This window comes from Sarcophilus harrisii, chromosome 3, assembly GCF_902635505.1.
Source record: "Sarcophilus harrisii chromosome 3, mSarHar1.11, whole genome shotgun sequence".
NCBI classification, from domain to species: Eukaryota; Metazoa; Chordata; class Mammalia; order Dasyuromorphia; family Dasyuridae; genus Sarcophilus; species Sarcophilus harrisii.
In genome coordinates, this window is record NC_045428.1 from 502,738,901 (window position 1) to 502,850,842 (window position 111,942).

At 46.2% G+C, this 111,942-nt stretch overlaps 1 protein-coding gene across 5 annotated transcripts; it reads left to right on the top strand.

Moving 5' to 3' along the window:
- Positions 1-208: 208 nt before the first annotated feature.
- On the top strand, positions 209-109,836 carry ARAP1 (ArfGAP with RhoGAP domain, ankyrin repeat and PH domain 1). 5 transcript variants are annotated; one of them, XM_031961499.1, is made up of 35 exons: positions 209-288; positions 36,255-36,438; positions 37,092-37,768; positions 58,598-58,743; positions 60,488-60,561; positions 61,453-61,559; positions 61,752-61,901; positions 62,406-62,499; positions 63,061-63,181; positions 63,452-63,636; positions 64,284-64,390; positions 65,056-65,255; positions 67,124-67,209; positions 68,077-68,259; positions 71,138-71,312; positions 74,000-74,134; positions 75,443-75,578; positions 76,355-76,457; positions 76,980-77,175; positions 77,612-77,657; positions 78,429-78,592; positions 78,685-78,897; positions 79,935-80,040; positions 80,347-80,494; positions 81,322-81,408; positions 85,978-86,046; positions 86,976-87,093; positions 91,159-91,272; positions 92,111-92,256; positions 92,668-92,700; positions 102,978-103,060; positions 104,377-104,427; positions 104,916-104,979; positions 105,241-105,390; positions 109,501-109,836. In XM_031961499.1, the coding sequence occupies exons 3-35, from the start codon at positions 37,149-37,151 to the stop codon at positions 109,516-109,518; spliced, it is 4,428 nt and encodes a 1,475-aa protein (XP_031817359.1). In that variant the 5' UTR covers positions 209-288; positions 36,255-36,438; positions 37,092-37,148; the 3' UTR covers positions 109,519-109,836. The 5 variants fall into 5 exon arrangements, with proteins under 5 accessions (XP_031817359.1, XP_031817358.1, XP_031817360.1 ...); XM_031961498.1 differs by lacking the exon at positions 209-288 and adding an exon at positions 32,248-32,334; XM_031961500.1 differs by lacking the exons at positions 209-288; positions 92,668-92,700 and adding an exon at positions 32,248-32,334.
- The last annotated feature ends 2,106 nt before the right edge of the window (positions 109,837-111,942 follow it).

Sequence of the window (111,942 nt, forward strand, 5' to 3'; positions counted from 1 at the left end):
CCCAAGGCAACGTCTTCATCTCACCAACGTGAGAGCCAGCCAGCCTGCGAGGAGAGGAAGAGACGAGACAGAGAAACAGAAAGACAGCCCAGACGGACTCCGCAAGCGACAGCCTGACCCAGAGGAGGCGGGCCCGGCCTCCCCCAACCCCCTGCTCAGCCCGGGCCCCGGCCCCTCCCCGGGGGCGTCACGTGGGGCGGGCGGAAGCTCGGGGGGCCGGGGCTGCAGCTAGTCCGCGGAGGCGCTGAGAGAATTCGGACGCCTGGGTCCGCGCTGCGCGGGAGCCAGGTCAGTACCTCTCCTCGACCCCTGGTTCTCCCATTTTCCCGATTGATAAACTGAGGAATCTTATCTAGTCTCAAGGTGTTCTAGGATCCTGAGAGGTTACCTTTGACCCACGCCTGCCCCCCCTCCCCCCCACTGGTCATTTTATCCCGCCAGCAGCCCGTGAGGCGGCGGGGTGGGTGTGTGGGGGGCAATGGGGAGGATTCGAGAGCCAAAGAAGTAAGGCAGGGAGGCAGCCCCTAGCCAACCAGACCAGAAGGGCTTCCTGGAGGTAGCGTCCCAGGGTGCGGGAAAGGGGCTCAGGGAGCCCTGCATGGGGAGACAGGCCACTCGTTCTCTACCCTAGACTTGTATCCTAACTCGAGATAGGAGCTTGGGGTCAATCAGTTCTCTTTGGGTATCATTTTCTTCTGTAAAGTCCGATCTCCAAGTGTCCTTCCAGCTGTGATGGTCTGTGGCTCCCTCGGTGTCCCGGAGATCTGCGGCCCCTCGCTCGCCTTAGCAAGGGGAAGACACAACACACTGAAGTCCTTGTGGGCTGGCTTGGAGGGAGCAGCAGCCCTGAGTGGATGCCGGGAGCTCCTCAGGGGGAGGCTCCCAGGCCAGCCTGAGTCAGCCAGCCAGCCAGCGAGCCCCGAGCTCTGTTTCAGCAATGAGCGGCTCAGATTTGAGGGGGCTTGGGCCAGGAAGTTCCCTGGGGAGGGAGGTGTCTGGGAGGAGCTAGGTGGAGAGGAAGGGCGCTTCACCGAGGGTCCCAATGAGCCACCAGGATTGAAGTGCTTCTTGGGATTGTCACTACCTCCTTTGGGTCAGCGGAGCCCTCCACTTTTCTGCCGAAGGTGAGTCTTCTGGTGCTGGCAGGAGGCTAGGACAGTTTTAGTTCAGAATGGGGTCACGAGAGATCTGGACCCCGGACGTTGGAGGGACCTGATCCAGGCAGGACCTTGGAGTGATTAGAAAATGGAAAACGACAGGTGACCTGAAAAGCCGAACTTTAGGAGGCGATGTGATTGTGGAGAAAAATCCTAGTCCTGTGTCAGGAGACCTGGCTTAAAGTCATGCCTCTGACCCTTACTAGCCATTTGACTTCAGCCAAATCGCTCTTCAGCTCTGGGTCTCAGTATCATCATCTGTAAAATGGGGGTTAAAATTCCTGTACCATCCACTTCATAGAGCTGCGGTAATGAAAGTGTAGAGATGACACATGTCAACCTTAAGGTGCTATAGAAGTGGGAAGTTATGGTTAAACCTAGATGGGGCCCCAAACTCAGGACTTAGAGCTCAATAAGGTGTCATTTTCAGCTGGCTTCTTATGTGGGATAAGGAAGTCTCTCTCTAAGGGACCCTGAAGTCCAGGAAAGAATCTAGACCAGACTTTTTGGTTGCTATTTTAGGCTTCCAAAAAAGTCTCTTCCATCCTTCCTTCCAGATGTCTCTTCCTTTATGTTCTGTGACCATTCTGGCTACCCTCTGCAAGGGTCAAGTCCCTTTTCCCCTCTTCATCTTTGCCCAAGATGGTTTTCCTACTCTGAGTGTATGCTTCTTATCCCCTATCCAGATTCAGATTAAGTACCAGCCCCTCCAGGAAAGCCACCCTAACTCCCACTTCAACTTTGATCTATCCCTTCTTTGTGCTCCATTAACCCTTAGAACCAAAGCCTTGTTCTGCTTTTTTTCTATGTGAATTCAGTCTCTCTCATATTGTGATCTCCTTGCGGGTAGGATCTGAACCAACTCATCTTTCCTCCACCTCTTGCACAATCCTTGGGGAGAGAAGCATTTGGGCTGGAGGGGAGCATAGAGATGAGAGACTCAGAAGAGGTTGTGACCTATCCTGTTAGGCAAGATTTGGATCTGAACTTTTCACCATTCTCTGCCTGGGCCCTTAGCTATCCCCTCCCCTTCATCCTTAGCTCTCCAGCCCCGACACTCTCTCCCCTTACTCCCCTTCAGTTGGCTGGCTGTTGTCTAGGAGACTAGACTATAGTGGGACGAGTGGCTGAGACTCGTGCTTGCTCCCTTCCTAGACGTGACCCCAAGGATCACCCCAAGCTCTGTTCCTCTGAGGAGGCTTAGGGCCCTAGAGAAAAGAATGCCCTCAGAGAGCCAGCCAGCTAAAGGGGAGGGGGAGTTTCTGGGCTCAGTTAAAGCCCCCCCCCCCCCGACCCTGGGGGGACCCAGAGCTCTAAGCAGTCCAGGCCCGGGGAACAAATGGCTTCTGTTCCTAAGAGAGGGGGAGGGGGAAGAGGGAGCTGGGCTCCTGGCCCGTCCAGCCGCTGACCTCAGGATACAGCCACCCGTCACCACAGGGGGCTGACTCTCCTTCCTTTCTCACCCAGGCCTCTTAACCCTTGGGGCTCTGGAAGAACTTACCTTCTGGCCTTGGTCTAAAGGGAAGCCATGGTCTCTGGCTTCATTGATGCTCTGGTTTGAATGGGCTGGCCTTACTCTGCCCCTCCCAGGCTCTGAGGCCTTGGAAAGTAGAATTTACAATGTCCTAGGGCCAAGAGGTCTGGAGATTCTTAGGTTTGCAGTGAGAAGAGGCCATGCCGGAGCACTTCTAAGCCTCCACGAAAAGCCTTTCCCAGTTCCCTAAAATGCTAAGGCCTTCTCTTTGAGATTACCTTCCTTATAGCCTGTGTATCTCTTGTCTGTACATAGTGATTTACATACTGTTTTCTCCGTTTTGAAGGTAAGCTCCTTGAAAGCAGGATTCTTTTTGCCTCTCTTTGAATCCCTGATGCTTAGCACAGTGCTTGGCACACAGTAAGCATTTAATAAAGGTACATTAACTGACTGATGACTAGACAGGCTTTCCATCCAGCCTTTCATTACAGCTCTTCTGTACAAGAGTACAATTATTGCTATTTTTCAGGTGAGAAAATTGAGGTTCATCCAAGTCCAAGCTAGGAAAGCAGGGTCCTAGCTCATCCCTGCTCTGCCCTAGTCTTTCTGCAGGGGAAGGGTTTCCCAGTCTCTTCTGTGAAATGATGAGGGGGTCAGATTAGACTAGAAGATCTCCTAGAAATTCAGGGCATCTTGTCTGACCTGCATCAGAGCAGGGATCCTCCCTATGGTGTCAACAGCAAATGGCCAACTAGACTTAATGGGCAGCTCATCACTTCCCAGGACTGCCCACTCATCTTTGTGATAATAGTCATTGTTACAATGTTTTCTTTCTATCAAGCTTCACTTTGCCATTTTGTAACTTCTTCCTTTCATTCTGTCAGGCAGAATAACTCTAACCCTTTGAGGGCCCTGCCTTGTAGAGCCTCAGTTTGTTTTACTGGTCTTTTTTTGGGTGGGATGGGAAGCTGTGGGTTTTTGCCTCTGCACCCTTAGGGGCACCAGGACCCTCCTTTGGGCACAGATGGCGGGAGGTTCAGGAGCTATTCTGCTGGTTTCTTCTCTTTGATCAAAGATCTCATCTCATTTCTGAGACAGATGGACACAAAAGCTGCAATCCTATTTTTTCTTAAGGGACCATTTTTAACAATAACACTTCCTAAATGGATCATGGCGCTATTTATATTTTCCTGAGTTCCCTGTCTGAGGATCTCCCTGAAATTGTTCCAGCTGAAGCATCTTAACCTGGCTTCACTGGAACCCCTTGAATGTCAGAGACAGTCCGGGAGCCCACTACTGTGGTAGTTCCATTGGGTATCCTGGGGAAACTGAGCCCTAAACCTGGAGGGGATGCTTCACACCATCCTCCATTGAGAAAGTGATGGGGACAGGTGATAGGGGATAGGCCAGCCGGCCTGGGTCGGGCATGATAGAGAGAGGGGTTGTAGTTTATGTGGCTTCTCTGAGTCTAGTTTGTATCACTTAAGGTCTTAAAATGGGAAATTGGGGTAAAATGTGAAAAGCAGCTTTCTTCCTCTATCAAGGATCAGCATGATGTGCCAAGAATAGAGACTTGATTTTAATTCTTTTTTTTCCTTTTTTCTTTTTATTTTATTAAAGCTTTTTATTTTCAAAACATATGCATGGATAATTTTTCAACACTGACCCTTGCAAAATATTGTGTTGCAAATTTTCCCTTTTTCCCCAACTCTCTCCCTTAGATGGCAAGTAATCCAATATATGTTAAACATGTTAAAAATATATGTTAAATCCAATATATGTATACAGATTTAAACAATTATTGTGCTGCACAAGAAAAACTTGATTTACTTCTTTAAGCATTTCTTTAGATACCTACTGTGTGTCTAATTGTTCATCTGCAGAGATAAAAAGACAAAGTCTCTTGCCTCAAGGGGATTACACTATAATGTACAAAAATGTTTTATGTACAGAAATGTCTATACTACAAGGGAGAATGAGATCAGTGCAAAAGAGAGAGATTCATGAAAAGGGCTATGGGAAATGTGAAGTAGCAGAAATCCCTTTTTTAAAAAAATCATGATATTACTACATTTTATTTTATGTTAATAAATAAATAGAATTTTTGTCATTTTCCCCTAAAACATCAAATAAATTCTATTTAAAACAAGAAACATTTATTAATTCCCTTTTGTGTTTGCAGCACCATACAAAGACTAATGAATAAACATAAATGTTTGTGGAGGGGCTGCTCTCTGGACTTGCAGCTCAGAAATTCTTCTATTTTTTTTTTTTTAAAGTTTCAGTATCCTATTGTAATATATGTTTGGGAAATTGGGAAATATAGTCCACTAAAATTAATAAACACATCACACTAGTCTGATAGTATATATGATATTTTGAACTTATAAACCAGTGCCTCTGGAAGGAGGGAGAAGATGTAAGTTTCTTTTTTTTTTCCTTCTGGACTAAACTTGGTCATATAATTACCCAGTGTCCAGTTTCAAGGTTTTTTTGTTTTGTTTTGTTTTGTTTTGTTTTTTGTTTTTTTGGTTCTTTCCACTTACATTATTGTAGTCATTGTGTAGGAAAAATCTCTCTGGAATTTGAGGCCGGATAGGGAAGACTTCTTGGAGAGAGGTGTGATCTAAGCTAAACTTTGAAGGAAGGGAATTTTTATTGGCATGAATTGGTCTCCAGAATTCGGATGATCAACTCTTTGAGAATGAGAGGACAAGAGGAGGATTGGGAACATTAATGCAACCCAATTTGGCTGGAGCACAGGTTTACCTGAATGGGAGTAGATAGGTAGGTTGGAATCTACCTGAGGGCCTTGAGTGCCAGACTAAGAGGAGTATAACTTTGTTCTGTGGAGAGCCATTGGCAGATTTTGAAAGGTGGTGCTATGGCCAGATCCTGTGTGTTAGGAAGATCACTCTGGCAGCGCAGTAGATGGCAGAAGGGAAGAGACTGAAGGCACTCTGATGCCTATGTGAGTGAAGAGGAGGGAATAAATGAAAGGAGGTTTGATAAGGGAGAGTCAGCAGATTGAGCAATCAGATATGGAGGGTGGGTCAGGGAGAAGGAAGAATTAAAATTGGGAGGTGGGAGAAGATGATGGGTGGGGTTTTAGATATATGTTGCCTTTGAGATGAGGGGCGCCATAGAAATGAAGAACTGGAACTCGTGGGAGTGATTGGGGCCAGAGATTGAATTTATGGATTATCTGCATGGCAGTGATAATTAAATACATGAGAGTGAATGAGATCACCAAGAGAGAATAGCAAGTCAGCACTGGTGACACCCACTCAGAGGCAGTTAGAGGAAGAAGATTCATCAGTGAGGAGTGTTCAGCCAGCTTACAGAGAACCAGGAGAAAGTTTGGTGTCTCAGGAACCAGATGAGCTTCGGGTGCAAGGGAGAGGAGGCTCTTAGGAGTGCCAGATACTGCAGGGAAATCAAGGAGGAATGACCGAACAAAGACTCTTAATGCGGTTTAGCAGCTGAGCCAAGTTTTGGTGACTTTGGAGAGACTGGATTTAATGGAATTGGGGTAAAAATCTGATTGGAAGATATTTTGGAATGAGTGAGTGGGAAAAGTAGGAAACTAGAAAGAAGACAGTGGTGGAAGTAGAAGCAAGTGTAGACTCTTCTTCCCAGAGGATTGGGCTACATAGGTCAGAGAGAGATGGGATTAAGGGTTGAAAGAAGAGGGTGAAAAGTCTCCAGGGGAAAGGTTGAAATTGACACACAGGGACAATCCTTCTGCTCCTCCAACCTGTCTGACCATTCCTCCCTGGATAAGCCCCAGCAATTTAGAACTCACAATACTGCACCCCCCCAAGTATACATGTATTTTTTCAAAAGTATTTCATTTCAATAGTAGTTTATTTTATTTTTCCAAATACATGTAAAGATAGTTTTCAATATTCCTTTTCATGAAACTTTGGTGTTCTAGATTTTTTTCCCTTCTTCCCTCCCTAAGACAGCAAGCATGCTGATACAGACTAAATATGTACAGTAAAGACACCAATTCTAATAACTGTTCAGTTATTTCAGTTATGTTTGATTCTTCATGACTTGTAAGGTTTTCTTGGCAAAGATACTGAAGTGGTTTGCCATTTCCTTCTTCAGTTCATTTTACAGATAAGGAAACTGAGGCAGATAGGTTAAAGTTACTTGCCCATGGTCACATAGCTGGGTACCACTTACCTCCCTCTATACTAATAATGCCACCCATTTATATAGTGATTTAAGACTGATCAAGCACTTTACATATATTATCTTATTGCACTTTTACACCATGAGGCAGGTGCTATTACAATCCTGTTTTACAGATGAGGAAATTGAAGCTTAGATTCAGTAAGTTGTTAAGGGCTAGCCAGTAAATGTCTGAGGTAGCATTTGAACCCAGGACTTCCTGACTCCAGACCAGTGCTCTCTAACATCTGCACTATGTTGCCCTCCAGTAAAGAGAGATTGAAGATACAGGAGGGAGAGATAGCAGATAATTGATGGACCAGGGTCCTGGAAGACATATGGAGGGCTTGATCTTGGTAGGCTTTGAGAAGCCGTTGAGAATGGAATAGAGGGGGTGGCGAGGTTGAGGACCTGGAGAGCTCTTGAGGTGTTGAGATGCAAGGATTCATATCAGGATGAGTCTTCTTTGAACAGGAGGAGGTGAAATCTTTGGTTGAGAAAGAAGCAAGGATGAAGGTGGGGACTTGAGTTAGAAAGGTCATAAAATCATAGATTTAGAGCTAGAAGAGTTCATAAAGGCCTCTTAGTACAGCCTCTTGATTTTATAGATGAAGAATCTGAGGCAATGAAATAGTCAAACATCATGTTCCTGGTCACACGGCTAGTAATTGTTACAGGTGGGGTTCGTACTCAGTCTTCTTGACTCCAAGTAGAAGTAAAAGTTTGGAAAAGCTGCTGGTTCTCCTGGATGTAGGTCTGTGACACTCCTTATTCTTCACTGCTCTCTCATATGCTTCAGAGTTGCCCTCCTCAGCCCCAACACATCCCAAACAACTCTTTACCCCTAGACTTCTCCTATTTTTAACTTTGGTGCCATTTTGAATTATTCCTTTTCTTTAACCATTTCATATTTAATCAGTTATTTTTATTTTTGATAATTCTGCCCCTGTGCCATGTTTCACATATGTTCCCACCAATCCATTTCTATTGCTACACCACTATCCCCAGGTCCTTATTGTCCCATGAGAAGGATGTCAGAGTGGTACAATGGAAAGGCTTCTGTCTAAGACATAGATTCAAATTCTACCTCTGACACTGATCCTTTGTGTGATCTTGGGCAGGTCACAATTTTCTCATGTAAAATGGGGGAGTTGGGTTAGTGGCTTCTGAGGTCCTTTCTAGATCTTCTAGGACTATGGTGATAGACCACTAATTAATAGTTTTCCCACCGTCACTTCCTCCCTTCTTTAATCTTTGAGTGATAACACTACTTCTCTACTCATATAACCACTCCCCTGGTACAGGGTCTTCTCAACTTTGTGCCTGGGCTGTTGCAACAGCCTGCTTGTTGGTTTTCCTAACTCTAATCTCTCCTCACTGCAGCCCATCCTCCACTCAGCTGCCAACATGGTCTCTTTAAAGCAAGGCTCCAAGTCTTGTCTTAACCCTGGTACCCAATACAGAGCACAGCACACAGTGTGACTTTAATATTTATCATATTTTATTCTATTTTACCTCTTCTGATTCTAATTTCCTAATATGGAAAATGGAAATAATAGTTATTTTTTTCTTCTATGTCTTTATCATGGGTCATTTTATTTATTATTTCTTTTTAAAAGTGTAATTGTTACTGATATTTTGTTTCAGTTTATCTTCATCTCTGAATATATCCCTCACTACACCTTTACTTAGCCAGATATCTCTTGTAACAAAGAACAAAAAAAGGAAAGGGAAAAAAAGCAGTTCAGTAAAATTAATCAAAAATATCAACTGAATATGATAGTATCTGCTATGTTCTACACCCATAGTTCCCAAGCTCTGCTGCAGAGAAACAAGGAAGGTCCGTTTTCTTAGCTTTTCTCTAAGATGAAGGCTGGTTATTACAATTGACTAGCATTCAATTCCTTTGTTTTTTTTCCCCATTATTCCTTCCATTTGCATTGGTATAGTCTTTATATATATTGTTTTCTTCATTCTATTTCTTACCTTCTGCATCAGTTCATATAGTTCATAGGAAATAATAGTTTTTGCACTGCCTACTTATCTCACAAAACCATGGCTAGAAAAGTGTGTGAAGATGGTAAATCCCTGTAGAAAACTGAAATTACTGAGTTTAGCTCCCTCCATTAAAGCTGTTTGCTTCCTGGGTCTTGGTTCCTGACCTCTGAAGGGAAGCAGACAGACTCAGTTTTAGTTCTGCCACTGCCTTATCAAGCTTTGTCTATGTCCCTTTTGCTCTGGGTCTTAGCTTGTCCATCTGTAAAGTAAAGGTGTTGTTTTAACTGGTCTTTTTAGCCCCTTTCAGTCTTTTAGGCTCTGATCCAAGATTCTGGCTTTAGGGCCTCTCCCAGCATCAACCCTGCTCCCCCAACCTGAGGGGGTGGGGTATGTGGATGAAAACTAGTTGGACAAGATTGGTGAGATTGTGGTTGGAGAGAGAGGCTGAAATCATTTCTCTGGGGGAGGAGGACATTGACTGAATCCTATAGGTGAGAGCAGATTTCCTGGACAGAAGGACCTCTAGAGAAGAAGGAAAGACCCGCCCCTTCCAGGTCTGCCTTTTATTCCCTGCTTTGAGCTCTACCTTTGTGTAGGGTATAGACTGTTAAAGCAGGAAGAAATCTTAGAACACTGAATGTTAGAGCACACTTCAGCAAACTTTTATGTGGTACCTGCTAAGAGCAAGGCCTTGGACTTGCTGCTAGGGTTACAAAAGCCCAAATCAAATGATTGTGTCCTGAAGGAATAGATATTCCTCTTAAGGATGCAACATGTACAGAGATAAGTAAATAAAAAAATTAAAAGATAGAGAGTAAGAACCACGGGAGAGAACATTAATAACTGTTCTCACACTCCTCTCTCTGGGTGTAGTTAGCTCTCTTCATCACAAAACCATTGGAACTGGCTTGAATCATCACATTGTGGAACAGAGCCATGTCCATGAGAATTGATTATTGTATAATTTTGCTGTCACCATGTACAATGAATGATCTGGTTCTGCTCATTTTACTTAGCGTCAGTTCATGTAGGTCTCTCCAGGTCTCTCTGTATTCATCTTGCTGATCGTTTCTTATAGAACAATAATATTCCATAACATTCATATAATATAAAACTTATTCAGCCTTTCTGCAACTGATGGGCACACACTTGGTTTCCAGTTTCTTGATACTACAAAAAGTGCTGGCACAAACTTTTTTGCACATGTGGGTTCCTTTGGTAGGACATCTTTTCTGGTTCCCCAGGTCCTAATGCCTTGTGTTTATTTGATATTGTATATGCTTATAGATAGACTCGTGGTAAATAGAGTGTAAGTACTTGAAGGGAAAGCATTGTTCCATTTTTTTTGTCTTGATATCTCCAGTGTCTAGCACATTGTAGGTACTTAAATGCCTGTTGATTGATTGATTGTGATATTGGTATGGCTAAGTGGTGCAGATGATTAATTCCTATGCTTGCTACCTTTGGTAGGACATTTTTTCTGGTTCCCCGGGTCATAGAGTGTAAATACCTGAAAGGAAGGCATTGTTCCATTTTTTTGTCTTGATATCTCTAATGTCTAGCACATTGTAAGTACTTAAATGATTGATTGATTGATTGTGATACTGGTATAGCTAAGTGATATAATCGATAATATTTTGGACCTTGAATTAGGAAAGCCTGAGTTCACATCCTGACTGAGACACTTAATAGCCTTGTGACCCAAGGTAAATCATGTAACCCTAGGCTTTAATTTACTCATACTCATAATTTAATCATACTCATATCCATACATCCTCATTGTGAGGATCCAGTGAATTAATAGTTGTAAAGTGCTATGTTAATGCTAGTGATGATGATGATGAAAGTAACAACAAAAGTAATAGGTCTTTGTGACTGGAAGGGAGGCAGCATAGGTGGAGCTGAGTAACAAAGGGCTTGAAATAAATCCCTGACACCTGAGATGCTGGGTGACCTTAATCAAGTCCCTTTCCTGTTTCTCATCTTTGCAATGAAAATGGTGAACTGACTGATTTCTGATGTTCTTTCCAGGTCTGGCATTCATTATTTGATAGAATATAAGCTCTATGAGAACAAGATCTGGCTTCCCTAGCACTAAGTATAGTACCTGAAATATAGTAGGTACTTACTCATTGCTTGTTGGATTTTGGGTGATGTATAGTTCTCACATTTTATGTTCTGGGGTCTCTTCTGGTTCTGATGGTCCTTGTTCCCTTTCAGCTCTGACAATCTATCTTTTTATGAATTTTATCTCCTGCTCCCTTGGTCTGGAAGCCTGGGAAAAGGAAAGGTGAAGAGTAAAGGTCCCAGATTCTGGGCTCAGCCTGGGGATAAACCCAAGTTCTGTCTGTCAGGACTAGAGACAGTAGCTGATTGATAGCTCCATGGGGAGTGAACCTGGGATTTGGGGGGCATGTTTATCTTGGAAGATTGACCAGCCAATAAGCTTTTATTAAATGCTTCTTATATGCTTTGCACTAGGAATACTAAATAAGGAAGTTTACCTTCTGTCAGATGTAGCTCCCATCAGCTCCCAGGGCCTCTCAAGTGAGAGATGAAGGAAGGTGAGGTTGGAGGGAGTCATTCATGTTAGATCATGTATATAATAGAAAGGAAGAGAGAAATAATAATAATAACAGCTCTCATTTCTCTATCAATAATCTGAGTCATTAATAGGAACAAGAACCAACAAAGTCCCACTTTGAGGTTTATAGAATGCTTCAAGGATTTTATTTTATCCTTAATTAGTTCCCTAAATTAGGTGGTAGAAATATTTTGAGGAATAGGAGACCAAGGCTTGGATAAGGTCACATGTGATTCAAGGACACATAAGCAGCCAAGTTGTATCTGGACCTTCATTCCTCTGATTCAAAAACCTAGGGCCCCTTTCATCAGGGACAAGGGCCCCCATAATGCACCATCATCCGCTCCAGTCATTGGCCTGAAAACCCATTTTTGCCATCCCCAGGGTCCCTAGCATTGGCAGAGAGCATGAGGGAGGAGGGGAAATTGGAGCAGTTGTGTCTCATGTTCTTAGTTTGGGTTTGGGGGTGGGGAACAGCCCAGACCAGGTCCCCTCATTATCTCCATTCTGGACAAGGGCCAAGAGTCAGGTGATATAAGGGATCTTAGGTCTAGTATCATAGTCTCTACTTGACCACTGATCACTGGGATCTCAGATGGTCTTGACTTTTTTTTTGTAGTGATGCTGGTAATCTCTGAAGTCTTTAAGATTCTCAGGTTGTCTGCCTTTTAACCCAGACCCTTAGGGTATTTGGGATCTTGGCTGAGGACCTTGACTGAAAAAAATTGAGGCCATTTGCTGAGAGCTCTCCTCCCATCCTCCTCAAGTTACTTGTATTTTCATTCTGCCTCCCCTTTCATCTTGCCTCACATGAAGAGTTGACCTTTCTCCTTGTCAAGGGAAACGCTTCTACATGCACAAGCCATCCCATCCCATCTTGTCCATCTCTATCATCCTCACTCTCTCTCTCTCTTCAGTCTCCCAGTCACTTACAAAAATGTCTATGTTTCCTCCACTCTCAGAAACTCCTCACTGTCCATTCTCAATAGGTATAGTCCCATGTCTCATTTCCCTTTCATGGCTAAACTCTTGGAAAAGGCCCTGTACTCCTCCACTTCCTTCCCTCTTACTCTCTTCCTAAATGCAGTCTGGCTTCTGACCTCGCCATTCAGCTATAGTTCTTTTCTCCAAAGTTACTAATGATCTCTTAGTTGCCAAATCTTTTTTAGTTGCCAAGTCTTTTCTCGCTTCTCATTCTCTTGAGCCTTTCTGCGAATTTTGACGTTGTGACCACTCTTTCCTACTTGGTACTCTCTTCTTTTTAGATTACTATTCCTCTTTACTTCTTTTTAGGTTGCCACTTTTTAGGTCCTACTCCCTCCTGGTTCTCTTCCCACCTTTCTGACTATTCCTTTTCTTTTTTCTTTTTCTTTTCTTGCAGAGGCAATTGGGGTTAAGTGATTTTCTCAGGGTCCCATGGGTAAGACATATAGGTAGGTCCTCCTGGATTCAGGGCCAGTACTCTATTACTGTGCCATCTAGCATCTCTGACTATTCCTTTTCAATACCCTTTTGCTGAATTTGCATCTAAGTTTCATTTACTAATCATGGTATCCTCCAAGGCTCTGTTCTGAACTCTTTTCTCTCTTCCTACTGTAATGTTTCACTGGGTTCATCAGCTCCCATGCAGATGACTCTCAATTAATTTTCTAGCTTTAATCTTTCTTCTGACTTTTGGTCTTGAATCTCTAACTGCCTGTTGGACATCTTTAACTGCTTGTCCCATGGACATTTAAAAGTTAACATGTGTAAATTTGAACTCATTAATTCCCCTCCTCCAAATCTTTCTCTATTCCTGACTTCCGTATTATTGTTGAGGGCACTGCCATCCTCCCATTTACCTAGACTCACAATCTAGTCATTATCCTTCCTTTGCCCATAGCCAAATCTGTTGCCAAGTCTTGCTGATTATTTCTTTTATTTTTATAATAGCTTTTTATCTTTCAAAATACAAGCAAAGATTGTTTTCAGTATTCACCTTTGCAAAACCTCATGTTTCAAATTTTTCTCTCTTCTTCTTCCTTTCCTCCCTTTCCTAGACAGTAAGTAATCCAATATAGGTTTAACGTGTGCATTTCTTCTAAATATATTTCCACATTTATCATGCTGCACAAGAAAAATCAGATGAAGAGGGGAAAAATGAGAAAGAAAAAAACAAGTAAGCAAAGAACAACAAAAAAAGGCGAAAATACTATGTTGTGATCTACATTTGGCCTCCATTGTCCTCTCTCTTGCTGATTCTTCCTTTTCAACTTCTGTTGTACAAGCCACCTTTTCTGTTCTAATAGTGCCATTAGCCTGGGGCAGGCCCTTATGACCTCATGCTCAACTATTGCAATAACCTGCTGATGAGTCCACTTGCCACGAGTCTTTCTCCAGTTTGGTCCATTCCCAACTCAACTATCAAAGAGATCTTCCTAAAATTCAGGATTAACTGTATCACCCATCCCACCATACCCCAATTCACTAAGCTATAAGGCAGCTGGGGGCTGCCATAGTGCACAGAGCTCTGGGCTTGGAGTCAGAAAGCCTCATCTTCCTGAATTCAAATCCAACATCTGACATTAGCTGTGTGACCCTGGACAAGTTATTTCACCCTGTTTGCCTCAGTTTCCTCATCTGTAAAATGAGCTGGAGGGCAAACCACTGACTGTATCTTGGCCAAGAAAATCTCAAATGGGGTCATGAAGAATCAGACACAACTGAAAGACCCAACGACAACATTCACTAAACTCTTAGCCAAAGTCACTGACTTCCTCCAAAATCAACTCAAGATCAACTATAAAATTCTCTGGCTTTTAAAACTTTAGAATTTGCTCTTCTACCTTTTTAGTTTGTTTCCCTCCCCCCCCCCCCCACCTTATCTCCCTCCACATATTAGAAAATCCAATGACACTGGCCTCCTTGCTGTTCTTGGAACAAGAACTCTATCTCTCAACTCTAGACATTTTTTCTGGCTGTCTCCCTCACCAGAAATACTCTCCATCATCTCTGTCTCCTGGCTTTCCTGGCTTCCTTCCAGTCTCAGCTCAAATCCTCTCTCTGCCAGTCTTCCCCACCCCCATCATGCTAGACCCTTCTTTCTGGGATCGCTTTGGATATTTCTGCTCCATTTCTTGTATATCGTTTGCATGTTGTCTCTGCTGTTAGACTATGAACTCCTTTAGGGCAGGCATTTTGCTTTTGCCCTTTTTAGTATTTTCAGAAGTTAGCACAGTACCTTGCACAGAGCAGGTGCGTAATAGATACTTGTTGACTTGATTTGTGATCCTCAGCCAGAGAGGCTGGGTCTCTCAAGAGGATCCAGTCCAGTCCCTGCATTATGCCCATTAACCAAACTCTTCTCTGATCCTCCCCTGTACTGATGAGGATCTTTTGCTCCACCTTGATTGGCACATCATTGCCCTCCTTCCAATGTCTGTCTCATTTCTTTTCTCAAGTCTCCCACCACTCCCTAGTCCTCTCCCCTCAGCAGGGGACTTCATTTGACATTTCCCTGAAAGAGAGGTGGCTCATTGACAGCTCCCCCTCCTTTCCAATGGTACACTTTTAAAACAGCATTATCCCTCTCTCTCTCCTCCTTGGCTCAGAGGGTGGTGCTTCTTGCTAATGACAGCCCTTGATTCCTCCCTCTCCCATCATTTCCTCTTCCTCAATAATTTTCAGCCTCTTCTTATCTAGGTTTATTAGCTCCTTATCTGATGCCTACTAATACACTCAGAACTCCTCTATCCTTTAAAAACAAACAAACAAACCAACTAACTCTTCTTTGGACCCTACCATCACTTCAAGCTCTCATCTTCTATTTCTCCTCCCTTTCACAGCCAGATTCCTAGAAAAAACATGCTGTATATACTTGTTGACTCCACTTTCTCATCTCCCACTCACTTTCTCAACCCTTTGCAATCTGGTGTTTGTCCCTACCATTTGACTAAAACTGCTCTTTTCCACCTTCCAGTTCTGATGATTCTCTGTGTGTCTCTCTCTATCTCTGTGTCTCTTTCTGTCTATCTATCTCTGTCTCTCTAGCCCTCTTTCTCTCTCTCTCTTTCTCTCTCTTCAGCTGTCTCTGTTTCTGTCTTTCTCTCTGTCTTTTTCTGTTTTTCTCTTATCTCTTGTCTCTTTCTTTCTTTTTCTCTCTTTCTCTTCTCTGTCTCTGTCTCTTGCCTTCTCTCTCTCTCTCTCTCTCTCTCTCTCTCTCTCTCTCTCTCTGTCTCTGTCTCTCTCTCTCTCCCTTTTCTTCTCTTCCTCAGCCCATCCCCCTTAAATCTAATGAATGGCTTTTTCCCTCAAACTTCATCCTTCTTGACACTTGACCACCCTTTCCTCCTCAGTATTTTTTCATCCCTAGGTTTTCCTGACACAGAAGTCTTCTGGTTCTCCTTCTGTCTCTTAGACTAACTCTTTTCCTCCTTTACAAGGTCACACTATCCACATGTTGCCTTCAGAGTTTTTTTTTCTGAACTCTTTCCTCTCCTCCCTCTGTACCAAAATTCCTTAGCTGGGGTCAGGAAATCAAAATTGTTTGTGGTGACTGTATTTCAATAAGATTGGTTTCCTTCGTCATCTTTTGTATTTTATTTTATGTATTTTAAAGTATTATTTTGAGAAAGGGTCCATAGACCTCACCAGATTGCTCAAAGATTCAATAAAAGTTTAAAGATTCCTATTCTACTGTCTCTGGGGTCTCATCAACTCCTAGGGGTTCAACTATCATATCTTATTTGGTCCCAGACTCTTTCCCTCTCCATAGTTCTGACAATTGTTTATGTAACCCTCCTTTAGGTCTAAGTCATATACTCTTGGGAGTTTGTTTTGGCTTCATCATAATCCAGCTTCACCACCTAGAACATACTCTTGACTTTATATTTTTCCTCTAATTCTATAGCTAATCAACTGCCAAATGTTTTCAGCCTTGTGTCCTCAATATCCCTTGCATCCATCCCTTCTCTCTTTTCAAACCACATTTACCTTAGTACAGAATCTTCTTCCCTTTCATCTGCATGATGGTAATAGGTCCCCATGCATCTCAGCTTTCTTTTCATTCTCCAAAGTTGTCAAATTGTTATTCCTAAAGTGCAGATAGAATCATTTTATTTCCCTGCTCAGGAAACATCATTGGCTCCCTATTTCTTTTGGGGTAAAGTACAAACTTTTTTGTTTGACCCTTACAACCATTCACAGTCTGACTCTAACCTCTCTTTCCTGGGTGACTACATATTACTCCCTGATGCATATATTGGCTTTATAACAGTTAGGCTAGCTTATTTGCTGTTCTGTTTCCTAGGGATTCCATTTCCCATCTCTGTACCTTTGCTTGGGCTGTTTCCCATGTTTGGGATGTTCTTTCTTGTCACATTAGCTTCTCAGAACCCTAAGCTCCCTTTGTTGTTTGTCCTTCATTCTCAGAGAGGACCAACCGGTGACATCAGGAAGGTAATGTCTTGATTTGCAAGTGAGTTGGCTTGTAAGTAAGGCAGAGTTGTACAAAGTCATCAACTTCATTGTTCTTCACAAGTCTTTTTCAGACTTCAGATTGTCATCTGAGTCCAGTGGCAAGATACAGATCAGGACAATTGAAGATGACTCTGGATGCAGTCGGAGGTCCTGATCTTTTTAAGCTAAAGTTTTTCCCAGGTCTTAATTTGTATGAGGCAACCCCCATTCAGTGATTTAAGACTAGGTAAAAAATGAAGTAAAAAATCTCCTGGTTTGCCTTCAAACTGGTAGTTCTAGGATTCTGGCCAGGACAAAACAATCGCTATTTGTGCTCACTCTCAGCCATCAAAATCTAAATAATGATCAAGTGAGGGTTGGGCTGGGACCTATTATTGACCAATCACTAAACTTTTTCCACCTTTCACCATCCCTGTTGCTGAGGGGCCACCCCCCATCCTCCTGGTACCCAGTTCCGGACCTAGGAGTTACCCTGGATTCCTTACTCTCTCATCCCCCATTTCCAATCTGTCGCCAAAGTCTGTCAGTTTCCCCTTCGTAGTATTTCCCAAGTATGCCTTTCTTTCCTGACACTGTCCCAATCCTAATACAGACTCTCGTCCTCCTCCTTGAACTTTACTCTGTAAGTTGGGAAAGAAAAAGCTATGCAAAACCAACCAAGAAAGCAACCACTTTTGATATAGTACGCAACTTTCTGCATTAGTAGTTCCCTATCCCAAAAAGAAGGAAATGTGTTTTATTATTTGTTCTTTGGGTCCAAGATCCCTAACTCCTCCCCTTCCCTTTTTAAGTTTTTCAACTTAATTTTTAAAAAATGAACATGCATTTATTTTCTTTCATTCCAAATTCCTTCCCCCTAATAAAAATAAATAAGAATAAAATCCTTGTAACAAATCAGCATAATCTGTCTGCATAGTCAAGTCACCCGGGCCTTCAAATCTCTCATTCTTCCTTCTGCTTCCATCATATCTCTGACAGGATCTGGGCAGCTGCCCCATCATAGTGGACTCATAGTGGGCCATTGCATGGAGACAATTTCTTAAGGCAAACCCCTCATTTTACAAAGGAAGAAACAGTCCAGAAAGAAAATAAATTTTTCAAAGGCTTTCCAATAGCAGTGGCAGAGTCCATCCAACACCCTTTTCTACATCATCCTACTTTGACAGAGGCTTTTAAAAATCATGGCTTTTGGAATTAATTCTAATAGGTTAATTCTCATTTTTGGCTCTCTTTTTATGTGAGGCCTCCATGAGTGTCTCCTTATAAATGGCAGATGACCCAGCATTCTCAAAGGCTGTACTGTTGGTACATGTCAGACCCCACCTATATGGAAGCTCATAGAACTTGTAAAGTTTGTGCTTTTATAATCCCAAGGTTCTATGAGCTCCCAGCTCTGAGGTTCTCTGACTATGAATATAAGTTCTAAAGGTTCTAAATTTCCAAAAAAGTACAGTCAGCTTTGGACTGTATACCTGTCAAACGGGAACCAGCTTCTCCCATTGCCAAGATACACAGCTCCACAACTTTGGCCCTCAGGGGATAAACCTTTTTTTTTTTTTTTTTTTTTTTTGGACTACTGCTCTTTATTAAGAACTATCTGCTAAGGAAGGAACAGAAAAAGAAACTGAAGTGTGTGTAATTATAATGACCAAGAAACTTGGCTGTTTTTTTCCTTGGAGAAAAATGTACCTCCCTCTTTTTTTTTTTTTTTTATAGAGGCGGGGAATAATATTACTCAATCCACACTGGCCATTTCATTCCTCATCTTTGTCCCTTTATATAAGCCTGGAACATTCTTCTGTGCGAGGTCTTTTCTAATATTCCCATTTGTTTTGTGATACCTCTCCCACCCCCCTTTGTCTCTTGGAGTCATTTCTTTGTGTGTGTATTCTTCCTTCCTATTCTCGCTCCTCCCCATATTTTGAGCTTCTTGAAATAAGGATGGTTTCCATTTGTTTTCTTTACACATTAGGCACTTAGTAATTGCTTATTGAATTGAGCAGCAACATTAAAGAAATCATGGATCCTTGATATATAATGTAATAGTAATTAATGGTGATAATCTGAGAGTGAGTAGTGGGTTATAAAGGAAAAGCCAGGAAAAATAAGTTCAAGTTTTGCTTCTGACATATATAAAAGCTTTGTGACCATGAGCAAATCATTATAATTTCTTGATGGCCCCAAGCAGCTTGAAGATTTTAAGTTGCAAAAGAGTGGCTGATCCATACCAATGGAAGGAATTTCCATACTGGAAGTTCCCCTCACCCCCAATAAAATCACAGGTCTGAACAATCTCCCTTATTGCCCCTACTCAAATCAAAAAAATCTGAAAATGGAAGAAGGAGATGACCAGGTATAACTAAACTCAGGTGATTTGGAAAGATGAAATAGGAAAAAGAAGATTTTCATTAGGGAGGATGAATAGTTTATAGGAGGCTATGACAAGTAGAAGAGGTAGTGATACTTATACCTTCTGTTACTTTCACACAAATGTGCATAGGAGCCAAAGCACAGTGGAGGATTGGTTCTTGGGTAACCTTGGACAAATTGCTTAATTGTGCCTCAGTTTCTTCATCTGTAAAATGAGGGGATTAGACTAGATGGCCTCAGAGCTAGGTGTATGATACTTTGATCTTTTCAACCCTAGGTCTGTGATTTGGCCATCTTGTTTCAAGTCCAGCTGTGCTCTTTATCAGCTTTGTGATCTTGAGGAAAGTCCCTATGCCCATTTCTGAGTCTTAATTCTCTTCTCCAAAAAGTGAAGGGATTGTATTTTAGGCGCTGTAGGAGACATTGTCGGATCAAAGGATTTGCACAGTTTGATAGCCCTTTGGGTGTAGCTCCAGAATGTTCATAACTCCACCAACAATGCATTAGTGCCCCTGTCTTCCACATCTTCTCTAACATTTATCAGTCTTTTCCTGGAAGACAATCTCTTGCTTACATGGCAGGGGTCATTCTGGTAGTATAACAGGAATAAATACCTCCCAGAGATGAGCCTGTCTTTGGTCTCCTAGTGGCCATGGAGGGAGGGAGGGTGAAATTGCAGCCATATTGTGTCAGTATACTATGTATCTCTCAGCCAGAGGGAGGATATAGATAATCAGTGACATGTCCCAAGGCTAATCACAGTCAGCAGAGTCAGGATGCCATGGAATTTAGAAGCCAGAAGACACATCATAGGTCCAGCCTCTAGTGACAGGAGCTTTCAAGCAGTCCTGCCCATTTGTGGACAGTCTTAATTATTATGAGGTTTTCTGTTATATCCAGGGGAAACCTGCTTCTCTGAGAACTCTTCTTCTGCTCCTATTTTTTCCTTCTGAAACCACACAGAGCATATCTAATTTCTCCCTCCAGTGTTAGCAGCCTTTAGACATTTGAACACAGAATAATAACATAGAGAGACTTCAATTCTTCACACACCTGCTTTCTATGCTTGAAAATAGTAATTTAGAAATTCCTGATCTTCCTCACTGAGAGGTTCATCTTTCAGATGGTAGAAAAAATGTTAAATAAGTAGAGGTGGTAAGATCAGGCAGGACTAGTACTAGTTGGAGGTTTAGGGGGAAGAGAGCTTTATAAAAAGGCAACTTTTAGGTTTTGCAGTTGTCAATGCTGAAAAAATACCCACGCATATATCTTGTAAATAAAAAGCTATAATGAAAAAAAGGCAACTTTTACCTCAATTAAAATGTTATAAAAGTGTTTTGTTGACTTTTTGTATTTATATGAAAATAATTAAATTTCCTCTTGGTGATCCCTCCTAGAGAACTGTCCCATAGTATCATTTAGATCTCAGGACATCAATTAGAAATCAGAACTTTTCCTAGATGAAAGGATAGGAGGGAGTGAGCTTCCTGTCACTGGAGGTTCTCAAGCAGAGTCTCTCCAGGAGGTTGTGGAAGAGATCCTTGTAAAGGGATGGAGGTGGAGCTTGTTCCAGCTCAGGGAGGCTGCGGTTTTACCCGGGAGGGTGGACACTCAGAAGAAGAAGGGATTCTAGAGAGTCTTGACAGATTGGGAGTGAGGAAGAAATTGATGAGAGGAGGGATGAACCTGAGCAAAGGGAAGAGAGGCTGGAGTTTGAGTGGAGTTTGAGTGGAGGCAAGCATGTCAGTGCTTTTCTCCCTTCTCCTAGTTAGGAGAGAACCTGAGTTCAAATCCAGCTATGTGAGTCTGGGCAAGTCATTTGCCATGATTGCCTCCAAAAATCCCTTTAAAATAGGTCCCACCTTACCTAAAAAGAAAAAAAAAACCAAACAACAAAAAACTACAATGAGGAGTCATAGCAGATTCCTGAATTGAGAGCTGTTGGTCAGACTTGCGCTATAGGAAGGTGACTAGCCCCATAGGTGGGGAGGGTAGAGAGAGCCCACTAAGGCTGGTGAGCAGGCTCTGCAATCGTTCTATAATTATCGAGGCTGGGATGACTGCAATCTGTACCTAAATGGAGACTTTAAGGCTTTAGAAACAGCAGTCTTAGGTTCCTTTTCTGTGCTGGTTTTTAGGGATGTCCTTTTACTTCTTTCATTTCCTGTGAGTCTCCTTTCCCTCACCCTCTTTTAATCGATGGAGTGCCTTTCTGAAGTCACAGCCTGAAGTTCAGTGCAAGTTCAGATAAGAATGTGATGTTTGCCTTCCGGTCGCAGTGTTGGCCCCTGTTGGGTTCCCCTTTTGGCAGAGACAGATAAAAGATCTGTCTCTCCCATTCCAGGTCTCATCATTGCAGACAAAGGGCTATTTCTCCACAGACTGACATCCTTATCCATTCTCCAGGATCTCTTTCTCTGATGGCTATGGACTGGGCTGGCAGAAGGAACAGTACCCTCCCTCCCTCCCCTTATGCCATGAAATTTCTCCTGTTTCTACTGAATTCCAGGATTCTACTGAAAAACCTGCTCTGCCCCTTGGCATATTTGTGCCACCTGTCTCCTTTCAGATGCCCATCTCCTCGGGGTAGACAGTCTCTTGCATGGCAGGGATTGTTCACCTCTTGGTGGTGTAACAGGAATAAGTACCTCCCAATGGCAAGTCTTTGTTCTTCTGGTGGCTATGGTAGCTGTTGGTTTGATGGTTATCAGTGATACCCGTCACAGAAGCGCACAGTTGGTGGGAAGCGTGGTGGTGAGGACCTGAATGAAAATATTTCCTACCGAACAGGCAAGTGGTTGTTTAATCCTAGCCTAAAGACCTTTACTGAGGGAGAACTCATGTCCCATGGAGATAGCCCATTCAACTTTGGGCTAGTTCTAGGAAGTTGTTCCTGACCATTAAGCCTAAATCTGCTTCTCCATAGCTTTCACTTATTTCTCCTAATTCTGTTTTTTGGGATCAAGCAAAACATGTCAAGTCTCCTTTCTTTTCTAAAAATAATTAGACATTTTGTTAGAAACTTCTTATTGAATGTCAGAACATTGTTTAGTAATTGTTTACATTTAAATGAACTGATTTCAGTGTAGGAAGTATCATATAACAGCTGGTCTGTCCCTTATTAATTAGTGCTCATTCATTTTTCCTTGCGTGTTGCAGACTATGTACTATTTTCTCCAATTTCTTCTTTTTATAATTTTTTCAAAAAGAGATCTCCAGACTCTATATTTCTCATTCTTGATTGATGTTATAGCATTCTACTACATTAATGTGCCATAATTTAATTATTTCCCTTATAATAGGACATTTAGATTGCTTCTAGGTGCACATGTGTTTGTGTGTGTGTGTGTTTTCATTTTTAGTATGGTTTTTCATGGCATTTTTTAAGCAATAGAATTATTGGGTCAAAGGATAAGCAATTGTATTCACTTTTTTAGAGTACTGCCAGATTGCCCTCCAAAAGGATGGCATAGGTTAGAAATTCCATCAGTAATGACAAGGTGTGTCTGTTTCTCCACAACTCTGGCAACATTGAATTTCATTGCTTTTAATTTTTTAAAATAGTATTTTATTTTTCTAAATACACGTAAAGATAGTTTTCAGTATTCATTTTTGTAAAATTTTGTCTTCTCAATTTTTCTTTCTTTCCCTTCCTTCCCCCCTCCCTTAAGATAACAAGCAATCTGATATGGATTAAATATGTGCAATCCTTCCCCTCCCCGCCTTTGAATAGTATCGTATTTTTCTAAATACATGCAAAAATAGTTTTCATCATTCACCTTTATAAAACCTTATGTTTCTTTTTTTTTTAATTATTATTATAGCTTCTTATTTTACAGAACATATGCATGGGTAATTTTTCAACCTTGACCTTTGCAAAACCTTATGTTCCTGCTTTTCCCCTCCTTTCCCTCACTTCCTCCCCTAGATGGCAGGTAGTCCAATACATATTAAATATGTTAAAGTTTATGTTAAATGCAATATATGTATATGTATTTATAGAGTTATCTTGCTGCTCAAAAAAAGATCAGATCTAGAAAGAAGGTAAAAAACCTGAGAAAGAAAACAAAAATGCAAGCAGATAATAACAGAAAGAGTGGAAATGCTATGTTGTGGTCCACACTCATTTTCCATAGTTCTCTCTCTGGGTGTAGCTGGTTCTGTTCATTACTGAACAAATGGAACTAGTTTGGTTCATCTCATTGTTGAAGAGAGCCACGTCCATCAGAATCGATCCTCATATAGTCTTGTTGTTGAAGTGTATAATGATCTCCTGGTTCTACTCTCTTAGTATCACTTCATGTAGGTCTCTCCAGGCCTTTCTGAAGAAATCATCCTGCTGGTCATTTCTTATAGAACAATAATATTCCATAACATTCATATACCACAATTTATTCAGCCATTCTCCAACTGATGAGCATCTACTCAGTTTCCAGTTTCTGGCCACTACAAAGAGACCTGACACAAACATTTTTACACATGTGGGTCCCTTTCCCTACTTTAAGATCTCTTTGGGATATAAGCCCAGCAGTAACTCTGCTGGATCAAAGGATATGCACAGTTTGATAACTTTTTGAGCACAATTCCAAATTGCTCTCCAGAATGAAAACCTTATGTTTCAAATTTTTCTCCTCTCTTCCCCTCCTCCTTCTTCTGAAGGAGCAGCAATTCAATATATGTTAAACAATGATGCAATTCTTTTAAACATATTTCCGTATTTATCATGTTGTGCAAGAAAAATCAGACCAAAAGAGGGGAGAGGGGAAATCACAAGAAAGAAAAAAAAATGAGAAAACAAACAAAAAAAGGTGAAAAAGCTATATTTTGGTCCACATTTAGTCTCCCTAGTTTTCCCTCTGGATGTATTTGGCATTTTCCATCCGAAGTGTATTGGAATTGCCTGCATCATCACATTGTTGAGAAGAGCAAAGTCCATCACAATTCATTATCACATGATCTTGCTGTTACTGTGTACAATGTTCTCTTGGTTCTGCTTATTTTATACAGCATTAGTCCATGTAGGTCTTTCCAGGCTTTTCTAAAATCAGCCTGCTCATTATTTCTTATAGAACAAGGATATTCCATTACCTTTATATACCATAACTTAATTAGCCATTCCTCAGCTGATGGATGTCCATTAAATTTCCAGTTCCTTGTCACTACAAAAAGAATTTGTTGCTTTTTTTTTTCTTTTTTTTTTTTCCCCTGAGGCAAATGGGGTTAAGTGACTTTCCCAGGGGTCATACAGTCAGGAAGTGTTAAGTGTCTGAGATCAGATTTGAACTCAGGTCCTCCTGACTTCAGGGCTTCGTGCTGAGTTCATTGCTCTTAATTTATTTTATGGAATTGATGGATGGAGTATGGATGTGAAGTGGGACTTTAAAGTTGTTTTAATTTTCATCTCTTTGATTATCTATGAAGTTTAGCATTTTCAAGTGACCAAAACCAATTTGTTTACTCTTTTAAAAGTTGTTCATGACCTTTGAGTATTCATCAATTATTCAAGAAATCAATAAATATTTATTAAGTACCTAAATAGTAGTCTAAATAGTATTGAGCATAAAATTAAACAAATTATGTAAAGTGCTTTACACACCTTAAAACAACTGTATAAATGCTAAACAAATAATAATAGTAATCACTTTCTCAAAAAGTGATACCCTCCAATTTTTTTCAGGTATACCTAAGTCTTTTTGCTCCTCCTAACCTTTCAGGTATTTGAAGAAAGCTATCATACAGTGATTTTTGGTAGCCTGCTTGGTATCTGTGATTTCTTAGGTGGTATAATATATATCATAATCTCAGTATGGAATATTTCTCCATATCTGATATACATATATATATGTGTATATATATATATATATATATATATATATATGTAATGCATCTGAACCTATGTGATAATGTATATTAGATCTGTAATCTGTCTGAGTCCATGTGCATTGTGTAAGGTGTAGCCTGAGGTGTGCCCCATTCCATGTTGCCTCTGTCTCTCAGGTACATCTTGAACACTCACTAGGTTGTGACATCTTGTAGATCTAGCCCAGGTAATGATAACAGATTTATAATAGCTTCTTCATCTGAGTGCTCTTGTATCACTATACCCACACCTATTTCTGCTGCTGTCCTTCTTGCAGGTTTTCTTTTTTTTTCCTTCTCCCCCTCTACTTCTTCCCTGATTCATCCTTCATATTAATCTTCCTTATTCATAGATCTGGCCAGTGTCACTCCTCTGTTTAATAACAGATCCCTAACAATGAATTACCTACAAAAGCTTATATTTCATATGTGGCATTCAATGTCCTCTGCAACCTGAGGCTGCTCTGTTTTTCAGGAGCATGTTATGTCTTACTGGCTTACCTTCTCTCTGAGATTACTTGTATAGATCTTGTCTGCACTTCTATCTATCCATCTATCTAGCCATTCATGCATCCATCCATCTATCTATCTATCTATTTAATATGTTGTTTCTCCTATCAGAATGGAAGTTCCTTCAGTGTAGGGATCATGTTTTTGCCTCTTTTTGTATACCAGTACTTAGCACAATATCTGGCTTATAGTAAGTGCTTAATAAATGCATATAATTGGAAGAGGTGGAACCAAGATGGAAAAGAGAAGACAGGAATTTGCCTGAGTTCTTCCCAGTTTCCCTTGGAAAAAAACATTAAATCAAGTCTTTAAAAGAATTGTGGAGTGACAGAATCCACAAAAAGATAGAGTGAAATAATTTTCTATCCCAAGATAACTCAAAAGGGTTCAGGAAAGGTCTGTCTCACTTAGGTAAAAGGGGAGTGCAGCCCACTGAAGACAGTGTCTACAAGCCAGCAGGATGCTGTTATCCACGGCACAGATCAGAAAAATTCCCAAGGTTTTGGCTCAGCAGGCTAATGGCATGACAGGCCATCTGTGAGGCCTCCAGTCCCAGCACAGCAGACAAACTGCCAATCCTGGAGCCTTGGGCACAAGTGTGATTAGCCTGGGTCACTCTAGTCCAGTGGACAAACCACCCACCCTTTAGACCCCGTTGTAGAAAGCTAGTGACCAGGTTCCTACCCCCAGTGAAAGAAGCTTAGAACAGTGCCCCCTTTACCTTAGGAGCGGACCCTAACTTTAAAAAAGGAGTAAAAAACAAGGAGCTCTGACCACAGAAAACTACAATGGTAACAGAAAAGGTCAAAATACAAAGTCAGTAGGGGATAATAATGTCAAAATTCCTATATGTGAACCCTCAAAGGGGACAAGAATTGATCTCAAGCTCTATTTTTCTCAATAGTATTTTTTTCAAATATATGTAAAATAGTTTTCAGCATTCATTTTTGTAAGATTTTGTATTCCAAATTTTTTCTCCCTCCCTCCCTTACCTCTCCTCTTCCCCAGATAGCAAGTAATCTGATACAGGTTATAAATGTACAATACTTATGAATTTATTTCCATATTTGTTATATTGTGCAAGAAAAATCAGACCAAAATGTTCTCTTGGTTCTATTCATTTCACTTAGCATCTCCAGTCTCTGCAGGCTTCTCTGAAATCATCCTGCTTATTGTTTCTTATAGAAGTATAATATTCCAAAACATTGATATACCATAACTTATTCAGCCATTCCCCAACTAATGAGCATCCACTCAGTTTCCAATTTCTTTCCACTACAAAAAGGGCTGCTACAAACATTTTTGCACATGTAAATCCTTTCCCCCTTTTTATGATCTTTTTGGGAAACATACCCGGTAGAGACACTGCTGGATCAAAGGGTATGCAAGGGTGTCAAAGTAACCCTTTGAGCATAGTTCCATATTGCTTTCCAGAATGGTTGGATCAGTTCACAATTCCATAAATTGGCTTTATTTTTTAAAAAACCCAACAAAATAGATAAACTTTTAGTTAATTTGATTAGAAAAAAGAAAGAAGAAAATCAAATTACCAGTATCAGAAATGAAAAGGGTCAATTCAACACCAATGAAGAGGAAATTGAAGCAATAATCAGGAACTATTTTGCCCAACTGTGTGCCAGTAAATTTGACAATTTAAATCAAATGGACAAATATTTACAAAAATATAAATTGTCTGGATAAACAGGAGAGGAAATAAAATATTTCAATCACTTCATTTTAGAAAAAGAAATTGAGCAAGCCATAAGTGACCTCCCAAGAAAAAAATCTTCAGGGCCAGATGAATTTGCAAGTGAATTCTACTTAACATTTAAGGAACACAATTGCAACATTATGAACTATTTGGAAAAATCAGCAAAGGAGTTTAACCAAATTCCTCTTATAACATAAATATGGTTCTGATACCTAAACTAGGAAGCACCAAAACAGAGAAAGAAAACTATAGCCCAATTTTCTTAATGAATATTGATGTAAAAAATGAATTAAAATATTAGCAGAGATTACATCAACTTATGAGGATAATTCACTATGACCAGATGGGATTTATAATAGGGTTGCATGGAAGGCTGCATAGGCTGGTTGAATATTAGAAAATATATTAGTATTATTAACTATATCAATTAAAAATCAACAGAAACCATATGATTACCTTAATAAATGTGGAAAAAGCTTTTTTTTTTTTTTTTTTTTTAACAAAAACATTCCCATTCCAAATAAAAAATATTAGAGAGTATAGGAATTAATGTGGCTTTCCTTAAAATAAGTAATATCAGCAAGCATTATCTATAATGGAATGAGGTTAAGCTAGAAGCTTAGTAATATCAGGGGCAAAATAAAGATGCCCATTATCACCACTATTATTCAATATTGTACTTGAAATGTTAGCTTTAGTGGTAAGAGAAGAAAAAGAAATTGAAGGAATTAGAGTAGACAATGAGGAAACAAAACTATCACTCTTTGCAGATGATATGTTATACTCAGAGAATCTTAGAGAATCAACTAAAAAACCTACTTTAAATAATTAACAAATTCAGCAAAGTTGCAGTATATAAAATGAACCCACACAAATAATCAGCATTTCTTTATATTAGCTCCAAAGCTCAGTAGTAACAGATTAAAAAGAAATTCCATTTAAAGTAAACAATATAAAATACTTGAGACTCTACTTGCTAAGACAAACCCAGGAACTATATGAACACAATTATAAAATACTTTTCATACAGATAAAGTCAGATTTAAACAATTGGAAAAATATTAATTGCTTATGAGTAGGCCAAATCAATATAACAAAAATGACAATTCTATCTAAATTAATGGATTTATTCAGTGCCATATTAATCAAACTACCAAAAAATTGTTATAGAATTAAAAAAAAAACCCAGCAAAATTTATCTGGGAGAACAAAAAATCAAGAATACCAGAGGAATTAAGGGGAAAAAACTGCAAAGGAAGGTGACCTAGCCATACCAGATCCAAAGTAGAAGTCCTCAAAATTATTTGGCACTGGCTAAGAAATAGAGAGGAATAGATTAAGCATGCAAGACACAGTAATAAATGATTATAGTAATCTACTGTTTGATAAACTCAAAGACTCCAGCTTCTGTGATAAGAACGCACCATTTGACAAAAACTATTGGGAAACTGTAAAATAGTATGGCAGAAACTATGTATAGACCTTACACCATGAGATCCTGGTACATGATTTAGACATAAAAGATGATGTCATAAGCAAATTAGGAGTGCAAGGAATAGTTTACCTGTCAGATTTATGAAGAAGGGAAGAATTTATTACCAAATAAGAGAAAGCATAATGAACTTCAAGATGGATAATTCTGATTACACTAAATTGAAAAGTTTTTGCACAAACAAAGCTAATGCAACCAAGATTAGAAGGAAAACAGAAAGCTGGGAAACAATTTTTACAGTGAATGCTTCTAATAAAGGCCCAATTTCTTAAATATATAGAGAATTGAATCAGATTTATAAGAACACAAGTCATTCCTTAATTGATATGTGATCAAAGAATATGAACAGGAAGTTTTCAGCTGAAATATTTTTCTTTTAAAAATTTTCAGTAGTATTTTATTTTCCCAAATATATGTAAAGATGGTTTTCAACACTTTTTTTTCTATGCCACTTTGAGGTTAGTTTATTAACATATTCATATCTCAAAGTTATCAGCATCTTTTCATGTTTTGCTGATTTGGAACTGTGGAGTTCTGGAATTTACTCTGAGATTTATCTATCATAGGACCAGAATGCTGACAAACAATACCTGTATGGTTTCTCCTAATTCAATACATATTACCAGAATGTGAATTTTGGTTAATATATGACCCAATTTATAAATTATACTCCTTTCATTTTGGGCATGATTTTTTCTTTTTTTCTTTTTTTTTTTTTTAATAGCCTTTTATTTACAGGATATATACATAGGTAACTTTACAGCATTAACAATTGCCAAACCTCTTGTTCCAATTTTTCACCTCTTACCCCCCCACCCCCTCCCCTAAATGTCAGGATGACCAGTAGATGTTAAAATATATTAAAATATAACTTAGATACACAATAAGTATACAGGGCATGATTTTTTCAATAGTATTTTATTTTTCCAAGTACATGAAAATCTAGTTTTCAACATTTACATCTGCTATATCTTGTATTCCAAATTTTTCTCCCTCCTTCCCTCCCTTGCTCCTTCCCTTTCTTCTTCTTCCTCAAGATAGCAAGCAATCCAATATAGGTTAAACATGTGCAGTTCTTCTAAACATATTTCCATATCTGTCTTGCTATGCAAGAAAAATCAGATCAAAAGGGAAAAAAACCAGGAGAAATTAAAAAAAAAAAGCAAACAAACAACATCAACAAAAAAGAGTGAAAATACTATGCTTTGATTCAGTCTCCATAGTTATTTCTTTGTATGCGGATGGCATTTTCCATCCCAAGTCTATTAGATTTGCCTTGAATCACCTCATTTCAACATTCATTTTTGCAAGACTTTTGTTTCAAATTTTTCTTTCTCTCTTCCTTATCTCCCCTCTACCCAAGCAAGCAAGTAATCTGATATATGTTAAATATGTGCAATTCTTCTAAACATATTTCCATATTTGCCATGTTGTGCAAGAAAAATTAGACCAAAAGGAACAACTATGAGAAGGAAGAAACAAAGAAACAAATAGCAACAACAAAAAAGGGTAAAAATACTAGACTTTGATCCATATTCAGCCTCCATAGTTTTCTCTCTGGATGCCGATGGTATTTACCATCTCAAGTTTATTGGAATTGCCTTGAATTACCACATTGTTGGGAAGAGCCAAGTCCGTCATAGTTTATCATCACATAATCGTGTTACTGTGCCAATCTTGGTTTTGTTCACTTCACTCAGCATCAGTTCATGTAAGTCTTTCCAGCCTTTTCTGAAATCAGTCTGCTTATCAGATGAAGAAATTAAAGCCATTTATCTCTAGTCATATGTGAAAGAAAAATGCTCCAAATCAGTATTCATTAGAGAAATGCAAATTAAAACACTCTGAGGTACCACTTCACATCCATCAGATTGGCTAATGTGACACAAAAGGAAAATGAAATGTTGGAGAAGATGTGGAAAAATTGAAACACTAATGCATTGTTGGTGAAGTTGTGAACTGATTCAACCATTCTGGAGACCAATTTGGATCTATGCCCAAAGGACTATATAAAACCCTTTCATTTAGCAGTACCACAACTAGGTCTCTATCCCAAAGAAATCAAAAAATGGAAAAGGACCCATATGTACAAAAGACATGTACATGTACAAAATTTTGTAGCAACTCTTTTTGTTGTGGCAAAGAATTAGAACTTGAGTGGGTGCCTATGAGTTGGGAACTGGCTGAACAAGTATATGAATGTAATGGAATGCTATGGGGCTATAAGAAATGATATGCAGGGGCAGCTAGATGGTGTAGTGGATAGAACACCAGTCCTGAAGTCAGCAGGTCCTGAGTTCAAATCTGGTCTCAGACACTTAACACTTCCTAGCTGTGTGACCCTGGGCAAGTCACTTAATCCCAATTGCCTCAGCAAAAAAAAATAAATAAATAAAAAAGAAAAAAGAAAAAAAGAAAAAAAAAAAAAAAGAAATGATATGCAGATGGATGTCAGAAAAACCTGGAAAGATTTATATGATCTAATGGTGAGTGAAGTGAGCAAGACCAGGAGAACATTGGACACTGTATCAGCAAGATTACATGATGATCAGCTATGACAGACTTTGCTCTTCTCAGTAGTATAAGAATCCAAGACAGTTCCAAAAGACTCATGATGGAAAATGCTATCCACATCTAGAGAAAGACTCTTAATTTAGACTAAATTAAGACTATGGAGTCTTAATTTAGATGAAAACATACAATTTTCACTTTTTGGTTGTTTTTTGTGGCTTTTTCCCTTTGTTCTGTTTTCTCTTTCACAACATGACTAATATGAAAATGTTTACATGCTTGTATATGTATAATCTTTATCTGTTTGCTTGTTGTCTGGGGGAAGAAGAGAGGTAGAAAAAAATCTCAAACTAAAAATTTTGTAAAAAATGGATATTGAAAACTATCTTTAAATGTACTTGGAAAAAAAATAAAAAAACTATTTACCAAAAAAACCCTTTGATTTAACGGATCCCAGAGTCATCATTCAAATCCAGCCTTTTGCCTCCAAGTCTAAGACTCTTTTGTCTATCACAGTTACCTTCTTGTGCCGTGACTTGGGAGACAAAAAAGCTGAGTGTGAGAGTTAGGGTTAAGTGACGGAGGTACACCGAAATCTCCAGGTAATGTGACCAAGAAGGGGAAGGCAGAAATCTCCAGATGATGTGGCAGGCAAGAGTAGGCACAAATCACTGGGTAATATAATGGGTGGAAGGCCAAAATCTCTGGCTGATATGATGGGGATGGGTAGAAATCTCCCGGTGATGTGACAAAGAAGGGTCAGTTAGATATTTCAAGGTGAAGTGAGGGGAGAGTGTTTGGGAATTTGGCAGAATGATCAGAGACTAACCTATGTCCCGGCTTCAAGGCTGTTTCCTCTGTGACTCTGGCAGGGGGAAGCTGGCCAGGCCTGAGGGTGGGGGAAGGCTTTCTGGGCTGGGCTGAATGAGCCTTTCGCTTCCTCCTTCCCTTCCTCGCCCATAGACTGGTTCCTCATCTGGGGCCGGAGCAGGTAGAGAGGCCAGAGCTGGGGCTGAGCCCCACTGCCCACAGGTAGCAAGGGGGGACGGGGCTGGGCGGGGAGCGGCCTTTGGGGCTCGGAGGAAGAGCTGGGGGGGGAGAAGGGGTTGGGGGGCGTTGGGGGAGTGAGGTTTTGGGGCTGGGAGTCTGGAGGAATATTGCCAGTTGTTGTGTGCTCTCTGTGTGGCTTGCAGTGGGTGTGTCCCTGGGGTTCTCGTGGGGTGAGTGTAAGCATTTGTGCTGGGCTCTGGATGGGGTGGGGGTTTTGGGAATGGGATGGCTGTGGGCACTGTGAGAACTCAAGGTCATGGGTGTCTGTGGAGGGAAGCTTCCGTGGTCCGGTTGTGTTTGTGTGCTGTGTTTGTGCTGGTGTGTGTTGCACTGGCCGGCAGAGCCCGGTGTTTGTCAATGCCCCGGTTGCCATTGCCTGGGAGCGGGTGGGAAGTCGGGGTGCGATGGGGTTGTACGCTGGCCACAAGCAGGGTGTGGGGGGCTCATGAGTCAGGCCCGGGCCTGGGTGGGGGCAGGTTTCATGCGGAGTGGTCGGCTGGCGGGAGAGCGTGTGCTGCTCATGCTGCGGGTTTGTGGCCTGTGTTGTGCGGCCCCAAGTGTGTATTTGTGGGATAGTACATGGTGGGAGAAGGGCCTCCTTGGCGGGGGTCCGTGGAACAGACTGCAGTTCTTGTGTATTCCCATCTGGGTCCTTGCCGAGCCCTGAGCTCGGGGACCTGGCTCCCAGGCTCTGGATCCGTGCTTTGGGCTGTGGGCTGTGGCCCTTGGGCTCGGGGTCCGGAAGACCCTCCTCCTTCGAGGCATCCGAGCTCAGGGCAGCAGGGTCCAGTAGAATGGGCACTGACTCTGGAATTAGAAGACTGGATTCTAATCTCGCCTCCTGTTGCTTTGTAACTGTGGGACCTTGCTTGTGATTCCCAGGATCCTGGATCCTCACCCAGGACCCAGAACCCCAGCACCCTTCCTCTGCGCCTCCTGGGCAGTGAGTTCCCACACAGTTTTGAGCGGCTGGGGCTGGTCCCTTCCTCTGGGCCTGGTGGGGCCGGGACGGGCCGAGGTGGGTCAGCGGGGAGGCTGCTTGGGATTTGAAGAAGTTCGGGCTCTCTGAAGTTGTGACAGACCTGAGTCAGTCATGCGAACGCTATGCAAATGTGTTTCCTCAACATTTCCTGGGCTGGAGAGGCGGGGGAAGGGAAGGCAGCCAGACTCCTGTGGAGGCCTAGTGGGGCCGGCCTCCGAGGTAGAGGAACAGCCTAGACACGGAGGGGTTAAAGTCAGGAAACCCTGGAGGCTGGTGAGCTGGGTGCTCTTGGGTTTGCCTCGGTTTCCTCACCAGCAGGATGAGCCGGAGAAGGAAGGAAATGGCAAACTGCGTGGGGCCTTCCTTGTATGGGCCCCCTCAATGTCGGGGAGAAGGCAGTTGCTTAGGGGGCTTCAACCGGCCCATAGGGCTCAGGGAGGGGGACGCAGGTCAGTGTTAATAAACCGCAATTAAGCCCTGGGCTTGTCATTCGCTAAGTGCTGAGGATGAATGCAAAAGCAGAGAGGCAGGGTGCCATGGTATGTATATACCTAAAAGGTACTTCAACCAACCAGCAGACATTTATTATTTTTTATTGATATATTTATTATTTATTGATTGATGTAATGTGTCAATCATAGTGACCTAAGTGTTGGACATACAAAAAGATGTAAAAGAAAATTTCTTCCTTCAAGGAACTTGCAATGTAATGGAGGAGACAGAGTCTAATATCTGTATACCTAAAAGAGGCATGAATCAATCAGAAAGCATTTATCAAGCACCTGCTATGCTCCTGGCCCTGTGCTAAGTACTAAAGATACAAGAAAAGACAAAAATGCAAGTCCTGTCTTCAAGGACTTCATGTTTTTTATTATAGCTTTTTATTGACAGTACATAAGCACGGGTAATTTTTCAGCATTATCCCTTGCACTCACTTCTGTTCCGATTTTTCCCTTCCCTCCCTCCACCCCCTCCCCTAGATGGCAGGCAGTCCTATACATGTTAAATATGTTAAAACGTATCTTAAATACAATATATGTGTGCAGATCTGAACAATTCTCTTGTTGCACGAGAAAAATCAGACTTAGAAAGAAGGTAAAAATAACCTAGGAAGAAAAACAAAAATGCGGGCAAGGACTTCATAGGCAGCACATAACTACATAGTTAAAAGGTAGATTAATTAACAATCATTTAATAAGAGCCCATGTGCCTAGGACTATCAATACATCAATCAATCAAACATTTATTCATTGCATATGTACCTACAGAGGTAAGAGATACTTCCTGCCCTCAAGCAGCTTACAGTCTAAAGGGGAGACTATGTAAATAACTATGTAACTGAAAGATCCCCTGTGAAAATGGAAGGTAATCCCAGATGGAGATGGAGAAGTCATCCCGCTGGTCTTAACGGAAGCCAGATGAGCTGGGAGCTGGGAGTCAGAGGCAAGGAGGGGGAATCTTTCAGGCATGGGACACAGTGCAAATGTTCGGAGGTGGGAGATGAAGGAGAGGTGTGAATGGCAGCTGGGTCTCGCTATGGCAGAGATAATGGCATAATGGGCTTGGACTCGGGAAAAACTGGTTTTGCATTTTGGCCCTCCCTAGATGTGATGAGGGGCAAGCCCTTCATGTCCTCCCCTATAAAATGGCAATAGATACATCGCCTGCCTGACCCGGTGGAACGCTAGAGCTTTGGGTGATGTTTGGGATGATCACCTTCAGTGTCCTCTTGGTTTTCTCCAGTTTATCTTTATCTCTCTCCTTTGTTTCCCTCACCAGAGCACCTTTGTATCCCTTCCACTTAGCACAGTGCCTGGCACTTAGCAGGCGTTTATTAAATGCGTTTTGATCTGTCTTTGCCTTTGGGATGATGAGAGTAGCAGAATGACTTTAAATGCCTGAGATAATGCTAATAGAGCACTTTACGATTTGCAAAGAGCTTCATACATATTTTTTCCTTACTTCATTCTCCCAATAACCTGGGAGGAAGGGGTTATTATTAGTCCCATTGAGGCATATGTGTTAAGCAGTTTGCCCATGGTCACATAGTTAGTGAATATTCGAAGCAGAATCTGAACTTGGGTCTGGTACTCTAGCCACTGCACCACCCAGATGCCTCTATAACATATAATTAGTATTTTTTATTAATAATAAAATGAAGAAAAAGTAGTAAAATTAATAGTAAAAATAGTAATGTAGTAAAAGTGAATAGCAAAATGAAGTAAAATAAAAATAATAAAATAGTGAAATAAAGAACACTTCTTGTCATGATTTAAAGCTTACAAAGAGCTTTTTTACTACTCATTTTACTAATGAGGGAAACTGAGGCCCAGAGAAAGGGAAAGACTTACCCAAGTTCATCGGCTAATAGGATCCAGTGCCAGACTTTAACATTGTCTCCTGACTCTAAATTCCCTCTCTGAGGTAGCTGGTGACTGAGCAGTAGCTAGAAGTAACTATGAATTCTTTTGCCTGAGTCAGAAACCCCAAAACCAATAATAGGATAGGTAGGATAGAGCACAGTTCAACCAGAGATACGGTTAAGCTGGAAAAGCCTTCCTGGTAAGGTGTAATGGCTGGACCAGAGAGGAAGGGATGGGAGCCACCCCCTCTGGTCCCATGTGGAAGGCCGGGCTCAGCTTGGGGCATCAGCCAGAGGGCCTCCAGGAAGGGGCAGGGTCTCCAGTTGGTGCCACAAGAGAAGAGTAATGTTTCAGATGTTTGGAGGGTGCCCCAGGGACCACGGGACTGGCAGGTTTAGAAGGGATCTCTCACTAGGTCTGGCTGCTCAGGGCTTGTGGTTAAGTTCTGTGGGTCTCTTGGGACTTCTTGGACTCTCGGTGTCTGACAGCTTTCTCTGCTGACTCTCGCCAGTCCCTAGTCTGAGCTCCCTTCTGATTTCTCTCCATTTCTCCTCCAGCTCCAGTACCAGACCTTGCCTCATCACCCATCCTCTTCCAGGGCCATTCCACTGCCCTACTAACATTGGGCTCAAAAGCCTTCTTCCTTCCGCCTCTGCCCTGCATGACCTGCCTCCGAGGCCATGGGGAACCCCCTTGCATAATCCCTGCCTCAGGAAGCATCCCACCAGCCCCAGCAGCCAGGTAAGCGGGGCTGGAGTGGCCTCTGGGAATGGGAGGGAGGTGCTGCTGTGGGAGGTAGGATCTGCACATGTTGGAAGAAGGGGTTGGCAGAAGGTGGACAGCAGCTCCTGGGAGGGGACCTTCCAGGCAAGGAGCTTTTGATTGCCTGATCCTGCATAATCTTCCCTCTCTCACTTTTCACATTCCTCCCTTCACACTTTTTCTCCTTCAGTTTTTCTTCTTCCTTGTCTTGCACAGTCTTTGTCTCTGCCTCCTTTTTTTTTAGAAACTAAATTTAAATGTTATCTTTTATTTTCATTTCCCACTGTATTCCTCTTTTTCTCCCTTCCCAGAGAGCTATCCCTTATAATAAAAATAATTTTTTAAAGAAGGAAAAAAGATCAGCAGACTTCCATTTTATTTAAAAATTGTTAAATTCATATTATTTATTTATTTATTATTAAAATTTATTAAAAAAAAAAAAGTCTCATGGTTCTCACCTTCTGCAAAGAACCACAAGGTGATTAGAATTTCTTCTTTTTTGGTATCTCTGCCTAATTATTCGGTGCCATTCCCCCTACCCTTAGTCAATCTGGGGCTTCCCCTCCTGTGAGAGTATCACCCCTATTTCTGACCTGGTTCTGGCTTCTATCTCTGCATGTGTCTGGTTCCAGGTGCAGGCAGGGATGAGCTGAGGTTCCAGAAGAGCTGCCCTGCTGCCCCCCCAGACCATGGCGGAGGAGCTGGGGGATGCGCTGCCTGTGACGGAGTGGCTGCGGGCGTTGCATCTGGAGCAGTATGCCGGGCACTTTGAGCAGTACGGACTGGTGTGGGCAGCAGACTGCCAGAGCCTAAGCGATGGACAGCTCCTCCACATGGGCGTCACAATGCCCGGACATCGCCGAAGGATCCTGTCGGGCCTCCAGCGGGCCTATGTCTCGGCCCCTGAGGAGCCCCGGGGGCCCGTCCCTGCCCCTGCCCCTCGGGGGCTGCCTCGGCCCGTGCCCGCTAAGCGCCACGTCTTTCGCTCTTCTCCAGCCCTAGCCCCAGCCTTGCCCGATCCGGCCATGGCCCCAGAAGCGGCCCCTGTGCCAGCACTAGTTTCAGCACCAGCCTCAGCTTCAGTCTCAGTCCCAACTCTAGTGTCGACTCCCACCTTAGTTCCTTCTTCGGCTTTTGCCCCACCGATCCCTCCGCGAAGGAGTTGCCAACCTCCTTACCCCTTCGCTCCTCTGGAACCTGGCTCATTGAGGGACCCCAAGCTGCCTCCACTACCCGCCAAACGACACCAGGTGGAAGGCAGGGCCCCCTCCATCCCACCTCGGACCAGCCCGTGCAAGTCTCAGATGAGGTAAGAGGGAGAGCGGGGGACTGGCGGGGGACATAACTCTGGCCTTGGGGCTCTTGGAAGGGGAGACCTGGTCCCTGCCTTGGATAAGCTTTTGGACCGTGAGGAAGATATGGTGGCTTAGGACTCTGGGGACTCAGGTCAATTCTAGGGAGAGAGAGTTTCCTGAAAGAGGCAAGACTTGAATTTAGACTATGAAATTTGGACAACAGAAGATTTCAGTAGGTAAAAATAGAGGTGGGATAATACTCTTGGCAGAGAGGAAGTGGGGAACAAAAATTCAAGGCAGGAAAATTGTAGGCAGGCCTGGAGCCCTCCAGCTGGAGAGAAGGATCCCGTCTGGCTGGAAAGAGAAGCTGGGCAGCCTTGACTTACGTAATCTGGTTTTTCTTAAAAAATGGGTCACTTTGGATGAGTCTCATTAGCTTTAGGACAGGGTCACTGAGCTGATAGCTCAGAATGGTGGTGTGATTGATATAATTTACCTAGATATTAGCAAACATTTGACAAACTCTCCCTACTCTCCTTGTGGAAAGACAAAGAGATGGAGGCTAGATTTGTGGAGGGATTCCTTATTGGGTGAGTGACTGGACCCAAGACTAGTCATTAGGGACCTGGTTACTAGCTGGCAGGAGGTCTCCAGGGGAGTGCCCATGGATCTGGGCCTGGCTCTGGATTGTCGAACATTTTTATTTTCAGTTTGAGGAAGACATGGATGATACAGGAAGATACAGGAAGACAGGGCTGAAACAAATTTGCAGTTGACTCAGTGGCAGGAAGGGATACTTTGAATGAAAGCGTCAAGACCCCCCAATCTTGACTGGATAGGATGTATGAATAAGAGGAAATTGAAGAGTAATACCAGAAAGTCTTATATTTGGTTTAAAATAACGAGCCTCACCAGCATAGGTGGGAAAGCTTGGCTGGACAGCAGTTGTGACAATGATCTGGGGGCGTTAAGTCAACAACCAAGAAAGTCCAAATGATGTCAGGTTCTATCGAGCAGAAATCCAGGATTAGGCAGGGGCTGAACCTGGTGTCCTCTGCCCCAGAATGCTTCTGCACTATTGCCTTCAGTTCTGGAAGGTCAGTGGGAAGCTGAAGAACATCCAGAGGAGGGAGGGCAGCCAGGATGGCGAAGAGTCTGGAGACCCTCCCTCGTGAAGGTTTACTGAGAAAACTGGGGAGATGTAAACCGGAGAAGGGGGGGAGATGTCATATCTGTCCTTAATGATTGGAAGTAGCCTCCACGGGGCAGCTCAGACTTGGTCTGCCTGGTCTCAGGGGTGGGAGGGAGAAGTAGGAGTGATGGATGTGGAGAAATGCAGAGGTAGGGGCTCAATGGGATACAAGAGTTAGAAATCAAAGGTGAAGAAAAGCCTGAAGGACCATTTGTTGGTAAGAGGTGGAGAGGCTTTCATGCATGTAGACTAGAGGACTCCTCTTCTGATTTACAGCTCATGCTCCAAAGTACCCATTGATATTGAAAAAGTGGGCCCAATGGCAGTATGACTGATTTTTTTAAACGCCAGGGTTGTGTGACCAATAGAAACCTAGAAGAACTGCTTCCTCAGGCTGATGGGGCAGGCCAGTCTTTGCCTTATGTTAATATTTCCTTTTGCAGTCTGTTTGTGGGTAGTGGTGAGCCAAAATAGGTTCTAAACAGGGGATGGATGTGGTTAGAAGTGGGCTGTGGACAGTGTTCATGGCCCCTATGCACAGGAGTCTAGAAAAAGAGAGGATGTTAGAAATCTCTCAGGGGTAGGCAGGAGCCATGGGATCAATCAGCTGGAGATGGAGAGAAAGGAACAAATGTTTGCCTCAGGTTTTTTCTTTTTCTGTGTCTGTTCTAGTAGCTTTCTTTCATTTTTTGTGTGATTTTCTGTGTTTCTCTCTTCCTATTTTTTAAAAGTTATAATGGTTTATTTGTTGAAATTAACTAGAAATGGTTAGTAAACAACTTTAGGTAGCTGACTTGATTCTCAACATTTCATTTTTCACAAACATCTTAATTACTTAAAATTTTTTAAATAATATTTTATTTTTAATTACACATAAAGATCATTTTCAACATTCATTTTTGTAAATAGTGTTCTAAATTTTTCTCCTTCTTTTACCTCCCCCCTCCCAAGCAAGCAATTTGATAAGTTAAATATGTGCATTTTAAACATATTTTTATATTTGTCATATTGTGCAAGAAAAATCAGATCAAAAGAAAAAAAACGAGAAAGAAAAAAACAAAAAGATGAAAATACAATGCTTCGATCTGTGTTGAGTCTCCATGGTTCTCTCTCTGGATGGGATTGGCATTTTCCATCCCAAATCTTTTGGAATTGCCTTGAATCACTACATTGTTAAAAAGAGCCAAATCTATCACATCAACATTCATTTTTATAAGATTTTGAGTTCTAATTTTTTTACTCCCTCCCCAAGACAGCGAGCAATCTGATATAGATTATATATGTAAAAGCATTTTAAACATATTTACATATTAGTTAAACCATTTAATTTTAACAAAAGAAAAGAAAGACAGATGAGAAAAACAAAATAAACGGCTTAGAGAAATCCAAGCTTTCCTCTGCAGACTTACTGTCAAGTTCTTTTTTAGAAAGCTGTGTTCACAGTTAAAGTGCTTCCACATACACTGGCTAATTTCATCCTCACAAAAATTTTCCCATTTTACAAATGAGGAAACCCACTCAGGTTGCCTAGTGTCACACAGCTAATAAGCGGAAGAGTCAGGTCTTCTGTGTTTTCTCATCTTTTTTCTCAGTCTCTTAATCTCTCCCTTTTGTATCTGTCTCTATTTCCATCTCTTCATTCTTCTGTTTCTCTTTTCCCCTCTTTTTTGTAGCTTTCTCTTTTTCTACATTCCTCCCCAGGTCTCTTCATTTCTCCCTGTCTGTCTGTCTTTCCCTCTCTCCATTGTCCATCTCTTCCTCCATTCCCTTCCCCATTTCTTTCCATCTCTTCTGCTATTCCTGTCTCTCTCTCTCTCTCTCTCTCTCTCTCATTTGAGTTTTCTCCTTGTCTAGAAGTCAGAAGCTAGAAGTAGAGAGGTCAGGGAGGAGACTTCCATCTTGGGGATGAGGTCCATGAGTGTGGAGAGGAGGGGAAGCTACAAGAGACTCTGGGCAGGGAGATGGGACAAGGCTGACCTGAGAGTGGACCGAATTGGTGGGGGATGGAGGGAGTGGATGGTATTGGTACCTGGATCAGAGTCACAGCTAAGGCCTGGCAGAGGGAATCGTGGAAGTGCAGGATTGGAGGCTGTGTAGGGCATTAGATTCCCCTATTCCTGGCTTTCTCCAAGACTCAGTTTGAAATCCCCTTTCTCAGAAAGATTACCTCTAGTTATATATCTTTTATTTAGGTACATATATTTTGATGTTGTCCCTCCCTTAGATCCCAGCTTCTTGTGGATAGAGACATTGTTTTTACCTATTCGTAATCCCAGTACTTAGCAAAATGCTCTGCATACAGTCAGTGCTCAATAAATGCTTATTGATTGACTTCCAGAGCTGGGATCCAGTTTTGGAAGAAAGATCCAGTCCTGACTTTAGTTCCATGCCTCCCTCTAGTGGCAGATCTCTGGTCTGACGCTTTCCTATCCAACTGCAAGATTCTGTTCGCCCTCCCCTCCTCAATTCCCCATAAGGGAACCCTATCATAGGGTCCATCATAGATGGGAGGAGATCCACCCTGGCTTTGGGGGTACTTTCTAACCTGTCTGAAGAGACAGGACTAACACCCAGGGAATAGACAAACAGAAAGGACTCAAAAATCAAAAGCCAGACCACATAGGAGCTTTAAGAAAGGGGTGATTTTTGTGTTTTGGTTCTGGGGGGATTGCCTGGAAGAGACAGGACTGCAGCTGGTCTCTGAGGACTTAGGAATGTGGGGAGAGGAGGGAGGAGGGACAATACTTTCTGACTGAGCCATGGTCTCCAAGTGTTTGGAATTTCTCTGATTTGGGTCAAAGGGAAGGTTGAAACAAGGAAAACAGGATCTCTCCAGGGCTACTTCAGTGTCCCCAAGTCTCCCCCTCCTTAATCTAAACCGGGAGTGAGGTGTTAGATGGGTAAGAATGACAGACAGCAGCTGGAGCCTGGATCCAAAGCTAGGTTCCTGATTGAGGGTGGGAGATGCCAGGATGGGCAATGGGGCAGGGATGTAGCTACTGCATAGAGTGCAGAACCAGTTCTTGAGACACAGGAACAAAGACAACATAGGAGCTCTCTCTTTCTCTGCCTTTCTGTCTCTTTCTGTCTTTGTTTTTCTCTTCTTTCCTCTTTCTCTCTCTGTCTCTGCCTTTCTCAGTCTGTCTCTCTTCCCTACCAGAGGTTCTCTCTGTTTCTCTCAAGTCTCTGTTTCTGTCTCTTTCCTTCCGCCCCGTCTCTCTTTCTCCGGTCCTTTATTTCTTTCACCCCTTGCCTTTCTTCCCCTCTTCCTTCTCTCGATCCCTGTCTCTTGATTCTCTCTCTCTCTCTCTCTCTCTCTCTCTCTCTCCCCTCCCTCCCCCATCCCTCTTTCTTCTGTGTATATCTGCTTCTGTCACCCATATTCTTTGTCTCTTTTTTTCTCTCTTGTTTCCTCTTTTTTTTTTATTCTCTTCTGTTTTCCTGCATCTTTCTTTCACTCTTTGCTTCTTTTTAACTTCATCTGTTGTTATCTGTCTTTCTTTGGCCCTTATCTTTTTCTGACTCTGAATATTTTCTGTTTCTTTTTTTCTCTGCCTCTTTCACTCTCAGAGTCAACAAGCATATTAAGTTCTGGTCTAAACGTGAAGAATAAAAAGAAAGAAAAAAGCCTAACCCTTGTCCTCGAGCAGCTCACAATCTAATGGACAAGACAATCTGTAAATAATAAATGGACCCACTCTATAGAGTAAGTGAAGGAGGGCACTGGAGGAGAGGAAGAGGGCCCTGGTAGAAAGCTTGGAAGAAAGTCAGCTTTTTGGGTGAGTCTCGCAGAAGTCTGAGAAGCTTGGAAGGAGCCGTAGGGAGGAGGCGTGCTCCAGGCTGCGGGCTGGTGCAGATGAAGTGTCCAGGGAGTGAATGTCCTTTGGGGGGGAGCAGCAAGAGAGCCCAGAGTTCCTGGAGGGGGAGCAAGGTATGGGAAGGGATGAGGTGAGGACTGTGGACACTTGGAGATGATAGGGGACTACTACAGTTTAGTGAGTAAAGGCTGACATGGTCTAATGTGCCTTTAGGAAAATCTCCTTGGCTTATGAGCCGAGGCTGGGTGGAGTGGGGAGGATCGAGACCAGGGGTTGCTCTCTGACAGGAGAGTTATTGCAGCAGCCCTGCTGTGAAGAGATGAGAGAGTACTGGGCGGCAGCTGTCAGAGGCAGGGAAAAGGGACAAAAATGAGAGATGTCAAGAAGACAGAAACACGGATTGATATTGAATAGGTGAGAGTCACAAATGCAGTTTTTTGAGGGAATGGTCTTCAGAAGGAGGAGGTTTGTTCTCCTTGGCTCCCCGTGCAGAACTAATAAGAATGATGACTACACATTTATATAGTGCTTATTCTATGGCGGACACGTTGCTAAGTGCTTTACAAATATGATCTCATTTGATCCTCAACAACTGGGAAGTAGATGTTATTATTGTCCCCATTTTTCAAATGAGGCAGATGGGTCACACCGCTAATAAGGGTCTGATGCCAAACTTAACTCAGGTCCTCCTGACCCCAGGCTACTGGACTATCTGGCTTCCAGAGCAGTGGAAAAGAAATGAAGTTTGGATCACATAAAGAAGAGTATAAGAGCTGAGCTCTCTCCTTGATATAAAGGAGATGTTTAGATGAGACTCAGTCTCTGGCTTATAGTAAGGAAAAGACATGGAGAGAGAAATAGATTAAATTAGACTATGACAATTCAATTTATAAGCATTAATGAAGCACCTACTGTTTGCAGAGTCCCATACTGGGGGAGAAGAAAGGTTAGATCAGGCTTAGTCCCTTATAGAGACTTATTATTATATATTATATATAAGCAGTGTTCTTATTCCTCACGTTTAGACCAGAGCTTAATAATGCTTGTTGACTCTGGGAGTGAGAGAGACAGAGAAAAAAAGAAACAAAGAGAAAAGATTCAGATTCAGAAAGAGATGAGGGCCAAAGAATATACATACATACATTCATATATATATTTATTTATTTTTTACATTTATGAACAATTTTTCCCCTGAGGCAATTAGGGTTAAGTGACTTGCCCAGGCTCACACAGCTAGGAAGTATTAAGTGTCTGAGTCCAAATTTGAACTTGGGTCCTCCTGACTTCAGGGCTGGTGTTCTATCCACTGCGCTGCCTGGCTGCCACCTGTTTTTATAGACCTTGAGGACTGGCAGGAGAATTAGACAGAAACACAGATAACGACATTACCCACTGTTGTATTAGGTAAGTGCAGCACAGGTATGCAAACTAAAGACTTCTGAGGTTTAGAGCTGGGGGAAAGGGGTTTCATGGAGAAGGTGCCACAAATAGTTGGACTTTAAAGGTGACGGAGGCATTCAGCAGCTGAAAAGAACTTGAAGGAAGGCACAGGCTCGCTAGGGAGTCACCAAGGGATGTAGATGAAGGAATTCTTTAAGGTAAGAGCGCTGAGCCTGGAGTCAGGAAGACCTGAATTCAAATTTAGCCTCAGATACTTACTAGCGGTGTGACAAGCTAGTTACTTCCCTTCCTTCTGCCTCAATTTCCTTAGCTGTAAAAAGGGGTAACAATAACACCTACCTCCCAAAGTTGTTGTGATTATCAGATGAGGTATTATAGTGTTTTAGTACAATGTCTGACATACAGTAGGCACTTTATAAATGCTTGTTACCTTGCCTTGACATGACTCTCCATCATTAGCTCCATGATCCCCAGAGAGGGAGGAGACCCACTGAAATCGGTAGGTCCTGAGGACTGATGGTGAACAGTGGAGGAGAGGGCAGCCTGGAAGTTCTGTGGGGGGAGGTGCCCTTGTCCAGCGCTACCTCCTTGGGGCTGCCCTGATGATATCCCTGCCATGTGGTTCAGCCTCTGCTCAAAGGCTGGGGAAGGAGGGGTCATCCTCTTATGAGGCACCCTTTCCCCTTCCCCCACCCCCCGACAGATCTACTTTGTCTTCATGTTGAGCCTTCAGTTTTCTCCTTTTCCACCCACCGCTTCTCTGCTGCCTCCTAAAGCCCAGTACAAACCGGATCTCTCTTCTCCATGCCCGGCTTGAGGGCAGCCATCTTATCTCCCCCACCCCGTCCTTGCTTCTCTGGGCTCAGCATACCCAGCTATTCAGACAAGAAGTCTCCCTCTGGAATTGCGGGCTCCCTCCCCGTCCCGGCCACCTTCCTCTGGACTCGTTCCAACCTGCCATTGTGCTGAAGCTGTTCCACCCAGAACGGGCCCAGGGTTGCCTGTGTGGTCCCTGCCACCACCACTTATCAGCCGTGTGATCTTGGGCAGGTCACTTCCCTTTTTGGGGGGAGCCTTTACTTCTGAGTTGAATTGAATGCTCTCCAGATTCCCTAATCCTCTGGGTTAGACAGAGAAAGGCGGGCTGGACTGCAGCACAGTTAGGGGCACTTGTGGTCAGTAAAGCTAAACAGACTCTGGGCAGGTGAGGAGGTGATTGTCCTTCCCAGGGACATTCTGCAGCGGTTGCCCCATCTTGGCTGGACCTTGGCAAGCCCCGGTGGGCCCAAAGGAGGCTGACCACAGCAGGAGGGGATTGGAGGCCATGGCATCTGAAAACACTGGAGAGGTCTGGCTTGAATGAAAATCTTTGGGAGAGACATGAGTGCTGTCTTTGAAAGGCCCCCATGTTGGAAGAGGGATTAGTGTGGCCCCACAGGGCAGAACGAGGAGCTCAGCCATAGGGATGTAAAGAAAACCCCACCAGCAAGGAGAAGTGTCCGGTACTGGCCTGGGCTGGAAGCATTTGTTGAGATGGGGGTCCCCTGGGAAGAGTACAGTAGCCCTATTACTTCCTCTTAGATGGCCTGCTCTCCATCTAATGCAGCTGAGTGTCAAGTCCACCCCAGAGCTTTTCACACATTCTGTTGTTAACTACACTCCTCCAGTCTGCTTTTGTGAAGGATTTCTAATTCTGTGGTCAGAGGACCTTGGCTCAAGCCATGCCTCTAATGCTTTTTCCTTTGTGTCTGGGTGACCTTCCCCTTCCTGAACCTCAGTTTCCTCATCTGTAAAATGAGGGAATTGGACTGAGCAACTATGAAGATCCCTTCCCTATCCACACATCAGTGTTCCAATTAAATGTATTAGAGTTGATTTTTGAGCCCAAGTGGAGAACATTTGAGTCTATTAAATTTTATTTCATTCTAAAGATTTGTGAAGCACTTTACAAAAATGTCACTTTGTTATCAAGTTATTTGACTTTTAAAAGCCTTTGTCTCTTCTTCATTATCATGTCTATAATAATTGTGCTACCAATATGCCAACTTTTTTGTGAAACAAATTAAATAATTCATATAAGATGTTTTATAAATCATTACCCTTATAGTTGTATAATTACTAAACAGAAATTCTCATTTGTTTTATCTGAAATTACTTCTAATATTTTGAAAGGGAAGAAAGAAGAAAGAGAGAAAATCTTAGGTAAAAGGAAGAGATGATTCATATTTATAATAGCAAATATTCCCAATTTTAAGACCAACACTTCTCTAAGATAGTATCATTGTATAATTTTAAATGTAATTAAATGGTAAATTTAAATTAAATTTAAATATTTAAATGACAAAAAATGTCATTTCATTCTCACAAAAACTTTGGAAGTAGGTGCTGTCATTACCCTATTTTACAGCTGAGGAAACTGAGGCAGATAGGAAGTGACTTGACCTGGAGCACGTGGCTAGTAAGTGTCTGAGGCTGAATTTGAAATCAGATTTTCCTAACTCCAGGCCCAGAGCTCTCTCCACTGCGCCATTAGAGGTATCTTATCCGATTCAGTGCATCATTTTAACCTGTCTGGATCTTTTGGATACTGATTTTGTCATGTCGTGTTAGATGTTCTTCATAGTTGGAGGTTAGCTGCATATTTGATGAGCATGCCATTCAATACCTTCCTCCAAATTTCAGATGTAAATGCTAAACTAAGCAAGGTAAAAGATGGATCCCTGGGGTCCTCCACTGGAAACCTCTTTGCTTGTTTCCACATGTAAAATGAGGGAATTGGACTCCATGGCCTCCACAATCCTTTCTAGCTCAAAGGTAATGATCCTGGATTGTTGTGAAGATCAAATGAGGTAATATTTGTTAAGTGCTTAGCATATTGCCTGGCACATAGTTACTTAAATAAGTACATCTATCCTCCCTTTTCTCTTCCTCCCTCCCTCTCTCCCTTCCTCTCTCCTTCCTTCCTTCCTTCCTTCCTTCCTTCCTTCCTTCCTTCCTTCCTTCCTTCCTTCCTTCCTTCCTTCCTTCCTTCCTTCCTTCCTTCCTTCCTTCCTCCTTCCTTCCTCCTTCCTTCCTTCCTTCCTTCCTTCCTTCCTTCCTTCCTTCCTTCCTTGCTTCTTCTCTCTCTCTCTCTCCCTCCCTCTTTCCCTTTGTCTTCTTTCTTCCTTCTGGCCCAAAGTGTGCCACATCAGTAGGAAGGGAGCCTTCTGTCCCTAGGTGTCTTCATGCAGAGGAGTAATATGGCTACTTCTATGTTTGGAGGGGTTATAGCCAGGACTGATGATTTCAGTAAGGGCTGGTCGAGAAGCCCTCTGAAGTTCTTGCCAACTCTGACTTCATTGCTGTGAGGTCATTGCTGAGACATCTCATGAAAATCTGTGTGTGTGTGTGTGTGTGTGTGTGTGTGTGTGTGTGTCCATGTGTCTTCCTGTTCTCTGTGTTGGGGGGAGGTGTGGAGAAGGAGAGGGTCGCTTTCCATCTGTGTTTCACTGTTTGCCCATCTGTGCTTGCATATGTGTCCATCTGTGTGTGTTTGCTTTCACAATAGGTGCTGAAATAAACTTGGGATAACACCTTGGGGCACTGTAGTCTCAGGTATTCCCAGGCTTGGAGTTCAGCCTGGGGGTGACCTGGAGTCAGGGACCCCTCTAGCTTTGAGTATTTCTGTCTGCTCTTTGTGTATGTATGTCTAGGGATATAGGATTATATATTCGTACAGGGCTTCTGAGCTAGTCAGGATCTTAGAGACTATTGAGTCCAGGTCCCTCAAAGGAGGAAACTAAGGTCCAAACATGGAAAGGTCTAGCCCAAGCTCTTAGAGCATTTCTAAGAATTGGAACTGAAACCCAGCTTTCCCAGCTTCTAGTATGCTTTTTCTATCAAATGGAGGCTCCCCATGCAGATCCTGGAAAGCCACTGGGACTGCCCTTAGTTTAGCCAATCCCTGGCCCCCCACCTGCTCTGCCAGGATGTTCTGTGAGGATGGCCAAGGTGATACGAGTATACCGAATGGTATGATGTGGTAGAGAGCTCCTTGGGCTGGGGAGCCTGGAAAACTGGCTTCTGCTTTTGTTGAGGTACTTCCCTATTCTGGGTTTCATTTCTCCCCTCTATAAAGAGAGGGAATTGGTCTAGACACCCTCAAGTTCTAAATGCCCTCCTAGTCCCTCTGGAAAACCTTGTCCTTTCCTAGCCAATCCCAGGCCCCCAAGTGGATGGTCATTTGTTGCTAGGGAAGCTCTGGGGAAGGTTTTGGTTCTCTTGAAGGGGGGAGACCCTCATCATAGCACAGAACTGAGTAGAGGAAGGGGGGACACCCCCAATCTCTTACCTCCTATCCTGACTAGCTGTAGCAATAAAAGGTAGCACATTATTGGGGAGGGAATGAAGAAATTTTGGGGCAAACGGTCTGGGGGCACTGGGGAGGAAGTATCTGCCCCAGAGGATTGTGGGTGGCTTTTTTCATTTTCTCTTTGTGGGATCATGTTTTCAGGAAGTATCAAGTGGTGAAGGGGGGGAGGCGGGGAGCAGGAAGCAGGCGGAGCATTGGACTGAGCATAGAGACACACAAACACGGGTACCTATACACAATTGGAAAATAGATGGACATTCCCAATCACATACTTATCACCTCAGCCTTGAGCACCCACTGATGGAAACCTATAGATACATGGAACGATCCCACAGACACACACTGACAGACAGCACACTACAAAAAAGCACCCACACAAACACATGCACGCATCACAAATCCTGTTAGAAACAGCTGGACAGAGAAAGAGAGAGGACGAAGAGGATACGACTTGAGGGTGAGCGGATGTGCTGTCCGTTGGTCAGTCCGGGCAGAGCCCCTGGTAGAGTGATCTGGGGAGTCTGGGAAGGCGTCCGCTGCAGGGGCTCAGTGTGGGTCTTGTTCTTGAGGCTCTCCCCTCTCAGGGACTCATATTTTGCCTGCATTCTCTCCTCTCTAGTGAATTCTTTGCTGATCTCAGGATTTTCTTGTATTTTCTGTTTTCTTGCTTCTCTCTCCATCTCTTGTACTGTCTGTCTCTCACTTTTCATTCTGTCTTCCTCCCCCCTTACTTTCTCTTTTCTTTGGGTCTGACTTTGTTCAAGTTTCTATTTCTTTCATTGAGTTGATTTCTTCTTCTTTTTATTCTTTTCTTCTGCTTCTTCATATGTCTCCTTTTCTCTCTTCTTTTCCTTCCTCTCCTCTCCCTCCCTCTGTCCTTCTTTTAACTTCTTCCCTCTCCCCTCTCTCCCTCCTTCCTTTCTCCCCCTCTTTTCTTTTTTCCTTTTGTCTCCTCCTCTTTCTTTCCCCCTCTCTTTTCTCCCTCACTTTCCTTCCTTCTCCTGTAATTCTAGGTATTTGTCTCTATAAGATTATCTCTGGTGGTGGTCCTCCTTCTTTCCTGACTCTCTCCTCTGAGAAATGCTTGGAGACGGCCATTATAGGAAGAAAAGAATGAAGTATTTCTCTTTTTCCTTCCCCTCCTTAGCCAGGAAAATGGACCCGTGGGTCCTTGACTCTTAGTCTGTAAACCTCACCCCCTGAACCCGAGGAGTTGTATGTGGCTTTTTCAGGACAGGGCTTGTCTGGGGATGTGGTTCTGTGTAGCTGCCTCCTTCCCCCATCACCTTTCCCAGAGACTGTGGTTAGGATGACCTTGGCAAAGTATGACTGGATTTTTGTTCCCTCCTCCCTTCCCTCCCTTTCTTCTGAGACTTTAAAACTGATTAATTCAGTGTCTGAGGTACTAGGAACACCTGGGTCAGAAAACAGCCAGTTACATATGCTAGGGCCAAAGCTTGTCCTGATGGGGCCCAAAGCTAAAGTTTGTCTATGTTTGTCATACTTAGACTTAAACCTAGAAGTGGGAATCTGTAACTGATCAAAAATCTCTTCTTAACTACCTCTGACAAGAGCCTCTGCTTGGACACCTCCAGTGAGGGGAAGCCTGTTTACTCCTAGAGCAGCCCAGCCCACTTTGGGACAGCTCTGGTTGTTGTGAATGAGGAGATGGGTCAGGGCAGATTGGTAGATGAAAGTACTTTGTGAAAAGGGTTCAGATTCTTGGGAGGGGCCTCCACAGGAGGTCAATCCCTAGAGACTGGCTGGGCAGGGAAGGCTTCTGGAAGGCAGGGCAGCTTGAGCTTGAAGGATGAGGAGGACGCAGATAAGAGTACAGAGAGTTTCCCATATATAAGGGGCAAGTAGACAGGGGAAGAGCTGGAATGATGCTGGCTTATGTGGAGAGGTATGGAGGAGCCTTAACTGGCTGGAAGGTCCTTTGTGGCTGGGAGCTGGGAGAGATGAGGATGAGAGAGAAAGAAGATTGAAGGCAGATTCCAGTGACAATACTGAGGAAACTGGACATCCCATAGATCATAGGGGAGCCATGGCAGGTTCCTGAGCTAGGGAAGTGACATGGTAGTAAATGGTTATAGAAAGCTAAACTTGACTCCACATACAGAAAGGACAGAATTTTCTGTCCTATTTTCCAGAATAGAGAGACTGAGATCTGAGCGAGATGGGGGAAGAGAGAGGAGATGGCCAATATCTCTATTTCTCTTTGCTTCTGTTTTTTCCTCCCTTTCTCTTTGTGCCTTTGACTATCAACATCTCCATCTCTTTGTATCTCTCTGTATCTTTGTATCCATCTCTTTTTCTCTCTATGTAGCAGAGGATAAGATAGGAGGAATCTGGCCACGAGGGACTGAGGCCTGAGCTCATTTGGAGATACTGAGGATAGAGATCATAGGGTGGATGTGGAGAAAGACCCTTCCCCTGTCCAGACTTTTATTCTAGAGAGACAGATAATGAATTGTAGCACAGGGGAGGGTGGTTGGGCCCCCCCCCCAAGGTAATAGCAGTTGATATTTCCATGTTGTGGTGGAGTTTACAAAATGCTTTACATATGTTGTCTGCCTTATGTGGTGTAGGGGCTTAATAAATTCTTTTCTAAATGAATTGACCTTCATTTGAGACTCACAGCTGCCCTACGCAGTGGGTGATATAATTATTATTATTCCCACCTCCCATTTTCCAGAGCAGGATGAAGTGATTTATTCTTCTAAGAGAATAGAGTAGGGAGTAGGGATTTGAATCCTGGTTTTCCTGATTCCAAGTCAAGCATTCTGGATACTGGACCTCTCTGAAACTTTGCTTTAAGACAGCAAGACACAGGCAGGAAGAGGCTGGGGATGGAGCTGAGTTTTGGGCATCAAGAGGGAGCCTGGTTTCTGCAGGAAGTCCCTGAGACTAACCTTGGGATGAACCTAATGATTTTTTGGGTCTTGTGATGCTGGGAAGGACTAGGGCTGGTTCAGTCTAAGCTCAGAGGAAGCAGGTTACTACTCAAAGAGAAGAGTGGAGAAAGTGGAGGAGGAAGACTAGAATTGAGGGTATCCTGGGCTAGGGGATAAATGAGACCTGTGGGACAGGTTCCAAGAGAAACTTGTCAGACGTTTGGGGCTTCCTCTGTTCATTAGCTGCTATTTATTAGTGTAGGTAGGGTACTGGACTTGGGATGAGAAATGATTGAATTCAAATTCTTCCTCAGGTCCTTACTAGGACAATGTAGAGCAATGTATCTAAGCTCTCAGCCTCAGTTTCCTTATGATTGGGTTGCTGTGAGGGTCAAATGAAATAACATATATAAAGTGCTTTGTAAATCTTAAAGGATTCTCCACATGCTATCTCCTGTTATCATTTCAGCCCCTGATGGTAACCACTAGGGTCATACAGGCCGGGGCTTGTCTGTCCAAGAGTTTGAACATAATAATCATAAGTTCTAGATTAACGAATGAATGATGGTTCCTTTGTCTGGCCACCTATGAATCATCCTACTTCTCAGAAAGGAAGCTCTGCCCGTGGGTCCCGGACTGAAGATATTGGGTTCCAGGAGTGAAGACTGACCCTGTGAGTCAGTCTTTGCTAAGGCCGATAGAGTACCATGGGGATTAGTCCTAGAGATTGGAGATGGCTCCCCCGGCTGATTTCTGATGCCAGGGAGCTAGCCCACGGCACGGTGCCCTGCTGCAGGGCTTGTGTAGGAGCGAAGAGCTCTTGTGTTACAAACCCATACGGAGATATTGTAGATACCTACCAGACACCTGTTATGTATAAAGTCTCCACTGGGCAAAGAGATTACAAGGATAGCTACAGTGTAAACACTGCCCTCAGGAAACAACCCACAGTTCAGTAGTACAAAGTGTCATTTGTGATGAGTGTAAAGGAGAAACCCAGACAAAGAGGTGTAGGAGAATTTGAGGAGGAAGAAACTGGTTTCATCTGTTCTTGGAGGAAAGGTAGGGCAGAGTAGGAAGGTTCCTTGGGGAAGGTGGGCCCTGAGCTCAGCCCTGAAGGAAGAGAGTGGTGAAGATGAGGAAGGAGTACATTCCAGGCTTCAGCAATGGAGAGCCCATGTGACTTCCTGAACATGTAGATGGCTTGCTTAGTTCCATCTAGTCTGGTGTGAAATGAGGCTGGAAAGGGAAAATGGATTCAGATTAGGGAGGGCCCTGAATGCCAGGCTAATGAATTTGCATTTTAGGTAATTAGTTTGAACTTAGATTCTCCTGACTCCAGGGCTGGCACTCATTACTGTGCTATCTAGCTGCCCCACAGCGTTTGAGGTATGTAGGTAATAAAAGAACCATTGAAGGACTCTGAAGCACGTTGGTTTCATGAGTATACCTTACGTCTGTGTTAATGCTTTAGGAAGATTATTTGTAGCCATTTGAAGAATGAATTGAAGACTATTAGGGAGACTGAAAGGGGACCAAGTTGAAAAGGGAAAAAACTTCACCTAGAAGGTGGTTCTTGAATTCTGAAGGAGACAAAGGATTCTCAAGAAGTAATGAAAGATAGCATTCCAGCCTTGGGAGTGAATCAGTGTAAATGCCCAGAGATGAGAGATGGAGTATCCTATCTGGGAATCGGCAGGAAGAATAGTGTGATTGGGCAGTCCTGTAGAGTGTGGCCACAAGTAATGAGCAACAATGAGAATGACTGCATATCCTGGAAGAGTGGGAGGCTGGATAGCATGTGGACGCAAGGAACCTAGGGTCTAGTTTGACTTGAGCTTAAAGGTTGGACAAAGAAATATAGCTGTTGCAATGGTCAGATGATGCCATATTGGGGAGGCACTTGAATGCCAGGTAGAGATATATGAAGTTGACTCAAGAGTCAGTAGGGGGGAACTAAAGGCTGCTTTTCTTCTTTTTTGATGAGGCAGTTGGGGTTAAGGGATTTGTCCAGGGTCACACAGCTAGTAAGTGTTAAGTGTCTGAGGTCAAGTTTGAACTCAGATTCTCCTGACTCCAGGACTGGTACTCTTATCACTGTGTTATCTAGTTGCCCCACAACGTTTGAGGGAAAGAGTGATGTGTTGTCTGTAACATTAGGAAGATAATTGATGGTGTATGAAAGATGGCTTGAATTTGGGAGAGATTCTAGTAGGGAAAAAACTCTGTGAGAAAACCATGGAGTTTCCAGTAATTGGGAAGGTCTAAGCTGTTTCAGAAGCTTTGGGTAGATAGGAAGAGAGGTTGTTACCTGATCCAAGATCCAGGTGAGTCACTGGACAGAGTACCTATCCATTAACTCAGCTCTGCCAATAGCTAGAAAGGCAGAGCCTGTATTTCAGAGTGGGAAGCCAGGAGGGTAAACAGCCTTTGGAGAAAAGGGACCAATGGGACTAAAGGGAAAGAACCAGTGGAACCTTAGACAGCACTGGGGCAAGGGGGTGTCACTAAATAAGGGGGAGCCACTGAGTCCTGTGGCTGTGAGTGTAGGGCCCTGCAGAGCTTCTGTGTCACTGCGGGGGCCTGGTAGGCTGACCCACCGGGGCCATGGGGAACTACTCAGGAGCCTCCATCCAAAAGGAGACCAACAAGTCACTTGTCAGAGGGACAGCAGATTCCTAGTGTGGGTCATAAGAAGAGACCTGAGTTCTAGCCCTAGTCCTATCACTTCCCAACTGCATGACCTTGGTGCTGATAAAAGAGCCCTGGCTCTGAAGTCACAAGTTCTGGGTTCAATTTCCTCATCTGATACTAGTGTAACCTTGGGAAGCCCTTTGATTTCTCTGAATATAAGTGACCTCATCTATAGATGGGAAGATTGGACTAGATTACGCCTAAGGCCCTTTCAGCTCTAGATTCATGATCCTGTGACCTTTTTACTCTTCAGTTTCCTCTTTTGTAAAATATAGCCAGTCATCCTTGCTCTACCAAAAAATACCCTAGTCTAGGAGCTCTGTTAGGGGACAGAACTAGACCTATTGTTTCATTGGTACAGGAAGTTCCCAGTGTAGAAACTCCTTCTACCATAGTAGGCCATCATACTCTCAGCAACTGAGTCTTAGAAAGTTGCCTTTAATATGGAGAGGCAGGGCTCGAAGTTGGCCTTGAGACTGGCTTTCTCTTCTCAATGACATACTGCTTCTTTCTGATAGTTTATTATTCACATTATTAGGCCATCATCTTTAGCCTCCCTCTGGCTGAGCCAGAAAGACCAGCGAATGTCCATCCCCAGCAAGGCTGGCTACAGGACTTGGCTGTCTAGTGGAGGCCTCTATATTTGGTGCTGGATTATGTCCAGAGCAGGATAGCCACAGGAAGGAGGAAATGAGACGCCATACCCAAGATCAACTGAAAGACCGGGCGATGTTGGCCTGTTGGACAGAAGCTTTAAGGGGAACATGATAGCAATCTAGAAGTATCTGTGAATCTGTCACGTGGAGGGATATGGTTCTCCTTGGCCCCAGAAGTCAGAACTACAAGTAGCAAATGGGGGGAAGTTGTATGGAAAGAGATTTTTTTTTAACATAAGTAGAACCTCTTAAAAATGAGAACTGTTTAAAAGTAGAATAAAATTGTTGGGGAAAGTAATTCTCTGTCAGTGGAAGTCTTCAAGCAGTGGCTGGCTGGTGACTTGCCTAGAATGGTAGTGTTGCTTGAGTATGGGTTGGACTAGCTGTTTCTTAGCCACTAAGTGCATGTGGGGTCTTGGTTTAGTGCCCTTTCCTACTCTGAGCCTCAGTTTCTCACTGAGGAAAATTAGATGATGAGATCACCGGCTATGATGAGATCCCTCCCAGCTATGGCAGTCTGTGCTTTCTTACCCCAACTTCCTTTTAAAAGTTGCTTTTGAAAATTCTAGATTTGCCTCCACTGAATGGAGACAGGACTTTGTCTTCCACTAACCTTTCACCCTGAGTCCAGGAAAGTCCCTAGGAGACCAGCCAGGGAGAGGCTCAATGGCCACTTCATTTCTGGGCCCCAAGGAGATAGAGGGAAGATAGGTAGTTAACAAGTCAGGATGGGCTGAGATTGTAGATAGGTTTCGTAGCTGTAATTTTCCCTTAAGGAAATCAAGTTGAGTGCTGAGCTGTCTCTGTTTCCCCTTTTTCTACTTCTCAGTCAGCAAATCTTTGCTGACGGGAAAATTATTGACCAAAGCTTCCCCAAGCAGGGTGGGACTGGAGTTGGGTGACCAGAGATATATTCTGTGAGACTGGAGCTGGGCCTTGAAGGAGAGGAATCTTTGCAGAGAGGTAGGGAATACATCTTGATGACTAGCTTGTGGTGGCAGGCCCAAGGTTAGAACTTTTGTTTTGGGCTGCCAGGAGATACCTGGAGAGACCAGGAGAGTTTTTACAGTGTGCTTCCTGGTAGCCCAGGGTTCCAGGAGCTTCCTCGAAATAACCTCCTGGTGGTAACAGACATTCATTCTTGCTTTGTTTCCCCTTGGCTTCTGCCAACGGGGCTGGGTCAGGTCTCTAAGGCCTGCCAACAAATTCACAAGTCTTTCCTGATGACCCTTGAGTACACACCTTTAATCAGGGTCATTGTGGGAAAGACAGGAGGAAGAAGAATTCTAAGGCTTTGGTATTTTACCCTACAGGTTAATAGGGAGCTACCAAAGGTTTTTTGAGGAAAGTAATGAGGTCAGGCTTATATCTTTTGGTACTTGTGTGGAGGATGGATTGAAGAGAAAAAACTGGAAGCAGGGACACCAATTAGGAGGTGTCTCCCAGAAAAAAGAAGAAGGCTTGAACTAAAATGGTAGCTGGGTCAGTGGGGATGAGGAGATGGATATAAGAAATGGTACTGAGGTAAATTCACCAGCTGATTGGGCATAATCAGTGAGGGAAGACTCCAAGATGACTCTGAAGTTACAAATTTGGGTTAATGGGAAGAGAATGACGGTGTCCTCATCAAAAAGAGAAAAGTTGGGGAGTAGTTAGGTGATACAGTGGATAGATATACTGGCCCTAGAATCGGGGGGGAGGGGAATCTTGAGTTCAAATCTGGCCTCAAATACTTTCTAGCTGAGTGACTTTAGGCAAGTTGCTTAATTCTGATTGCCTCCAAAAATAAAAAAAGTTGTTAAGTTTGAAGTAGAGGTGGTAGAGGGATGGGAAGGTAATTGAACCCATGGGAGCTGCTGAGATCACTAAGACAGAGAATTAAGAGAGAAAAGAAGAAATATCAGGACAGAACTCAGGGGTATCCATTTGAAAAGTATAGGAAATAAGATGAAGGTCCATCAAAGGAAAATGAAAAAAGGAAGGAAAGAAACAAACATTTATGAAGTGCCTAGTAGATACTGTGCCAGGCACTGAGCTAAACACTTTATAAATATTACCTCTTTTGATCTTCATAGCAGCCCTGTGAGGTAGGGGCTATCACTGTCTCCCTTTTTTGTAGGTGAGGAAAGTGAGATGAACTGACCGCGGGCCCAGTCTGTGCACCATGGGGCTATCCAGTTGCCCAAGCTGACCTTTCTAGACTTAACTTCACTAGTCTTTTTGTGTGTTGCATTCCAGTCAAATAGGCCTTCTTTCTGTTCTTTATACCAAGGAGTTTAAAGTACTAAAGTCAGCTCCAGAGAGCCAGTTGTGAAATTTTCAGTGTGACCATTTATACCTCAGAAATTGCTACAGATCAGGGTTTGATTTATCATTTTGTTGATTGCCTAGACTAAAAGTGATGGAGACAATGTAAATAGTGCTGATATGGCTTTGAATAGATTGTGTTAAACATTTACCCCTACACTCCCGCTTATCTTGTGTGTTTTTTGCCAGGCAGCTGGGATTAAGTTACTTGTTCCAGACCACACAGCTAAGGTGCCACTTAAGTGTTAAGTTTCTGAGGTCGGATTTGAGTTCAGGTCCTCCTGAGTCCCGGGTGGGTGTTTTATCCACTGCACCATCTGGCTGCCTCGACCACTGCTTATCTGTGACATTCTATCCCCTGCCTCTGTACCTGTGTATAGAATATCCTCCATGCCTGGATTAGTGGGGAGAAAGAAAGGAATGTTGATTGTTGTTGAGTCACCTCAGTTGCGTATGACTCTTCATGGCTCCATTTGGGGTTTTCTGGCAAAGCCCCTGGAATGCTTTGCCATTTCCTTCTCCAGCTCATTTTATAGGGGAAGAATTGAGGCAGACAGAGTTAGGGGACTTGCCTGGGTAGTAAGTGTCTGAGGTCAGATTTGAACTCAGCTCTTCCTGCTGCTCTATCCACTGCACCCCCTAGCTGCTCCATCTATTAAGCACCAGCTGTGTAAGATGCTGTGCTAAGGCATAAGACTTCCTTCTCGCCTCTTCCTTGTGTTGTCTCTATCTCTGAAGTTCGCTGACTGATCCTTGTCTACAGGAAGCCAGTTGACCACCCCAGTTGATTGTATCATGCTCCTTCGAGATTACTTTGCATTGTTGTCACTTTGTGTCTGTTTCATGGATGCTCTGCTTTGCTTTTCCATTTATACATTGTTTCCCTCCCATAGAATATAAGCTTCTTGAAGGCAGGGACCGTTTCATTTTTCACTTTGTCTGGCACAGTGCCTGGCAAAGAGTAACATTTAATAAATGTTAAGTAAATGAATGTGGGGATATTCTCTAAATTTCCTTCTGGCTGGTTCAGAATATAAAGTATAGGTCTTGACTGGGTTACCCTGAGCAAGTCATTTAAGTCTCCGTTTCCTCATCTGTAAATGAGCTAGAGAAGGAAATGGCCAGCCATTCCAATACCTTTGCCAAGAAAACCCCAAATGGGGTCATGAGGAGTCAGATGTGACTAACACAACTCAACAGCCACCACCGGTTTCCTTCTAGCTCTGCCTCTAGGACTTGATCCTCCACTTACCTTGTATCGCTGGCTTCCTCAGTCTCTCCGTGTTAGAGAAAGATGTCAGGTTGCTAGTTGTACAGGGAGTAGGAGAGAAGAAGGAGGCAACTTGGGTCAGAGCTGAGGGAGACTAGCCAACAAAGGTGGTGGTGGGGGCAGCAAGGAGATGCCTCTGGGGACGGGCAGATGGGCAGGGAGACGCTTCTCCTGGCACTGCCCCGTTGTTCTGGGCCATGGTACAAAATGGGGTCACCATGAATCCATTTCATCCATAGCATCTTCCTCTCCTATAGTCTCCCTACAGAAGAGGAGAAGTCCCCGGAGCCCAAACTCGATGCACCTCCTTCCCCCCTTGCCTGGATTCCCTCCCAACCTCCTCTACTTTCCCTCAGCGCTCCAGAAATACCCCCAAAGCCCTCCCGCCTGCTGCCTGAGTTTGGTGAGTCTGTTTTTTCTGAATTCCTAATAATCATTGTTTTTTAGGGCAAAGTGATTGTTCTTGGTATTGTGTGAAGCTTGGCCATGAACTAGATGAACTTTAGGGAAATTTAATATTTGGGGTAATCCTTAGTCTTGAAGAATTCTTCCCAAATAGTTTCTTTTCAGTTTTCTTGCAGATTTCCCTTGGTGTTGTCTTTCCATCCCGGTAGACACCCAACCATTTGTGGTGGGGGGAGGCAAACCTAACCTGGGGCTGATATTTCTTCTTGAATTTGGTCCAAGAAGATAGTAAGAGAGCACGTTGGCATTGAGCTCAGTGTTGCTTCTTCAGCAGCTTAGAAATTTGCATGAATGTTACACTCTAGACCTGCAGTCAGATTTCTTTTCGGCTCACTGCCTGATTTCCATTTGGCTTCCCCTTCCATTCCACTAGCCAGAAGCTGGTTTTTTGTTAGTGCCTCTTTGGTTTCCATTGGGCTCACAGCCTGCCTTCTGTCATAACCTGGGTAGGAGGTCTGGACCATTATTTCCAGAGTTCTAGCTGAGGGGTGTTTAACCCCATTGCATCTTTTTTGACTATCCAATTAAAAGGTTTTCCTCATCCTGGGCCATCTGTGAGTCCTGGGAGCAGAAACCCTTCCCTGTCTAAGCTCCTCTATCCCACCCCACCCTTCATAAGGATGGGGATTGAATACGCTACTTGGGCAGCCCATTCTATTGTAAGACACACTGATATTAAGAAGTTTTTCCTCTCTATTTAGCCAAATTTCCCTCCCTGTGATTTCCACATATTGTTCTGAGTTCTGTCCTCTAGGGACAAGTAGAACTTGTCTGTGTCTTTTCTGCATAATAGTCCTTCAAATGACTTAATGTTCATCCCAATCCTTTTCTTCTCCAAACTAAGAACCTTTCCATTTCTTTTATCCAAACGTCATATGGCCTGAGCTCTAGCTCTCTCTCTATCCTGGTTCACATCTGGACAAGCTCCATCTTGTAAATGTTTCACTAGGTCTTCCACCAGTGGTCACTAGATGACCATTAGCCCCCAGGGCCACACAAGCTCCTGGCCAGGCACAAAATTCATTTCTGGTCCTTCCCATGGGGTTCCCATCCCAGTGGTCCTGACTGTTCTACCGTGATGGGGTATCCTTCTCCCCTTAGACCTCATGGCCTCCTCCCTCCATCCCAACAGGATGTTGCTAGCTAGTGACACCATGAGTGGGCTGAACACCCTTTTTTCCTTTCACACTGCCTGTTATAAATAGCATTTCCTTCCCCATTCCACTTTTATTCTGAAAGGGCAAGATGAGGACAGCTTGGGTCAATGGAGACATTTCCCAGGATCTTAGGATTTAGAACGGTGACAGAACTTCAGATAATACCCCATCCAGCCCCTGATATTATAGAGGAGGAAACTTAGACTCAAAGAGAAGTGACTTCTCTTCAACAGAGCTAGAAAGCAGCAGTTTGAATTCTACCCTAGGTCCTTTGACCCTTTATGCTGTCCTCTTTTTTACTCATGTGCTCTGCTGTTTCTGACATCAGAAATACTGCCCACTCTCTAAGATAGTGCTTAGATTAGTCTGGAGTTTCCTGGATGATCTAGTAGTTCCTTGTTTTGTCACTGTGGGTCTGTTTCCTGGGGAAAGAAGTGAATGCAGCCAGACGTGGAGGGTGGGAGTCTCCACCTGTGTGTCAGGTCCCTCTGGCCTCCAGGCTTACCTCTTGTGCCTCTCTTACAGATGATTCAGACTATGATGATCTCCCAGAAGAAGGGCCACCAGCCCCAGATCCCAACCCAGTGATGGTCAACAAGGTAGGGACTATTGTGTGAGCTTGGGTGGTCGATGGTCATTTGTCTCCACGAAAGCTGAATGTCTGTGTTCTCATGAGGCTGTCTTTTTGTCTTTTTTGTCTGTGTGGGGCCACCTGTTCGCACCTGTTGCACAGGGAAAGCTGTCTCTCTCATCTGTTTGCCCAACCACAGAGTGGGAACCCTGGGAAGAAGGTGGGAGGGTTGAATGTCTCCAGCCTTTTGTGGCAGAAGGTGGGGGTAGCCTAGAAGAGGGACCATGGGCTCCAGAGAGCAGGGTAACCACAGGACGGTATACAGCAAACATCCAAGACTTCCCCATGCTATATGCAGAGCCTTCTGCCAAGGTCTGAGGAAGATAACACATTTCGATGTAAGACATAGCCCCTGCCATCTTTGAGCTCACAGTTTGGGTGGGGGTAGGGGAAGATGGAGTACATAAACATGGGAGATGTGGAAGCTGGAGTGGAGGCCTTGTTCCTCCTCTCCCACCTCTCATCATTCAAGAGAGAAGCTAGAGAGCCAGAAAGAACCAGTCCTGGTCAGCCCAAGCCCACTTGGCAGTCTGAGCAGAACAGGGCCTTTCTCTTCTTGGACCCCTTGTGGGTGGATGCTGGAGGGCAGGAGACACTTGATTATCAGAGAGGATTAACCAGGGTTTCCCACTTCCTCCCAAGCTGAATTCTCTATGAGGGTGGCTAATAAGGCTAGACTCTGTGGGTATACGTGGGTCAGCTTGTGTCTGTGAGGGTATGTGGATGGATGGGGGTTTCGGCCGGATAATGTATAGAAAGGGTGAAACTGGCCTTGGCTCTTTGCGGGCTAGAAGGCCAGTAGAGGGGTAAGGGGGCCTGAGAGGGGAGAGCCTGATCGGGGGGTCCCTGGCGGGAGCAGGAGGAGCCATCCTTGGATGATGTCCCGAGGACTGTGAGCTTGACCAGCCTGCTGAGTGAAGGTGACGAGCCTGAGGAGGAGTTCCATGACTATGAGGACATCCCCAAGTAGGAGCTGAGACCCTCCTTCCCCGGGTTCTTCCTGCTCTCTCTTCCTCGCTGCCTTCTCCATCCCTCCAGTGTCTGTTAGGAGCTTCTCCAAATGCCTCCCTTCCCTCTCCTGCCTTCCCTGGGGTTCCCTCTTCCAACGGGGGAGGCTCTTCTCATCCCTTACCCACCCTGTCCCTGTGCTTTCCCCAGTGGCACATGGGATGACATTGGTCTGAGATCTCCAAGCTTCAGCAGCTCCTTAGTCCCAGAGCTCCCTCCGACTCCTATGGAGGGGCTGCCCTCAACTCCCTCCACACCTGTCATCAAGGTTGGCTGGCTGAACAAGAACCCACCTCAGGGGTAAGTCTCTCCTGCCCCCATCCCTCACTCCTGACCCCCCCTTCCCCGTTCATCGTGTTTAAAAATGTGCTGCATCAATGAATTCTGGCTGTAAGATTCCCCTGTCAGTAAGGCTTAGAAATTTCCTGTGGATGAGCTTAGCGGCCTGTCCTACCTACATGGACTCTGGGGCATCCAGTAGGGAAGGGCTGTCAGGTCATAAGGCCTCAGGGAGATTCCTTCTAACCCCTCCAAGAGCAGTTTGCTAAGCTTCCCATAGTCGCCACCACCCCAGTTTTCTATGGGCCTCTAAGTCTAGGGGTGCTTTCTAGTCCTGCCTTTTGCCTCCCCCCCCCCCCAGAACATGGGATCTCTTCTTCAGTTGAAGCCCCCATCCACCCTCCAGGTGGATGGCAGAGCAGGCCTCTCAGTCCTCCCAGTCCAGGTCTTCATCCCTGGGGGGGAGGGAGGGGCGGCCATGGAGCGGTGGACCCTGGAAACCTGACTGTGATGTCTTCCTCCAAGGCCCCACATCTCCTCCACCGCCAGATCCTACATCTATCAGAAGCGCTGGGTCAGGTTGGACTCTGATTATCTGCGCTACTTTGACAGTGACAAGGTGAGCCTCCCAGGGATTTGGACTGAGCCCTGACCCTGGTCTCCAAGTGGAGCACTGATCCTAAGGGAGCTAGTGGCTCAGTGTGGGGGGACGGAGGTGGGAAGTTCTGAGCCTAGTCTGGCCGCAGACGTTTTCTGGCTCTGTGTGACCCTGGGCGAGCCATCTCAGCTGCATCTGCCTTTGTTTCCTCAGCTGCAAAATGGGCTTCATAGTACTCAGCCCTATCCTACTCTTCAAGTCTTTTGTATGGACCAAATGAGAATATTTGTAAGAAGCACTTAGCCCAGTACCTGGCTCAGAGTAGGCTCTGTATAACGCTTATTCCTCACGCTGTCCCATCCTATCATTCGCTGAAACCTGATCTCCACCTGGACGAGGGTCTCACCTTAGATTGAGCCAGGCCCATACTGAAGCCCTGTTCTTTCATTAGCCCTGCAGAGAAGGAAGGGAGAAGGCAGGAGAAGCCATGTGAGGGAGCGCTGGAGGGCGGGCCAGAAGGAGCCAGGTCCCTGAGTGACCCGCCTCCCCGATGGCTCTCCTCCCTCCCCTCTGATGCTTTAGGACGCTTACTCGAAGCGTTTCATCCCTGTCTCCTGCATCTCTCGCATATCCGGCATCAGCGATCAGAAGTTTGAAGTCATCACGCACAATCGAACCTTTGTCTTCCGGACTGAGAGTGATGGTGAGGGGGATAAGGAGGGGTAAAGAAGGGGCGTCTAAGAAGGATGCGCAGTCCCTTTCCTATCACTGCTACCCTGCCACCCTACCCCTGACCGAGGGAGAGACAGACCCCAGATGCACAACGTGAGCTGATCAGAGCTGGGGGTTAACCCCGTAGGGTTTTCTGGCAAGAAGCGATTGATGAACAGGCGAGGATAATGGCCATTACTTGGTAGAGGGAAAGTAAGCACAGGATCTCAGAGTTGGATCTTCCTTCCCTTGCCCCACGTAGCCGAACGGAAGGACTGGATGCAGGCTCTTCAGCAGGCAATGGAGGAGCAGCGGAGGCGGGCCCAGCTGGAGCCTCCCTGCCCTGGCATCCCTGACCAAGCGGGCAGCCTGGAGCTTCGGGGGGTGAAAAACAAGCTCTATGTGGTGGTGGCTGGTGACAAAGTGCTGCTGTATAAGAACTTGGAGGTGAGCGTGAGTTCTGAGAGGAACCCAAGGGAGTAGGGGGATGGGGACAGGATCCTCCCTTCACCCTCATCCTTCTTCTACCTTCATCCCCTGTGTTATACCTCTTGTACCCTCATTCCTCTATACTTTCATCCCCCCATACCTTATCTCCCCAGCATTCTCATCCCCTTCTTCTTCCTCCTCCTCATCACCTCCAATACTCATCCTCCCATACACTTTTTACCTTCAATTCTTTCATGCCCCTGCACTTTTTCCCCTCCTACACCCTCATCCCCTCCAATAACTTTATTCTCCTGTACTCTCACCCCTCCCCAGCATCTTCATGCCCCTATACTTTAATCTCTCTGTACCATCTTCCCCTTGTCACATCTAATATTTGTATCCCCTCAACCCCTTTTCCCTTCCAATGCTCTCATCCCCTCCAATACCTACACTCTCCTTTACCCTCATCCCTGTACCCTCATCCCCCAGCATCCTCATCCCCCATACCCTCATCCCCCATACCCTCATCCCCCATACCCTCATCCCCTGTACTCTCATCCCCTGTACTCTCATCCTCCGGCATCCTTATCTCTTCCTCCCATCTCAGCCCCCCACTCCTGTATGCTTTCCTATGTAGAAGTCTAACCCTAGCCCAATCTTCCCAGGAATACCAGTTGGGCATAGGTATTACTGCCATTGATATGAGTGTGGGCAACGTGAAGGACACCGATCGGAGAAGCTTCGATCTCACCACTCCTTATCGGATCTTCAGGTGAGTTCCTCTGACTCTCTTGTTCCCAAGCACTTGCTTCTCATCCCTGATCCCCTTTTTCAGGTTCCCCCTCCCTTTGGAGAACTACCCCCCAACATCCCTGCAGCCCCATTTTTCATCTGTGCTCTCAGCAAGTCTTGGGCTCCTCCCACTCCTTCCATCCCAGGCCCTCTTCTCCTCTCAATCCTCCCCTCCCCCAACCCAGTCCCCCCACTTTAGACAACTCCACTCTCCACATCCTCCTTTCTCAAGCCCTTTGTCTTCTGCACTTTTGCATCTTCCTCTCGGATGACCCAGTGCTATCACTCTTCAGTCCACGGCTGCTCGCCTAGCTCCTCCCCACCTTGAACAACCATTTTCCAAATCTGACACCATCGGGCCCCTAGGCTGTCCAGCCCCCCCCCCCCCCCCCCCATCAGATGGGATGTTGCCCAAGCTCAGGCATCCTCCTTTCTCCATCCTTTGTCACCTTTTCCAGTCCCGAGCTCTTTCCTCCCTCTGCCTCCACCTCCCATAGCCCTCGGGCTGCTCCCCTCCGCTCCCAAGGCCCTGGGACTGCTCTCCTCGGAGCCCATGGCCCTTGGGCTGCTCCCCTCCACCTCCCATGGCCCATCCTCCCAGCCCCAGTCACCTCCCTCACCTTGCTCGCCACTCCCACTTGCCAGTTTCTCAACTGAGACGGAGCTGGAGAAGGCGGAGTGGCTGGAGGCCATGCAGGATGCCATTGCGGAGGCGCTGTCCACGATGGATGTGGCCGAGCAGATCTGGGCGGACGCCCCTAACCGACTCTGCGCTGACTGTGGGGCCCCCCATCCAGACTGGGCCTCCATCAACCTCTGCCTTGTGATTTGCAAGCGATGCGCAGGTACTCAACGCTCGGCCCAGCAGGGGACTCCTGGGGCAGCTGGAGAGGGGGCAGTGTCCGGAGAGGGGCGGGGTTCTGGGCCTTGGATCCCTGGGGCTTCCCATGTGGGACTTTGGGCCTTATCTTCAGATGGGAGCTACGGCTAAAGTGCCCGTCCCCAAAGGCTGTGGTGAGGTTCCTGTGAGCCCCCGAGGGGACTGTTCTCCCAGAGACCCACAAGGAAGGAGCAATGCAGGTGCAGCATGAGCTGGAGCGGGCAAGGGAACGAGCCCCTTGGTTTGGTTGGAAGGGAGTTCTGTGAGATAAAAGTGCCGGGCTAGATGGCAGTGCTTGTGAAAAAGACCAAGAGGTCTTAATGGACCGCAAGTCCCCAGACCCCTAGTCTCAGAGCTGTGGGGAATCTCAGAGGCTAGTGAGTCTCGTTGTCCTTGTGCCCCCAGTGCCTGCCGGAGTGACCAAGGAGCAGGAAGCTCAGCAAGTGCTCAGGGGGCTGGTCCAGCCCCTGTGGGGGACAAGGCCTTGTCCACAGCATTTGGTTCAGTCCAACTTAGCAAGCATTTCTTAAGTAGTAACGCCTGGGGATGTGGGCTCAATGTCACCGCACACGAGGAGCACGTATGTGCAGTCAATTCTGTGCCCTCATCCCTCCACCCGGAGGAGCCCCGCGCAGACTCCTGGGGAGGAGCGCTTGAGCCGGGAGCCCCGCCGGTCTGGGGATCCAAGGAAGCTGGGCCTGAGTCCATGAGGAAAACCTGGACGTGCGTTTCCCTCAGACACTGATTAGCCAGGCGGCTCTGGACAAATTCCTTCCACTCTCTGTGACTCATTTTCTTCATATATAAAAAAAGGGGGTTGGACTCATTCCCTCGAAAATTGTTCTCTCTGGTTGCCCCCGGGCATCGGGGTCTCACCGACATTAGGGGTGCAACATGGTCCTGAGTAAGTAAAGGACAAAGGCAGGGCCGGCCCCTGGCAGGGGCAGTCAGGGGATCTCCTGGGAGTCAGCGCGTGAGTTGGGCCTTGGGGGAAGTCGGGGATCCTAGATGACGGGTGGAGATGTATCAGGCAGGGGCGTCGGTGCCATGTACAAGTGGTAGAAAGAATGCCCGTGTAGGAAAGTGTCGGTTTGTGTGTGGGGTAAGGGCAGAAGGCTGGGGAATAATGGTCCCTGTCAGGAGAGAGAGTTTAGAATAGACATAGAGCTTCAAATGCCGAACGTGGGACTGTGTCTGGTCTCAAAGGCCACAGTGAGCCACGGAAGCTTTTTGAGCTGGGGAGCGACACGACCAGTTCTCTGTGGGGGGAAGAGCTCTTTGGCAGCTGTGGGGAGGACAGCTTGGAGTGGGGCAAGGGCTTGAGGCGAGAAGGTCTGTAATAGGGTGGGTGAGAGGTGATGAGAGCCTGGCTCTCTCTTCTGCCCCTGTAAATTGAGAGGCCAGACAGATGGGAGACGGGTTAATGTACGAGATTTGGTGAAGGGATTCCGTTGGATTGAGTGAGAGTGGAAAGCCACATTTGGGGATATTTTTGTGACTGAAAGGAATAGGGAAGTGGGAGGGAGGGGATGCTGTAGGGGAGGAAACAATTAAGTCAGATTATTAGGAAGCTTTTCCTTATGTCCAGTGGAAAATGGCCTTTCTTGATTAGAACCCAAGTCTCGTAGTTCCCGCTTCCATTTCTCATTCCATTTTCTCTTTTGCCCCTCTTCTTTCTTTCCTTATTTCTCTATCCCAATTCCCCAGCTCTCCTCCTCTCCTAGGGGAGATACAGAAAAGGGGCTGCCTAGGGGATAGGGAAAAGTGAGGAAGGGGAAGGCTCCATACCTGGTCAGCCGTTCACTTACCACGCTCGTATCCCTCTGTTCCCAGGGGAGCATCGATGGCTGGGGCCTTCGGTCTCCAAGGTTCGGAGCTTAAAGATGGACCGGAAGGTATGGACAGAGGATCTCATTGAGGTGAGGACGTCATTCTCTCCCTTTCCTTTCCCCAGAATTTTCTGTTTTTGTAGCAGAGAGATGGACTCTTGACTACCCTCAATTCTACGCCCCCCCAACCTCCCCCGCCCCAAGATCAAAAAAAGTCCAACCCAAGCAGCAGCTGAGTCTGGAGACTCTAAAAACAGAGGAAGCCCCCTCCCTGGCCCAGCCCCCGAGAGTGACCCTTTGGACCCAGACAGGAATATTTGGCCGGAAATCAGTGGGGTGTGTGTGTGTTGGGTTGGGGAGCTGGGGTAGAGGGCTGGTTTCCAAAATCCCGCCCTCCTCATCAGGAGACAGACAGATGCTCCCCGCCCCCACCCCAAGCTTTGAGAACCTCAGGAATGTAATGTTCCAGATGTTGGGTGGGGTAGAGCTGGCAGCCGAAAGCTCCCCTATCCCTCCCCAATAAACGTCTGTCTTTCTGTTCCCTTGATGTCTACCCACTCCCTAAATACTTTACTTTCTCATTTATTTACTCCCTCAATGTCTGTGTATTTATCTGTCTGTCCCCTTCCTAAATATGTTTTCTAAATAGGTGTCCATCTATTTGTCCTCTAAATATCCATCTGTCTTTCCTTTAAATACCTGTCTATTGGGTTGTTTGCTTTTTAAATGTCTGCCCACCTATCGAGCTCCTGGATATTGGTCTGTTTTTGTCCAAAGCTGAACCTTGGGCCCAGAGTCCAATGGGAAGAAGTTTTAAATACTGACTTAAGTTAGATCCTCCCAGACTTTGGGCCTCAGTTTCCCTTTTTGGAGAGAGAGGCACGGCACATTAGGAAGGGGCGTCGAGAGTGGCAGTGCCAGCTCCATCATCCCCTCCTCCAAATCCTGTGTCTTCAGCTCTTCCATCACCTGGGAAATGAAGCCGGGAGGCGGTTCTGGGCAGCCAATGTCCCCCCCAGTGAAGCCCTGCACCCCAGCAGCAGCCCCGAGGACCGGCGACATCACCTGGAGGCCAAGTACCGGGAGGGCAAGTACCGCCGTTATCACCGGTTCTTCGGCAAGCAGGAAGAGCTGGATAAGGTCAGCCTGAGGGGGGGCACCAGGGGCAACCGAGCTGGCTGCCTTGTACCCTTAACCTGTGCCCGAGACCGGCAGCTGTGCCGTCCTGGGTGCTGGAATTGTGAGAGACTGCTGGGGACAGCCTAGGGCTGGGCGATGGAGTCCTGGGGGACCAAGGACCCTCTGCTGGGTGGGGTGCCCTGTCCCCCCCCATCCCATCTCTCTCACCTCGACACAATTCTCCCTAGTCTCATCCTTTCTCTTTTCTCCTAAAATAAAATAAGTAGTAGTAAATTTAATAATGATGATAATGAAGTAATAATAATAATAACAATAATAGAGACTGACATGTGTCTGTCCCAGAAGTCTTCCTTTGGTTTTAAGCCTTAATAAGACTTTTGGGTCATCCTCTGTGGCAGTTTAAGGTCTCTCCCATTTTCATTTCTTAACAAACTTGGGAGGTCAGTATCGGGAGAACCACTGTTTGCCCCGTTTTTGCTTGCTAGGAGTAGAGCTAGAAAGGATTTGGGTCCCCCCTCATCCAGTGCCTTCTATTCTTTTGCTGATGATATGGAAAGTGAGACCCCCCCGGAGGTAAAGGGTCACAGTTCATAACAAAACCCCCAGAGGTGGAATTATAACCAGGGTCCTTAGAACATAGTGTGCTGAATTTCTGAATCTAAGGGGCTCTTGGAGATCAATTTAATCTGTCCCCTTATTTCATGAGTGGGGAGACCTAGATAAAGAGGTCATGTATAGAGGATGAACATCAGAACCAAGACAAGAAGGTTTAGAGTTAGTATAAAAATAATGTGGAAAGAACCCTGGGCTCCTGAGTCAGAAGTTCTAGGCCTTAGTTTCCCCACCTGTAAAATGAAGGGATTAGATTTGCTAATCCTTAAAATCTCTTCCAACTCTGATATTCTGTATTCTAAGGACCCTCCCAGCTCAGACACTCTGTATTCTAAGATTCTCCAACTCTGACATCCTGGGTTCTAAGGGCCCTCCCGGCTCTGACATCCTATGTTCTAAGGGCCCTCCCGGCTCTGACATCCTATGTTCTAAGGGCCCTCCCGGCTCTGACATTCCATGTTCTAAGGGCCCTCCCGGCTCTGACATTCCATGTTCTAAGGGCCCTCTCAGCTCTGACATTCCATGTTCTAAGGGCCCTCCCAGTTCCGATGTTCTGGGTTCTAAGGGCCCTCCCGGCTCTGACCTGTGACTTTATAAGGGCCTCCTGGCTCGAATGTTTTGTGATTGTGTTTTCTGAGCTGATGATCCTGTTCTAACCCAAGTCTCCTGTCCCTACTCTGCTCCACCAGCTGCTCCCCTCCCTTCCCTCTTCTGTCTTGCACCCTCCCTTCTTGCCGCTATGTCCTGCCAAAGGGAGCAGGCCTGACGCCCAGTGCTATTTCCTGCTGGGTTCATGGAAACCAGCTGGACTGCTCCAAACCCATTCCCCTCGGCCCCATACCCCTCTCCCTCCCTAGGTGTATTAAGGCTCCACGCCTGAGGCTTCAGGGGCTCCAGACCCTGGATGATACAGGTCCAGGACACAAGTGGTTTGGGGGACTTCTTTGGGCCATTTGGGACCCAGGATGAAGTCTCTATTGTAGCCTCTGCTATGAAATAGGAGGATGGACACCTGGGTTCCCACTCCTTTCCCTCCCTAAGTACACAGGCTCCCCTTGTGTGTGTGTGTGTGTGTGTGTGTGTGTGTGTCTGTGTATATGTGTGAGTGTGAGTGTGTGTGCACACGTGTCCTGAGGCAGGGGTTGTGGACAAGATGAGCCCTGGGGAACCATCCCTCCCACCTCCAGGGAAGCCCCACCCCAGCCCAGTCCTGAAGCTGAGCCTCCTCGGATCTGGACTGACCCAGGCGTGTGGCTCCCCAGCCAGACCTGCTCCGGGTGCAGGAATTGGCTGGTTCGGGCCCTGGGCGGGCCGGGCAGCTCCCATTGGAGGGGCCTGCAGGCGGGCGGTGAGGAATTCACATGTGGGAGGACTTTGCTGTAGAACCATCCTTCCTCAGCCTGTCCTTCCCTCCCCTCCCCAAAGCCCCGAGAGACGCAGAGACTGAGCTCAAGCTGGATTTAGCCGGAGACCCAGACCCAGACTTGGGACACAGCTGCCGTGGAGGGTACCTAGCCAGGGGGAAGCCTGTGACCCTGACCTGGCCCTCACTTCCACTTCTCCCCCTTCTTTCATCTTCCCTCTTTCTCCCTTCTCTTTCTCTCCTTCCTTTATGTCATCCCCTTTATGTCTGCTTCTCCAGGACTTTCCTTCTCCCCTCATCAGCGGGTCTCTCCTCTTCCCCTGACCCCTGGCTTGTCTGTCTCTGCTTTTAGACTCCCTCTCCTTCTCTCCCTCCTCCAGATCCCTGGCTTTCTTCCTTCCTCAGTCTCCCTGTGTCTGCTCCCCCCAAATCTCTTTTCTTCTTTTGTCCTTCTCTATCCTTGCCCCCCCCCCCCATTGCCCCTTCCTCCTCCCTGCATCTGCAGGATTCTCCCTGTCTCTTGGTCTGTCCTCCCTCCTTCCCCATCCTCACTTTCCCTTGGATCCCTCTCCCCTTTGCTGGGTGCTCTCTTTTCCTGTCCCTCCCCCAACTCCAGCTTTCTTTCTCCTCTTCTTTCCCTGTCCTCCGTTTCGCCCATTTTTGACATTTCTTGTGCCCCCAGCCCTTCACAAGGGCTCCCCCTTTTTCTCCGTCCCCGAGTCCCTCCCTGCATCTCTCTCTCCTTCTGTCTCTCTCTTCTCTCCTGTTTTCCCCACCCCCCACTCCCATCTCTTTGCTCCCTGTACTCTCTGGCTCCCATTGCTCTGAGAGGGGGGAGAGGCTTGAGGAGGCTGAGGAGGCTGTCTCTCTCCTGGGCCTGATCCAGCTCAATCTCACCCCCAGGCCCTTTGTGTGGCTGTCACCACCACTGACCTCGAAGAGACCCAGGCCCTGCTGGGCTGCGGGGCAGCCATCAACTGCTTCTCAGGGGACCCCGAAGCCCCCACGCCCTTGGCCGTGGCCAGGCAGGCCGGCCAGAGGCTGCAGATGGAGTTTCTCAGGAACAACCAGACCTCGGGTAAGGGGGAGGGACTGGCCACACACATCCGTGTGTACGGGCTGGGGGAGGCGTGTGACCACGTGCCAGTCTGCCTCCGGGTCAGCGTTTGGGGGCCTTGAGTTTGGGCGTGTTTGTGTGTTATGTGTGTGAGTGAGTGAGCTCCAGAAGCAGGAAAGCGAGAGTGCCCTTGTCGGTGTGAGCTGGTCCGCCCAGCGTGAGTGGGGGCTCAAGAGTGGCCCAGTACCCCAGGACAGACCTGGCCTCCCTCGCTGCATCCTGCAGGGGCTGGGGGCCCAAGGGTTGGGGTCCTGGTCACTCAGGCTCAGGGCCCCCAGGAGTGGAGTGAGGGATCACTTTTCTGGGCCTCAGGGAGCTCCAAAACAGGGGAGATACGAGCCTGCCTTCATGCAATCTTCCCTGTCTACCTAGAAAGATGGAATAAGCATTTATTCAGCATCTACTATATACCAGACTCCTGCCTTCAGGGAAACTCCCTGTCTACCTAGAAGGATGGAATAAGCATTTATTAAGCATCTACTATGTACCAGACCCCTGCCTTCAGGGAAACTCCCTGTCTACCCAGAAGGATGGAATAAGCATTTATTTATTAAACATCTACTATGTACCAGCCCCCTGCCTTCAGGGAAACTCTACCTAGAAGGATGGAATAAGCATTTATTTATTAAACATCTACTATGTACCAGACTCCTGCTTTCAGGGAAACTCTCTACCTAGAAGGATGGAATAAGCATTTATTTATTAAACATCTACTATGTACCAGACTCCTGCTTTCAGGGAAACTCTCTACCTAGAAGAATGGAATGAGCATTTATTAAGCATCTACTATGTACCAGACTCCTGCCTTCAGGGAAAATCCCTACCTAGAAGAATGGAATAAGCATATATTAAGCATATACTGTGTAGATTCCCGGTCTTCCTTGAAGGATGGAATAAGCATTTTTTTTCATAATTATAACCTTTTATTGACAGAACCCATGCCAGGGTAATTTTTTACAACATTATCCCTTGCACTCACTTCTGTTCCGATTTTCCCCCTCCCTCCCTCCACCCTCTCCCCCAGATGGCAAGCAGTCCTATAGATGTTAAATATGTCACAGTATATCCTAGATACAATATATGTGAGCAGAACCAAACAGTTCTCTTGTTGCTCAGGGAGAATTGGATTCAGAAGGTAGAAATAATCTGGGAAGAAGAACAAAAATGCAAGCAGTTTACATTCATTTCCCAGTGTTCTTTCTTTGGGTGTAGCTGCTTCTGGACATCACTGATCGATTGAAACTGAGTTAGATCTTCTCTTTGTCAAAGAAATCCATGTCCATCAGAATTGATCATCATATAGTATTGTTGTTGAAGTATATAATGATCTCCTGGCCCTGCTCATTTCACTCAGCATCAGTTTGTGTAAGTCTCTCCAGGCCTCTGTGAAATCATCCTGTTGGTCATTTCTTACTGAACAATAATATTCCATGACATGGAATAAGCATTTATTTATTTATTAAGCATCTACTATGTACCAGGCCCCTGCCTTCAGGGAAACTCTCTACACAGGAGGATGGAATAAGCATTTATTAAGCATCTCCTATGTACCAGACCCTGCCTTCTGGGAAACTCCCTGTCTACCTAGAAGGATGGAATAAGCATTTATTAAGCATCTACTGTGGACCAGGCCCTGTGCTAAGCATTTTACAGATATTCTCATTTGATCCTCAAACAGCCCTGTAAAGTTGGTACTATTAGTGTCCCCATTTAATAATTAAGGAAACAGACAAAAGTTAAAGTGATTTACCCAGGGTCACACAGCTGGTAAGTGTCTGAGGCACATTTGTCTCTGACTCCAGCTCTTTATCCTCTGGGTCACCCAGCAGGATGAACTTGGGCTGCAGTTTGGGAGGGGGCTTCCCTCTGCAAGCTTGGAGTGACCCTGTGAGTGACTGTACCACTTCCCTTCCACCCTTGGCCATTAGGTGCTTGGGCTGGTGACTTCCTGGAGCCTTTGCCTAGGCAGGGGGAAGACCACCCAGCCAGGAGCCATGGCAGGCGCAGCGTTCCCACAGAGGGGGTTGGGGCCACCTGGCTCAGACTCCTAGCCCACCCGGACCGAGGCAAAGGGTCTCTGGGGGCTGGGGAGCGTCAGCCAGTCAGTCACTGGGAGCTGATGAAGTGTCTGCTGAGGCTGCACACTGCACTTGGCGCATAAGGAGATTTGGCTCAGATGTGGTTCCTGGCTTTGTGGAGTGTGCTTTCTGGGTGAAGGAGAAGCCCCCTCCTCCCTGGCCCTGCCCCAGCCATCACACACACACACACACACACACACCCCTACACAATGTCACATATTCAGTGCATCCAAGAGGTTCTTGTGTGAGGTCCAGGAGGGCAGGCCCTGACCCCCAGCGCATGGATGATGTCGGGGGGTGCCCCTCTTAGACTCACAAACTTAGAACTTCAAGGCCCTCCAGCCCTCCTCGTGTAAGTGTAAGAGAACAGTGAGGGCCAGGAAAGGATGCCCGAAGTCCCAAAAGCTGGGGAGTAGCAGAGCCCAGATTTTGAGCCAGGCTCTCTGACTGCAATGTCACATGGGATATTTGAGGGGTTGGGCCTGCTGAGTTAGGGGTGGAGAGGGTCGGGAGAACCTGCCCATCATTGACCTTTTGCTCCTTTCCTTGCCCTCCCCCCCCCCCCCCCAGAGATGCCCCGGCTGGACCCTGTCAGCCTCGTGGAGAAGCATTACTCGGTCATTCAGCCCACCGTGAGCCACAGCGGCTTCCTCTTCAAGACAGCCTCTGTGGCCAAGCCCCTGCAGGAGCGCCGGTCCCGAGAAGGTGAGCGCGTCCCCGCCTTCGTCCCCACCGCCGGCCTCTGGGCCCTGGCTTATGTCCCTTAGGAACTCAGACCCTGAACGGTGGCACTGGGGGGGGGGGCGGTTCCCACTCTCACAGAGCTTGTAATCTGGCAGGCACGATGTAGGTGGGTGAGGCCAAAGGGCACGGTGACATGGCAGGAGAAATGGGGGGGGGGGATTCTTGGGGAGGGAGCTTGAGTTGTTTTGAAGGATTGGTAGGAATGCAGTCAGTGAGGAGACAGGGCATTCCAGGCATAAAAAAGTCCTAAGCAAAGGCGTGGTGGTGGGAGAGCTGAACTCAAGTTCCAGTTCTTCTACACAAGACTTGCTTCTCTTAGTTGCTAGTTCTGTTCCTCCTCCACCAAAACCAAAAACCTTATCTTGGAATGATTCTTTATATTATATAATTTATTTATATATATAATATCATCTATAATATATTCTATATTTACATATATAATATGTATTATATAAATTATGTAATACATATAAATATGTATTATATATGTATACAAATTATATAATTATATACAATATATACATATTTATATATATCATATATAATTTTCATACATATATAATTATATGCAGGCTATTCATCCAATAGAATTGAGAGTTCTCTGAAGGCAGAGCCTGTTTTATTTATCTTTGCACCTTCAGTGTCTGGCACTTGGCAGATGGCAATAAATGTGTTTTTTAAATGAATGAATGACTATTTGGGGGGCAGGGTCATCCAGTTTAATTAGAATGTCAAATGGAGAATTTGTGAAGGGACATGGTAGGTGATGCACCTGGAAGGGGGGGGGGGGCATCGGTTCGTATTCTGCCTGATCATTCTCAACTCAACTCACAACACAGCATTTTTCCAGGGCTAATAACAGCACATCAAAAAGACTGTGACTTATTTTTTCATCCTGTTTTAAAACCCTCATGAGTCTTTGGAGAAGGAAAACTGAACTATTCTTATGATCAGGCATTTCCTGGGAGCATTGGAGAAAACCGGGTCCCATTCTTGGGGGGCTCCATAGTCTTAGCCAGGAAAGCCGACTTTCCTGTGACCCCGGTCATCATAGGGAGCTTCTCATACAATCAGAAAGGGTCAGTGATGGAAGATTTCTTGGAAGAAGTCCATTATAGCTCCCAAGAGAGGAGGTTTAGAGGCACTGGAGCCTCCCCAGTGTGGGGTGCATGAAGGAAAAGGAGGGGGTAGTGTGGAAATCGAAGAGAGAGGATGTAGAAGAGGAAGGATCCCAACCTCCCTCCCCCTTCTCTCTCTTGCTTTGGGCAGAGTTCAGCCGACGCTGGTGTGTTCTCAGTGAGGGTGTCCTGAGCTACTATGAGAATGAGCGGGCTGTCGTGCCTAACGGAGAGATCCGCGTCAGTGAGATCGTGTGCCTGTCTGTCCCCCCATCTGATGCCCATGGGTGAGCTCCCCGCTGTCCCTCTCACTGCCAGCCCCCACACTCTCTGGAGGTCCAGCCCACCTGGACCATCTCTCCTTTCCCTTGAAAAATCTTTCCCCCAATCCCCCACCTCTTTATCTCAGAGTTTGACCAGTGGAGCCGCTCCTCCCCATTCCTCCTCTCCAACATGGTTGGAAAGCTCTTGAGCTTGCTGGAGCAGTTAGGTGCACAGGGTGCTAGTCCCAACTCTGTCTCCATAGGATCTTGGGCAAGTTTTCCCCACATTTGAATTCTGAACTCCAATGATTCTGTGATTCTGCAAGTCCATCTTTTGTGTTTCTAAAATTCTCTATTCCAAGATTCTAGAATTCCAAATTTTTCTGTATTCCAAGATTTGAGAATCCTGTTTTCTATTTCTAGAATTCTAAAATTCCATGTTCTAAGATCTAGAGCTGTGAGCAACACTCTTCCAGGTGTCACTGCTCTCTCCTTCCCCTTCTCCCCCCCCTTCCCAAATCCCCGTAGTTCCACCCTCTCTGCCAAGAACAAGGGAACCATGTACAGACTGAACCCTCAGGCCTGAGGAGAGTCTGGGTGGGTTGAACCAAGGAAGAAAAGTGGAGGGACAGATGTGGAGAGTGGACAGAGGTTGGGGTGATAGGGATGGACAGGAGGGAAGGTGAGGGAGGGATGGGAGAGAGGGAGGGAAGCAGAGAGGGAAGGTGAGGGGCAGTGGGTGAGGGCAGAGCGCCCGACCCTCTTTCTCCTCTCCCATGCCTTTGTCCCTTTCTCTCCAGCTTTGACAGCACCTTCGAAGTGTACACAGAGACAGAGAGAATGTATCTGTTTGGATCAGAAAGCCGAGACCTGGCCCGTGAATGGGTCAGGTGTATTGCCAAGGTGAGTGGGCTTTGGGGGCGTGGGGGGTTGGCGGGGCCAGGCGGGCCCTCCCTAGATCTGAGCATTTGCAAGTCTCCTGACTAAGGGATGACCAGAGGAGCCCAGAGACGGGCCACGTCCTTCTGCTGGAGCAGTCGGGGGGCTTCCCCGGGAAGGCAAGACTTGGCTTTCTGGGAATTGAGGGGGGAAGGAGAGGAGGGCCAGGATCTAGCCACTGGCTTTCCTTTTCATTCCAGACGCCTACAGCCTTGATGTTGTTAAGCCCCCATTTCATTCGTCTTCTCTTGCCCTTTGCTTTTCCATTCTATGAATGTGAGGGACCGAGCTAAGACTGAGCCTCAGGAGAAAACCTGAGAGGAGGTGGGGGGAGATGACAGTGGAAGTACTTTTTCAGGCACAGAGGCTCCCATGATTTGGACTTCTGACTGGTGAGGGACTGCCTAGAATAAGTCAGATCTCCGGCCCGGAGGCAGGGGGCTGCTGGAGCTGACCTCACTGTCCCCCCTCCCTTCTTTCCCCCAGGCCTTCGTGCCGGCCCATGCGGAGGAGCTGCTGTGCAGGGACTTTGAGCGTCTGGGCCGCCTCTCCTACAAGGCCGGCCTCAGCCTGCAGCGGACCCAGGAGGGTTGGTTCGCATTGGCCAGGTCTGAACTCCGGGTGGTCTTCAAGGAGAGCCCCAGCGAGGAGGCCCTACAGCTCCGAAAACTGCAAGAGCTATGTAGGCAGGACTCTGACTCAGCCCCCTCCCCCCCCTCCCCGAAGGTCGCTTGGGAACCCTGTGCCTTTAGAAGGCACTTGTCTCCCTGGGCCCATTCCCTCATTAGAGAATTAGGGGGGGAGAGTTTGTCCCAGCTGCTCTCAGAGTTGTCTAGGGGGTCTCCTTTCGGAGCTGGGGTGCTGCTGCCCCACAGACTTCCTGCAGGATCCTGCTCAGGGATCCTTCCCTCTCTTACAAAGTGATGGGTATGGCCTGCATGACCCCTCAGGCCCCCTCCAGCTCTGGGTCCTGCCTGATGGCTCCCCAGGCCTCTGCACAACATCACCTGGGCTGCCCACTGGCACATGTCCCATGCTGCAGGCCCAAGGGCTAGGGAATGGGGAGGGTAGGGGGCACAGGTAGGGTGTGTATCTGAACCTGTCCTCTCCCTCCCCAGCGATTGAGGGGGATAAGGAAGTGCTCGTGCTGGTGGAGAGAGGGAGGTGAGAATGGGGACCCTGGGGGAGGGGAGACACAGCTGCACCCATGGGCCTCTGGGGTCTGCAGGGAGCCCCTTGGCACGGGAAATCTCCTTGGGCCTGAGGAGCCTTGGGGTGGAGGGAGGAAACGGCATTCCCCATAAGCCACAAAGCAGTTCCCAAAGCAAAAGGTAGCTCTGCACTTGGCTACAAGGGGCGGAATAGGAACAGGGGGCTAGGGGGTTGACAAAAGGGGGGGGCTTCAGTGGCAGGAGAGACCCCCAGCAGCCCAGAGCCACCAGATCCGAGGTGGCTGCCCCAGGAGGCGGGGGCATCCCCGAGCAGGGGCTGAAGGGCCACCTGGCAATTCCTGCTGAGACACAGGCTGGGTGAGGTGCTCCCTGAGCCTCTGTCCTGCTTTGAGGCCGTGGTTCTAGCCTCTCTCCATTAGCTTCTGTGACCTTGGAGAAGACTCTTCTCTTCCCAGCAGTATTTTATTTTTCTAATTACTCCAAAAGACAGTTTTCAGCATAGACTTTTGTGAGGTTTTTCTCTCTCTCCCTTCTCTCCACCCAGATGTACAAGCACTCTGAGGTGCTGTGTGTGCACATCCTGGTCACACATTTCCATACCTTCCCCTTCTCAGACCCCAGCTTTAACATCTCTAGGAGGTTGGGCGGGTGATTGATCCTGAGGGATCCTTCTTTCTGAGGATTCCCAAGGGAGCCGGGGACGGGGTTGGGGGTGAATCCCACGGATTCCCTGGAGGTGACACTGACTGGGTTCTGGGCCCAGGACCTTGTACATCCAGGGGGAAAGGAAGCTGGACTTCACTGGGTGGCTGGGGGCCATCCAGAAGGCTGCAGCGAGCTCTGGGGACACTCTGTCTGAGCAGCAGCTGGGGGACTCCGACATCCCGGTCATCGTCTACCGCTGCATCGACTACATCACGCAGTGCGGTGAGAGGTGGACCCGGGTCAGGGCGACCCCCTCCCCTCCTTCAGGACTTGGCAAACTCCCCCTGACGCCCCTCCTTGCCTCCCGTTGCCAGGATTGACCTCGGAGGGCATCTACCGCAAGTGCGGGCAGACGTCAAAGACCCAGCGGGTGCTGGAGAGCCTGCGTCGGGACGCCCGCTCAGTGCACCTCAAGGAGGGCGAGCACCACGTGGATGATGTGTCCTCCGCCCTCAAGCGCTTCCTGAGGGACCTCCCCGATGGGCTCTTCACCCGGACTCAACGCTGCGCTTGGCTCGATACGGCAGGTGCTGCTGCCGGGGGGACCGGGGGGACCGGGGGCTGACAGATGCACTGACGGGACCGGCAGAAAGGCCGGGGCAGCAGCGGACTGACGGACGGATGGACTGATGGGGCTGGCAAAAATGCCGGGGCAGCAGCAGACAGACGGACTGACGCACTGACGGTGCCGGCAGAAAGGCCGGGCCAGCAGCAGACAGATGGACGGACTGACGGGACCAGCAGAAAGGCTGGGCCAGCAGCAGATGGATGGACGGACTGACGGGGCTGGCAGAAAGGCCGGGCCAGCAGCAGGCTGACGGACAGATGCACTGACTGGGTAGCACAGATGGGCCTGTAGCCAAGTCAGGGTCGCGAAGAGCCCCAGATAGCACACTAAAGGGGATGAAGTTTGGCTGGGGAGAGTGGAGACTTCGGGGTGACCTGACCAGAAGGGATGGCTGGGGGAGACTTGCACTGCTTGGCCCCAGAAGGCAGAAACAAGAGCCATGTGGGGTGGGTAGGATGGAGTCTCAAGATGGCAAACCTAGGCTTGAGATAAAGAAGACCTAATTTGGCCTTCCCCCCTGGAAGGGGCTGCCCCCCCGCCACGGAGGTCTCCAGACCAAGGCTGAATGACCACTTTGGGTCCATTGTGGAAGGTTCCTTCTCAGCCACATTCCCTCCCCTCTGATTTTGTGACTGACGGATGGGCAGGTGGATCTGCTCACTAATAAATGAATTGACTGACTGATAGAAGAACCAATTAAATGATTGGCTGACTGAGCGACCAGACCACTGACAGACTGAGTAACTCAACGACCGACTGACTGACTGACCCCCTTCCCCAGCTCTCCAGGCCTTTCCCTTGCCTCCCTCTCCTGCTAGACGCCCAGTTCTTTGTGCATTGGACAGAACAACTCCTGTCCTTGCCACCTTCCAGCCTCTGGAGTTTGTTGTATGTGTGAAAGGGTCCGGGGGGAGGAGGTGCTGGGGGAACCTGGCAGGGCTTGGGAAGAAAATCCAGAGGGTCCAGACCTCATACTTTCCCATATCCTCTTTCCAGCCATCGAGAATGAGGACGAGAAGATTTCTAGGTACCAAGAACTCTTGGGGCTCTTGCCTCCTGTCAATCGGGCCACAGTGAAGGCCCTAATCAGCCACCTGTACTGGTGAGAGCCAAGCAAGACAGTTTCTCTGTCTTCTCCCTCCCCTGCCCCACCAATGCCCCACGCTGGGAACTCCAAGTCCCGAGGCAGAGGGTCTGGGGCCCCACTCCCTCCTCCTGGGAAGTCTCCCTCTTTTCTCCTCCAGGCCTAAGAACCATCCGGGCTGTGTCACTACAATGGTTTACTGCTTTTTTTCTGTCTTTGGGTGTTTTTCTAATGTCCCTGGGCATCCCAGGGAAAGGGGAATGTGGGGTCTATCACATTAGGGGGAGGGGAACCCTGAGTCTAGATCTTCTTAACCCTTCATAGTGTACAGTGCTTCTCGGAGACCAATCAGATGAATACCCACAACTTGGCAATCGTATTTGGGCCCACGCTGTTCCAGACAGATGGTCAGGACTACAAGGTTGGCCGAGTAGTGGAGGACCTCATCGATCACTACGTCCGAGTGTTCAGTGTACGTCTCAGGTGGTGGTGACAGAAAAACTGGGATGTCTGGCATGGGGAAGAGACAGCTGTGTATGACAGACCTTGCCCTGGAGAGGGAGTCAGGACCCCTAGTGTTTTAGGGCTTCTGCTCTCTCTAGCTGGCCATGGGATCTTGAATAAGTCATTTTCTTGTGTTCGGATTTCCTCTTTATAAAAAGAATCAGATTAGATGTTGTCTCTCAAGTCCCTTAGAAATAGAACATAAAATGTAAAGTTGAAAGAGACTTTAGAACAGAAGAGGAGGCAACATGCATGGGAAGGTGGAAAAAAATGAGGGTTTTAGAGTCAGAGATCCTGAATTCTAATCATGCTTCTATCTCTTAAAACTCTGATCTCAGATAAGTTCTGGTGCTATGTATAAGTCAGGTTATCTTCTACCTTGTTTCCTCAACTGTAAAATGAGGGGCTTGAACGAGATGAACTATGATTTACAAGAAAAGCAGAATATAGAATGTCATTGCTGGCAGGGACCTCAGGCATCCTCTAGTTGTCTAAGATTGTACAACTCCATGACGAAAGACTAGCTCCACCCATATTGTGCACACAAAAAGGCTTTTGTCCGGGAAAAAAAGAGGAGCTATCCCAGACTCCTTAATTTTACAGTTGGGGAAACTGAGGTCCAGAAAGGGAAAGGATTTTCCCATTGTCACATAGGGAGCCCTCACATCCGGTGATTTCCTCTGGGACCCTGCTGGGGAATTTGAGAGAGGGTCATAGAACAACCACCTTCCCTCCTCACAGGCATAATATCCCCTTCTTCCTCCTCAATTCTTTGTTCTCTCTCTCTCCCCACAGGTGGATGAGGAAGAGCTGAGGAAGCAGCGAGAGGAGATCACAGCCATTGTCAAGATGCGAGTGGCAGGCTCAGCCAGCGGGACACAGGTAGGGTGGCCCAGCAGCTCCAGCCAAGCTGCAGCCCTCTCTGGCCTTGGCTTTTCCTCTTACTCTCCTTTCTGACTTTTCTTCATCAACTCCAAGGCGCTAGGGAGGAAGATCCCCTTCTGCTCCTAGCGGGCCGCCGCTGGTTCCTGCCTGTCCTTTCCCTTACCCCTTCTCTTCCTCAAGTTTTTTCATTCCTTCACTTGGGTAACAAGTATCTATTAAGTGTTCACTGTCTATTAGGCACTATGCTTTGCTAGGGATAAGGGCTATATAAGGACCTAAATCCAAAAACCCCATACCCTGCCTTCAATTTATTTATCCATTTATTTGTTTGGCAAGGCAAGCGGGGTTAAGTGACTTGCCCAGGATCACACAACTAGTAAGTGTTAAGTGTCTGAGGCTGGATTTGAACTCAGGACTTCCTGACTCAAGGCTGGCACTTGTTTCCTGTACCACCCAGCTGCTCCAACAAGCGTTTATTAAATGTTTCCCATGACCAGGGGCTGGGCTCAGTGCTGGGGATACTTTTGTGTTGTGGTTTAGTCTGTTTTCAGTCATGTCAGTCTGTGATCCCCTTTGGGGTTTTCTTGGCAAAGACACTAGAATGGCTTGCCCTTTCCTTCCCCAGCTCATGTTACAGATGAGGAAACTGAGGCAGACAGGTGCGGTGACTTCCACAGCTAGGAAGTGTCTGAGGCTGGATTTGAACTCGTGAAGATGAGCTTTCCAGACTCCAGGCCTGGGACTCTGTGTACTGTGGCGCAACCTAGCTGCTTTAGCTGGTGATATAAAAAATGTGGTCCCTGGTCTCAAGGAGTTCCCACTCTGAGTGGGGAGACCATAAACAAACAGCCACGGCAGAGATGGCCGGGGGCAGCGCCTAGAGGGAGAGTAATCTGGGGGAAGGGTGTGGGGGGCAGGGAGCCTGGGGAAGGCGGAGTGGGGCCTGGGCAGGGGGAAGGCGGCGGCGGCCTCCGGGGCTCCCACCCATGCTCCTTCCAAGGGCGGGCGGGACACCGATGCTGAGGGGCCAGGGCGGAGGCTACGGGCCTGGGGTTGGAAGGAGGCTCCCGGAGGCCACAGATCCCAGGAATCTCGGGGGCACGGACCCTCCGCCCATCCAGCCTCTGCTTCAAGGGGGGCCCCTCCTTCATCCGCAGCTAACAGCTCGCGGCCTGCTGGCGCTGGGGAGGAGGGGGGGCGACGCGTTGTTCCTCACAGCCCTGTGAGGCCGCTAGCGCGGGCCTGAACCCCCCTTTGCAGAGGGGGAGACGGGCTCAGCCGAGGTTGTGACTGACCCTGGGCCCAGAGCTGGTCATTGCCGTCCAGGGGTCATGGAGACTTGGGGACTGGAAGCCCCTTACCTGCCGCCCAAGGCCCTCCACTTTGGGATAGCTTGTCCATGGCTTGGATGCTCTGCCTTCCACCTGCCTTTGTACCTTTTCCTGATGGCTCCTTAGCTGGCACTTCTGTAGCTATCCCCCTCTCCCCCCCCACGGCAGCCCTCTGACTCTGAGCTGAACACCTGCTGGAGTTGGGGGCGGGGTTAGCAGCCCCTGGGGTGGGGCAGAAGCAGCCGCTCTGATCGCCGCGGGAGCAGCCCTCTGCTCTGTGCTGGGGAGACGCGGCCACCCCTTTGTCCTTGGCCGGCCCAGCGCCCGCGTTTCACCCAACAAGTTCCCCTTGGTCAGACCCCCTTTTCTCCCCTCCCCTCAGGAGACCGCCCTCTGTTCTCTGCGGCCAGAGCCCTGATTTCTCTCACGTCTGTCTCTGCCGAGCTTTTCCCGATTGCTCCCGGCTCTGCCTTGCAAGCCCAGATACTCCTCTCCCGGGAGAGGGCAGGACCCCAAGAGGGTGGGGGTGAGTGATACGGGAGAAGCCCCAGGACTCAGGAGAGCACTGATTTTCGAGCTAGAAGGATGGGGAATGACTCAGGTGCCTCCCTGAGGGAGCTTGGGAGAAGGCAGCTGGGACACGGGCCGTGGGAGGTAACTGTGATGCACAGAAGGACGCAATGGGGGTCAGGGAATCAGTCCGCGGCGGGCTTTCGGCGCGCAGGCTCTGGGCTAGGTGCGGGGACACAGAGAGGTCAGTGGGAAACCGAATGAAAGGCTTCAGGAAGATGTAAGCAGGAGCAATGACTTCCATCCCGGAGGAGGCTCCCTGGGGGTGGGTGGCACTGGCCGTTCAGACATCAGGGCAGGAGGGAGGCCAGAACAAATGAGAATAAGGGTCGCATTTCTATAGCAACAGCCATGTGCCCTCAGGCTCTGTGGGTGCCGAAGGCTTTGAAAATGCACATTTGATTCTCACAACGACCCTGGCCGGTAGATGTCATCATTAGCCCCATTTCACAGTTGAGAAAATCGTGAGGAGGTTAAGGGATTTGTCCTGCACCCCATAGCTAGAACTCAGACCCTCCTGACTCCAGGCCCGTGCCCCAGCCCCTGCAACAGTGTTTCAAGGAATAGCAAGGGATTCAATTTGGCTGCAATGGAATCTGTAATAGTAACAACGATGATGATGATGATGAAAGTAATAACAATAATACTCCCATTTCTTTAAGGTTTTACAGTTTACAAAGTCTTTTCCTTTTAGAATCATCTAGATGGCACCATAGATAGAGGATTAAACTTGTAGTCAGGTAATTTTAATTTAAATCTGACCTCAGACACTTTCTGGCAAATCACTTTAGGTCTGTCTGCCTCCCTGCCTGCCTGCCTGCCTGCCTGCCTCAGTTTTCTCAACTATAAAATGAGGATAATAATAGCACCTCCCTTCCACTGCTCTGAAGATCAAATGAGACATTTGTAGAGCACTAAGTACATAGTAGGCACTTAATAAATGCTTATTTCCCTCTAAAAATTATTGATGTCTTCATTAACATCACGTGTATGTGTGTGTACATGTCTATTCCAACTCCTAGATCCCAAAAGTCACCACTTGTAACAAAGCTTTATAGAGAAAGGGAAAAAAAAAGTAATTCAGCAAAACTAACAAATACTACATGTGTCTGAGGTATAAGGTTTAACAGCCCAGTACCCCATCTAAAAAAGGAAGGAAAGTGAATTTTTAAAATACCTTGAATTATATGGCATTCAGATTTTTGGTGTGTTTGGGTTAGCTATGTGGTACAATATAAAGAACTCTGGGCCTGGAGACAGAAATATCTGAGTTCAAATATAGCCTCAGACACAAACTATCTTTGTGACCCTGGGCAAGTGACTTAACCACTGGCTGAATGCCTCAGTTTTCTCTTCTGTGAAATGGGCATAACAACAATTTCCTCCTCTGAAAATAGGCATAATAACAATTTCCTCTTCTGTGAAATGGGTGTGATAATAATATCTACCCTGAAGGGTTGTTGTGTGGATCATACGAGATATCTTTAAATATCTTTTAAAATATTTTAAAACCTTTTTTAAAATTATTAAGATGTTAAGAAATAATTTAAAAATCTTTTAAAATTAAAAAATATCTTTAAAAATGCTTAGCATAGTGCCTGACTCGTGGTAGTTGCTATAGAATTGTTAGTTATAATTGCTGTTGATTGTTCTTCCCATTTACATTATCATTGTATGCTGTTTTCCTGATGCTGCTTATTTCACTTTGCATCAGGTCATAGAAGTCTTCTCAAGCTTCTCTGTATTCTTCATATTCATGGTTTCTCATGGTGTAGGAATATTCCTCTACTTGGAGAGCCATTCCCCGATTGGTAGACATCTCCTTTGCTTCCAGTTTTTTGCTAATAAGATTCTTTTCTAACAGCAGCCTGCTGGCACTGGGTTGGGGGGGGGGGGAAGAACGATGCGTTGTTCCTCACAGCCCTGTGAGGCTGTGATGGTAGGTTGTTTTCAGTCATGTCTGACTCTTCATGGCTCCATTTGGGATTATTTTTCTTGGCTGGATAATGGAGTGGTTTGGTGTTTCATTCTCCAGCTCATTTACAGATAAGGAAACTGAGGCAAATGGGGTGAAGTGATTTGTCTGAGGTCACACAGTTAGTAAGTGTCTGAGGCTGGATTTGAGCTCAGAGAGATGAGCCTCCCTGACTTCCAGGCTTGGCGCTCTAACCACCGCACCATACAGCTGCCCCAGATCAAGAATAGCCATCTCTATTTTACAGAAGAGGGATCTGAAACTTAGAGGATTTGTGACCTACGGCTACCTGACTCATGTCTAATGCTCTTTTCCTCCATCTTGAGGCTACTTTGAGGTTCTCTATTGGTTCTACCTGAACTGTATTCATCTCATCCTCCCCAAAGGGAAGGACAGACTTATAGCAACTTCCCATTCAAAGATTCTAAGAACACAGATAAGTTAATTCCTCTTTTCTGGACCAAAGAGTACCCCCCCCCCCAATAGAGCTAGAGTGGTCCTCAGTGGGGATCTAATCCCAGCTTTACTAACTCTCACCCTTAGCACAAAGTATCTATTTTCATATTCTGTCTACCTGGCAACATGTAGAAGGAAGCTGCTGGAGCAACAGTGTTCGTTCTCTAGGTGAAATGGCCGACCCTGTTCTTTCCTTTTCATCCCCTCTGACTCTCTCTCTTCTCCCCTCTAAAGCATGCTGGAGATTTCATCTGCACCGTATACCTGGAAAAGAAGGCAACGGAGACTGAGCAACATGTTAAGGTAAAGAACCCCAGTGCCCAGGCTTGGTGCCTACATGTGTCGCTGTCCTAGGTGCTGTAGCCCATCACCCCAGCCTGTCAAACAGGTTACTTGGAGTATTCTTGTGAGGTCAGTCTGCTGGGGAGCCCAGCACTGGTTTGAGGAGAATTCAGAACTTATACAGGGCAGCCACAGAACCAGGCTTTGGTCGGAGTTAAAAGAGATGATTATAGTAACAATAGCTCTGTTTATATGGTGTTTTCCTCAAAAATAGGTCTGTGAGGTGGTAGAAAGTGCAAAGTTGGGGATTCTCATTTTTTGGTGTGAATGAACTGAAGCTTATAGAATGAGTTTGCCTCTAGTCACACAGTTAGCATCAACAGCAGCTCCCATGTCTGAAGCACTTTGAGGTATAATGACTCTGTGCAGTAGGTGGCAAAAATATTATCATTTTGGAGATGGGAAAACTGAGGCTTAGGAAAGCAAGATGATTTATTTAGAATCAGTAGGAAGTTGATGTGAGGAAGAAAACTTTAATCCTAGATTTCTGAATCCCAGGCCTTCCCCATCATTGATATCTGAAGGGAGCTTGGAGAATATGGTCCCATAAGGATGGAATAAGGTAGCCGTAGCTAACCCAGTCAAATCCAGAGGTCCTACAGTGTTAAGTTCATAATATCAAGCAGTAAAGAGCTTCATAGGTTATCTAGCTGGCCAGTTCTCTTATTTACTAGATGAAGAAACTAAGACCCAGAGAGGTCACACAGCTGGTAAATTTATGAGGCAGGATTTGAATCCAAGACTTTAGACTACAAATCCAATCTTCTTTCTACTCTACCTTGCTGGGAGGCACTTGGTCTGAAGTCTGGAGTTTTGGATCAGGCTTTCCTTCATGTCTCAGATTTGGGGGAGAGTGTCTTATCTCTTGACTTTATGCTTCTTCCCCTCAGATCCCAGCTTCCATGACAGCCCAGGAGCTCACCATGGAGATCCTAGATCGTAGGAACGTGAGGATAAAGGAGAAGGACTATTGGACTTGTTTTGAAGTCAATGAGAGGGAAGAGGCAGGTAAGTAGCTTTTGGAATATACACAGAATAAACTAGCACTTGCAGAGATTCATGCTAGATTTTGATAATCTGTGGTCTTGTGAATCAGAACTGCTCAGTACAGCAGTTTGTATGAGGGTTCTCTGTGTGAATACTGGGAGATGTAAAATAGAGACTTAATGTCTCCCACCCATTTCAATTCCTACATTTAACAGCAAAGGCTTCTCTAAAGTAGTAATTATGTGTTAACTACATACATCTGTACTAAGAAAATGAAAAGGAGAAAATTCATGCACAAGATTAATACATCCAAATTATATTTATTTTCTAATATCTTGTATAGCTGGCCTCCAGAAGTCTAGAGACAGAAGAGTGGTGGATACTGTAGTCTTCCATATCTTCATCTAGGTGGGGGAGAGGTGCAGCTCTCTGTTTCCCAGTTTGTACAGGAAAAGTTGCATGTTGGGCTCCTCCTCCCCTTTCGGGAGGTTCAGTATGGTGTTGGGTGGCAGTATTTTACCTATTTCTGTATCTGAACTTTGGGATCATTGAACACAGTAATTGGTTGAGACGAATGAGAATATGAAATTGGAATATTCCTCGATTTTCTTCAAGTTGGCTAACAGACCACAGAAGTAGAGTATTTTATCTACGTCCCCAGGTACTATGAGACCAATTGGGCTGAATTCAGTCCCACATAGGGAAGTAAGAAGAATTTCTCATCTGGTTTTAGGGGTGACAGAAAAAGAAAGTCAGATATATAAGTATACAGTTAATATGGACATGAAGCTTTTGGGTAAATCTGTCACAAAATTTCCTGACTTTTGCCAGGAGGGTAGCCTCAGGTCATTCTTTAAAGTGAGAATCAAAGGCCCTCTGATGGAGATGTTTATAACTTTTCTCCTGGGGATTCTATGTATGAAAGTTAGCTCAGATTGTGTAGAGGAGGGAAAAAAGATTGGGGGAGGCTTTAATTATTAATACAACTGCTTATAAATATGTATATATACGTATGTATATATTCTTTAGTAAGCAGTGTCAATTTATTTACATTCCCCAGAAGAAGGATGACACTTGTAGTTATAAAATTAAAAAAAATAATTGTATCCTTATACAAATCTCGAGAAGGGTCATAGAAATCACAAACTAGACACAATAAAATGCATCACAGTGGTTAGCTCTATAGCATGATGATGATGATGGGATGAGCACTGTAGACCTTGGGAGCTTACTGTCCTGTCCTGGGGTGGGAATAATAGCAGTGATGTTGGTATACGTGTTGGTGACTGTGGCGACTGGGGGATTGGTCACGAAGGGGAGGAAAGTGGTGATGATGTGTGATGATAATTATTACACTTCTAAGAATTGCAAATGGCTTCAAAAGTGAAATTGTCTGATTCATACCTGAACAGAAATCCTTTCTACGACATCTCCCAGAGAGGCCATTCATTTTCTGTTTGAGCACCTCAGTTGAGGAAAGGATCCACTCTTATTCTGCTTCCAGGCATCTTTTATGCATTGCAAACCGCACCAAAAAAAATCTGCACCTTCTTATCTCATGTAGCTCTTTTTCTGTGTTTCCCATAAATTTTGTAAACAGACTCCTGTGGCATTCTAATGGCCTTTCCCTTCTAGGGCAGAGATCCCTCACAGGATCCAGACAGAATTCAGGGGGCCTGTGGACTTGGATGGGTAAAAATTACTTATTTATTTCAACATAATTGGGTTTTGTTTTTGGCGAGGCATTTAAGATTAGGTGACTTGCATAGGGTCACACAGATAGTGAGAATCAAGTATCTGAGTTCGGATTTGAACTTAGGACTTCCTGAGTCCAGGGCCAGTGCTCTATCCACACTGCATCACTCAGCTGCCGGAATATAATTAGTTTTCTTTGTAAACTTATATTATTTTGGTTTGTGTAATTAAAAATAGTATTCTGAGAAGAAGTCAGCAGACTACCAAAAGGATTTATGAACCAAAAACACATAAAGAATTCCTAGATTTTTTTTCCACATTGCAAGGATACCTGAGTAGAGCTTGAGCTATTCTCTTAACTTGACTAGTCACTGGCTCATTTGCCTTTCTTATCCTGCATCCCTTGAGGATCTCTTAGTTATGCATCCTTTAGACTTCCCCTGTATCCCTTCTCCTATCTCTCAGAGCTATCCTTTATAACAAAGGATTTTTTAAAAATTCTTTAAAATTAAAAAAAAAAGAAAAAGAGGAAGAAGAAAAAAGAAACTCAGCAATGAACATGCCCCAAACATCTGACATAAGCTTTGTTTCACCCTCGTGGACCACCGCAAAGGCATGGGGGAAGATGTCTTGTCATATTTCTTCACTGAGGCTAACCAGACTTGCTCTTCAGTTTCACAACATCCAGTTTTGATGTGTTGTGATGACGGTTCTTTCCATTTACATTGCTATAGTCATTGTAGATACTTTTTCCTGGCTCTTTTGACCTCACTATGCATCAGTTCCCTGGATAGCTTTTACACTATATTTTGCATACACAAGTTATTTTTGGAAATGGGCTGCCAGTCTGTTTACATCTGCCATGCATCTTCCCATTGATCTTTGAGTGTCCTGTGATTTTAAGTTTTGCAGATTGAGTGAGCTATGACTTGAAGGCGTCCCTAGAAGAGGGCTAACATTGGTGTTAAAATGATGGTTTTTTGTTTCAGGGGGTCTTGGGATTGTTGGAAGAGTTAGACAGTTTCCAATGTACCATCCTGTCCATTTTCTTCCTCATCACTTCTGGACCCAATTAATTGTCCAACTGCTGTGTCTAAGATGTATCAATGGATCAGCTCTTTGGCTTTTTCTTCCAGCTTCTTTATTCACTTATCTTTCTTGTGAAAATTTTAGGATGAACTCTTTTGAGTGATTGCAAATCTCATTTAGGAATCACTTCTATGTTCTAGGTTTTGATGACGTCAGCCCAAACCTGTCTCTCTACTTCATAGCAACATTATAATAAGGAAAGTGCCAATATCAGTAACTTAAATTGGAACAATTCATAGTGTTGTTTACAGAGCTTCCTATTTGCTTCCTCTTTTTGTCAGGATGTGAATTTAATTTTTAAATTCTTTTCTCTTCTGGGCCAATTTTGTCTCGAGGATATTAGGCCATGGGATGCAACCTTTTCTTTTTCTGATTTTGAAATCTGCTCTCCCAAATCTAGCATAGGTTACACTACACCAAGTTTGTCTCTTCTCTATAATGAGCTCTCTCACCAAGTGGTCACTTCCCCCCAAGGTTCCTGTGGTTTCTTTTTCAGCAACCAGCACTTCCTACTTGATTATAATTAGATCCAAAATGACATTTCCCCTTCCCCTCCTTTCTCTACCTTCCAAAGGATAAAACTATGATTAAGAATTCATTATTAGCTTTTTGGCAGATAATGAACTCCAGTAGATGTCTGGGTAGTTAGCCTCTCGACATCATTGTGGAGAATGCACTACATCATACCTCCATGTTGGATCTGTTATCTATTTCCCTGCTATTTGTTTCCCCCTCCTCATTTCTTCTCTCCTTCTGTCTGGGTGGGCTCTGTGGTATATTCCCATGATTAATACTTCTTCTGTTTCCCCTGACCCTCATCCAAGTGCTCTCTCCCATGACTCTCCTCCTGTAATTCCTTGGTTTCCTCACATGCGGCAGTGATTCTGATGTTAATGGATGATCATGAAAGTCATCAATGATTCTGGTGGTGATTTGTCTTGCTAGAGATGGGGATAGTGACACTGGCGATGCAAGTATCATTGCTGGGGATTGATTGGAGATGAAAATAAGAGTGATGATCAGAAATATGGTTCCAATAATAATAACTACTATTGGATAACAATCAAAGATAAAGTTCCAATAGTGATAATTATGATATTGATGGTGATGGAGAGGGTGAGAAGGCAGCAGTGATGCTGCCAGTGACTGATGTAGTGATGATGAAGGTAACAGTCATGGCCACCTGATGGAGACAGAGATAGCAGTGATTGTGCTGCAGCATCTATAGAACAAGTGGCTACCGCACTGTCTTGTGATACTGGCTATTGATGGCATTGTTGATGATGATGTTGCTCTCCACAGAGAGGCCCCTGCACTACACTGAGAAGGTCCTCCCTATCTTGCACAGCCTGGGGACTGACAGTCATCTGGTGGTAAAGAAGTACCTGGCCATGGAGGCCATGCTCATGTACCTAGGTAAGAAGCTTCTTACTTTGTTACTTATCCTCCCCCACTCCAAGGTCCTTTTCATTCCACTTTCAGACATTGGCCTGTATTCCAATTCCTGTCTTAAGCGGAGATACAGCCAGTGTCCTGTAAAATAAAAACTGCATCTATTTTTGCCGTAAAACACCACATAAGTGATTATTGTCTTTTTTTTCATAAATCTCATTTCTAATTTAGGAATAAGAAGTCACTCAATGATCTGGTCACAAAGAAGTATAAGGGATATTATCTCATAAACTAGATGTGACTAGGAAAAAAAATGAGGAAACAGACAAATACAGTGATGTTGAAACTACTTTGTTTAAAAGTGAATTATACAGAGAGGGGAAAAACACCCATGCTGTATATAGTACGAGAGCAAAGAAACTATATATAAGCCCACAGGCTTCATATGTAATCTGCATCTTTGTTTTCTGTATATTTTTAAATGTTCATTTTTGCTAATGTTTTAAATTTAAATTTTGGCAGTTTCCTAGTTTTTAATTCATGGGAAGGTTGGTGACAATTTACATACATATTTATAGGTGATTAATTATTTCACTTTACTTATCTGTGTCAGAGCCTTCCCCTTTCTGGATTTATTGTGCTTCAGGGATTAAAATGATGTAAACAGCTCAGCCTTGACCCTTATCTTCTTGAAGAATCACTAGCCTGAGTGTGCCCTCCATCCTCGTGTCTGAGGGAGCCCTGTTCTTAGGGAGTTTCCTGCCTGATGGGTCTCGTTGCTTAAGCCCTGGTAGGGCCGGGTCTGGGTCCTGCCCCAGGGAGCCCCTGGTCTTCCCTCATTGCCTCTGCTCTCCCTCCCCAGCCAGCAAGGTGGGGGACACCAAGCACGGCATGATGAAGTTCCGTGAGGATCGAAGCCTCCTGGGCCTGGGTCTCCCCACGGGCAGCTTCCATGACCGCTACTTCATGCTCAACAGGAGCTGCCTCCGGCTCTTCAAGGAGATCCGGGTGAGTGGTGGGCCCGCTCTTGCTGTGCCCCTGCGGCCAAGGCACGTGGACCCTTCCCAGGCAGGGTCCTTTGCCCTGACCAAGAGGCAGATTGTGTTCTCTCTGGGGGCCCCTTCTGGGCAGGAGTCCTTTGCCCCGACCGAGAGGCGGGTTGTGGCTCTTTCTGGGGCTGGGCTTTCTCAGGCCGTGGTTCATGGTGCCCTGTGCTGGGCCCTGGCAGGGGCATGTTTTGCCATGGCTGGTCTCTGCTCTGGGGGTGAGCCCCGTTTCTTGGGGTGACGGTACCCTCACCCCAACCTGCCTCCCATCCCAGCATCATCCCCTGGTGTCCCCTCTGCATACATGGTCCTCAGCCCCGCCAGGGATGCACCCCGCCCTGGCCTCCATAACCCCCAATCCTCTGTCAAACAGAACCTGAAGCAGCACAGTGGGGGCCCTGAGAACGTGAGTAGTCGCCAAGCCTCAGGCCGGCTCCCGTGGCCGGCTGCCGCAGCCTCGCTGCCTTACACACCGAGGGGAAGAGTCGGGCCGGGCGGGTGGGCACGGCACAAGGCACGGCTCCTCTGCAGCTACACGCCCGGCAGGAGGGCAGCTTCCCGGCACCAGGCTCTGCCCGCAGCTGTCTCTGCTTGCTTCCTTCCAGTGGCTGCACTGACCAGGTCTCCGGGCACCTCGTGCAGGAGGCTCTGCCGGCTACTGCCTTGACTAGCTGGGCTTTAGTCGGGCCCAGGGCCCAGGGCCAGGAGCAGGTTCGCTGTGGGACCGTGGCCACTCTCTCCTTTCTTCAGGCTTCACTTTCCCCGCTTGGATTAGGAGGCCTCCTAGTCTACCCTTCCTGGGGAGGCCCTCTCAGAAGCTGGTGCTTTTGCCTGCTGAGACTTGCACCAGAGAGTGGGGGCTCCTTTGGTCCTCTTCCTCTCCACTGCCTCTCATTTCTCAGCACTAGTTCCCCAACCTCAACACCAAGACCGAGGTGATCCATGTGTGTTAAACATAAAAATTACAGGTGTGCTGAGTGATAATTATCACTCCCAATTATAGCTGAGGCTCAGAGAGCTTAAATGACTCCTCGGGGAGGGCCCAGCTTGTGCCTGGGGCCCCTCGGAAAGCATCAGGTTTGGGATTTTTACCCAGGTGAAGACCAGCCTCTCCTGGCCCCCTGCCTAGTGCTCTTAGACACCAGGCTGCCTCCTCTTCTCGCTGGCCCTCAGATACAGACTTCCTTGCTTTCCTGACTTTCAGTCTCCTGGCCCCAAGGAAATTATTCTGCACCTTTCTCTGACCTCTCTGTAATTGGAGTTTGGAGCTTCTTGTTCCACTGTCTTGAGATTCTTCTCTTTGGAGACTTTTAGGGGTCCAGCTGTTCTTCACATGGCTGGGCCAGCTCCCTGGCCCTCATGGCCTTGGCTCCTACCTCTTAGTGCTCTCCTGACTCCAGGAGAATTGTCAGCTCAGGCTCTGAGCCATCCGACTTAGGCCCGGCCCTCAGAACCCCGACCAGCCTTCCTTCTTTGCTCCTTTTTAATCAGCCTCCATCCGATGTGGTGGCAGTTGGTTGGGTCGGTTACCATGGCCCTGCCACATGCCGTCCCAGCCCCCAGTGGGGTCCCAGGCCCCTTTTGTTGCTCCTCAGGGCCGCTGCTCCTCCTGGCCCCCCTTTCCCTTATCCCCATCCTGACTCCCTTTTGCCTTTTTGTTGAGCACGAACCCTGTATGAAAGCACACAGCTGCTGATGTTCTCTCAGCTTCCCAGAGGTCCCTAGTCAGATTTATCTCCATCTCCAAGAAAATCCCAGGGTGAGAGCCGTTTCTCACTGCCCTCTGCCCCGTCCTCCCCCCAGCTTCCCTCCTTCACAAGGGAGAGCTCTCTCAAGCTGGATTCAGCATTTCTAGGTAGACACTTCAAAGAGCACATCTGGCCTGGCCAGCAGTGTGCTCCCTTCTCTGTTTTGTGTATACTGATTCCTAAAGAAAGCACACAGTCCCTTTCCGTTTTTGAAGAGTGTTTGTTCCCAATAACTCCATCTGTGAATGCTCATGTCTGGGGCATTCCTGCGGTGTGTGGGAAGCTGGACTGGGAATGACCTCTGTGAGCCAAAAATCCAAGATCCTATCAGCTTAGGATTCTGCAACTTGAAGATTCCAGAAGCTTGTAGCTCTTTTTTCAAACTATTCTGATTTCTAGCTTTTGTTTTTATATCACTCTTTTCCCTTCTGAACATAAGCCCGCCCCTTCCCTTCCTCATCCCTTGGAACAAAGAAAAAAGTGCTTCAGTTTTTGCCAGTATAAGCAAAGCTGGTCAGCACAGCTAAGGTCTAAGAGTTCTAGACGCAGCTCTTCGTTACTTCAAAGACTGAAACATTTCAGCCATTTTCCCCTCATTTCTGACTCTCTGTGGCCCCATGGGGGGGTTTTCTTGGCAAGGACACTGCAGCATTTTGCCATTTCCTCCTCCCGTTCATTTTCCAGATGAAGAAACTGAGGCAGGCGGGATTAAGGGACAGGCTGGGATCATGCACTAGCCAGATTTGAACTCAGGAAGGGTGAGCCTCCCAGAGTCCAGGCCCAGCTCCCTGCCACTAGCTGCCCACACAGGACGGACCCTTCCAAAGCTAGGCTTCTGCGGGTCTCCAAGTTGGCGGTTCTGAAGGCAGCTTGGGCCGAGGGGAGTGGGGGCTGAACTTGGACCCGGGAGACGTCGGAGCCGGTGGCCTCAATGGCCCTTACACCCTCTGGGCTGCTCCCCACCCTGCCCACTTCACAGGGCCGTTGTGAGCCTCCCCTTAGCCAGGCAGAGAGCTATTGCTCCAGGAACGTGCTGGGCTTTTGAGTCAGAGGCCCTGGTCCAGAAAATGGTGACCCGGACTCTTCCTCCCTCTGGGACCTTGGGCAGCCACTCCTCCCTGGATTGGCCTTGTGGGGGTTGGAATCTGCAGTTTGGCTGAGCTCGCTTCCCAAGACAGATCAATGATTCTGAGTCCTGGGCCCGAGATCTGGGGATTCTCAAGGAGCCGGGAGATAAGCCCTTGGGAGGGGTCTCATGAGTGGGTGGGCCCCTGGGCAGGAAGGACGCCTCTGAGGGCTGGCCAGCAGGATTCAGGGTGCCCCAAACTCATGCAGATCAGGCTGGGGGTCAGGGATCCCAGGCTTGCTCAGGCACAGAGGAAGAATGGCAGCATTCGGGCAGATGTGCCCATAAATAGGTGGTAACCAGCTCTCATACATGACACACTTTTAAGGATTAATCCACTTTATTTTCTCAGCCTAGAAATCAATGAACAATAAATCAAGTCCCAGAACCACTGTGCATTTCTGGGGTATAAAGGCTCACAATGGATATTTAACAATTGAATCTTAAGCACATCCCTTGGGTTAAGGGTGAGAAAGACTTGCCTCTTCCCCTTATTGCTTGGGTGACCTTGCTCTTAATCCCTTTAAGCCTCAGTTTCCCCTTCTGTAACATGAAGGGAGTTGGGCTACTTGGCTTCTGAGGCCCTTTCTAGCTCTAGATCTGGATTCTAAGCCTATGTAAAGTCCATAGAAAGAGATTTTCTTGGATCTTGAAGGGGGGACCCAAGTCCCCTCTTTGTCTGATCCCTTTGGACCCCCTGCTCAGCTCTTTTTTCCCTGGACTCCCAGGACCCTGAGGGCGGTTGGGGAAGGCTCCCTGCCCTGAGCTGTCTGCACCAGCAGCCTCCCTTTCTCCGCTGGACCTTAGTGTTCTGTTCCAGGGAAAAGCCAGTCAGTGGGCTCGTGTTCCCCAGCCTCTCAGCGGGGCACTCGTAGAAAGCTTTTTATTTTTATTTTTTTTAAAGCATTGAGCCTCTAATATTTACCCAAGTGTCCGAGTTCTGTCTAACCCCAGCACTAAATAAGAATTAGGAAACTTGAGTTTGATTCACAGCCCTGCCCCTACCTCACTGGGGCCCCTGAAGCAAATGTCTTCTTCATTCCGGACCTCAATTCCCTACTCTGCAAAGTGGGGGAGCCGGGGCTTAGGCTGTCATGGCTTTCATGACTTCCCAGGCTTCTCTGTTTTTGCTTTTTCCAAACTAAACCTCAGACCAAGGCCCCCAGCCAAGCTCCCTGGAGATTCCTGTCACACAGGATCCGGGGGATCCACCACCCCTTCCTTGGCCCCACTTCTTTCTCTCCTTTCACTGCTCCATCAGGCACCTTTTCTAGGGGGTCCTCCAAGAGGGGCCTGAGAGGGCCATCTAGAGGGAAATCCTCTCTGGGCTGGGAGAACCCTGGGATTTCTGAAGCTATTCTCTATACCAGTGTTGCCCAGTCTTTTCCAGTCTGGGGAATTTCTCGATTTATCTAGAAAGCTTTTCTGAGCATTGAGCTTTCTCTGCAGCAGCCTCCCTTCCCCAGTGCTTCTGAGGTGTCTGCCCTTGGGCCTGAGCAAGAGGCCTGGCTGGGGGCCCAGGGCTCCATTCTCAGCTCTATCCCTGACTTACTGGGTCCCCTTAAACATTAGTGTCCCCTGGGTCTCAGCTGACTTCTCTGTATAATGGGGGGATTGGAGATCAGGCACCATCTCTCTCTTTCCCTCTCCCCTGTCTCTGTCTCTCTTTTTCTCTGTCTTTCTCTTTGTGTCTGTCTCTATTTCTCTCTTTTCTCTCTGTCTCTGACCTTTTCCCCCCCTTCCTCCTCTCTCTCTGTCTCTGTCTCTCTCTCTGTGTCTCTCTCTGTCTCTCTCTCTCTCTCTCTCTCTCTCTCTCTCTCACTCTCTCTCTCCCCCTTTCTCCCTTTTATCTCTCCTTTCCTCTTCTTCCTGTGTCTCCTCCATTCTCTCTCTATCTCTCCCTCTTCCCCTTTTTTCCCCACTCCTCTCCCTCTTTTCCTCCCTCCCTCTTCCTCCCTTTTTTCTTTCCCTCCTCCTTCCTCTTCCTTCTTCCCTCCTCCTCTCCCTCCCTTCCTTACCCTTCTATCCTCTCCTTATCCCTCCCTCTCTTCTTCCCTCTCTTCCTATCCATCCCCCCTCCCTATCTCTCTTTTCCCTTCTCTCTTCCCTCCTTATCCCTTCCTTCTTCATCCCTCTCCCTCCCTCTCTTCCCTCTCCCCTTTCTTCCCTCCCCTCCCTCTCTTCCTCCTCTACTTCTCCTCTTCCTTTTTTTCTTCTCTCTTCTCCCTCCCTCCTTTATCCCCTCTCCTTCCCTCCTCCCTTCTCCTTCCCTCCTTTTTCTTCCCTTTCTTCCCCCCCTCCCTCCTTCCTCCCTCTCCCTCTCTTCTTCCTCTACTTCTTCTCTTCCTTTCTCCTTCCCTTCTCTCCCTCCCTCCTTTTCCCCTCTCCTTCCCTCCTTTTTCCTCTCCCCTCCCCTTCCCTTCCCTCCCTCCCTCTCTCTCCCTCTCTCTCTCCCCTCCCTCTTTCTCTTCCCTCTCTCCTCTTCTTCCCTCTTCCTCCTTCTCCCTCTCTTCCTCCTCTCTGCCTCTTCTCTCCCTCCCTTTCTTCTCCTCTTCTCTCCCTCCCTCCTTTTCCCCTCTCCCTTCCTTCTCCCCTCTCCTTCCCTCCTTCTCCCTCTCCCTCCTTTTTCCTCTCCCCTTTCTTCCCTTCCCTTCCTCTCTCCCTCCCTCCTCCCATCACCCTTCTTTTTCCTCTCCCCTTTCTTCCCTTCCCTTCCCTTCCTCTCTCCCTCCTTCTCCCCCCTCTCCTTCCTTTTTCCTCTCCCCTTTCTTCCCTTCCCTTCCTCTCTCCCTCCCTCCTCCCATCACCCTTCTTTTTCCTCTCCCCTTTCTTCCCTTCCCTTCCCTTCCTCTCTCCCTCCCTCCTCCCCCCCTCTCCCTTCCTTTTTCCTCTCCCCTTTCTTCCCTTCCCTTCCTCTCTCCTCCTCCTCCCATCACCCTTCTTTTTCCTCTCCCCTTTCTTCCCTTCCCTTCCTCTCTCCCTCCCTCCTTCTCCCCCCCTCTCCCTTCCTTTTTCCTCTCCCCTTTCTTCCCTTCCCTCCCTCTCTCCCTTCCCTCTTTCCTCCTCCTCTCTCTCTCCTCTTTCCCTGTCCCCCTTTTCCCTCTGCCTCTCCCATTCCTCTCCCCCTTCCACCTTAAACATCCTGACTCCTCATTTACAGAAATAACACGGGGACATCCAGATTTACCTACACCCAGCCTCCTCATGTGGGGCTATTCATTTATGGATCTGGCTTCCCTGAGCTATAAGCTTCTCCTTCATCTGATGTCCGGCCAGGTGTGCTGACAGGCCAGCCCAGGGCCTTATAGATTCATGATGCGTTGGAGCTCCGCCTGAATACTGCCTGGTTTCCTCTCTTCTAAAACCCGAAGTCTCCCGTGGCCTCGGTTAGTTTTCCGCTCCCCCACCACGGTGCTCACTAGCTCGGTGGAGAAGCCCTGCCCCGCGGGTGGCTTCTTCCAGTCCTGCCACCTGGCTCCCTTCATGTTGGCAGTCCAAAATGTCCTTAAGTCAGAGCTCAGTTTCTTCCACACTTTGTCCCCGGTGTCCTCCATGCCTACAACTCGGCTCATTTGCAGCGTGTGGACTGGCTTGGTCTAGAGGCAGAGTCTGCTTCAGTCCCTGCCCTAGCCCAGCTTGGTCTGGATGCATTTTTCCGGGCCTGCAGCCCAATTTCCCTCATGCTTGCTGCTTGAGGTCACATAGGCTTTGTTAGATAAAAACCCATTTTCAGGGCTGGGGCTGAGCTCTGGATAACTGGATAGAACAGAGCTAGCTCCTTTGTTGTAAGGAATGTGGAAGAAGGCAGTGAGGGAAGGACCTCGAGTTCATCCCCCACCCCACGGTATAGAATTGTCTCTGTACACTTTGGTGATGTCACAAAGGGTCTCTAGTAACCCCTGGAATCCTTGTCAACCTCCTCCTCCCCAGTCCCAAAGTATACTTATAGCTGGAAGACCCTCTTGGAGACTGGGATTTCTGAGCTATAAAACTGAAGGTGGGACTCTGCCCTTCTGTCTGAGAATGGTGCTCTGTTCTGCACATCACAAGGGAGGGAGGAATGACCGTGCTAGACGGCCAGTAGGGAGGGCAGTTGGGTGGGGAGGACCCTTGGGGCCGTGTTCTCCGAGTGTCAGTGTCTGGCAGGTGCGATTGCCGCCTTCCTGCATTTGGGATGCTGCCCCATAGACCATAGTTCTGACACATTTGGCCTTAGGAGAGCCCTAGGAATTGCATAGAAGGCGGTTTAAGCTGGCTATCTAGAAAAATTGCCCAACATCTGGAGCCCACTACTAGAGTCCTAGGCTGCCCCCCTCCCGCCTCCCCAGGAAGTAAGTAGGCTCCCCCCATCACTGCTGGAGGATCCAGGATCTTGTAGAAGGGAGTGTTGTTCAGATGCAGGTCAGTCTGCTCTGGGTGGTCCTCCTAGATCCCTCTGCAGTGTCCGAGGCTCTGGGATCCTTGCCCAACCAGCCTTAGGGAATTATGAACATTCATTAACTATACTTACTATGTGTATGTCAAAGGGCTTTGCCAGCCTGAACGTGTTATGTACTATAGCTGCTATTTCTGACTATCTGTTTATTTTTTTTTTAATTTAATAGCCTTTTATTTACAGGATTTATACATGGGTAACTTTACAGCATTAACAATTGCCAAACCTCTTGTTCCAATTTTTCACCTCTTACCCCCCCCCCCACCCCCTCCCCTAGATGTCAGGATGACCAGTAGATGTTAAATACATTAGAATATAAATTAGATACACAATAAGTATACATGACCAAAACATTATTTTGCTGTACAAAAAGAATCAGACTCTGAATTATTGTACAATTAGCTTGTGAAGGAAATCAAAAATGCATGTGTGCATAAATATAGGGATTGGGAATTTAATGTAATGGTTTTTAGTCATCTCCCAGAGTTATTTTTCTGGGCATAGCTAGTTCAGTACATTACTGCTCCATTAGAAATGATTTGGTTGATCTCGTTGCTGAGGATGGCCTGATCCATCAGAAATGGTCATCATCTAGTATTGTTGTTGAAGTATATAATGATCTCCTGGTCCTGCTCATTTCACTCAGCATCAGTTCGTGTAAGTCTCTCCAGGCCTTTCTGAAATCATCCTGTTGGTCATTTCTTACAGAACAGTAATATTCCATAATTTTCATATACCACAATTTATTCAGCCATTCTCCAACTGATGGATATCCATTCAGTTTCCAGTTTCTAGCCACTACAAAAAGGGCTGCCACAAACATTCGTGCACATACAGGTCCCTTTCCCTTCTTTATAATCTCTTTGGGATATAATCCCAGTAGTAACACTGCTGGATCAAAGGGTATGCACAGTTTGATAACTTTTTGAGCATAGTTCCAAACTACTCTCCAAAATCGTTGGACCCATTCACAACTCCACCAACAATGCATCAATGTCCCAGTTTTCCCGCATCCCCTCCAACAATCATCATTATTTTTTCCTGTCATCTTAGCCAATCTGACAGGTGTGTAGTGGTATCTTAGAGTTGTTCTGACTATCTGTTTAGCCAGGACAAATCATACCCTCTTCTGAACCTTGGGGTCCTTCTTTATAAAATGAATAATAAATCCTACCCTCCTTTTCTAATAGGACTGTTGTTAAAAGTGCTGTAAACTGCCCACTGCCAGAGAAATGAGAATTATTTCCTCTGCAGCTCAGGGCTCAGTGGTTAGAGCATTGGATGGACTTAGAGTTAGGGAGAGAAGCTCAAATCCAACCTTGAGACACTGAATAGCTGTGTGATTCTGGGCAAGTCCCTGAACCTCCTTGCCTCAATATCCACATCTGTAAAGTGGGGTTGTAAAAGTGGGGTTGTAATGAGGGTTAAATGAAACAATGTTTGTAGAATGCTTGCATAGTGCCTGGCGCATAGTAGGCTCTATATAAAAGCTTATTCCTTTTTCTTCTCTTGTTATTTTCTTTCTTTCTTCAGAGGAGCCGTACCCAAGGGCTTATGCTGGGGTGGGGGGAGGGAGACTCTGCCTCTGACCCCATTTTCCGGTTGTAAGTGGTTTTATCCCCCCCTGCCCCACTGCAGTTCCTATGCTGCTCCCCAGGGTGCTGGAGGGAGGGGGAAGAGCCCCCCGCCGCCTCCTCGCCTCCCTCAGTCAGCCTCTAACTGCCAGCCCCCCATCAGGGGTCCCGACTGTGCCTTGCTTGTCGCAGCTTTGACGTGTCTCCCCCCTTTTGTGATGGGTTCCCAGCAGAGCTGAAGGCGAGCTGGGGGCCCTGCTCAGAGGCCCAGAGCTGGGCCTTTCCCCTCACACAGTCAGCCCTCAATTGTCGGTAGCTGAGAGACAGAGAATAAAACTGGATCTGAAGTCGGGACAACTCGGCCTCACATCCTGCTTGAGATACTTAGTGGCCGTGGGTGCTGGGCAGGTCCCTTCCCTCAGTTTCCTCAAATGTAAAACGGGGATAATGAAAAGCTCCCACCTCACAAAGTTGTTGGGAGGATCAAATGTGTCTGACATTTGTGAAGTGCTTGGTAGCCCTTCAGGTACTGACAGATGTACCATCATCATTTATTCTTCACAATGACTGGCTGGGGCAAGGAAAGAAGCAGATGGGAGTGTTCCCAGACTTGGAGTCAGAAAAGCCCATTCAGAGCTCTTCTAGTAATGGCTTTTAAGGGGGCTTCATCCTTCTGGGCCTCTGGTTCTGTCTGGGAAAGGGGAAAAGTTACACACACCCTGCCCACCTCCCAGGGCCACAGTGAAGATCCAATCAGAAAGCACAGAGAAGTAACGGTGAAATGTCGCAGGAAGTCGGCCCTGCTCTGGATGAGTGCGCCCTTTCAGCCAATAGCTCCCCAGGCTGCAGATCGTTGAGAGCTGACTATCTGATGGTGGCAAATGTGGGGAGCCCCCGACTTTGGGGGGGCCTCGGGGCTCGGGGGGGATGCAGGTACCTGAGCACACAATGATCCAGGAAGCTGGATGGAGAGGTGGCAAAGGGGCTGGGATTGGGAACCATGGAGAAGGGGAGCTGGGAAAGATTGGGAAGTAATAAGAGAGGTAGCAGGGGCCAGGTAGGGTGACATGGGTTTCTCCCAACTTCCTGTTTGACTTTGAATATAATATTCCCCTCTTCGTTGATCCTTTGTTTATCCCTTGGTACGTCAAATAAGGGAATTGGGCTTAATGGGTCTCTACGTTATCGTCCAGATCTGACCTTCTCTGAAGGCTCCTGTTCTAAAGTCTCTCCCATGTCTGAGACCCCCATTCTAAAGTGTCTATCATGTCTGACGTCCCTGTTCTAAAGTCTCTCCCATGCCTGACTCCTCCCTGTTCTAAGGTTCCTCCCAGCTCTGACATTCTGTGTTCTAAGGCCCCTCCCAGCTCTGACACCCCTGTTCTAAAATCTCTCCCTTGTCTGACACCCCCATTCTAAAGTCTCTCCCAGATTTGACATCCCCTGGCCTGAAGTCCCTCTCACTTCTGACTATGTTCTATGTTTGAAAGCCCTTTGAAGGTCCCCCCAGCTCTGAATGTGTGTTCCAAATCTGTGTGTTCCAAATGTGTTTTCCAGAAACAGCTCTGACTATTCTAAAGACCTTTACGGTTTGGGCCCCTGTTTGGATTTAGGTACAGGTTAGGTTTGAGGAGAAGAAAAAGGGGAGGTGGGGGCCTGGTTAGGCTGAAAGCTGAGCTTCTCCCGATGGGAGCCACCTGCAATATGTCGTCCACCTTGCCAGACCCAGACTGAGGCAGCCCTTTCACTCACTCTCTCTTCCCTTCCTTCTTCTATCCCCTTCTGGCTTCCTGCTCTCAGAGTCACAAGCCAGAAAAAGAATGGCCCACTAAGAGCCTCAGAATCTACCTGGGGGTGAAGAAGAAGTTACGACCACCTACATGGTAAGTCCAGAAAAATATCCATCAATTAACAACCAATTAGCATTTATTGAACAGTTAACCATTTGTGCCAGGACACTGTGCTAAGCACTGGGACTGCAAAGGAAAGTAAAAATAGTTCCTGCCTTCAAGGAGCTTACATTCTAGCTGGGGAACCAACCTGGGGATAATTAGGCATGTACAAGTTATATTCAGTAGAGATGGAGAGAAATCCCACATGGGAAGGCGCCGGCAGCAGGAGGAACTGGAAAAGATCTGCTTTTAGTGGGAGGCTGCAATTTGGGCTGTCTTGAAAGGAGCCTGGGAATTGAAGCAGTGTGGGTGAGGAAGGAGGCGGGGAGGGAGTTTTACAGACATTACAAGCTAATGCAGAGTCACGGAGATGGGATGGAGGGTCACATTTGAAGAGCAGTGAGTTGGCTCATTTGTCTGTTTGGTAAAATGAGTGGAGAGGGTGACTAAAGTGGAGAAACTGGAAAGCTAAAAAGGGGCCAGGTTCTGAAGAGCTTTCAGTACCAGATGGAGGACTCTGGAGAGAATAGGAGTTGATGGAGTTTATTGAGTGTCTGGGGGCAGGGAGGTGACCTGTACATTAGAAAAATCACTTTGGCGGCTGAGAAGAGAGCGGGTTGGGTGGGGAGAGACCTGAGGTAGTGAGAGCAATTTGGAGGCTATTTTAATAGTCTAGGTCAGGTAGCCCATGTCCATTAATAAGAGCCTACTGTGTATTAAGCACTTTGCTTTGTATGTCCAGGGATGGGGTAAGGAGGATCTGAAAGATACTGTGGAGGTAGAAATGATTTAGAATTTGGCACCCGCTCCATCTAGATCTCATGGGAAACATAGTAATTTGGAGGTTCCTGGTACATAGACGCTCAACCTTCAGGGAAGCCCCGGAGTGTCAGGCAGACTCCATTCTGGGAGTTTGGGCTTTTAAGTACTTCAGGACATCAGGGAGGGAGGAAAAGAGAGGAGGTGTCTTTGTTGATTGGTGACAATGAAGGAAGGCTTCTTGGAGCTGGTGAGACGAGGATGAGTGTAGTCAGTAACTTGGCGAGTAAGGGTCAGCATGAGGGGGGTGTCCTTTGGCAAGGAGGGCAAGGTTCTGGGCTTTAGCTTGTGGGTTCCCTGGCTCCTAGCCCCTGACACGTGGCAGATGGGGGAAAGAGAAGGCATGTGGTTTCCCATCTGTTTGCCTGCGGGTTCCCCAGAGATCTCCATGGTAACCCAACAATGCTGCCTGTTGCTAAGTGATGAAGGCGTGGGTGGGGGAGACCTACCCCTGACCCGCATCCCTCACCTGTTTCTCCCCCCTATAGCTGGGGTCTCACCGTGGTGCATGAGACGGAGAAACATGAGAGACAGCAGTGGTGAGTAGGGAGGGGCCTCAGGCTGAGGATGGGGAGGGAACATACCTAATAGGTTTCAAGCTGGGTAACAGATGAAGTCTACTTAATGAGGAAGATATAATCTGAAGAACAGTCTGACACCATGTAAGGAATACGAATTCTAGAGCCGAAAACCTGGGTTCAGATCTCACCAAAAGCCAGATACTTAACTAGTCTGTCACTGAATCCTGCTGCCTCAGTTTCCTCATCTGTAATGAAGGGATTGGGTGGCTGCTAAGGTCCCTTCAGCTCTGAATCTAAGATTCTGGACAATAGACCCCGAGTTCACACCCCAGCCCTTCTCCTTTTCTCACTGCGTGAGTTGGGGCAATTCCTGCCCCTGTGTGGCTCTTGATGGCCTTATCCCTAAAGGAAGAGTGTTGGCTAAGGATCTTTAGGCCCCAGGGGGAGCCCAGCTTCTCCGCTCCCAGGCTTCAGTAAGCTGTGGTCACGTGCCACTTTTGCTTTAGGTACCTTTGCTGTGACACTCAGATGGAGCTCAGAGAGTGGTTCGCCACCTTCTTTCTCCTGCAGGTATTGGGTCCAAAGGGCCAAGACTGGGGAGCCGGGAGGGCAGAGGCTGGGGAGCTGGGAGGGCAGAGGCTGGGGAGTCGGGAGGGCTGGGGGGGAGTCAGGAGGGCTGGGGGGGGGGAGCCGGGAGGGCCGGGGCCGGTGGGGAGCTAGGAAGGGAGAAACCCGGGGAGGAGAAAGGTCTGGGCTGGGGAGTGAGGTGGGCCAGGGCTGGGCCTGGGGTCCTCCCAGCCACCTAGCTAACGGCCTGCTTGCCCCCCCCAGCACGGAGAGACCGTGTGGCCTTCTGAGCCCTCCAAGGTGGTTCGGCCGGCTCCTGAGTCGAAGCTGGGCAGTGTGTCGCTCATCCCCCTGAGGGGCAGTGAGAATGAAATGAGGAGGAGTGTGGCTGCCTTCACTTCTGACCCCCTGTCTGTAAGTCTGAGCCCCTTCCCACCTTCTCCAGGGAAGCTGCCGGCGTCTAACCTGTTTCCTTCTTTCCCACCACTGATATCCAAGAGTAGTGAAGGTCCTCTTCATGCTAAGGGCCCAAAAAGAATCTGGCAACGAGCTTAGACAACATTGGGTGCTGGGCCCAGGAGAAGTTGGGCAAGAGGCCTGAAGGAAATTGCAGGGAAGGAGGGGTCTGTCTCCTCCAGGCCCCATTCCTATCTAGAATACAAGTCACTGAATATTCCCACAGGCCTCACACGTCCCTTCCCAGACCCCCAGCCTAGGAGACCAGTGAGAATAGGGTCCGTGTCTATCCCCACAGTGCGGGGGATCCAAGCCTGGAGTAAGGGCCAGGATGGGGAGGGGATTCCCCTATGGTTTTAAATGGCCTTTTTCCCTGGCCTCTACTGAAGATTTGCCCCCTCTTTTTCTTCTAGGATGTTTGGCTTCCATGGTTAGATATAAAGGCAGGAGAATGAAGGAGCCTTAGGTTGGGCCAGTTTTGCCTTATAAAGGGGTAATGAAAGAGTTATGGCATAAGAAGGGAAGAATGAGCATTCACATTAGGTCATACTTGCCTCTCCCTCATCCTTTTAAACTTTCTCCTTTTTTTGGTTGCCATTAACAAGATAGGTTTAATTAAAGGATTCCAATTATATCAGAGGATCCAAAATTATCTTCATGTGTCTTTGTGTTTTTAAAATAATAATAATTTTTATTTTTCAAAATACATGCAAAGATAGTTTTTCAACATTCACCTTTGAAAATCTTGTGTTTCAATTTTTTCCCTCCCTCCTCCTCTCCCCCTTCCTCAGGACAGCAAGTAATCTAATATAGGTTAAACATGTGCACTTTTTCTAAACATATTGCCACAGTTACAATGCTGCTCAAGAAAAATCAGATCAAAAGGGGAAAAAATAAGAAAAAAACAAGCAAATAACTATCCAAAAGGTGCAAATAGTATACCATGATCCACATTCAGTTTTCCTGTCTTCTTTCTGGATGTGGATGACTCTTTCCATTACAAATCTATTGGAACTGAACATTCTCCTTTCTTAACTACTTAAGCTGCTTCCTCTCTTGTCCCTCATCCTTTTAAACTGTACCTCCCCAGAATTATGTCATCTTCAGTGACCATCCCTATTTCTGGCAATGCTAGTTACTAACCTTATGACTTGGATAAGACTCTTTAACTCTATGACCCTTCCTCTTTTGTAGAATGAGATGTTTAGTTTTCCATATCTTGCAGTCTTAAGATTCTCTGTCTGGTACTTATAGATTCTAAATCTCTCTTGTTGCTGGTAGGATGGAAATCTAGACCAGGAGCCAGAAGAAATTGGCTTTGCCATTTACTAGTTCTTTCATCCTCCTTTCTAAGCCTCAGTTTCCCCTTTTGTAGAATGATCAAATTTAAATAGGTAATCTCTATAAAAGAATTTTGGGGCAGTTTGATTGGTATAGCAGTGAACAAGTAGACTAATTTAGGTAAAATTATCATTTTTATTAAATTAGCTTGGTCTACCCATGACCAATTTATATTTTTCCAGTTGTTTAGATCCAAATAGATGATCTCTGAAGTCATTTCTTAATGTGAAGCTCTGAAGTCGTTCCTACTATTATAATTTTAGAGCAAGGGACACATAAGATCACTTAGGTGGCTCTCTTCCACAATGAGATGATTCAGGGCAGTTCCAATGGTCTTTAATGAAGAGAACCCAGAGAGAAGTCTGTGGGAACTGCATGTGGGTCACAACATAGTATTTTCACTTTTTTTGTTGTTTGCTTGCAATTTTGTTTTCTTTCTCATTTTTTCCCTTTTTGATCTGATTTTTCTTCTGTAGCATGATACTTATGGAAATATGTTTAGAAGAATTGCATATGTTTAACATATACTGATTACTTGCCATCTAGAGGAGAGGATGGGAGGAGGGAGAAAAATTTAGAACACAAAATTTTGTAAAGGTGAATATTGAAAATTATCCATGAATATATTTTGAAAATAAAAGACTTTAATTAAAAAAGAAAAATTTAAAAAAGTTTTAAAAGATTACTTAGAACATCAAAGTATGAATCCCAGAAACTTTGTCAGAGCTTGAAGTCATATTGGAGTTCAAGCTCCTTAAGCTAGGGACCAGGACCTTTTTTCCCCCAATCTATTTCAATATAATTGGTTCTCTTGGGAATCCTGCCTTTTATGCATTTTAAAATACTATTCTGTGAAGGGTCCTGTAGGCTGCCTCATACTGCCTGACAAGAAGTGCATGATTCCAAAAAAGATTAAAAACTAGTCTAGAACAGACTATCAGATTTGTTAGGACCTTAAAGCATACACTGACAATACTTGGAGAAACCTTAGAATATTAGAAACTAGAAAATAGAAAAAGCTGGAAGGAACCTTAGGACACAGAAAGTCAAAGCTCAAAGGGGCCCTAGGACATAGAATATCAGAACTGGAAGAGACCTTAGGACATAGATTTTTCTTTTTTAAATAATAATAGCTTTTTATTTTTCCAAATACATGCAAAGTAGTTCTCCACATGCACCCCTGAAAAACCTTGTGTTCCAAATTTTTCTCCCTCCCCATCTCCCCCTTTCCTTAGACATCAAGGAATCCAATATGGGTTAAACATGTGCAATTATTCTAAACATATTTACATATTTATCATGCTGCACAAGAAAAATCTGATCAAAGGGGGAAAAAATGAGAGAGAAAAAAGCCAAGCAAGCAAATAAAAACAAAAAGGTGAAAATACCATGTCATGATCCACATTCATTCCTATAGTCCTTTTTGGATGCAGATGGTCCTCTTAATCACAAGTCTATTGGAATTATCTTGAATCACCTCATTGTTGAAAAGAACCAAGTCCATCAGAGTTGATTGTCACATAATCTTCTTGCTGCCGTGTGCAGTGTTCTTTTGGTTCTGTTCATTTCACTTAGCATCAGTTCATGTAAGTCTCTCCAGGCCTCTGTGAAATCATCCTTTTAATTCCTTTTTTTTTCTTTTTTGCTGAGGCAATTGGAGTTGTGACTTGCCAAGCTCCCAATCATTTCTTATAGAATAATAATATTCCATAACATTCATGTACCACAATTTATTCAGTCATTCTACAATTGATGGGCATCCACTTAGTTTCCAGTTTCTGGCCACTACAAAAAGGGCTGCCACAGACATTTTTGCACATATGGGTCCCTTTCTCTCCTTTGGGATATAGACCCAGTAGAAACTCTGTTGGATCAAAGGGTATGTACAGCTTGATGACCCTTTGGACATAGTTCCAAATTGCTCTCCAGAATGGATGAATCAAGAAAGTAGATTTTTCAAGGTTATAAGAAACTTTAGGACACACAGAATGTCAGTTAAAAGGAATCTTCTTTGTGGTTGAGTCTCTGTGCAACCTTGTTTGACTTTGTGATCCCATTTGGGGTTTTCCTGGGGAAAAATACTGAAGTGGTTGGTCATTTCCTCCTCCAGCTCATTTTACAGGTGAGGAAATTGAGGCTAAGGGACTTACCTGGTTTCACACGGCTAGTAAGTGTCTTGAGACCAGATTTGAACTCATGAAGGTGAATCTTCTTGACTCCCATCCTGGCGCTCTATGTACTATGGCACGATCTAGCTGCCCCAGAAGCTTCTTGAGAACTGTTCTGATCCATTTGCCTCCTTTACTTGTCCCCTGACCCCCATCCCTCATTTTGCTGAAGGCCAGAGGACTTGGCTCAGATCCCTGAGTGAACAATACTTAGATTGGAATCTGGGGCACATGACTGGTGCACTGTTTTCCCTCTTCAAAATCCCCTCTTTTCTCCTTGTAAAACTCCCTTTGCAGAGGGGATAAGAGGAAGGAGTCTCTCCCAGTCACTCCTGTCTTCTGCTCTTTTTGTAGTTTCTTACCCCCTCCGGGTCTTCCAATCTTTTATTATCCCAGACTATTTTTTTTAAATTCTAGACTTTCAAAGCTGGACAAGCCATCAGAGCCCATGTTGTCTGACTCTGCCCAAATGTTCAGAGCTCCTCCTCAGCCACATTTTACCCCCCACTCGGAAGAGAGTGGGGTCATTTCCTGATAACCTGTTTGCTCTTTCTGACAGGCTCAAAGTCCACCGTGACCAGGTGCTGCCCCCCAGCACCTCTGACATGAGAGGGGGTCAGATATTCTCGTCTCAACAGGAGAGAAGCATAGACCTCGTGAGGAAAACCAGTTAGAGCTGCTTGCTCATCCCATCAAGACTGTATCCTGGACTTTGTACGTGTTGGGGAAGAAGATTCTTACCTCCCAGAGTTGTGGGGGGCAGAGTTAGCTATGGTGCATCGGAATAAGTGAGGACAGATCTCCTGTTTTTCCCTCTTTAATCTTCACCTACTTCTCCCTTCATCCAGGACTTTTTCTTTTTAAAAAAAATAATATAAAATATCTGTATATTTTACTATGTGTTTAAGAGGTTTGTGTTTGGTAACATATCTGTAGGAGTTCCTATCCAGATCCAGGAATCCAGCTTCATCTCACCTCCAGTTTTTCCCCTCTTAGAAGGGACTCTCCCCCCCAGGTTCAGCTCAGCCCCAGATCTTGGGGGGAGAGAGAGGAACTGATCTGAAGCTTCTTCTCAAACAGCCCTCATTCCAATTGGGTAACCGGAAGGGGAAGGGATTCACACACAGTCTGGGGGATGCCAGGGGTTCAGTATTCAAGCAGTGAGATAAATCATGGATTGGATTGTCTGGATATTAGTGACACTACACTGAAGCTAACAGACTTTGCCCCTTCATCCCTACAACTGAACCCCCACTGCTTCCTTAGATTGGATGGATCCTTAAAGATTGTCTGTCTAATGCAACCCCCTATTTTCTAGAGGGGGAAACTGAGACTCAAGATCTCATAATCTAGGATTAGAACTCAAGCCCCAACTCAGCAGTAACCCTGGACAGCATGAACCTCCAGGGAGTGGTCAGTACAGCCCAGCGTTTCCCAGGGGGCAGATAAGGGAAATGAGCCTTTCTGAGTAGCTCCTTCAATTCCCTGGGAATGGTCTAAGATGCCCACCTGCCTGCCTGGGCCCAGAACTTCATCATTCTTCCCCGCTATAGCTCACCCTACGGCTCCAAGAAGATCTCAGTAAAACTGAGAATCTTAGAACTTCTAAAATCAGAAAATGTTAGACATAGGGGCAAAGAACTTCAGTATCCCAGAATCTCAAGACTAGAATCTTAGAGACCATCATATTAATGGATTCATTTATTCATGTATGAATGTTATTTATTATTTCATCCTTCTGGGGAACTTCCAGTGTGAAAATTCCCACCACCAATTTGGATCAATCCTTCTATCCTCTATGCTTCCTTTCTTGCCTTGGTATCTACCAAGAACCTTAGAGGTGATCAGATATAACCTGCTTTGTCCTTCAGCTGGCTATAATGGGCAATTCAATTTAAATCACAGCATAGGCCCTTCTCTTCTAGGAAGCTGCCTTCATCCAGGACTTTTTTTCTAAAAGAAAAAAGTATAAATATATAAAATTATAAAAAAGTATTAAAAAATATAAAATATCTTACTTCTGGGCTCCTAGCTAAACAAATCCAGATTCAGGAATCCACTTTAGGATTGTGCCCGCCCTGCCTCATTCCCCACTCATTCCTCCATGTGGTAGGTCTCCCTCCTTGGGAAATTACCTGACCTCTCAAGGATTCCTGCTCGTTTAGAGCAAGACCCAATGGGCTTGGGTGGGTATTGGCTAGAGTATGGGTGGGTGAGTTGTGTTCCCTTTGCAGCAGGAACGACTAATACTGAGGTCAGGAGTCCATCAGCAGAGTCTGACTTGCCTTTTTCCTTGATTGATGCCAGTTGAACCCAGGAAAGTAGAGGCTCCTGGGGCCTCTGATTGACTCCTCCTAGATGCACACAGAGCTTTTCCCATCCCTGATGCCCAGACCAATGGGGTTCAGCCAGCCTGGGGGAGAGAAATAGAACATTATAACTGATAAGTATTTTTGAAGGTTCTTATGGGGAAGAGGGATCACACATATTTCTTGTGGTCCCAGAGACAGAACCAGGAACAATGGGTGAAGGTTGCTGAGAAATATTTAAAGAAAAACTGAAGGACCCGAGCTCTACCGAAGTGGGTGCTTCTGGAGCTGGTGGTTCTCCTCCCTGGAGGTCACCAAACACAGGATGGACGAACTTTTCCTTGGGAATGTAGTAAGGAAGATTGCTATTCCCGCCCAGGATTGAGCTAGAATGGTCCCCAAGGGTCCTTTTCAACTCTTGAGACTGCTTGATTAGATATATGGGCAGCTTCCTTTGTAGTGTCCAGTCTCTTCTCGAAGTCCTTTGCAATATTTACTCAGCAGAATTCCTTCTGTTGAATCTCGAGGCGGTTTTCTCTGTTCCCTTTGAAGGAGGGCAGAAAACAGTAGTGGACATTAATCTGGGGGACCTCAATTCAAGCCCTCCCCACAATCCCCTAGGTGACACTCACTTTAGGGAAAAAACTAAGCTAGTTGAATTGAATGCAGCTGCCCACCAGGTGGCAGTGCGG

Coding starts and splice junctions, on each gene's coding strand:
- ARAP1 (XM_031961499.1), top strand. CDS start 37,149: ATGGCGGAGGAGCTGGGGGATGCGCTGCCTGTGACGGAGTGGCTGCGG. Junction 37,769..58,597: donor CCGTGCAAGTCTCAGATGAG/GTAAGAGGGAGA, acceptor CCTCTCCTATAG/TCTCCCTACAGAAGAGGAGA. Junction 86,047..86,975: donor AGACTGAGCAACATGTTAAG/GTAAAGAACCCC, acceptor TCTTCCCCTCAG/ATCCCAGCTTCCATGACAGC.